Genomic DNA, 144,179 nt, shown 5'->3' with positions numbered 1-144,179 from the left:
AACTCAGAACTTTTGGTATTTTTAAAATTCAAACTTTTCAGTTAAAAAGAGTTATTTTTTTGTTAGATTTTCATTGAGCTAAGTAACATGAGAACGGATTTTGTTGTTTGGGCTCTCGTTAGAATCACATTGGCTAGGATAAGTGCAGTGAAGATTTTCAGAACTTTATCTTCAATTGTTAATTCATTACAAAGCTCAAAGCTGTATACTTGAAAACATCATAAAAAAAACCTTTCTTAAATATTGGTGGATAGCTCATATAGAAGTAGCTTTACTGGAATATACTAAATAATGAATAAATATATACATCTATATTATTTTATTTTATTTTATTTACCTATTTAACATTGCATTAAGAGCTAATTTTTACTAAATGCTGTACTCTCTGAAATTGTTTTGTGATAATTTTTGCTAAATTTGGCAAAAGTAAATTATTACAGTTAAATATTTTGGTTAAACTAGTTTATACTTATTGTAACTAGGTAGTATTAATGTGGTACTACTATAGTGTGCGGTCTAATGTCACTTTTCTAATATAGTATGCAGTCCAACCGATACAAATTTAACCCTTTTCAGCGAAAATATTTAAAATATTTATACATTTTATAAAGAAATTAAATAAAAACGCATGGGATGAACCACCAAATGTTACATAGTAATTTAACTAAAGCTTGGTAGGTACAGCTGATGTGATCACAAAAATCTGATTTTTTTTTTTTATTTATCTATATAAAATTAAAAAACCAATAGAAAGAGCACACCCGAAACAAGACACTGCTGTGCAAAGGATGCAACAGAAACCAGCACAGCCAGTCACAGCAAACATTTCGTACGCGCAGATGGCTAGTACTTCAAGTGCTTCAAGAGATAACCAACCTGTACCTCAAATGTCAATATAACAACCCAAGGAAAATAATCGTCTAAGACTTAATGATATTTTAGTTGCGTTAACTAATGTAACTCAAACGCTAGTAAATATTACAGCAAGAATGGACAAGTTAGAATTAAAACATACTAAAACCAAAAACATCAAACAGAAAAAGAAATGAACAATACACAGGATCATTACATGGAACGCCAATGGGCTAGTACAGCGTAAACAGGAGCTTGAATACCTCCTACATAGAGATAACATCGATATAGCTCTTATATCAGAAATACACTTTACAACGCGTACGTTCTTTAAGATAAAAAACTACCAAACGTAAATCATATTACACTCCAGTGGTAGAGCTCGTGGTGGCTCTGCTGTAATACGAAAAGAGTCCATAAAGCACTATGAACACGTAAAATATTCTGAAAACCATATACAAGCTACCAATGTTGTCGTAAATGACAGCATAAACAACCTCATAATCTCTGCAATTTATGTTCCACCGCAAGGGGGCGCAGATGAAATTAAGTTCAGTGCATTTTTCCATACCTTGGGCGCTAGATTCATAGCTGGAGGAGACTATAATTCTAAACATACTCATTGGGGTTGGAGACTTATCACGCCTAAAGGACGTGTTCTATTAAAAGCTACAAGCAATACCAATGCTGAAATAATTTCTACTAGAACAGCAACATATTGGCCATTTGACCGGAACAAGATTCCAGATTTACTAGACTTCTTCGTAATGAAAGGTATATCCTCTAATTATGTCAAAATAATAGAACTTGTAGAATTAACGTCGGATCACATACCAGTGCTTTTCAGGTTAAGCTCAAATGTTATAATAAAACAACGTAAGGTGTCGTTTACTAATAAAAAAACAAACTGGGACCTCTTTAGATCTAATCTAGATGAAATGGTAACCCTTTCTGTAAGGCTTAGAACGCCAATTGAAATTGATATCGCTATTGAACAACTAACTAACAGTGTTATTAAGGCAGCGAAAGTGGCAACACCTGCAATACCAGCAAGAAGTAATCATGAAATCACCTACCCTATAGAAATCAGGGAGCTAGTAAAGAAAAAACGAAGAGCACGGAAAAAATGTCATCGTACGAGAGATCCATTGGATAAAACTATCTGGAACAGCACTTGCAGACTTTTACATGATAAAATAAAAGAAGTCAAAAACGAAACGTTTAAATCTTAATTGAGTAATCTTTCTGCAACGAAAGACACTGATTATTCGTTGTGGAAGGCTACAAAACAAATGAAAAAGCCCAGAGCCTATGTACCACCAATTCGCAAGGAAGATGGATCATGGGAACGCTGTGACCAAGACAAAGCTGAAACGTATGCACGTCATCTGGAACGTGCATTCCAGCCGAACAATATCGCTTCTGAACTCGATATAGAACAGTGTCAACCATTGAACGAAATAAGTGAAAAGATTAAGTTCTTCACTCCAATCGAAATTGCAAACGAAATCGATACGAATATCAATCTAAAAAAAAGCACCCGGACACGACCAAATAAACCCAAAAATGCTGAAAAAAACTATCCAAAAAGACTATGATAAATTTAACACAGATATACAATGCCATCCTGCGTACAGAATACGTTCCTAAACAATGGAAACAAGCTCAAGTAATCATGCTTCTTAAACCAAGGAAACCCCCAGAACACGTAACTTCATACAGACCAATATCGCTTCTTCCGAGCTTATCAGAATTATTTTTAAAAATACTTTTAAAGCGATTAAAACCAATAATAGAAGCAAGACAGCTTATTCCTGAACACCATTACTAACCACTGTGTGACGGGGAGTATAAGGCCATTCCCTCGGGGGTTTTTACACCTTTAACCTAACATAACCTAACCTAACACCAGTTCGGATTTCGGAATAAACACTCAACTATTAAACAGGTTCATCGTGTCACAAATGTGATAAACAATACACTAGACTCACTAGAGGAAAAAAATTGCTGTGGAGTATTCCTTGATGTTGCACAAGCCTTCGATAAAGTTTGGCACAAAGGATTACATATTAAGCTACGTAAACAGCTGCCACATACTTGGTGCGCACTCATTGAATCCTATCTGACTGAACGTCAGTTCAGAGTGATACACGATGAAGCAATAACTGAATGGAAAAACATATCAACTGGAGAACCACAAGGCAATGTCCTTGGACCTCTTTTGTATTTACTTTACACAGCTGACATTCCAACTGCCAACTACTCAATGACAGCTATGTTTGCCGATGATACAGCAATACTGGCAACTGATGAAGACCAGCAAACTGCGACTGATCAACTTCAACGAACACTTAACAATGTCTCCAATTGGACCAAGCGTTGAAAAATAAAAATTAACAGCGACAAATCGGTACACGTAAATTATACTTTGTGTAAAAGTGTATACTACCCAGTATGGTTGGATCAGCAGATCATCCCACAGAACGATTCTGAAAAATACCTAGGAATGCACATCGATTCACTATTAAATTGGAAACATCATGTTCGCCAGAAAAAACTACAAATTGAACTAAAATTGAGGAAACGGCAAGCGAGAGACTGGGATTCGAATCCCGGTAGGTGGCTAGATTTTTGACGTTATTTTCCCAGAAGATATTTAACATACGATTTAAGATAAATTATATTATAATATCTTAAATGGTAATGTCTAAGAAGTAATAGCTTTGTTCATATTAAAAACTTGGTGTTTACACTATAGTGTACAAGACGTTTTAACATTTTTCAACTGCAAATGGGAGGGATGACTGATAAGGAATTTTCAAAATATTGTTGTTTTTATTTTATAAACATTGTCTTTTCTTATCAAAAATATATAGATGCGTCTTGCTTGAGTCCCATCGGTTAATCTATGGTTCACCCCCTTATTGAGACCTACGAGAGCGCTCCTACATATTTTTCTTTCTATCGCCAATAGTTTTAAAAATATTCATATTAGGTACACTATTCATCATCAAGTTTAATAAATAGGTAATTTTAACTAATTTAATAAATAAAACAAGCAAAATTATTTTAGTACCTCTTAAATTCAAACCAGTTATATTCAACCTACCATAATCTAATATCTTCTGAATAAATTAATTTGCAATTATTAATTTCCTTAAAGTACAATTTTGGTTAAATCATATTGTAATAAAATACATACCTATATATTACATGCAGTTAATACATTTCTAAAAATTAGAAATCAAGAAAGTTTACATCTTGATATCCGACGTGGCAAGCGTTTTCTATATACATTTAAAATTCAAATTTTTACATAATTCATCAAAAACCTGAAAATTTGAAAATTATTTTTCAGTTCATAGAAGTTTTCTTTTCATAACTAACTTTAAAAACTTTATTAGGAAATACCCTACAAAATGTTCAACATTTAACAAACAAAAATATACCGGAAAAATAACATTAATTTTATTTGAATGTATTTTACATATTTTAAGATATTTGATATTTTATTGGTAAATTAATGAATTCTCATTAATCGATTTTTGTTTCCACCAAATATATTTTATATTGTCGTTTTCCATTAAGTACTATAAAATAAATACTCAAATTGATATTATAAACTACTAAACTATGTATTTTATATTTTTTTTAATTGCTGTTGTACTAATAATTTATGAATAACGAGATTATATTAAATGTTCAACGCTCTTAAATTATACAATTATATCATCAACATAAATTGAAATCACGCAAACGTTCAATAGATCGTCGTAAAATTCTACGTAATGAAATAGTTTGTAGAAGGTCATCCGTATATATTTCTTTGGTTGTAAACCATAAGGCGTATATTATGATACAAGATATATAATTATTTTTTTGTTTGTATTAATAATTGCATTATATATGTATTTGTATTAAATGCATTTAATTTTGCAATTCAATTTATCTGATTTGTGTCTTATATCTTTTGTAACCATCATCAAATTTTTACTTGCTCACCAAATACCATAATTATAGTTGCGAATCCGTTCATTGTGATGTTAGGATTTGTCCCTTGTATAAGTGTATAACTATTATTGCCTAATCACCTTCTATAACATATTATCAACTCTGGGTTCATAAACCATAAACTATACAAATAAACCTAGAATTTAAAATGTATTATTTTTCAATATTTAGATCAATTTCAAATTTTTATATTTAACATTTTAAAAGCGTTGGCTCTTTTTATTTTTAATTATTCTATATCTATAAGATTTTAAGGTAGGTCCATTTAAAATAATGACACATCAATAAAAATGTATTATTTTTTTTTTTTTTTAGAAGAAATAGTTTTTAGTACGTATAATATATTCAATTTAATTATATGTATAATTCATTTATAATTATAACCATTCACTTGACTTTTTCACATTGATTTAAACATGCTTTATATAATCTTTAGAGTACCTACGATTAATTTAAGCATTTCACATTATTGAAAAATCATATCCTCAACTATAAAATAAAATAAAAACTAAAAACGAATCAACGATTCAATATTTTGATTCGTGTAAAGAATTATAGATTTAAGTACAATAACGCCTTATTGGCTGGTAAAACAATAATGTTTATATTATAAAAAAAACTGCATATAATATGATATATATAATAATATATTAATTGTATATAATAACATTAAATAATCAAATTCAAATAATTTTACTCAAATATGCTAGGCTGCCAGGCTGACACACCATCTCCAATCAAAATTGTTTTTCGTATACTATGACTTATCATTGAGTTCATATTATTTAACTATAGACCTTATACTACTAGGCAAGAACTGTGTATAACAATAACATTACGAGCGGCGTGTAAACATGTTGTAGTGATGTGCCTTGGTGACAAAATACGATAATCTATAATATATCATACTACGTTGCACAACCATTATTATTTTATTGAGTCAACAAAAATGCTCTTTGTGTTGCCACGTTTTCTATACATCCATTGCAATGAAATACTCGATAAATACCCTACAGGCGGTACAGCAGAGCGGTACTCCCTTGTCCAGCTTTTTAAAATATATTTTTAAGGAGCCTGCACATTCCCTGTTTTTTTGCTCAAAAACTCGCCTTATTGGAAAAACTCTCATGCCTCGTAGAGTGATTCGATTTCGATAACTTTTTTTTTTTTGAAAGACAAACACTTCTTACATTGCATTGGACTTGGATTTTCATAATCCTATTTCTAAACTATATAATATGATTTTGGATATGATCAATTTTCACAAGCTTTTGTTATTTTTCCATTTTTCCAATGATTGTTTTGAGCAACAAAATTAAAAATTGGAAATCCAATGCGTCCTGTAGAAAATTATACTCTTTCGAACGAAAAAAGAATCATCAAATCAGACCACTCTACGATGCGTGATAGTTTTCCCTAAAGCGTGTGTTGAGCAAAAAAATCACAATTTTTGGTTAATGGTTCCGTTGACATGTGCAGGAGATAGACTGGTACTCGCGTAATCACACTCACACTTATCATCATTGACGACTAACACAAATGCCATGGGTGGCCGCAACTAATTGTATATTGCCTAAATGGAGCCCCTAACGGCCTAACCTAATACGAGCGGATAACATTGAATTGAGTCCCAAATATTGAATTGAGTCCCGCAAATACTTTTGGGTTATCGGAGTTGAGTCCGACCAATATTTTTAGGTTGTTCGAGTTGAGTCCCTTCAGCCTATTAGCGTTACCCAGGAGACACCACGTGGAGGTTGGCTGAGTAGTCTCCCAAAAAATGAGTGTGATTGTATTTTTTAATCATAATAATAATTTTTTGTTGAAAATCCTATTATCGAATTTTCGAAATCATTCAAAAACATAAAGTTCTCGTCATTATTTGTTATAATATTCATTGATTTTAATGCATTTTGAGTCTCATGGGTACTTTTAGGTAATTTTGGATGAAGCAGCGAACGAGCATGGTGAATGTTTTGTTTGATTAAAATAACGTCGTTTGTCGTGAGAGTTGAAATGTCACCATTTTTAAACTCATTATGTAAAATCTTCGATGGCCGGACAGAAATATCATCCACAGCTTTCCTTTTAACAGCGTTGCTGATTTTCTGTCTAGTAAGTACATTTTCGTCACACTTATCATGTCTGTGTTCATTGAAGATTTCTGACATAACATTATCAGAGGTTAATTTAAAAAAACACTTACACGAGTTTTTACAACATGTCCACCGTTGAACCTCGCCTTGCAACATTTTATGGAATCGAAACTTAAAACCTTTAATAATTTTTAATGTTTTTTGTTTTTCACTTAACATACACTCCATTTTTCACTCGTTATAATTTGATAATTATTGTGTAAGTATTAACTAATTGTGTGTTCACGAAGTATTCGGCACGACTGATTGATTTTGAACGAGTAACTTTATACCACCGTTGATGAATATCCGTTATCGTTACGTATCCGGTATAATATGATGTGCAAGGTTCAAGGTCACCGGCTTAACAAGTAGTTATGACATTTTATCTATACGGACTCAATTCAAAGATATTAAGATAATACCCTGGACTCAATTCAAACACATAAAAGTAGCATGGACTCAATTCAATATCACCAATACGAGCAGGTCCCTTAATTAAAATGTAGATAAGACCAGTAGATTTCTAATAAATGTGGAAATTAAATTAATGTGTATCACCTAATGAATAACAAAATTAATTTAATTTATAATAAATAGGTAATAAAAATATTTTATTGAATCTATTGAATATTTTACGTAAAAAGTTACTGACTTCTATGATGGTAGATGTACCAAAAACAATTTGAAACTATCTCAATGTAGTTTACTGTTACAGGTATAGCATGTTTTTATTCAACGTATTTGGATCGTCTAATCAAAGAACAAACACCAAGTATATATTAAACATTTTAACTGATTATATAAATACCTAGGTACTGTTTTAGTAGTAACTATGTAATAGTTTATGCCTATATACATAATCAATGTAAAACAGAATATGACTGAATGCAAAATAAGAATATGTTGTAGGAAGGCTGCTACAATTATTGTTTATATTGAGGACGCAATGATAAATTTTTAAATATTTATAGTGGTGATGAATGATCCCCATTCATTCAAAAGGTCTAGACACAAATTTCGTAGCCTTCTGGGGTCACCTGAGATGTTTTAAATAGTTAAATTGGAAATTAAAGGAGTACGGCGCAGTGGTTGAATAGATTGAGTGGAAGCGTATGTATAGAGTTTTGGCTACTTATTGTACTGTTTGGATGAAGAGGTCCTTATGGAGTGTATTGTTTGAGCTTTGGTCATATATTGTCAAAGGAATTTATTTTTGAAATGTTTTTATTTTCTTTATATTTGATGGGTTGGCTTGCGCCGCAGTGTTGTATACTATAATTTGACCATATTGGTTTTAATAGGAACTTATATAGGTGAATATGGTGAGCCAAGTCAGTCGACGGTACATAGGTTAAACCTAGGTAGAATGTACTTATATAACAATTTAAATGTTTTTTTTTTTAAACTATATATTCTTTAAGCATGTTTGATTCTTCATAATTTTTGGCAAAGTAGAGGGGGCCTAAAAATATTATAAGCTTTTATTTTTACAAATAGTATTCTGTGATTGTGACACAAAGTTATATATTGCACAGAAATAAAATAAATAATATAAATAATTAATAAATATATAATTCTTACTTTCAATTTTCAGAGTTCTTATAAAAAATGTTAGCTATTAATAACTAAATTTCGGTATTGGTCTTAAGCCATGTGTTTGTAGTTTTTAGTTTAATCTGTAGTGATCTTGCGTACAGAGATTGAATTAGAAATTATAAAATGGTAGGAGAAAAGTGAAATGATAACAACAGGTTGACTTGTTATAAAATGTTTATCAAATTAGTCAAATTTGTAAATTGTGTTTTTAATAGAGCAACCTTGATCAACGAATGAATAGTATTTTAGAAATTATACAATAACTCATATATTTTGAATTTTCTAAGTCTCAAATTTAATTGATCAGAAATATTCTAAGTCAAAATGATTAACTAAAATAAGTAATCACACACTGGTGTGAAGGTGCTTGCACTGGATATGACAAAACAAGTCTAAATATGTTATATCTGTATTTCTCCTATATTGGGCTTACCCTTCCTCTAATGATAAGTGCGTTATCCTAATTCTTGGACGTACGTGCGTACGGGTTCCAGGAAACGCATTTGACCAACGCTTGTAAGGTTATTTTATGTCTATATTATTATCTTTAGTCGTATTTTGGGCATCCTTTTCAGCTGCGCTACCTATAGTTAATTGCGTAATGTATAATAAATAATAACACGTACGTTTCCCCAGCCCCACACATATCAATTTTTGTGAATTTTCTTTTGCCAATATTTAGTACTTTATTTGTTTGAATTTGTTTGACCCTAATCAGAATTTGTTTGACATCAGGTACCCCGGAAAATTCAATTTCCCCGTGTGGGGCAGAGGTTAGGTTTCCCAGCCTTCCTTATAAGTAAATAATAGACTTTCCATGATTTTTCTTTTGCCAATATTTAGTACGTTTTTTATTTGAATTTGTTTGACCCAAATTAGAATTTGTTCGACATCGGGTACCCCCGAAAATTCAATTTCGCTGTGGGGATAATAATTTGTTTGAATTGTATGTTAAATATATTATAATATTAAAATAATAATATAAAATTCAATGACATTTTACCTTTCAGGGCAGTAGTCACTCAGAATTGGATTTACATATAGTACTTAGTACGTAATTAGTTTGTCAGCATGATACATTTTTTTTTTATTATTCAATACATTATATTTTTATAAAACCTGAATTTTTAACTAAATTGGAATATTTTTAACAATTATCATTAAATTTAAATTTTTTTATAAAATATGTTGATTTTTTATATCAAACACATTTTTTTAAAAAAAAATGCATATATTATAAGATAATATATATTATGTAATAAAAAGAATTGATAATAAATCTTCATTTTATAAACAATCAATATTTGATAAAAAAATTCTAAATGGAATAAAAAATCTTAATATAAGAAATTATATCCTTATAACCTATCCATGTAACCTATAAGTGGCTTATAAATAACAATAAACACAATTTTTTTAAATATACTATAATTAAAAATACCATAACGTAGGAGTGTGTAATATATTTATTTTGTCCAGTTATTCCATTTAGATTTTTTTTTATTCAAGAGATTTTTTATCAAACATTAATTTGATTGTTATTTGATAAAAAAAAAATCAATTTTTGAAAAATAACCTCTATTTATTAAAAAAAAAATTTGAATAGAACCTTAATATAAGAAATTTATTTGTAAAAAATCCATCATTTAAAATCTATATTTGATAAAAAAAACTTTAATAAAAAAAAAGGTGGATAAGTGGATGTCGCTCTGCTGTACAGTAGGTTACAAGTGGGTCACTGTAATGGATGGTGTTAAATTTGAATTCAATGATATAATATCATTGTGTAAGAAAAACGATTCTGAGCGAAAACGGTCAGCTAGTCAGCCTATGATTTTACCAAGTATATTTGATGATATTATTGTGAATAAAGTAATTTATATATAACCTATTTACGTGGAGCCTTGTTTTAAATTTTCAATCTTTAGCCATAAAAGTTAAACATTTTATACATTTTTAACCACAAAATAATTAATAAATTATAAATTTGATAAATGTTGTCAAAATTTGAACTTTAAATGCTTATAAAAAAAAAATTATGCCTATGTATTTTTAATATTTTTCAACTGCTATTAGAACGATATATCAGGAGCCTTATATTAAATTTTCACGCTTTTTTACCCAACAAATAAAAATTTATTGATATTTATAGAAAAAAAAACTAAAAAAAATTGAAAACTGACAATGTCCGTAAACAGCTCAAAAAGAGTCAAAATATTTTCAACATTTTATGGTGTATAGAAAATGCTAATATGAACATTCAGTGAAATTTTCAAGTATCTACAGTCATTCGTTTTTTAATTACAATAAAATAAGAAAATTGTTACATGAGAAATCGAGTAAATATCAAATGTTGTAAAAATATAAATTTCAGACGCTCATAAAAATTTAATTTAAGTTTCTTCTAGACATTTTTTTTTTGATAAAGGTAGACAAACTTATGAGTAATCTTATATTACATTTTCAAATCTTAGATTTAAAAAGAAAAATTTTTATGAATTCTCAACTCAAAATAATTTGCTATTTTTCGTGATTTTTCCGTATTTTGTCAAAATTTGAACTTTAAATGCTTATAATTAAAAACTATGACTAAGGATTTTTAATTTTTTTCATTTTCCTTTGAAACAATAACCTAGGAGCCTTCTATTAAATTTTCAAGCTTTTTTACTCAACAGATAAAATTTTATTGATATTTATAGAAAAAAAAAACTAAAAAAATTGAAAACTGACAATGGCCGTAAACAGCTCAAAAAGAGTCAAAATATTTTGTAAATTTTATGGTGTATAGAAAATGCTAATATAAACATTCAGTCGAAATTTCATGTCCCTACGGTGATTTGTTTTATAGTTACACCAAAAACCAAAATCGATTTTCTCGAAAACAGATTTTGCGTAAAAATTCCCGTTTTTCCTTAATTTTTCTTTTGTTTTTCACGTCGCTTGTGAAAACTACTGGGAAATTTTTAATTTTGACCCCCCAAAGTACCAACTAGATTCACTTTCCTATCAGAAAAGTTACTATTGAAGAAAATCCAAGCACTTTTACTGTCCTAAAAGGTGATGACAGACACAAAAATAAAAAAAAAAATAAAAAAAAATAAAAAAAAAAACACACATCATTGTAGAATCAATACATTCATCGCTTCGCTCAGAATCTAATATGTGATAAAAAATCATATTTTAAAAAAAATTCTAATTTTATTACAATTGTTAAAAAAATATTCTAATTTTGTTAAAAATTCTGGTTTAATAAAAATAATATGTATTGAATAATAAAAAAAAATGTTTTACAAAAATTAATTACGCACTAAGTACTATATGTAAATCCAATCTTGAGTGACTCCTGCCCTGAAAGATAAAATTTCATTGAATTTGAATTTATTCAGCATACAATTCAAACAAATTATAAGCCCTACAGGGAAATTGAATTTTCGGGGGTACCCGATGTCGAACAAAGTCTAATTCGGATCAAACAAATTCAAATAAATAACGTACTAAATATTGGCAAAAGAAAAATCATGGAAAGTCCATTATTTACTTCTAAGGGGGGGCTGGGAAAACGTTTTTTCGGGCCCCCATAGGAAAATTAAATTTTCCGGGGTACCTGATGTCAAACAAATCCAAACAAATAACATACTAAATATTGGCAAAAGAAAATTCACGAAAATTGATATGTGAGGGGCTGGGGAAACGTACGTAATAATAACTATTCCAATACCCATTTTCTTTGTAAAAATATTTAAATTTTCTGTGTTTAAAAAAATTGACTATCGATATCTAAGAGTTTATGGTAGGGCAGTCTAAATATTTATAATACACACAATCAACAAATCTAATGGCTAATACCAATTTACTTTGCAGGTCAAGATAACAAAAATCCAGTAACTAATTACTGTGAATCAGTTATTCCAGGAACTGCAAACAATTTTTTAGAGAACATTTTTACTGCTGTCAATCAATATGAATCAGAGTAACATTTCAATATTTTTTATAATTATTTTGTGTAAAATATAAATTCAATCGTCTAATACAATATATTAACTTGATTCTTATTACATATACTGTAAGGTTTTTGTTAGCTCCCAACATGGGGATCTATTGGAACATTTTAGTTAACAATAATTCATTACAATGATACTAAAATGATATTTTTATCAGATAAAATACTGCTCGAACGCACACAGGATAGTAAAAAAAGTTCACTTAAACACATAACAATGTTTAAAAATCACTCGCACAAAAGTATTATGCTAAATAGCCCAAACACATTGCAATTTGTACAAACTCGCCCTAATACGAATCGCTCTATATTCCTATGTAAAAACAACAATGCATTGGGTATGATAACAACATAGTTTTTCCAGCTCAAGTAAATGGCGACATAAAACCTGATTATCCCAGGGCACATACTTACCTATATTGTGTTGGGCTATGTATAAATATATATATTTTTTTAAATACTGTTTAATACATTTTTTCAGTTCTGACGATGAGTAAACGTAAGATTTTTTAAAATTTTTTTTTGGTTTATGATAATAGAATATTCTAATACCTATTTTCATTGTAAAAATAATTAAAACCGCATTGTATTGAATAATATAAATGGTTTGCAATTAAATTTTCTCTTCATGTATTTATACAATCGAGATCTACGAATTGTGGTAGCGCAATCGAATGCACATTATCAACAAATGTAATACCAATTTATTTTGCAGGTCCACTTCTCAACACTCCGGGATCTTCTTACTGTAGTCAGAATATTCCAGTACAAACGACGATTTTTTTTAATAACCTTATAATATTATATATATATATCTAACCGTTAAATAGAGTAACAACGTTTCTATTTTGTCTAATTATTTTATGTAATATTAAATTGTCTAATACAATAATATTTTATGAACTTGATTCGTATTTTGTTAACTTCTAACATATGTATAGGAATTGTATCATTATTACTTCTATTATTATTACCTACCTACTATTAAATTCTAAACAGAATGATAATTAATATATTCATTTTAAAATTATGCGTTTTTATCTTTTTTACTGTCTTTACCTTTTGGGGTACTAAAAACCCGTCCTGAGCAAGAGACGTCACGTGGGTGGTCGCCACGGCCGCCAAACCAGTGGCGGCGTGAACTATTTTATTTTATGAGGCAAGTATAAATGCTCGACCACCATCACCAAAAGTATCAATGGCCAAATTATGATCTATGTTTATATCTCTTTCACAGTTTAAAATCATCAAACTTTCTAATCGGTCTTCGCTTGTAGTTGATCTCAAATTTACAAATAACAATACTTAATAAAACTTTAAAGTTAAAAGTAACAAAACCGTCAAATTGTCATTACTTCAATATTACGTGCATCCATGATCCACCAGTGTTGCCTACAGCCCAACCAACGAAGGGGAAATATTGTTAATAGATAAATAAAATAATGATGATAAAAATAATGATACAATATTATCTATGATAGTGTTACATGTTACCACAATATCACCAATATACCGCGTTATTGTACACTATACAACATGTACTATAGGTATAATAGTGTATTTCCAGTAAACGTAAGGTTAGTATAATTAAGTAATACACTAATACTACTAATACTAATAGTATTAGTTGACCATATTCCATATATGGTTTTTAATATCCGTTCCCGGGGGTACCAAGGGGGCACCACCACCTAATTTGTCGCGAGGCAATTGCCTCATGAAACACCCTATCACGCCGCCACTGCGCCAAACCATCGGTGCACCGTTTATCCTCACGACCCACGATCGCGGTGCATCTACTGGTGTTGTGACCGAAGGCCTGGCACCTGGAGCACCTTTCCGGTGCCTGGGTCCTGGGGCGTACCCGGCACATGGTCCATCCAACTGGGACCCTGGATGATCAGGGATGCGGCGTACCTGCTCATCTTGGCCGTCGCGACCGGCTGTCTGGTCGGACTGACCATATCTGTACATCGATTATCCCGTCGCGTTTGGCGACTGCTGTGGGATCATTATCGCCAGGGGTAGCGGCACGGAGGGCCCTCAGAACCTCTGCCGTGGTGGACACAGCGTCCAGATCGAGTACCTCAACCTGAACGCCAAGTTGAGTAACTCCCCCAACAGAGCCCTCGAGTCTGGTGCTAAGGACCACTGCTATGGACTTGGCGGCCACGGAAGGTGCCAATTCTAGCAGCACGGACCCGTCACGGGTCTTTCGCATGGTAACGCTGGCGCCAAGGTCCTGGGAGGCAAACCCGCTCGCGTGAACCGTCCGTACCGTATCTGTATAGTTTTTCCCATAACCATGTCTGATTAGAATAGCGGGTGGTTTTTTCGCGACGCTAGCTCTCTTCGTGAGCACCGCGGAGGCTAATATGCGGGTCTCTATTGCAGCGGGTTTCTTGGTTTTCGGTAGTTTACGTACCACCATGGACCAATATTGACGCGTCCGTTTCCATGACACAGTCATTTTCGGTGTCTTGATCCTGGGCGCGCTGCTTTGTAGTGTCGGAGGTTTTGTGAAGGTGCCTTCGCCTGATGGCTGCCTTATCAGTATCCCACCAGCTGGGAATCAGAATTGTATCCGTCGAGGTGACTTGTACGGTCGGCTTCCTGGGGGGCTGGGCCGGGAGGTCGTTCGTGTCAGTCCCAGCCTCAGCGGTCTCTTTCTTGGATTTCTTGTTGGTAACGGGTTCCTGGGCGGACAAGATCACTTGCAAGTTGCCCTTTTTTGTGAGTAGGCTATCAATGTGGTCGTATATACGTAGCTCGGGCTGTTCTGACAAGGGCTCTAGCTGCGTTAATGGCGCTTCTGAGGAAGAGGACATCCTTTTTATCCTGAAATGGAGAGCCAAGATTTCTTTTCCCCGACTCCACTAGTTTTGTCTGCAGGAAGCCCGCTTCCAAGGCATCCGTCCTCGGGAGCCTGGAGGTTGGTGTAACCGGGAACTGATCTTCCCCTTCGTCTCCTGCGATGAAAGTCCCTATGTCGGTGCATTTTGGGTTGTTAGCCATTGCGTTGTTTACTGGTGTGCGGCCTGGGTCTTGGGAAGGGGGGGGGGGGGGTTTGCTCCGAGGTGATGGCCTTCTTTCGGGCCTCAGCCCCGGAGAGGGGGGCGGGTGTTGACTCTTTTCCCGGACATTCCCGAATCCGGTGGGATTTGGAGAGCGTGGTCCTTGGGTTAGGTTAGGTAACTGTCGCGGTTGCCGAGTTTCAGCGATATCAGACCACTAGATTTCGAGGTTTCTTCAAGTCCCTCTGGAAGGGATTGTGGGCCTTCGCTTCGGGAGGGAACTTGTAGACAATGAGATCAGAAACTTTTCGTGAAGTAACCGGGTCTCTATCACGATAGGCCACGGAAATATACTTACTTATCTGAAAAAAACGAAGCGGGGTAGGGGGGACTTTTAGAATGTAGTGTAGGTGTGCCTACCCTATGGTGCCGTGTCGTTCGCTGTCTTTTCGGTTAAATATTAACAGAGACGGCTACGGAAGTATACTCACCAGATTCCGGTGGCCAGCAAAACCTTATGGTGGAGCTTCACTGAGAGCCCCACGAGGGCTGTGTTTATCAGGCTGGCTCAAAATCGACACCGACCTGAACGCGAACTTTTTATCAAGTTCATTCCGTGAAAAAAACACAACTTCACGAATTTAATCGGACCTTTAGACCAAAATACAAAACTGCCACTGGAGGCGTGCCTCCGAGCGTCGGTCATGGAACACACGTGTAATTGTTTAAGACCTTATTGTATTGTAATGTCATGGAATTTTTAGCATATTTTATTAAAATCTTATTATTATAATTCCTTACAAAGTTAATATTGTCTGACTTTTTTTTAACAATTTATCATCTCCAAGGAGAACCAATTATTTGGAAAGTTATTTTATTGATCACCTATTATAAATACCCTTATACTTGTATGTAATTATTTCCACAGTAGGCCACAAAGATAAGAGTTTTTAAGCATTTGTTGATTTGATCGGCTGGTGTTCTGTTTGGTATTATCAGTAATGTTTGACGGAAACCACCGACTAAAATAACCAGTACTTCGGTCAATATAGATTTATTATTATAATATGTTTTGGAATAATAATATAGAATGAAATAATTAATAGTTATAAGAATTCAGTTCGGCTGTAACGTTCAACATGAAACGTACAACGTACAACGTACTTCGTATTATCTCGCTTTGTTATCGCCTTATACGATTTTACTTGCAAGTCTTCGGCTTATCAGCGGCGTATTTAAGAATTGTTATAGGGAGGGGTTGAGCCATTCAATGGCAATGTTGTGGGCTTTGCACCCCAAACCTCCCTTTGAGGTTTCCAAAATTTTCTCACTAAATGCTGTACAGTTTACACTTTAAACACCTGTAGTGATCGCCGTGAAGGACACGTTGATCACTAATACAATAATTATTTAAACGACGTAGCACGTTCGTTGTCGTCTTGAGTCGTGGTTGAGAAAGATAGGTAAATAATTAATAACACTTGTTAGACTTTTTAAATATGACAATTACATAACACTTTATTATTACAAGTTTGAATTACAAAATAACTATAAGCACTGTCGTAAGCTTGATAGACCTACGACGAGGGCTGACTATCTTCTAAGTAATAGTAGGTGCTCTACCCGTATTTATGCGGGTTCTAACAATGACGTATTGGTGGCGTGATATCTATATTCTAATATTACTTCCCTAGTAATGTCAAATTGCGTTATGATGGGAGTAGGTAAAACAACTTGTTGTTTTCACCTATGATCCACGCTTCCTGTTATTTAGGCCTATTTTACATTGCATATTACTACCTGCGTCCTACATTACCCATTATAAATTATACTAAATGTATAATTTATTCTACGTGATATTGTTTAATATCGTATTATTATAATACCCATAATATAGCTATAATAGCTGTGGGTATTAATACATCCCTAATATTGTTGAATTGCATTATTTTGTGACTCGGTAAAACAACTTGTTGTTTTCACCTTTGCTTTATGTTTCCTGTTATTTAGAATTATATTAATACCTACGTTTCTACTTATAAATTATACTATGTATAATTTATTATTTTACTTATTTTATTTAAAATAATATAATGGCTTTTGGGTTTACTACATCCCTCCCCTCTAAGATGAAAGTCTCTGACTTTCCAAAAAAAAAAAAAAAATAAATAAAATAAAATATAGTATAGAAATACTACCCCCCCCCCCCCCCATCCCCCCATTAATTCATGTTGAATTTTAATTTGGGATAGATTAGGTTGGACACTACGCTCACTTCCTCTGGAACAACTTCTACTGTTTCTGGTGTTGTGTTGGTGACCTCCGCTGTTGATTCTGGTGTTGGAGTTTGTGTCCATTTATTTTCCATCATGATAGGACACTCCCATGGTCTGGGTGGTGGTGTTTTTATTGTTTCCTGTCTGACGAACCAGACGATTATAATGTTTATTGTTATAATAATCATTATAGAAGCTCCCCCAATTACGACATATATATATATTTTTGTTCCAATTTGATCGTACCGGTCTTCATATTGTCGTTGGTTCGTGATTTGTTCTTTAGTATAAGTTATTGCGTTCATGTCGTCTTTCACAATTGTCTGGTACTTCTCGCGGCTCCTGCATTAGGAGTATTTCACACACTGGTCTCATACTCCTAGAATATAAAGGGTGCGTTTTGGGACATACCAAAAATTCGTGGACAGGTTTACAAATGGTGGGATTAAAATTGTCATAAGTCGAGTAGAGCTCCTTTGATTTTGTCACAGCTAAAATCATGCTTAGGTTTAATATACATACATTTCTTTTTGTTATCTGTAATACACACTGGAAGTGGTATTAAATTATATAAACTTAAAACATGTTGATACACTAGTGGAATCCTAAAAATAAGAACAATGTTATTATTATTAGAATATACCGTCAAATCTGCAAGCTTTACTAAATCGTAAACATTGCTATATTGCACCTCGAGTGGCATATTGGTCCCACTAGATAGAATAAGTTTAATGTTTTTAAACTGTTCTAGTAAATCTTTCGCACTTATTAAACTCGGATGTATTTGTCCTGACTTAGCACTTTGTAATATCTCGACGAATGTGTTTACCCGCATCATTTGTATTACTAATGCCTGATTAATCATTATGAATCGTTTACACGTATTTGTATTGTCTATGTGTATTTTATGTTTATAAACATGTCTATATATATACCTATATATACCTATCTCTATAATATAACAAAAAAAAAATTACTAATAATTCCTGTCTAACATATTTTCTTTATTAAATTTACGTATCGATAACGTCGTATTATGAAATCAAAAATGCACTTCGTATATTTCACGTCCGTACATGGGTCGTGCGCGTGTGTGACCTGATGTTTCTTTTTACAGATTAAATTATGTGTTTCGACCAGGTTCAGTAGCCTTCCTTTTTTTTCGTAATATCCTACTTCGATTTCGCAAATGAGTTGTCGCGTACGTAAGTTTTCTAATTGTATATAGAAATGTTGTGTATGTGTGGTATCATAACATAAAATATTTAATATATTATACTGGAAAATCCCCAACTTAGTACGTCCCTATCACTTGACCCACTAAATAGCACTATTACACATTGTTGATTATTTTTTTTTAGATAATTATTAATGAACGTCGTTCAATGTTTCTAGCTTGGTTTTTAAACTTAGCTTGAATTGTTCTAAGCACGCCTCTCGTAACTCGGGTTTCTTTGCAAATACCCGGTGTATTTCTTTAATAGCTTGACGCATTTCTCGGTCGTTCATGGGTCTGACCTCTTCGTCCCCTTGTGGTAGGTATAAAGGTCTGCCTTCTAATTTCGTAATTTTTAAACGGTCCAGACTATTAGATATCTCCCCGGAGATCAGTACTTTGCTGTATCTGTCTATGGGCGAAAACTCGAAATCCATAACGACGAGTTTATGCGTTTCGTTTCTGCAGATAAAATCACGTAATTTTTAAAAAAAAAACCATTGGAAAAAAAATAAAAAAAACATATGTGTTTTTTAGTTATGCATAGTCGGTCTTATATTTGAATAACTATCCATATACTAATAGGATACAATAAAATAATAAAAAAAAATAAAAAATAAATTCGTTCTGATCCTGGTATTATGCCTGCGTCTAGCCATTCCCCTTAGTTTTAACATGCACCTCATCCCGTATTACTGCCATGCTTGTGTGTCTATTTGGGGTTTGTTTTCGTAAAATTCGGTTGTAACTCGCCACGCTAGGGTGCGACCCGCTCTTAACTCTTCTTCACTCTCATGTCCCTTAACCACCGGTGGTTCTACCTCTCGGTAAATAATGGTAGCTTGTCCCACTGGGGTTCTGTTGATGCAAAGCAAAATAATCATAAAGAAGTTTCTTATCATACTAAAAAAAAAAACCCCACTATTATTTCTACTAATATGTATATATCTATTATCTATTACTACTTTATGCAAAAAAAAAAATTGAATAACTTTCCTCATAGTTCGGTTTCATAAAACAATTTAACATTGTTTATATGTATACGGTAACCCTTACGACCTTTGTTAATAGTAATGTTTTCGTTATCGTGTACCGCGAGTACTTCGTATGGGCCCGTCCAATTTCTACTCAACGTGTTACGTTTGTTAATATGCTCTTTTTACTAGGACTTTGTCCCCTACTTGTATATTAATCGCGAGTGAATTTTTATCGTAGTAATGCTTATTATTTTCTTTCTTTTTAACTAAATTGGCGCGTGCCAGTTTATACGCTTCCTGCATAATTCGTTTTAAATCGAGTACATAATTATCATAATTGTAATGTGCTTCGGGTTCCCTATGAAATGACGACGGAATATTCGGTTTTCGCCCGAATACTAATTCGTACGGTGTATACGAGGTTGACGTATGAACTGTTGTGTTATAGCAAAACATCGCGTATGTTAACAACCTATCCCAACGTTGTCCTTGTCCACAAAACTACGTAAATATGATTTCAAAGTGGCGTGACTTCGTTCGAGAAAACCATTCGTCTGAGGGTGCCACGGCGTCGTTTTAGATTTTTCTATATCTAATAGCTTGCACATATTTTTGAAAATATCCGATAAAAAATTAGTACCACAGTCGGTGAGTATTGAAGTCGGAATTCCGAAAATGTTCTACGAAGGCTTGCGCTACCGTAGACGCATCAGTGGTGACTAACGCCATTGCTAGCGAGTACCGTGATAATTCATCTTGTAGTGTTAAGATGTACGTGTTTCCCCCCTGTCGTGGGTGGTAATTGACCCAATATGTCTAAGCATATACGTTCGAACGGTTTTGTTACCGTCGAGGTGATAATCATAGGTTGTTTCGTCCTGATATGCGACTTATTTTTCTGACATATGTCACAATTCCTAATATATTTTTTAACGTCTTTTTTTAACTTTTTCCAATTGTAGTTTATCTGTAATCGTTTCACAGTCCGTGATACACCAGAGTGCCCCCCAATCGGAGTGCTTTGATATTCATATAATATGATACGCTCCCGCTCTTCTGCGGTCCAGCTTTGCTCGGTATAGATTTTTATACATACCTCGGTTCTCTTGAACACGTACCTGAACATGGTTCTAATACGCTCAAAGTTGGTAAGTGTCGTTAACCCCTCAAAACGAGTAATGGAAAATGGATTTATTCCATTTGTTTCGCTAAATGTTTTTAGTTCGTCTATAGCCAGAAAAAACTGTTCCCCCGTTAATTCGGTTAAATGTGTTTCTTTAAATTTATACAATACGGTTATTCGATTATCTTTATTAACTACAATAAATTTGTTTTCGTTCGTGAATTTCATTTGGGTCGTAATCTCATGTTTCGTTAACCGTGGTGTATTAATTTTATGGGTTACAACGTCCGTTGCAGTCAATAGGTCCCCCTCTAGGTGGAAAATATCAGAATACTCATTACAAATGCTTATAATGTTTTGTTTTTCTTCCTTATTCAAATGTTCAGTTTTAATTAAATCGTTTAATAATGTTATTCGGCCCGGGTGACTCCTATCTACCGGCTCGTGATCCTTATTAATAAAAAAAATCTTATCCGTATATGGCTCCCATTTCAAATTACTCGTGGTTAATTCGTCAATAATAAATGATTGTTCGGATATGTTAATTATATTACTTATTATGGTGTTGTCGCACACCGGGCTTAAACTATTTGCTATTATAACATCGTCGTTTATAGCATATGTTTTAATCGCTACTAAATTAGACTGTATTATCTCATCGGCTTTGACCTGTAACACGCAATTGCTGCGCGCAGGTATTATAATAGATTCGACTTTGTTCTCTATGGGTTCGGGTATAATTAGTACTCCTTTATCCCAATCAGTTATAGCTTAATTATTTTTTAGAAATGCTATACTTAAGATGCCTGCTTCAGGTATAGGAAAATCGTCATAGACAATATCGAATTTTACGTTAAACTTTTCGTCTTTAATAAAAACGTCGACCACTACTGTTCCTATAGTTAATATTGTAGTCGCGCTTATTCCTTTTATGAGTCGTTTTTCGACTTCATTAACAACTATATGGTCTTTTAATATCGATAATTTAATAATATTCATATCCGCGCCGCTATCTATCAAAAATTTACCTTCGCTAGGTATAAAGTCCTTAGACCTAGGTACATATAATGTGTTCGGCGTTAATTGGTATGATAATTCGTACGTTATTTTTAATTTCGCCTATTGTATGCGACGTAGAATTACCTGAACTTCCTGAAGGCTCCCCCTCGGAATTTTTTCTTTCTCTTAATTTTCGACATTCACTGATGTCGTGATTTTTTAATTTGCAATATTTGCAGAACTTAACCTGACCCGTATACTCCTTTTTAATATCCGGTTTGTTTAAAATATTTTGCTCTAAAGTCCTACACTCATTAGCGTAATGACCTATTCGGTCGCACCGAAAACATTTGATTGTACTTTTATCGACATTCGGTCGATCTCCTGTTTTTCGGAAATTGGTTTTAAAATTGTTCCGCGTATTATTTCGAAAATTATTTTTATACTCAGGTTTTGTCGGCGTTGTTGTTTTTGCAAAAACGGCCTCCTGTTCTATCGCAAGTAAAACGGCTTCTTCAAAATTACTAACATTGCGCGATAGTAATATTATTTTAATGGGTTCCTGTACTGCACCTATAAACACGCTGAGCGCGTGCTCTTGTACTGATTGTGCGTGTATTTTGGCTTCTGCCGCGCTTTTTCCTATGGTTAATGCCCGTGTCAATTCTTGACACGATTTTTCGATACGTTGAGCAAAATCTTTTATTGATTCATACTGACCTAACTTCATAGTGTTTAGCTGCCCACGTAAGTATTGTAATGAATGGGTTGTACTAAATATTTTTCCCAAATGCGATTTTAATTCTTCCCAACTACTAATCTCCCGATACCTAACCGCGTCAAAAGCTTTCCCCTTTAACTTAGTGAGTACGGCACCTAAAATATCAGGTGTCATTGTATCAGGTATTTTGGAAAATACAAATTTACATTGCGAAATAAAAGATGCTAGGTCCGTTTCATTCCCTTCTGAGAATTCGGGTAGGAACCTCAAGGCAGTAATGAAATCTAACTGATTAACCATAGTGTCGGATGTATCTAACAAAATCCTAGTAATAGTTTGATCCAAATTTATCAACACACCCGTATTGATTGTACTGTTTTCTGTATTATCAGAACCCTCGGAATTTATTGTATCCGTTAAAACTGAATCTGATTCAGGTTCTTTTAACTCTGGGTCGCCTGTACTTAACCCTTTACTCCTTGTATACATCTACAGTATACAACCTTAACTCACAACAGATTTGACTAAGTATATTTTAATATTAATAACTTACACTTGGTCCATCTGGCGGTAGGTGGAAGAATGCGTCCCTTAAAACTGCTCTGGTTTCGTTTGGAAATCCTCCTTGGACTGCACTCCGTGAACAAGCTCTGCTGGCTTGGTATGTTCCGTGGACGTTGTCCCTTGAACTGACCTTTTCGGCTGGATTGATGTGGAAACCAAATTGTTTGTACAATTCGGCGTGAAACTCTTGATGACGTTGAACGTGGTTCGTCGGTGGGTCTCAAATTACTTATATGGAAAAATCAACTTTTTTCATTTGATATCGAAAAACCCCACACCTGACACCAAATTTGTGTAGTGATCGCGGTGAAGGACACGTTGAACACTAATACAATAATTATTTAAACAACGTAGCACGTTTTGCATTTTTTCTACCAGAAAAGTTGAAAAGTTAAAAACATTTTAAAATACCTCGAATAAACGTCTGAAATTATTAGACTGGACAAAACAAAAATAAAATTGTAACTAAATTTCAAGCCCCTCACATTGAAAAATCCTGCGTATGCCACTGTATATTATGGTATAATGATAGTCGATACGTATCGGGCTCTGCAGATCTTCTGTGGATATACATAATATACTGCAGGTGTACAAGATATTTTGTACCAACACGATATATAACTAGATTTTTGTGGTAATGGATTGAATAATTGTATAATGTATACAATAATAAAAAATGTCTAAGAAATATACACCTGTGTAGCGTTTAAATAAACAACTTACAAATGTGAACATTTGTGATTATTTTGTGCTGAGGGGGTATTGAATAGGCTGTGTATGGCACTATGAGTTAGATCACTTGTAAAAGAAATCAGGAAATATTATTTAATTTTATTTATTGTTCAACGTTCATATTACTTTGCATTATATTCTCTCGTATTAAATCAAAATGATTTTTATTAAGAATATTTTTATAACGTTTATTGTAATTCTAGTTATTGAAATTTGGGCTATGCCAGCTACTGCAATTAAAGATTCACAGAAGATAAGTATGTATTAATTTATTGATACGAATTATTACAGTTTCATTATACATTTTTGTTGCATTGATATTGATCAACAGTGATTTCTAAATTTTTTAAGAAATAATTTGAAAAATGAAACTAATTATTATTATGAAGGTGCGGATTCGTATGTGTATACATATTTTTCATGAGCATGGTTATCTACTCCGTAGAGTAGATCAGTATGGTCATGAGTGATGGTAATCCAATCATTCAACAATAGAAATATTACCAAAATGATGCATAATTATTAATTATGTATATATATATAGCATCTACCTACATATTTTTACATATTAGAGGTTATTTGTATATATTTAGATAATTTACTTTTAAATTTTAATAGATATTTTTGTTAAATTATACTCCCCTGTTTGGAAAAAATTGCTGTTATTGTCGTAAAATCCGGTTATAAATATACTGCACCCGTCGTACTACACGAGCTTTGACTCACCACGCTCCCGTAAGGTCTAGATTGATTCTTCAACAGTATCTTGTTCGATGGGAAAGTGAATCTAGTTGGTGCATTCGGAAGGTCAAATTTTCAAATTTTCAATAGTTTTCAAAAGTGCCAGGAAAAACAAAAGAAAAGTTAAGGGAAAACGGGAATTTATTTGTTTTGAACTGTTTAAGAACATTTTCAGTTTCCAATTTTATTAGTCTTTTTTTCTATGAATGTCAATAAAACTTTATTTGTTGAGTAAAAATACTTGACAATTTAATACAAGGCTTCTACGACATTTGAAAAATATTAAAAATCCTTAGCCACAGTTTTTTTTTATAAGCATTTCAAGTTCAAATATTGACAAAATACGGAAAAATCACGAAAATGAGCAAATTATTTTAAGTTAAGAATTCATAAAATATTTTCTATAATTCGAAAATGTAATACAAGATTCCTCAAAAGTTTGTCTACCTTTATCAACAAAAAAATATCTACAAGCAAATCAAATTAAATTTTTATGAGCGTTTGAAATTCATATTTTTACAACATTTGATATTCACTCGATATCTTATGTAGGTAACGATTTCCTTATTTTATTGTGATTAAAAAACGAATGACTGTAGATACTTGAAAATTTCATTGAATGTTTATATTAGCATTTTTTATACACGATAAAATAATTTGACTCTTTTTGAGCTGTTTACGGACATTGTCAGTTTTCAATTTTCCTAGTTTTTTTTTCTATAAATATCAATTAAATTTTATTTGTTCGGTAAAAAAGCGTGAAAATTTAATGCAAGGCTCCTGTGATATATTGTTACAATAGCAGTGGAAAAATATTAAAAATACATAGGCACAGTTTTCTTTATAAGCTTTTAAATTTTAAATTTTAAAAAAATTTATCAAATTTTAAATTTAATAATTATTTTGTAGTTAAAAATTTATAAAATATTCAACTTTTATAGCTAAGAATTGAAAATTTAAAACAATGCTTCACGTAAATAGATTAAATATAATTTACTTTATTCACAATAATATCATCAAATATCATAGGCTGACTGACCGTTTTCGCTCAGAATCGTTTTTCTTATACAATGATATTATATCATTGAATTCAAATTTTACACCATCCATTACAGTGACCCACTTGTAACCTACTGTATAACAGAGTGACATCCACTTACCCACCTTTTTTACTTTTGATCCCCCAAAGTACCAACTAGATTCACTTTCCCAACAGAAAAGATACTGTTGAAGAAAATCTATTTATTTTTACTGTCCTAAAAGGTGATGACAGACACAAAAATAAAAAGTGGGTAAGTGGATGTCGCTCTGCTGTACAGGTTACAAGTGGGTCTCTGTATTATGGATTTCAGTTTTTGATTGTTATACACTATAAAATAAGACTAATAATTTACCTGAAGAAAATGTATTCGATGCACACTGGGTGTAATAAGACACATTTTGTTCTCATAACTGTTTGGCAGTTTTAGATAAGTATACTTGGTAGTTTTTCAAGATAAGGGGCCAAGGGGGGTATTATTAAGACAAATATAAATCTTATTTGAACAAACTATATTGTTGCATATAGATGATTCATTGTCTGGAGTTGTAAGTGAATGATAATTAAATAAACCAAAATAAAGCTCCAGCGTATCATGTTATAGGGAGTAATATTTAGGCAATTACCATGACATCAACATTTGGGCTATGTCTATGTGTGAATAGTTATTAGTAAATTAACATTAGTGTGTATTTCCGAAATCATTGTAAATCGCAATACTCGCACACGCACGCACATGTCAATACTTATGAATAATAATATATATTCTTGTTTGCATAACTATAAAAACTACTAAAGGCGGTAAAGTAAATTAAACATAATCCCTCGCTGTAGGTGAGTTGATTCCCGGGTCATTATATGTCATTATAGGTCAAGCATTTTTATTGTCCTAAAAGGAGATGACAGACAAAAAAAAATAAATAAACTAATTAATCAATATATAAATATTACATTCATCGTAAAATGAGAGACATCTTGTAAAAATGTTGTATATAGATCTTTCACATCAAAATCCACTGAGTATGGAAAACCAATGGACAGTTGGCCATTTACTCGTAAGTAGCATAAAGAAAATTGGGTATAAAATAAATACATGTGGTTTTTTTTATTGATATTAACAAACTATTTTTAGCTACTACACCTGGTAATACAATATGTATCTACAATTTATATACATGTATTTTGTCATAGTATAAATACAATCTAAATTAGAAAAAAAGATAAATAATTTATAATTTTGAAGGGTAAAGGGTTTTTTTTCAACAGATGGAAGAATCTAAATCAAAATTCATTGATAATATTATTATTTTCGTATGGAAATGTTGGATATTTATAAGCCGTGCACCACTGCGAAATATAACCAGTTTTGACCATCGGATGTGTACTTCTACTCATGTGCGTGGTGTGGGGGAATGACAACCGATTTAGAACACATGATAATTGACAGCCAAACAGTCTATTCTACGAGAGAATAATCACTTTTCGCGCATCACGAATTATTTGATTGGTGCGTCGAGAATCTAAAATAAATAGTGATTAGGGGTTTAAAATATCAATTATTAGGTGTTGTGCTGCTGATACAATTGTAGTACCGCTATAAAATGTTCCTAATTCAAAAAAACATATGTTTAGGTAGTTGTTTGTTTATTAGCAGCTCTTCGACATATTACATTATAACCATTTTGTGTGCCAATAAACAACATTTTTTAGATTTTTAGTTTACTATAGTAGTATAGTAGCCTAAACACAAACATTAATATATTAAAACAACATTTATTTTGGTATATTTAATTATTATTCACTTACAACTCCAGACAATGTGTCGTCCATGTATATTAATATATGTTTTGTTAAAATAAGGTTTATGTCTATCTTAATAGTACTCCTCTTATAGTCTTATCTTGCAAAACTACCAAGTACTTAGTCAGTGGTGCAACTAAAGGGTGCTTAGCCCCTTGACTACAATTTAGTACCCCCCCCCCCCCAACAAGAAAAAATGTTCCTTATTGATTTAGATAATATTGTGAACCTATGGGTTATTTTAAATAGATAGTCTTGCTAAGGAGGCTGTATCCCCCACCGAATTGTAACCCTAGTAACGCTTATGTAAGTACTTGGTCCTACTACCTATACATATATTTATCAATAAAATATATAAACAAATTGAGCACAACATGAAATATATTTCAACCCCCTTTCTTCCATTGAATATTTCTGAGTATGCCTCTGACCTCTACTGTATTATAGGATAATATTTTATTATTTATACTAAACAAAAAATGTATATAATCAAATTTAAAAATGTAAACAATTAGTGCTCCTAAAAAGTAAAAATAAATACAATTTAAAAGTAAAAATTTTACTATTAAGTATTTACCAACTTGTTTTTCAATTGGACATACAATATTTTACAATCCCTTATGAGACTTACATTTTAACCACGATATATAATTTTTTAATATAGGTACACTAATAACGAGCGGCGACTAAAGACGTGACTAAATACTTACGACTCGTATTAGCATGATTCTATAGTATTCGAGTTTAAACTTATTTAGTGTTTTGAATACTTTCATATTACTTATTATTTTTCAACCCCTTTCCTCCGTTAAATATTCCTGAGCATGCCTCTGACCTCCACTTTAATATAGGATATTTTTTTCCGCTATACAATTTTATAAAAGGCTTAAATTATTCACAAAACTGAATAAAAAATCCTACGAGGGGAACAAAATATCCCCGCGAAACAAAATGTCGCACTAGGTCATTTTGTTCCGTTTTTGATTTTTAATTAAAGGAACAAAAAACCCTTACTTTATTTTTGTTAAAATGTTAAAAAGAATCAAAATGTCTCCATATAGAAGAACAAAAAAATCCAAAAACGGAACAAAATGTCTCCAAAGGGAACAAATTATCGCGCGGAACAAAATATCCCAACACCGTTGAATTTACCGCCGTCAGGAATATGCCACCAAGCACAATATAAAAATCCACAGGACCGGAGACGTATCCGCACTCGCTGCATACTGCCGGGCGAATCGATGCGTAATACATACAATGAGGAGCGACCGCAGTTGTAAATTGCGAGCACGTTCGAAATTACAATTACGGCTTTTAGTCCTTAGTCCTTACTGTGACCTAAGGTGGTTGGCCATACATGAACCTACTATAGTTTTCACACTACGGTGGTGAGACTTGGCTGATGAGCACGTTCGACCGGAACAATAATATTATATCGACACAAACGAACGATACGACGGTGCGAATAGCTTGCAAGTCGCAATAGCAGACCTGACTACACGCCGCGGGGAATTCGGCTGTTCGATACCACGAACCGGTTGGTTGGGCAGGCGCGCGGGACAACGAAAGTCGTGGAGCGTGACTTTGACCCGTGTCTCGGCGAAAATAACTTTTTTGTCACGCCTGCACCGAAAGTTAAGTTTTCAACGACGGTTGAAGCGTTGGAAAGCGACGTTTTTCCGTCCAGCGGGCGGTAAAATGGGAATCCCTAAAAGTAACAGGTGGTAAAGTGGAAATCCCCAAGAGTACTGAGCTCAAATATCACGCGTATTCTCTGAACAGACACTAAAATCTACACTACGGTCCTCATATAACATACACTTTTGGTTACATCTTATATTCATATTATAACCTCTTTGCATGACGCCTAAACATTTTTCTTTCATGAAATTGTTTTTGTATAATAATTTGGTTGTTGCATAGATCCCCGGATAATGCATTACCTTTGCCTTGATTACATTTTTTTATTCTTATTTTATTTATACTGAAATCTATACCACGGTCCTTACAAAACATAAACTTTTGATTACATCTTATATTCATATTATAACATACATGCATGACGCCTAAAATAAATAAAACCAAATCGTTTCTTTCATGAAATATTGTTTTCGTAGAATAGTCTGGTTGTTGCATAGATCCTAGCCTGAATTATCTTTGCCGTGATGGCACGATCAATGAACGCAGAGGCGTGACAAAAAATAGTATGTGTGGCCCGTGTGGGAAGGCAATTTCAGTCTTGGGCGAAATGCAGCCGTCGCCCGCGACTGAAATAGCTCACTTCCCGCCCTTGCCACACAATATACTATTTTGTCCGATACCTGCACCGAAAGTTTGGTTTTCGATAGCGGTTGAAGCGTTGGAAAAGCGACCTTATTCCGTCCAGCTGGTGGTAAAGTGGAAATCCCAAAATGCACTGAGCTCACATATCACGTGCATCCTCTGCACAGACACTAAAATCTATACTACGGTCCTTACAAGACATAAACTTTTGGTTACATCTTATGTACATATTATAACCTCCTTGCATGATGCGTAGAATAATCTGATTGTTTCTTAAATCCCTGAATGTGCATTACATTTGCCGTTATAACCTACATTTTTTTATTCAAATTTTATTTTATTATAATAATTTTATTATTTATACTGAAATATATACCACGGTCTTTACAGAACATGAACTTTTGGTTACATCTTATATTTATATTATAACCTCCATGCATGACGCCTAAAATAAATAAAACCAAATCGTTTCTTTCATGAAATATTGTTTTCGTAGAATAGTCTGGTTGTTGCATTACCTTTGCCGTAATCGATGAATGCAGAGGCGTGACAAAAAAATAATATGTGTGGCTCGTGTGGGAAGGCAATTTCAGTCTTGGGTGGAATGTGGCGACTCGTGCCGCACACTGAAATAGCTCACTTCTCGCCATCGCCACACAATATACTATTTTGCCACATAGGTTCGTATTTGTGTCCAGCCACGACGGCTTATCAGTCACCAAAACTAATTATTATGTTATTACAACCGTCCAGACAAACAAAATGTACGTTTATGTAATTTATTAGATTTTGATTCTATACAATATTATTCTGATGTAGGCAGTAAAAATGTACACAAAGATTTTTTTTTTTTTAATAATTAATATGTATATATTTTTATAACTTCTGCACATAAAATTGTTTTATAGTCTATTATTACGTGAAAATTAGTATACCGTAATTGGTAGAAAACAGACAAGATGAACTAATAAAAATGCATTGTTTTATTTTTAGAGCATTGTACTGGTAATATTTTAAATAATTAATAATTAATAAACAAATAGTAACCCAAAATATGTGTTATAATCCGCATAACTAAAAAAATCAAATGATTTATAATATATTATATTGTGTATTCTTAAATTATGATTGAGATTAATGACCATTTTACCAATTATATATTTAATTAAAACAATCAATTCTGAATATAATATGTTTAATTTACGTTGATTTCAATTTTAAATTCTATTATAGTCAGTTCAGGTTAAGATTGAACCGCGTCGCGTATGCAGTCATGTAGACTGAACCGCTGAACAGTGTCTGACCCTCTCATGCGATGGCTATGCGTTCTGTGATTGGCTGACAATCATCGCCCGCCGTCGTCGATCGTTGGCGCCAGTGCTGGCCGCCGTGCATACGCTCCCACCGGTGTCCGAAATGCGCGAAAAAAAAACGTGTTTTGGCCGAGTGAGCGATTCAATCTTAATCTGAACAGAGAATATAGTCGTATTCATAAATTATTATAGATATTAGGAAAGTGTATCTTTAAAAATGTGTACGTAATGATTACATTACCTAACTATTTCTAATATTTCGCAAATAATTATAAAATAATGTTTAGTAAAATAATTTAATACAAATGTATTATTCTATTTTTAAATTTATTTGTTATTCACCACGAGTAGCTATTCGATAAAAAGTATCTGGTATACAGTCTATAGGTAAAATACTAAAATGTATCAGAGATTTTCTTTTATTGTGAATAGGTCATTCCAGAATTAATATTTGCCTTGCAAGTCGAATATATTCACAAAACTGAAAAATAATTGAGATATCTTATAATAATTTTTTATAAGATTCGTTGGTTAATAATTATCAAAAGTTAAACGTACATACCAAATTATTGTTAGTGTTTTACAAAGTCTTTAAAATATACTTGGCGTTAAGTTATTTTATATTTTAAGAAACCGTGACTCTGTGAAACTCACAGTATTTACTAGTTTGTTAGGCCAATGTTGGATTGTGTAAAGAAAAAGATAAAGATAAACTATTACTAAATAATTTATAAATCAATCTATTGGTCTTTAAATGAAAATTTAGTCGTACGTGATTGGTTCATTAGAGATTTAGTGAACCATTTAATGAATCAATATTGTTTCTACTTTCAAGTAAAGTCTTATAAAATTTTAACATGTTATAGAGTTGATAACTAAATTTACTGCATATAAGAGTAAGTTAATAATAATATAATGTTTATTAATTTGCGACAGCATTAATTGTAACATCACAGCATTTGTTGACAGGTTATTTTAGTAGAAACAATCCACGGTTGCGCGTACCCACTCTCAAGTCATTTATAACAAATATTGCGTGCTAATGCGTAAATGATCGCAGTATTATGTAACATATCCCCCGACCCCCACAACCTGCAGTGTTCAGTGTCCACACGCCGTTGCCCACGGTTGTCGATGCCGTCAGCGCCTCGGTCGCGCCCGGCATCATACCACCGGCAGAACAACCTGTCCCCAAAAGGCCAATTATTGTACGATTCCCGCCAAAGCACGGCACTGAATAACTCCCACTATATACCGACCACCAAGTTTGGACGCCGGCCGACAGCCAACTTCCAGACTCCACACACTACTACTTTTTCAACGGCCCCATTTGACCGGTCGACACTTTTCCCACCGTCTTCGCGGAACCACGCTCCACCGTAAACACGTACTAAACATTTTCCGTCAACAAAACAAGACTTTTCATCGTTCCGGCGTTTTGCCAGTTCACCATCGTGGTAGAGGAACTTTTTTTGGACATTCACGTCACTCCACTATGATGGGCTGAGTTCACCCACGAGGGCCCGAAGGACAGGCAATGCGGATGCTGGTCGACGTCGGTCAACTATCGTCAACAATCGTCTATCGTAATATAATTAATCTATCTCCCCTACCCCCCCCCCCCCCCACCCCTGAAATGCACGATTTTGTTAGTCGTCGCAAGACGCGGGACCACTTATATTCTTGTTCCCCTCAACACGTGCTCCCGGCCGTAACAAGCCCGCACACCCATTCTTCCCGGTAACCCTGTGTGGACACACCATGAGTGATATGGTGTGTAGCCTCCAGTAGGCCGGAAAAAATGTGCCAAAACCATACATTATTATTAAATTTTAATGCCAAATTATTATTCTCATCATTATCATATAAAATAAAAACCTCATTATTACCTTAAACTCCATTATTCTTTATTATTTAGAGTAACTTTTTTCCCCCTTAAATATAAATCCTCGATATTCAATTGTCGTTGCGTGTACGAAGCCTTTGAGCTCCACCAACTTGGCCCTCAAGTCATCACGCGTTGCGGCTCGTAGGTCACGACCAAAGTGTTCCCCTTTGGTCGTGGGTAATCTTTGGTAGTGTCAACACTACCAGATTCTTACACATTATACCTACGGTATAACATAGTGTGGCACGAATCCTTACTAACCAATAGACAATAACGAAATTACTTTTTTTAATGCCTTACTCTAACTGACCAGAAATTGACTACGTTAGGCACCGCAACGCGGGTCACGAAGTGACCTGACTCCTTATATGTAGTATGAATTGGAATAACTATACGGAACAGGAAGTGTGTATTATAATGACGAGCTAGAACCACCGCCGTACTATTAAAAAGAACAGTAAAAATTAATTGTATCATGACAATACGTCGAAGTTCTACAAAGATGGGCGCCTACTAATAACTTACATACTACATACTACATAGGTACTACTATTTAGTACTAAGTTTAAACTAAACTTTATAATTGTATGAATCCTAGCACCCAAAAAACCCTCTATCTACAAAATGCCAAACGTACCACTGAAACAACCTAAAAAACTAATAAGTAATGTTTTATTTTATTAGTCACTATTGTACATTGATATTATGCATGTAGGTGCCTATTGATGGTTTCTAGGTTAACGCCCTAAAATTGTATTAGGTGACAGTTACGCCATAAAAGTTACATTGAATAATGATGTGTAGTAAGTATTATAGAATGATACATCAATACTGTAATAATATAATTTCAGATAATAAATCAGATTTCAAAATTAAGGGCTGGTTAATAAATGGTATGTAATATTATAGGCACTTATAGGTACTCAATAATTAATATAATTTTAAATTTCATACATCGTGGCTGTATACTCATTACTTTTTTATATTAATTGTGAACTGGCAAATTCAATATCATTATTTATATATTTTAAATGTCTCTAATGAAATAGTCTTAAGGGTGTCGGATCCGGCGCTCTTTTTAGTACAAAAACATGACTTGTTATAACTTATAGAAAAAACACTCATACACTGTACAATAGTCGGATATGAAATATGTCATTAATTTTTGTTTTATTTATTATAAGAGAACATTTTACAGGTCGGATCAAAGCCCGAAATTTCAATAACCTAGCCTAACCTAACCTTTTTTTTTTTTTTTTTCCGTTTTTGAACCGACGGCGCCGCGAGAATTGCTTTCGCATTACTGCCGCGACGCCGCCATCGTTTATTTGAATAAAGACAACAAATAATACATACATACGTGTGTGTGTGGGGGGGGGGGGTTGACGGGACATGTCCCCGACTAGCCGCCCCCTTTGATACATTTAGTACAAGAATTAAGAATTATACATTTTTTAGTTCCGGAACTTCGTGAAACCTTCGAGGGCCGACCGGAGTCCGTCGCCCTTGCAGTCTCGTACCTGTCCGTCTTAGCAGGCCGACCGGAGTCCGCCGCCCTGGTGGTCGTCTACGATGCGGTGATCGTCGTCCCTCCCGTGGTGTCACAGGTGGGGAGGGGATGAAGAACGGTGGTCGGTGACACCTCCAACGTATCGCTGTTGCGAAATCAAAATGTGTACGCGAGCCGTTTTTCATCCTGCGGCTGACGCCAGTCGTGCAGCTGATCCTCCCGCTCGTCCGCTTCTTTTCTCTTCATGATTGATTCCACCATAGCTGTGAACTCACGTCTGTTCGTCATGGCCTGTTCTACGATCCTTCCCCGGGCTGTCGGTTCTTCCGGTAGTTCGTCGGGCCGAGGGCCGCACAGTATTTCCTGCACGTCCCCGGGATCTGGTGGGTGTCGGAGAATCCTGGACAGAACAGATTGTTCGTCCTCCTACCTGGGGCACGCGAAGAGTGGTGTCCAACTCCACGCCCAGATATCTTATGGCCAGCTTGACAGGAATGGCGTGGCCCTCCACTTACAGTTGTGGATCCTCGAATTTATGTTTCCTGGTCAGGACGACGGCCTCAGATTTTTGGGGAGCTATCGTGAGATCGTTGTCGCGCATCCAGTTGGAGACCGTTCCAAACGCTGGGTTCAGCAGTTCGGATGCGGATGCTCCGGTCCGAGAGGTTCCAATAACGGCCACGTCGTCGGCGAAAGCCACCAGTTGAACTCCGGGTTGCATGTCGGTGTCGAGAAGCTCCTCGTAAAATATGTTCCATAGCGCGGGGCCGAGGACCGAGCCCTGTGGAACGCCACACGTTACGCTCCTCGCTGTTTGAGCTTCTCCAACGAGGAGGGTCCTGTCCTCTAGATAAGACCGTATCATGCGGTTCAGGTGTGGGGGAACCAGCCTTTCACGGAGAGCGGCCACGGGGCGGTGTTAAAGGCGTTGCGCACGTCGGCTCCCCGGGCTGCGTGGATTACGCGATCGATTGCGTCGTCGGTGGATCGTCCTTGCCGAAACCCGTACTGATTCTCGGACCTTTGTCCGGTCGAGTCGAGGTGCTGATTGAGCCTCGTCAGCAGCAGTCGCTCCAGGAGCTTGGCCGCGGAGTTCAGCATACATAATGGCCTGTAGCTTGAAGGCTCGAGGATCGGCTTTCCAGGTCCCTTGTTGAGAAGGACGAGCCTTGCGGTCTTCCAGCGTACGGGGAATTCGTTCCTGGACAGGCAACAGTTGTAGGTGTTGAGTAGAACTTGTGGGGCGGTTTTGGAGACCCGCAGGAGGACCTTGTTGGGTATCCCGTCTGGTCCCGTGGCTTTGCCCGCTGGCAGCCGTGTGCACGCTTCCCGCAGCTCTTCAGGTGAGAACCAGTGTGCTTGCGGTTCGCCGGGGTCGTCTATCAGCAGGGGCTCGAGTGACCATTCAGTTGCTGGTGGTTCCGGGAAGAGGTGGTTGGCGATCGAGTCCTCTCTGCCGCGCGCTTCGACGCCGGGGCGGCGGCGGCCGATCTTCTTGGTCACCACCCTGTAAGGTAGACCCAAGGGTCGTCGTCGACGGCTTTACACAGCTCGACCCAGCTCTTGGCCTGGGCGTCGCGGATGGCGTTGCGTAGCTCTTTTCGCTTTGCCGTGTAAGCCGCGCGGTGGGCGTCTTGGAAGTCTTGGGGGTCATGCCACCGAGCGGACCGTAGGAGCGCTCTTCGAGACTTAGTTGTGGATTGACGGAGCGCGGCTAAGTCCTTTGACCACCAGTGGACTTCTCTTCTGCCTGCTCTCCGAGGGACCCTAGGGGGCATGCAGGAGTCACAGGCCGCCTCCAGGTATTCGATCAGTTGATCGGCTGCCTGAGATGCGGTGGTAGCGTCGTTGACACTGGGATGAGCCGTATTAGCCAGGTGAGTGGCTAGGGCGACCGGGTCTAGCTGCCGGAATGACCAGCCTCTAGGAGGATCGCCGCCGTCGTCGTCAGCGTCCGGTGTGAGGTCGAGCGTAAGTTGTATGTAACGATGGTCGCTGGCTGACTCGACGTCGTCGAGGACCCTCCAACCCACTACGGTGGCTGGTGCTGTGAGACGGGAGAATGTCACGTCAATCACGGGCTCGGCGTTGACCCGCCGGTACGCGTATTAGGAAACCCAGGACGTCACAGAGCGCTTTATGAATACCACGTTCTCATTGGCCAATTTCAAATATCCCGCTTTTTTTTTATCATTTATCAATTAGGATTTAAATTATTTATTTGAATATTAAACATTATAATATTATATTATTTAATTAACAAATAAAAAGGACTATTTAACTATTAAGCTATTTACTGGAGAGTAAGTGTATTTTATTTTTTATTTTTCTTAAGTGTAATACTAACCTAACCTACTCTAACCTAACCCGAAATTTACATTAAATAGGGTTAGAAAAATACGTTTGGAAATATAACAATGCTTTTTGTGCACAATTTTATTATTTTTTAATCGTATTTTTCTAACACTACCTATTTAAATTGAAATGAAAATTCGGGCTTTGATTCGTCCTTAAAAAAAGTTCTCATCTTTCAGATAAAAAAAAATTCCACATATCAATGAGGCGTAAGAGTTTTTCTGTGAAGTAATTTTTTTTTGTTATAAGTTATAACATACCGTATCCATCCTGAAAACCTCCCCCCATTTTATAGCTATTGAGCAGTAGATTAGTGGAAGAGTATAATAACTAAGGTAGCAACTTAAATATAAAATATGACTTTAAAATTGTATAAAATTGTGGACAATTGGAAAATCCGGCACCGACACCCTTAAGATTTATTATTAAGAAACTGCTTTTAAATCATTATAGCTAAGATGTGAAAACATTCAAATGATTTACTATTAATTATATTAATTTAAAAATTTAAATTGAACACTCAAATATTATAATATTCACAAAAAATTGGTTTTCATTGCAAATTATTTTATAAATGTAACTTTTTATGAGGTAACTAATTAATTGGTTCTATTTATTTTTTAGTGGATCAAGGTCAGTATTTTCAATGTTTTTTTGTTGATTAAGATTTCGTAATTAATTTATAGAATTCATTTTGCTATAGTTCTGTAACAATTTACAGACTACTGCATCATGATTTGTCTATATAATCATAGTTAGACCATAGATAACATTTCATTACAAAATGGTTAAAAAATCTTGAGAAAGTTTTGCACAATAATTCTGAACCAAGTGTTACGGAGTGGCAAGCTATGATATAGTTTTGTATTTTGTCTACATCTATATATTGAAATTCATTTACAATTATTTATATTTATGTTAACAATTCTATATTTATCTATACTAAGTGATTAGATATACACGATATCAATAATTGTTAATAAGTCATAACTTTTAAGTTTTATTACAAATTATTATAATATTAATTTGTAAATAATATGATAGTTTATAGATCTCAACCTCAATAAAATCATAATCAAATAAGCTTGTAGTTGTAAATTGTAGGTAAATGGTAATTGATATGTTGTCAACTAAATATTTCTAACTTTTTATAGATATGGGTTGGTTTAATAATTTAAAAAGTACGTATTTGTGTGTTATAGTAATACACTATTACTTTATGCGGTACAGTTTTCTATAGGCTATAATATTATATCAATTATTATTTTTTACTATTGTCATCCGAATTATACAAAGACAGGATACTTTATAAATGAAAACAATCAAATCCGTAGCACTTTTGTTAATAAATTGTCTAACCAATTATCGCAATAAAATCATAGCTTAAGCTAAAGAATTCTTTTACCCTTATTTTGTATTTATATAAAGTTTGATTTTTTTTTCAAACCGCATAATAATAATTACCTTAAGCTAGTTGCTATGTAGATTGCACGTCTCACTTATATTAATGCTAAATAATTTTTTTTATTGCCAAATTTTTAAAAAATTATTTATTATTACATTTTAAAATAAAAGTACTACCTATTGAAATTGTCGAATATTGAATTCATTATTGTTATATTTTTTTCTAGTTAAGATAGGTACGTATGTATTTCTATTGTTTATTTTATATATTATAAAAATGTAATATTTTATTCTGAGTGCGATTTCAAGATTGTATTATAGTATTCATTATTTTGTCAATTGGCTTCAATGTCCATTTATAGATAAATAATCATTATGGAAGATCAAATATCAGAACCATTTGAGTACATTTTGATTTTAAACATAGGCACAACTAAGTGGAGATTGGCTCCTCCCCCCCCCCAAATATTTCATGACCCTACCAAATGAAAAATAATTAATCTCAAAATTTCATGTTTAGTACTTTCATGGAAAGTTCTTTTCTAAAAATGTTAAGTTCAAAATAAAAATTTCAATTACTGCTATTTTGAATATCTCTATTTTCTTTATAATAATAGAAAATAAGCATTAAGTTGTATTCCATGAACCATTCCAAAAATCACATATCCTTCAAATGTGAAGCACATGGAATCATAGGGGTTGTTCAGGCCGTACGGCAATCGTAACCTTTACGAAATTGAACGCACGGTAATTTGAACTTTTGTTAATTATTATTTAAATTTAGTAAATAAAAAGACACGCTAAATTATCATATTAATTTTGAATAATTTATTAAACATAAATCTTAAATAGACCTTTTTTATTTTATAATTTATAATTTTGTTCTGACTATTGTCGCACTTATAGAACTGGTGATTTGACAGTGCATTCGGTCGCAGCTGTCGGCAGACTAAAAATCCAATAACGTACCGTGTCGTAATCAGCGCAGCGAGTCGCTCGCGCTTATCTATATTTTACGTAGCGGCCGATCGCGGTAAATCGCCAAGACTAAACAGGGGTATTTTAACAATATTCTCAAAATATATGCACACGTTAATATGATATAATCTATATCTATTATTAATATCAACACATAAATATTCATACATTTTCATTAGAGGTAGTGAAAAATGGAGGAGTCGATTATATTAAACACCATTATAAATTTCAAATTGTTTATAAATATATTATTGATACATTTCGTATATTAGGTATTACATTATATTAATTTTACAGAAACCATTAGTAAGTATATTTTATGTTTATTGTTATATTTTTACTTCTCCTCTTCTAAATGACTAGATGAAAAATCCAAAATTAGTTTGAACACATAGTGGTTGTAATTGGTTGAGGTTTTTATTCATTTGAAACAAAGTTTAGATGATTAAAACGTCAAATATTCCGCAATAACAATTCAAACATGTAATTAGACTCAACACGGACTAAAATAAATCATAGTTAAGTGATTTCAAACACTTTTACTACAGATATTTGATTCGTTGTTTTAAATTACCTTACATTATATTTCTAAATAAGGTAGGTTTAGGTATGTTCACAGAATCACAGTGAATCGTTTACATTCGAATAGTCTGTTTTTTTTAGTGCAGTTATTAATACAGTATTATAATATTAAGTATTAAGTTGCCTAGTCCACGATATGAAAAGTGGCCGATTTGTACCGCGACCCGTTACGGCTTCCCAACATGTTAGCCATTGGTTCTCAACCTATACGTGCGGCGGTCGTAGTACCACGCGTCTGCGCGCAATGTGTATTCCATACATATTATATTCCATACATTATAGTAGACTGGTATTTTTTTGTGCACCCTTAGCGGATCTTCTGGAATGCCTGGAGGGCTGCAGAATGTACTGAGGGAGGGGATACAGTAATACACAATACAAACACGTTTTATGGCACTCGTGTTTTATCTTCTTGTTTGTTGTTTACTGTGCGCTCGTAAACAACTATTTTTTTAAACTGTTTTTTCTCCTGCGTTACCGTGTAATCCATTTCAAAATGTCGTTTTCTGATTCAGATACTCACAGTCAGAGTAAAAAAATTGTTTATAGTGTGTATTTATTTTTAAAACAATTATCAAATAAGTCAGATTTAACTGCTGATTTTTTTAAAAATGCGCAAGTTATTACTGCCGAAGCTTGTGGTGTGGGTTATCGTACTGTAAGACGGATTTGTGCTGAAGGAAAGAATAATATTAATCCAGAAACACCAGGTGCAGATCCTACGTTTGTTTCTCCACGTAAAGGGTATAAACGCACAAAAACGGTTTCAGAGCTGGATGATTTCGATTCCGATGTTGTGAGGAGAACTGTCCACGAGTTTTACGACCGGGGTGAGTACCCAACGGCTCAATTAATATTAAATGTCGTAAAAAAAAAACAAATTACACTGGGTGCGTTCGATCAATGCAGAGGCTCCTAAAAATATTAAAATTTACATACAAAACGATGGTCGTATTTTTTTAATGGAGAGGAATGATATCGTTGCACTTCGGTGTAAATTTTTGCGACAAATGTGTACGCTGCGAGAAAATAAAGATGATCGGCCACTGGTTTATCTCGATGAAACGTGGGTAAACCAAAACCATTCACGCACCCTTATTTGGCAAAATGAAAATAATTCAGGTGGTCTGAAGGTGCTGATGGGTAAAGGAGGCCGACTTATTGTATGCCATGCAGGATGTGCTCGCTACGGGTTTATAGAAGGGTCAAAATTGGTATTTCGAAGCAATACCGGAAATACCACGGATTATCATAATCAGATGAATGGTGAAGTATTCAAAGAGTGGTTTATTCAACTGCTAAAAAACCTAGAAGAGCCATCAGTTATAGTTATGGATAATGCGCCTTACCATTCAATCCTCAGAGACAAATATCCTAAAATTAATTGAAGAAAAGCCGAAGTACAACAATGGTTAAATGAAAAAAATATCGAGTTCCATCCATTGGAAACATTACCTGAACTTCGGCAAAAAGTTAAGAACTTATTGCCACGCGAAAAAAAATATGAGCTGGATGACATTCCAATTGAAATGGGTCATGAGGTAATCCGTCTTCCACCATACCACTGCAAGTATAACCCTATTGAGTTAATTTGGGCCCAAGTTAAGGGCCAAGTAGCGAAATTCAACAATACTTTTAAAATGGTTGATATTGAGCGCTTAACACACGAGGCATTAAATGCAGTAACAATAGACGACTGGGCGAAATTCGTTCGTCATGCAGAAGAAATCCAGGACGAGGACAACGAAAAAGAAATAATGAGGGACACTATGATGGAACCAATAATTATGACAATATCACCAGATGACAGTGACTGGAGTGATGACGAAGAAAACCACGGATAAGATATGTGTCTTAAATAACATTAAATTGAAAATTTTTTGTATTTGTATTTCTTAAATTTTTTTTTTTTCTTACGTTTGGTTTGAATAAAAAAATTGATTATAAAATATTTTACAGTAATTTTAGTAAATTATGTTTAACTCTTTCTGTCTTGATTTCTGTCTAAAAATTCATAATGGTGTAAAAAAAAATAATTATAAATAGATAATAAATAACATAATGATAAAATAATAATAAAATATAATGGTTATGGTTTGTAACGTCTCTGTTAACACTATTTAAAAATGAAATAAAAAATCATTTGTTTAGGAGTTACCGCGTTGATTACGCGTTGAAATGGTTAATTCAAAAAAACGCGGCAATTTATTTAATTACATTTATGAACCACTAAGGCGAAACGGCCGCTAGAATCGCGACGGTCATCGGCCACTTTTCATGTCGTGGACTTTTTTTTTTAAATTATTGACTTTTAAATTACTTACCTTAACTAAAACTTCAATCATTTTGTGTAATTATATTATAAGTATATATTCCTTGAAATGATTATCGTCAGTTACATAATAATGACTTGTTTTATTGACTTCGCTAATCGCAGATATGCCTAAAATAAATTTCTAGTTTTTAAAATTTAAAAATTAGGGTTTATTGACCCATTATGAAACTTGAAGGTAAGAACATTATCTGTGTTTGCATGTGGTTTTTTTTCACGATAACTCAGTTTTTAAGTGAGTTGTGAGCATTTTTAGTTTACGTTTTATTATATATGAGTACGCATAATTTGCTAAAAAAATAAACTATCGTAAAAAACCCACATTCAAACACAGGTAATGTTCTTAACATAAAGTTTCATATTAGGTCGATTCACTCTAGTTTTTAAACTAACGGAGCTAAATGTGAACTATGTTACACTTTATAAAACGGAGACAACAAATATCTTGTGTATCGTCCTCTTAAGAGGATGTCAGCTCACTATTTGATTTCTCTCTCTGGCCCACGCGCAACATATGACAAACCGCATTTACGCAGAATAATTTGTTCTATGTTTTTAAGTAATCTCAGAGTAAAATCACCCATTACAAAAAAAAATAAAGAATAATATTTTAGAGGCATATTTTATGACATATCGATGTTATATTTTATTGTTATTTGACTTTGTATTCGACTTTCAAAATAAACGAAAATATGTTGTAAATTTAAATTATGTTTGAATTATTTTGAGACAATATTTAGACGATTCGATATGTCATTCCCTCAAAAATATTATTCTCTTTTTTTTGTAATGGGCGATTTTACACTAAGATTACTTAAAAACATAGAAAAAATGATTCTGCGTAAATGCGTTTTGTCTATGTTGCGCATGGATCAGTGAGAGAAAACAAAGAGTACGCTGACATCCTCTAATATAAAAATATCAATATAATAAATGAATAAACAAAATATTATTTACCTACATAGTTATGAATGAATTAAACATTTATTTATTAAACATATAGTTAATCATTTACACTATTTACAGTAAAAGAACGTACGTATTATTTGTTTATTATATTTATATTATACAATAGGTCCCCCTAAAGGCCTTCATAGTAATATTTTGTGTAGAACGTACTATTAAAGTTTTAATTTCTGACAGGAGCGAGAAAAGTATCAGTAACAATACTGTGTTTTTTTAGATTCTGAGCGAAGCGATGAATGTATTGATTTTATAATGATGTGGGTTTTTTTTATTTTTTTATTTTTTAAATTTTTTTATCTTTGTGTCCGTCATTACCTTTTAGGAAAGTAAAAATGCTTGGATTTTCTTCAACAGTAACTTTTCTGATATGAAAGTGAATCTAGTTGGTACTTTAGGGGATCAAAAGTAAACACAAGTAGTTTTCAAAAGAAAAATTAAGGAAAAACTGGAATTTTTACGCAAAATCTGTTTTCGAGAAAATTGATTTTGGTTTTTGGTGCAACTCTAAAACAAATGACCGTAGTAATTTTGACTGAATGTTTATATTAGCATTTTCTATACACAATAAAATTTTCCAAATATTTTGACCTATTTTGAGCTGTTTACAGACATTTTCAGTTTTTATTTTTTTTAGTTTTTTTTTCTAAAAATATCAATAAAATTTTATTTGTTGCTTAAAAAAGCTTGACAATTTAATAGAAGGCTCCTAAGTTATTGTTTCAAAGGCAGATGAAAAAAATTAAAAATCCATAGTCACAATTTTTTTTATAAGCATTTAAAGTTCAAATATTGACAAAATACGAAAAAATCACGAAAATTAGCAAACTATTTTGAGTTGAGAATTCATAAAAATTTTTCTTTTTCAATCTAAGGTTTGAAAATGTAATACAAGATTATCCATAAGTTTATCTACCTTTATCAAAAAAAAAAATTTCTACAAGAAAGTCAAATTAAATTTGTATGAGCGTTTGAAATTCATATTTTTACAACATTTCATATTTACTCGATTTCTCGTGTAACGATTTTCTTATCTTGTTGTAATTAAAAAACATATGACTGTAGATACTTGAAAATTTCACTAAATGTTTATATTAGCATTTTCTATACACGATAAAATTTTGAAAATAATTTGACTCTTTTTGAGCTGTTTACGGACATTGTCAGTTCTCAATTTTTTTAGTTTTTTTTTTCTATAAATATCAATACAATTTTATTTGTTGGGTAGAAAACCGTAAAAATTTAATGCAAGGCTCCTGATATAATGTTAAAATAGCAGATGAAAAATATAAAAAATACATAGGGACATTTTTTTTTAAGCAATTTAAGTTCAAATTTTGACAAAATTTAATAATTATTTTGTAGTTGAAAATTTATAAAATGTTCAACTTTTATAGCTAAGGATTGAAAATTTAAAACAAGGTTCCACGTAAATATGTTATATATAAATTACTTTATTCACAATAATATCATCAAATATACTTGGTAATATCATAGGCTGACTGACCGTTTTCGCTCAGAATCGTTTTTCGTATACAATGATATTATATCATTGAATTCAAATTTAACACCATCCATTACAGTGACCCACTTTTAACCTACTAGATAGCAGAGCAACACCCACTTGCCCACATTTTTTAAATTAAAAATTTTGGTGAGATCCATCATCGATATTCGATGTTATAATGTAGTTTGCAAATATAAAATATTTAACAGTGGAATATTTCAAGTTTCTATTATCAATATTTTTTGATTAATAATTATATAACAAAAATAAGTTTAAGATAAAACGTTTTTGTAATATGTTTGAATATTCAAAATCGTCAAAGTTTGAACATCAATCGCCCATTTAAGTCAACTGTAGATGAACATTAATTTTTGTTATTATTATTACAAGTTAATACACTTATGAGAAATTATGTATCAATAATTATCAAATGCTTTCATTATAGTTTGTGTCGGGACAATTAATCTGTAATCGCCGTCTTCCGCCGTTGGTACGTACACCGTACACCTTTACTCTACTCCCACCATGTCTTATCGCTGAGATTGCGACATTACGCGCTGCAGTGTGAGCGTCGCAACAACAGACGTGCGTGTGTTGCTGTGCGGGATCGTGGTTGTGCTCATTTTTTTTTGTTCGTTTTGTTGCCACCCACATCGTTTTGGATTGTACCATCGTTTTGTACCGTTACCACCACCGACTACGCCAACCACCTTCAATTACTCACCATCTAAAGTTTTTGCAGCAACCACTCACCACACCGTACCACTTCACCGCCTGACCACGGATTGCCTAGTTTTTATATTATTTTCGTTTTCTTGTTTATTATATATTTATAAGTATTATTTTTGAATTTTAATTGTTTTTAAAAACCCAATTGGGGTTATATTTTACACCCATCCGCTGGCCAGCACCTATTGTGCCCTCAATCGATTATTATTATTTTTTTTTTATTCACAATAGTAGGCCGTCAATCCGGCATGAATATTTACCCGTGTTAATTGATTATCACCGGTCACCTTATCATACTCAATATATTTTGTTACAGTTTACTATTCTCCTGAACAGTTTGCAAATTGTCTCGTAATTTTAACAAATTTAAGAATGATTTATATTTAAACTTTAAATGCTTGAAAAAAATTGTGATTATGTATAGGTCCCTATTTTTTTTTTTTTAATACAGCACCTAGATGAACTTTGTACCACAGTTTCAAGTTGTTTTTACCCAATAACATAAATTTGTATTTAGTATACTTTCATTACGAAGCTAAACGTTTTTATAAAAAAATTCATAATTGTCTATCTTCCCATTCAAATTCTCTCATCAAGAACTTGTACACATTAATCACATTTCTCAAAGACGAAGTATTATATACTCCATGTTTACAACTATATAGCAGTGCGATTTTTGTTTATTCTTTAGTGACAACTGAACAATTTATATCTCTCGTAAATTGCGATGAAATATTTTTTAAAAATATCTTTTTGATCCAGTTTCTGTAAATGTATCCATAATATAGGAATCAAAATGTTTATTTCATTAAAAACAATAAGGTTGCTAAATATTAAAAAAATAATCTCCAAATATATATTTTTAAATTTTGAAAATTCATATAATTTAGGTAATACCAGAAGTTACAATAATATTTATAATTTATATAAATAACAATAACATTAAAATATTTTTGTTAGTGAATTTAGGTACGTAATTTTTTTTTTTTTATTTGGGTTAAGGCTTCGACTACTTAGGTCATTAGCCTGTAGTACTGTAGGGGGTGGGGGAACTGTAGGTTTTGTTTACTCGTAATTTGTTTTGGCAGAGTTTTTAATTTGGGCACCCATAGGTATCTGCCATGCCCGGGTGGGGGATGGCGGCACTTGTTCTCCGGACACCGTGACTTGCCCGAAGAAAAATGCCGCCCGCGACCAAGGTATCGAATTCGGGTCGGCTGCGTTGCAGCCGACGCCTTAGTCCGCTTGGCCACTTCGTCCCCCTAACGTAATTTTTATGTAGCTTAACTAAATATTAGTAGTTTCATAATATTATTCGTGTGAAATTTCAAATTTGTGTGTTTAGAACCAAAAGCTGCTAAATAATAATTTTTTTTTATTAAAATCGACTTTTTGTGTATAATGTTGTAACGGTACACGTCATAAATATTAAAATGGTCCTTCTCAAGGCTACCAATAAACCAATATACAGCAAGAATCCAGCAGAACCATTCGATAGCATAAACACGAAAAACAATTAAGTGAGTGGTCCCTCAAGTACAAACAACGTGCCGATGGTTCGATGTTCACTTGCCTCAATACGAATGTCAAAACAAACCAAGGTTCACCGAAAAGATGTTTAAACACAGCTGCATTTCACGGGGGAGATCTGGTAAAATAAATACGCGAGTCACTCTAGACCGATCAACATCAACCAGAGCCAAAAGATCCCGGACTTCCTTGTAACAGTTGTAACCAGTGCTATACCACTAAAGTTCAATTTCATTATCCGTTAAAATTGCAGGCTAGAAAAATGGAGGCCAAATACCTATACCTCCTACTATTACTATAAAATTCTCACAGCAGTTCATCTGAAACGTCACCATCTGCTATTCAGCTGGGATGCAAACGGTTCAGAATAAAGTTAAAAAGCAGCCTCATTACTTTTGCATTAGTCCGACCATTAATTTTATCCACACATAATTAATATACTTTTTCCAAACCCACACAACTCATTCATAGCTCATGACCAATAACTAAAAACAACCATGCATCAACAGACAACAAATCATCAAGTCAGCACCTTGAAGACGTTAAGAATAATTTTATAACCAGAAATAATATTATAAGTAAATAGGCGGGAACAAGGATTATAAAGCGTTGTGGAGTATTGTGCCCCAGTATATAGGTTAGGAGTATAAGATAGGATTGTCTAAGTGTACACACTAAAAAGGTTGATACTCAACTGAATATGAGAGTTATTACAGGATGTGTCCGGCCAAGTGGTAGATTCAAACCCTTAAATTAGCCTAGTCCTTTTCCATATAGCCCCTCTGGCAATTCGAAGACATATCGCAACCATAAAAAATGAATAGCTCAATGGATCTCCGAGTATATAATAACATAAACAACGCACCTAATAAAATATTAATTCGAGACATCCGTTTTGGTTTATAGCATATTATAAAACTAATAAAAGCATATAATAGAACTGATTAAGTGGAAGATATGTGTAAAAGTGTTTGGGAAGCCAAAAAATGGTAGTGTTCAACACAGACCCCTTATAAACGACTCTACCCAACGATTCCCAAGCTTTGATTGCTTGAGAGCCATATAGACCACGCTAAATATAATACGTGAAGCAGGATAAATTTAACTACCTTCCGCATAAATGGAAAATGAAAGACTCACCACACTGTGACTGCGGGTAATTACAAACTACCAGACACTTCGTAGAGGAGTCTCACAAACAAACAAGATATAATGGAGTTATAAATGGTCTTTACAAGAGAGATGAAAAGTAAATGGATTGGCTAGCTAAGGTTGATGTTAATTTCCTATATTATTATTATTAATATTGTTATTATTTTTTCGTAGTTAAATTATTAATTTTTTTTTCTTCTTTTCTTCTTTTATTTCTTTTCTATATATTTATTTAATAGGTATCTAATGGTTTTGTTTTTCACCAATATTTAAGTATTTACAAAAAAAGCTTTGTTATTTATTATTAGCATAGATTATATATAATATTAGGTATATAGATAGGCAACTACATTGTAATAATTTATCGTTTATTATTTTAATTTGGATTCGACTCACCATATAGTAGCACATGGTGACTGAAGACAATTAGACAAATAGTCAATTACCATCTCTTCCTGCCACAATAAATACTATTTTAGTGAGTCAAATCCAAATGAAAATAATTAGCGATAAATGAATGGCGTTTCCTATCTATAGTTTTATTTTTCTATGTTAATATAGTGATTTAAATTAACCTTTTTGGTTGTTAACAATAGTGTTACAACCAATAGGTCTTATCTACGTGGTAAAATAAAATACCAATTTGACAATCATTAAAAACCATAGTTTACGAAAGGACAGTATAAGTTGTAAAAGTTTTAAATGACTATTTTGAAGAATTTCAGATAGCATATTAATTATATTTTTGTCCCTAGCCCGCTAAATTCTAAATACTCGGATCACTTAAAATTACATAATATTATCCATATTTTATTATAAAATATTTTAGTACCTACATAGTTAGATTTTATTGTCGTTTTATTAGTTTATTATCATGCTATGATGATTATAATATAGTACTTATAATTAATTTAAAAATAAGTCTATTACAATTTACAACAATAATTATGTTTATATTAAACAGTATATACAGTTTTCTTCTTGGGCCTTTGATTAAACTTTTTTAGAAAAATAATATGATAATATGATGTTAATATGATTCTAATTTATTTGTTTTTGTTATAATCAGACAAAGGTATGAAACATGTTTTGTGTTTTTTCATTTAATTAATCTTTATAAATCATTTTTTATGAAAGTTTCTTGATAAATTTATACATAAGCAATAATTGTCTTTCTTGAAACTGTTTTTTTAATGAATTAGTAATCATAGAAAATAAAAACTTCGTTAAACACTCGTTAGACGTTACAAAATCTATAAATTATGTGTGTGTATGAGTGTGTGACCTTTCCCGAATGTATAGTCAGTGGTCTAAGTGGATATACATGAGTGGAGGGATGCCTTTAATTTATAAAGTTCTCATACTATATGACTAAACAGTCTGACACTATGTGGGTGGTGTGGTTTTTAAATGTTCTCAATCGTTCGGCCAAAAAGGTATAACGTTCTCAATCGTTCGATAGCTGTCATTTTTACTTAATTCCATTATTTACTTAATATAATCAATTAATACAAAATTCTAACCTAACCGTACTAAAATCCGATGGATAAAAAAACCAAATTTAACCCTTTTTAAATTAGCCTATTTTCTTCCCAGGGGTCTATTCTACACACAAACATTCATTTATGTATAATATATTATATATTGACAAAAAATATTTAAAAAAAATGAACAAACATGCCCGATTAACCAATAGCAATAACCAATATAATATAATACACTATTATTATTTTAATCTCCAACAATAAACTAAATAATAAAATAAAAATTTAGTTTATTTTTTTCTGGACAGATGTCATCACTGTTGTATTTTTGACATCCAAATTTCCTACTTTTCCAGTGGATTTTCCTAAATTTTTCTTTCATAAGAACCTTCTCCGTGATATACTCTTTCGTTTAAAAAAAAAGTCAAGAAAATCTGATAAGTAGTTCCAGAGTTTAGCCTGTAGAGAGATTCTCATTTCACATTTATATAGTTAAAATAAGTTAGATTATATATATATATATATATATATAGTTTTTTAGTTTAGTCCCCATTTTCGCATATAACTATAAATGCACTAACATTAAAAATATGTTGAATATAATAACAAATATGACGTATGATATACAAATACTAACAATATGCATTATACATTATATAGAAGAATGAAGATAAAAAAAAAAAATTGGAAAAGAAACTTTTTTTAAATACAAATTGTATATATTATATTTACTTACGTTTGTAAAATGAATTAAAAAAGTTATAACTCTGAACTTATAAGATAATATGTATAACTAGGGAGTAAGGAGTAATACATAGGGAGTAAGGAGTAATACATAGGGAGTTCGTGTTATGAAAACTTAAAAAAATATATATATTTTTTATACCCTAAACACTTACCATGACGTATGCTCTATTTAATATCCAAAAATGTTTAGTATGTTCTTAAAAATATTTTATTTTGTCATTTTCAAAAACAAAAATAAAACGAACATGTAACTAAATTTTTTTTTGGATTCTTTTACTTTTTTTTGAATGTTGCTTTTGAACAAAATAAAAAAAAACAAATTAATAATATTTTATCGTTTTAATCGATTTTTCTAGGAAATTTATATAAATATATTGTATAATATGACATGTGAAAAATTCAAAAATGCACATAAAAAACAAATACACCAAAATATGCAGTTTTATCGAAAAAAAAAGGCTGAATGAAAAGGAACGTTCCTAACATCGAGGGGCCTTCACGTGGCCTGTTGTTTTGCTCAAAAACATGCCCATTAACTCTCACACCTCGTAGAGTCAATCAATTTCAATAATTTTTTTTTTGAAAGATTATCACTGTTTATCGGGCCCTTGGGACGCATTGGACTAGGATTTTCAAAATTCTATTTCTAAACCATATAATACGATTTTAAATACGTTACATTTTTACGAACTTTAGTTATTTCTGACCACTCTGAGCATAAAATCACGCTTCTTATTTTTGGTTGGCGTTGCCGTTGAAAGTGCGTACAATCTCACTCACACTAATCATCATTTACAACTAACACAAATGCCGTGGGCGGCGGCGGCAGCAACAAAATTGGATATTGCCTCAATATTGCCCCTTATTAAAAACACACGAGCAAGCATCTTAAAAAATAAAAATATTATGAAAAACACCAATTCAAATACATAATATTCGTATATAATTATAAGGGGGATGCAATATTTTAACAAAATAATTGGAGGGATGGAAAATGTTAGATATAAAAAGTGGAGGGATGTCATCCAACCATTTCCCCCTCCACTTCAACCATTGTGTATAGTTATGGTGATTGGTCAGTTACATATTGTGTGAAGATATAATTACTTTCTCCTGACTTGATTTTTTATTGCAATTCCGGTAAAGTTTTCAGTGTACTTTTTTTTATAGTTGACTAGTGTAAATATGTTGAGACGTTGAGTAGGTATGTACTTACCTATTCAAAATTGTTTCTTATAGCTATATAATATTTCTAAAAACATGTTTTGATTCTTCATAATTAATTGGCATAGTGGATGGAACCTAAAAATATTACAATTTTTTTATTTTTATAAATATTGTGGAGTGATTGTGATACCAAGTTGTATATTACACAGAAATAAAAAAATATATTATAGATAGTTAATAAATATATATTTCAATAATAAACTAAGAAATTATAATAAAAATTAAGACCAGATTTTGTTTTTTATTTTGACCAAAAACTATTACTATCAAAGTTGGTGTCCTTCTGAAATATTTGTATTAAATTCATTGAGAAATGTTCAAATAAATCACTAGATTTTCATCTTTAATCATAATTCATAATATTTATGAATATTTTATAATTATACTCATACATTATTACCGGACATTTTATTTCTTATAGACAATCGCAGTAAGTTATTATAATAATGTACACATTAATTTTTAGTACCGACCTAATAATTTTATTTTATATTAGATTAATCTTGCATGTGTATAAAGTTTAAGACCATAATGCTTATTTTTTATTTTATATTAAATATAATTTAGATACCTAGTTGATGAGCATTTTTTTTTAGTATCTACATTCAATGTTCAGGGTTCTCAAAAAAAAAAACTGTTGGCCACTTGGCCATTAAATTTCAGTATTGGTCTTACACCACGTGTTTGTTATTTTTAGTTCAATCCATGAAACATTATAGCAGAACAATATTATGAATAGTTTATAGTTAATAACTGTATTTTTTTTATATTCCAGAAACAGACTGTACGTATAATCAGCTTTGTTTTGTAAAAATATTTTTGTCTTCTTACAATATGTTGTTCAATATGAGAAGAAGTACTTATAAAATGCACGGATTTTCCAACAATATTTTGATATTTATTATCTGTAAACTAAATTATAACTTTCAAATCTATCGCACTTGTAAAAATTGTTTTACTTAATTATCTGTAAAACTGATGGATTACTACGTTGCCTTACATAATTAAAATCATGTTTGAAGTTACAAATTATTTTATAATCAGAATATCGGTAGCGGAGTTTAATGTTTGCGCATAGATATAGTAACCCAAGTAAAACATTTTGGAGGTAATTTGTACATTGTGCGTTTAAAAAAACCTTCAAATTTGACTGATCAGATTTGTGTCTCATAATTTTTGTAACGATCTTCATATTTTTACTTACTCACCGAATACCACAATTATACCTATCCATTCATTGCAAAATCAGGGCTTGTCACTTGTATAAGTGCTTAACTATTAATACCTATTCAGATTCTATAACATGTTGACTCTAGGTCTATAAACCTAAAATAAACCTACATTTAAAAATGTGTTATTTATTAATATTTAGATCAATTTTAATTTAGTATATTTAAATAAAAATTTTAAAAGCGTTGGTTCGTTTTTATTTCTAATTATTATGTATCTAAGATTTTACGTTATGTCAATTTAAAAAAGTAATGTCACATCAATAACAAATTTTTATTATTATAATTAATTTTTTTTTAGGGATGATTCTTCAAAGTACGTACCTATAATACCTATATTCAATTTAATTTATTTTTAACCATTGAGTTGAATTTTTTACCATAAGAATGATTTTAATATTTGCTTTTAAAACTCTTTAGAGTATACCTATGATTAATTTAATCATTTTAAATTAATTTAAAACTGATATAAGTACATAAGGCATAAAATAAAATAAAAACTATTAAAACTTATCAACTATTCAATATGTTAATTTGTGTAAAGAATTATACAACATACACTGAATAAATAATTATGCTTATATTATTATAAAATTTGGAATTTTTTTTTTGTTTAATGCCCTGGGGCTTTATATTTTTTAAACGACCCAAAGGTCTTTATGAATATGTTTGACAATTATACATATTTTACATACTAGATATAATATATTATATATATATTACACGTTGATGGAGTCACTTCCAATGAAGTGTCTCCTGCCTTAATCTAAAATCTTAAACTAAGTCGTATGGTTTCAGACGCCTAAGACGTCTGATATCCTTGAAGTTATCTAATAGTTGTATGGCCAATGAATTGACATGGCTGCAGTGATGGTCTGAAGGCCAATGTCTTGACAGCGTTGTATTACATCGATGTTAGACTTACTGGCAGAACCCCACAATTGAATTCCATGTATCCAGATCAGTTTTATAATTTCTACATACAGTAGACGTTGTTTTCGATGGTTAACTCGGAGTAAGGTTCGACTAACTAATAAAGTTTTCGCATTTTTTCTTTAATCTGAATTTTTTCTGACGGACGTGGTGTTTCCAGTTTAGACGAGTGTCAAGGTGCATTCTAAGATATTTTGCTGAATTTTTTTGTGGGATTAGTGATTGATTCAGTACTATTTGGATGTTTTCGGTTTTGCGTAACGTATAGTTAACGTGCACCGATTTATCGCCATTGATCTTAAATTTCCAACGTCTTGTCCAAGCAAAGATATTGTCAATTGACCTATGTAAGTTATCAGTTGCAGTGAACTCGGCAGACATAACTAGTTATCATCGTTTGGTATATCAGCCGTATAGAGTAAGTACAGGATAGGTCCTAAAACACTACCTTGCGGTATTCCAGCTGATATATCTTTCCATTCGGTTATCGCTTCTTTCTGTAAGACTCGAAATTGACGGTCGGTCAAGTATGATTCATGAAGTCCACACCAGGTATGTGGCAGCTGATCACGCAGTTTGATGAGGAATCCTTTGTGCTAGACTTTGTCAAAAGCCTGGGCTATGTCAAGGAATACTCCATAGCAGTACTTTTTTTCTTCAAGAGCTTTACTAATCACATTAGTAACTCGATGTACTTGATCGATTGTCGAATGTTCGTTGTGAAATCCAAACTGATGTTCTGGTATAAGATTTTTTTCCTCTATAATCGATTTTAGGCGTTTAAGCAGAAGTTTCTCTAAAAGTTTAGATAAACTTGGAAGGAGTAATATCGGTCGGTATGATGCGACATTTTCAGGTGGTTTTCCTGTTTTGAGCAACATGATAACTTGTGCCCGTTTCCATTGTTCTGGAATAATTCCGTGCGCAAAATAGCGTTGTATATGTGTGTAAGATGAATGATAGCCTTCTTTGGAAGTTCTTTCTGTATTTTTGGACTAATTTCATCATAACCTGGTGATCTTTTTGGGTTTAAGTTGTTATCTATTTCTTTAACAATTTCTAACGGCGAGAAATGTTTGATTTTTTCACATGCTGCATTAAGTTATTGGCATTGCAAAATGTCGAGCTCAGAGTCAATAGTGTTTGGCATAAATACATGGTCAAGATGCGTATATTTCTGCTTTTTCTTGTTCGCTGCGTGCCCAGGTGGCCAGGTGCCGTCTTCCTTACGGAAGGGTGGTATCTGAATACGGGGCCTCTTTATGAGTCTTGTGGATTTCCATAACGAATAATCGGTATTATCCGTCGCAGTGAGACCACTTAAGTATGATTTGAACGTTTCATTTTTCATTTCTTTGATTTTGTCATGAAGAATTTTGCTAACTCGGTTCCATTCCATTTTATCCGTTGAGTTCCGTGTACTATGCCATGTTCGTCTCACTCGACGTTTATGTTGGACTAGTTTTCTTATTTCTAGTGGGTAAGTTAACTCGTAATTACCATTGATAGCTACCGGAGTTGCTATTTCCGCCGCACTAACAATGTCGTCGGTTATTTTTTTTACTGCAATTTTAATATCTGCTATTGTTCTTAATCAAGTTGAAAGTATTATGTTTTCTCCGAGGGTATTTATGAATAGGTCCCAATTTGTTTTTTTGTTTGTTATAGACATTTTTTTTTTGTTTCATTATCACATCAGAGAGAGAAGCACAGGAATTTGATCTGACGTAAGTTCTAATGCTCCTTCAAATTCCGTATAATTTGATGAAATTCCTTTCATTACGTAGAAGTCAATAAGATCAGGTAATTTATTTGGGTCAGTCAACCAATATGTGGGTTTTCTAGTTGAAATGAATTGTGCTTAAATTGTACTTGCTGATTTGAACAATTCCCACCCTTTGGTGGTAATCAATTTCGATCCCCAAAAGGTGTGTTTGGCATTATAATCTCCTCCAGCAATGAATCTGCTACCGAGTGTCTGCTATTTTAATAATTAAAGAAAACAAATTCTAATTAAAGCTATATCAATTGTTTCGTTATTCATAAGATGTTCAAGTTCTTGTTTTCGTTGTACAAGCCCGTTAGCGTTCCACGTTATGATTCAAAGGGTTCTACTCATTTCTATTTAGAATTATAAAAAAATATTAATTTTCTTTGAGCGTTTAAATTTAAAATTGTGACGATGTTGAATATTCACCGGTAAATGATCAAAATACCGCATCATTCGATTTTTTATACTTATATTTTATCGTAATCCAAAAAGAAATATCCGTAGAACATGACATTTTCACCAAATATTTATGTAAGCATTTTTCATATGTTATACAATTTTCAAAATATTTTGACTCTTTTTGAGCCATTATTTAATCATTTTTTTTCATTTATTAATTTTGATTTGTTTTTTAAATATGGTAGCCTGGAAGTCTGACATACCTGACTGATACTCCGCTCAAAATTGTTTTATCTTTACAACGATTTATCAATGAATTAAATTTAACACATCCATTATAATGGCATACTCGATAATTATTCTGTCGGAGTGGACCTTAGTACGTTAAGTAGTTGTTTTTACTAAGAAAGTATACGTACCGCACCATAAGTAAGATCAGTCCTGGATAGATGAGGTTCCGAATAAATGTAGAAATTCAATTGAAATGTTTCACCCAATGAATAAAACTGTAATTCATTTTATAATTAAATAAAAAAAAAAAATTATTGAATCTATTGAATATTTTATCTAAAGAGTTATATTATTATGATGTAACTAACTTATAATAATATGTAGAATGTAGAATGTAGATATACCAAAAACAATTGTAAACTGTCACAATGTAGTGTATTCTTACAGCTTTGACAGTAGCATATATGGATTTTTTGGCTGTTTCCCGTGAAAGTATGTATGAGTATTGAGTGTATTAACAAATTAAAATTGATTATATAACTTACTAAAATATATTGTAATAGTAACTATGTATTTAGTGTATAATATTATGTTACCGTCAATAATGTAAAATACTTTGTAACGTAAATGGCTAACCAATATTGCAATATTATAAATTCCTAACATTAGTAGATATTGTCAATGCCTCCTACCTAGACAATATAGGCAAGGTTGTAAAATTCAAATACTTTGTTTATACATTTACAACTTTACAACTATGACTAGGAAATTACCTTAATGTCTAATAGTGATAGACAATGTTGATAATTTTGTTTACCGAAATATTTAAATTGAGTCAGAAATTTAATAATACATATAAGATAAATTATACTTAATATTACATAAATAAAATAAATAAATTGAATCATTTACTTTTACCATTTGTTGTAGTGTGATATTTTGAAGGTAGGTACTATACAGGTAGATATTAGATATATGTTATGCAATGTGCTAGTGCCTATTATAATTTAATTAATATAATTAATATTTCATTATTATAATAAATAAATTATCGTGATTTATACTGTATACCAACTATATGGATGACATATTTTACTTAAAATGTACGTAATGTACGACCATCCTAACCTTTTTTTTTTTTTATTGTGGTATCGAGAACCGGAAGAGGAACCGCGTTAGCATTACTTCTCCTCCGGTCCCCATCGTTTATTGGAAAATCAACATCTAATACAAACAATTAGAAGTGGAGGCCAATCCCCCACTCGCCTCTATCACAAAATGGTAATGGTACATTAGATGGAGCCTCTAATCTCCTAATTTGCCTTCGACTACAGATATATATTACTTAACTATGAACACTAATTTTCATCTTCATCAGGGAGTCCGTGCCTCCGGTCCACAGCCTGACGTGCTCGATCCTCCTCCTCGGCTATCTTTTGACGGCTCCTGCCTGACCTGACGTCCGTTTCCTCTACTAAACCCTCCTTACTCTTGCTCTTGCTCTAGATCCACCTGGTCGCTCCCTGGCTCTTTCGTCGGACTCTTTCTTTGTTATTACCGCTCTGGAGAAATCTTTGACGGCCTGCCAGTTGGCGGGGGAGGTCAGCATAGCGGGCACGAGGCTGGCTACTGTTACTGTGCACCCGATCGCACGTTCCAGCTGAATTCTCTCGTAGTCCCATGCCGGACATTCGACCAGCGTGTGTTCCGCGCTGTCGCAGCACGAATTGCAGTGGTGGCAAGCATCAGACTCTTCCTTTCCGATTTTGTGGAGGTAGACTCCAAAGCAACCGTGTCCAGAAAGGATTTTTATTGAATGGTAGTCTAGGTCCCCTTGTTTGCCGAGGCACCACTTTTCAACGTCCGGGATTAGCCGCTGGCTCCAATCACCGGATTGCGACTCAGCGATGCGTGCTTTCCACTTCACCATTGTGGTGGCACGGGGAGAGTGCTCGCTGCGTACACCAGACCTCTTCTCGCTGAACGAGGCACTGCGTTCCTCGGCCAGTAAGTCGGCAGGCGGCGAGCCGGCCAGGATGTTAGTGGCTGTTTCCGACACTGTGCGGTAGCCGCAGATGTTTCGGAGTAGCGCCTTCCGCTGCACGCCGTTAACTAGTGCCTTGTTTCTCGGGACCAGGGACATTGTCTCTGCCCAGGATGGTGCTCCGTAAAGGAGTATCACCATTGTGACTGATAAGAGGAGTTTCCTTCTAGACTCTTTTGGGCCTCCGATGTTAGGCATAAGTCTCCCTAGGGCGTTTGCCATCTTTTCCGCCTTGGATGAAGCTTCGACAATGTGGTCCTTGAAGAGTAGGCCACGCTCCACTATCATCCCCAAGTACTTCATGTTGCCCTTAGGCTGGATGGTTTGACCGTCAAGTAGCAGCCTTGGGGTCTCGAACTTATATTTGTTGGTGAACACAACCGCCTCGATTTTATGCACTGCCAGTGACAGTCCTATGTTCCGGATCTCTTCAGAGACCAGGGAGAGTGTCTCGTTGGCAATTGTTTCCAGCTCTGGGATGGTTTTCCCCGAGCTTATAACTAGGGTGTCGTCAGCGAAACCGATAAGTCTGGACCCACGCGGGAGTTGGAGTTGGAGTATCCGGTCGTAAGCAAGGTTCCAAAGAAGTGGGCCGACGACGGAGCCTTGAGGGACACCGCATGATACCTGGATCTCTACTTTTTGATCTCCAGCTGAAGTTTCGGCTGACCTCCCGGAAAAGTAGTCCTGGTCCAGGACTCCTGGAAGACTTTTTTCAGGTACACTGGGGTTTCGGCCTGGTTTAATGCCAGCATGACCTCATTCCAGCCAATGGAATCAAAGGCATTCTTGATATCCAGGCTGATTGCCACGCAGAACTTTGAAGAGGGGAAATTTATTTCGGAGAGGATCTTACTCTGGAGTTTCCTCACCACATCGTCCGTGGACAGCTGTTTGGTAAAGCCAAACTGGTTATGAGACAAGCCATCTCTGCCGGCAATGTGTTCATGTAGCCTTGCCACCAACAGGGACTCGAATACTTTTCCTACTACGTTCAGGAGACAAATTGGTCTGTATGAAGCAGGTTCTCCTTCTGGTTTGTTTCCCTTCTTTAAAAGGATGACGCGAGCCCTCTTCCAGCCGGAAGGAATCACTCCTTCTTTAATGCACTGGTTGAACATTCCCAGTAGCATGGACGGGCATACTTGGTGAACAACACTAATTATTTTACCGTTTATGTTGTCCATACCCGGGGCGGTGTTTTTCCTCTTGGTTTTATCAACCGCTTTGCTAACCTCCTCTATTGTGAAGGGGGGAGGGGGGGTCTGATTCACATCGAGTGCTTGCATCGTCATCGGGGGATGGAGGGGGAAGAGTACGTCCGTGATTCGTAGTACTGACTCGCGTTCCATCTTGCTAGTTGCGGGAGGACCACGTAGCCTTCGGGCGACCAGCTTGCAGGGTTTTCCCCATGGGTCGCTGTCGATGGTTTCGAGCAGTTCGTTCCAGCATCTCTTCTTACTCTGCGCGATGGCGATTTTCAGATTTTTCCTGGTTTCCTTATAGGCAGTGGAGGCTGAGATTGCAGCTTCCTCTTCACTGACTGAGTGTTGCCCACGTGTGCGGCATCGGTGGAGTTTTGCAGCGCATCTGGTTTTGGTTCGCTTCGCCACAATGCATTTTTTTCGCTCAGAGGCAATTTCGTCATTCCACCAATGAGCAGGAGGTTTCCCCGTTGGGCTAGGGGCCATGCGCCTAAGGGTGAAGTCGCAGGCCGTAGTGATGGACTCGTGGACGGCCTGGGATCGCTGTTGGGCATTGGTGGATGTGGCGAACAGGGCACGATCACTGGTCCACCTCGCCAGGAGAAGTCCTATTTCCATATATTGGCTGTTAATCTCGCCCTCAGTCTTCCAGCCCCTCGGCTCGTATCTGATTTCGGGGGCTCTGGTTCTGGTATCCTCTAAATGAAACGCGATGTACTGATGGTCAGATAAGCTCTCCACCTCGTCGCACACGCACCATCCAGAGACGCGTCTTCCAAGGGACTCGGACACCGCAGTGATGTCTACTATTGAGCCTCTGCCTATTCCCACGAAGGTTGGCTTTGATCCCTCGTTTAGGACCTGCAGTCCAAGAGAGCTGAACAGGGTGCTCAGATCGTCTCCTCGGGTATCACGGGACCAGTCACCCCATGCCGCAGACCGCGCGTTGAAGTCTCCTGAAATAAGGACTGGGACCCCTGGTTCGACGGCCTTGACCTTGTCCTCCAATCGCTGCAGTAGGTCTTCGAACTCGGCCCGTGACTTGTTGGGCGATGCGTAGCAACTAAACGTCTGGATTCCGTTCAGGCGGGCGGATACGAACTCTGGGTCTATGTGGATTTTGGCTGCGGTGACTCTAGTGCCTGCGAGCCAAATGGCCGCTCTCTGTGTTCCGGAGCTGGTGAACCATGAGGTTGAACCTTCGGGAGCAGAATAGGGGTCGGTAATGAGCACAACCTCTACGCGCTGCTCGGCCGTGTACTGCCGGAGCAGGTCCTGAGCCACCTTGAAGTGGTTCAGGTTCACTTGGATGAACTTATTCATTTACCCCTTCATCTGCGGGTTCCGGAACTCCGCTCTTCTTATGCCCAGGTCTAACTACCTGGCACGTTGCTGCGAGGTGTCCTGCTCCGCGGCATCGGTAGCACTTTCTTGGCAGGGCAGCTGTGGCTTGGCATTCTGCCACGATGTGACCACTCGCCTGGAATCTGTAGCACGTCGGTGTCTTTGCTTCTAAGAGCTTGACGCGGCATAAGTTCCATCCTATTTTAATGTTTTTTTGAGCAGACAGCCTAAGAGCAGTGTCCATGTCCACAGTCAGCTTAGCTACCTTACCCCCTCCAGCATTCTCTCTTAGGCTGATCCCTGAAATATCTAGGCACGGGTCTGCCGCCGCAATCGAGCATCTCACCTTGTCATCGTCCAGCCATTCTGGGATGTTGATAACCAGGACTGGAGTCGTTCTCCTGGGTCTGCTAACTTTCGCTCTTTGGCCAAGGGTTTCACAAAGGAGGGTGGATAGTTTATCGGCCTCTTCTTTCCCGCTGACCTCCATGAGGATAGCTCCAGCTTTAGTGCGCCGTACTTTCCCGATTTGAATTCCATGTTCTTGCGGATCGATGCAGCTAGTCGCAAGCCTCATCACGCTGGCGTATGTTTCACCGTCTGCGGGGTCTGTAATTGTCACCGCTTCCGTCCTGGGAGCTCGCCTCCGGACCAAGGCCTCCGCGTCGGTCTTCTTTTTGGTGGTTGAATTCGGTGTTGCCTTGGAGGGATTTTTGAACGCCCCGCGTTTGGTGACTTCTTTCCACTCCCTGGTTTCAAGTTCCGAATTATTTGTAGCTGTGCCTGGCTGCGGGTGACCCTGGCGCAGTAGTAGGTCCTTCTTCAGAGCAACATCAGCAGTCGTAGGCTGTGGCTTCTGTTTCTTCTGCTTCCTCTGCGGTCCTTTTGGGACTTTGGGGGAGGCTAACTGGTCTGCTGGTTGCGCATCGTGCGAGTTCCGTTGTTGATGTTGCTGCTGCATTTGTTGTGAGAACTCCCCTAGTGCTTCACCCTGCTTTTCCATCAACGTTCTCAGTTCATTGATAGCGGCTCTGTTCTCCTCCAGGGCTGGCAGAACCCCGGCTGCTGTTAGCTTTTGGTCGCTGGACCCTCTGATCGCTGCCTTCTCAACCTCGTAGAAAGCGCTGTGAACGCTGGTTGTGGACAATTTAAGGTTCTCTGTCGATTTAATAGCGAGGTCAATGGCCTCTATCACTACTGGGGATTTGGTTTTTTCTTGACACGTGGACAGGTAATCAATGGCCGCAAGTATGCCATTGATTAGTTTATATTGTTGTTTGATGGTACTCTTAAGATTACCTATGGCCGCCTGAATGCATGGCTGCTTCTCTTTGCTAGTGCTCGAGGCAGTCAGCATGACATTAAGTTTTGACGGGCTTGTTTGTAGATTGATTAATGGACGCCCCCCCCCCCCCCCAGAATCCTTGGGGCCTGCCTCCGTAGAGGGTGGATTCCCCGATGAGATCGGTTCACCATCTGAGGTAGAAATATATTTTCGTTGTGCTTCCATCTTTCAAACAGCTTTTAATCTGCGGGATCGCCGCTTCCCACAGATGATAGTTGCCTTGGCGGGGGTTTACCAGACCCCCGTTGCGTCCTGTCCGGTCCGCTGATTCCTGATCGTGCTGCTTCTCGGGAGTTGATCGCGTTCCGGAGAGACTGTTGAGGACAGTTCTAGCCTGGTTTTTCTGTCGGGGATTTCCTTCCCGTAGGGCTTTTGCTCGTCCGGGAGCAGGCTACCTCCGACCTTGCCGGCCCCAACTGGTTAAGGTCAGGGCCGGTTCAGAGCCTTTGCAGGTGTGTGCAGGCTGGCTCCAAGCCTGCCGATCCCTACCAGTGAAGGTAAGGACAGACTCTCTGTGCTCCGACTTACCGGTTAAGGTCACAGCCGGGTATGGGACCGCTTGGTAAAACCATTTAAGGTCCGCAAGCTCCTCCACCGCGTCAAGGTGGGTCCCGTCGGAAGAGAACCATCCATAACCTAACCATATTAGAGCCGGAAAGTACGTTATTGTTAGTACCGATTATAGATAAATCGACTTTACAACGCGAGGCCATTTCTAATTAAAATTTACAAATACATTTTTTAAACTTTTATATACATAACTGTTTACAACTAAGTACCTAACTTACCTACAATTAGAGTTCACCTAACAACCAGTTTACAATAGATTTTTGACATTTGATTTGAATTGATTTAACATTTTTATTAATTATGTCCTATTATAACTTAACCGAGCCTAACATATCCTAGGTATATCGGAAATTGTTGTAGCAAGTTTTTTTTCTTATCTTCAATTAGCAATGTAAAGCAAATTTTTGAATTTATAAATTATAAGTTTTAATTCAGTATTTATATTTATTTATGTTAATTATTAATTTTAATTCTAATAACTAATGACTAATGAGTACTAAGTAGTTAATATTTAAAATGATTAAAAAATATTTTCGATATTTTCGACACGATATCGATTTCGTACAACTTATATCGGAAAATTCAGAACAATACCGCTACACAAAATTATCACGTTGCCCATCACTACATCACAAATTATACTTTTACAAATTATAATTTGTCATGAATCACTAGTTATTTCTTAGTCAATATCGTATACCCGTCTAATTTGATCGGAAATATTGTTATCGACTATAATTAATTAACATTAATTTCTTAATTTACGTCTTTGCCGGTAACATATTATACGCATAATCAATGTCAAACAGTGCATCATGACTGATCGTAAAATACGAATATGATGTTTGAATGATGTTACAAGTACTTACTGGCTACTGCAACTGCTCTTTATATTGAATACATTATACATTTATCAGTGTTTGGAAGGAACGAGTTCCAAAAGGAACGGATTCCTGGAACAAATTATTTTTTATAAAAAAAGGACCAGAAAATAAACTAGTTCTTTTTTTCAAGGAAAAATAACAAAATTGTTCGGAACGAATTTCTAGTTCCAGTAATTTACACAGATAATTATGTAAATAATTGAAATTAAGATATATTATTTTTAATGTGTATAATGTATATTGCTAGTTAGTGATTATTATCGAGTATCGACGTTAAGACAATCGACATACGTTGGACAACAATTTAATTTTGAAGAAAATCTCAATTAGTATTATAAAATATGTACCTACTTGTTATCTTATGTATATAAAAATCTCGTGTCACGGGATAAACTCCGAAACTACTTGGTCATAATAGGTTAATTTACAAAGGGTTGAATTTGTTTTTTTTTATTCATCAGATTTTATTACGGTTAGGTTAAGATAGGATTTTGTATAAATTGATTTTATTTATCTACCGTAGATGGAATTAAGTAAAAACGACAAACTTGGTATAACTTTGATACTTTAGAGTTAAATCATACTGTTCGAACTTGCTGCCGTTCTTCGTGCAACATTTGGCAACCGGTCCGCGAGACGACGCATCTAAAACTATAAAAAAAACGAAGTCGGCGACACGAAAAATGGCCCCTGACTGTCACGAATCTAGCGGCCGTTTTGCCTCAGTGGTCCACAACGTAATGTGTATTACGAGTGGCACTGCGACAGCCACTCAGTATGCGGTATAGGTTGAGAACCAATTGCTATCGGGTGGGGAAGCAGTAGCGGGTCGCGGTACACAGGGGCCAGTTTTGAAGTTTTCCTGTCGCCGACTTATAGACTTTTTCGTAAGCTCCAAAAGAGCAGACCGTGCGTCTTTTCCGTACACTCCAAGAGAGCCGACCGTCCGTCGTTCGACAACCACGTGTGGTGCGAGGATAGCATAGTTGTGCATTATTATTTCGTGGTCGCGCCGTCCGGCGTAATATTGTGATTGTGCATTCGTATGGTGCAGTGGTCGGCAACCGGCGGCCCGCGGGCCGCATCCGGCCCGCGAGTCTATTAAATACGGCCCGCTTTAAATTCTATAACAACGAAATTTAATTGAATATCATATCAAAAAAAAATCATATTGTATAAATATAGTTGAACGTTTCTATCAGTCATATAATAATGGATTTATAATTGTGGATATACCTTGACACTTTGACAGTTACCGATAAGATAGAGTAGATACGACGAGTGTATTTGGGTTATAATTTTAATTTTCGATTGTGCTCAGTAACATTGCGTTTTTCATACGGGTATGTGCGGTTTGCGTCGTGAGTAATTTTTATAACATTTTAATTTATATTTTATGTCTTATATTAGTAATCGTTTATTTGGCTGTTAATTTAAATTTTAAACTAGTTAAAATGAATGTCAGTAAAAAAAGAAAAATAGATTCTGAATGTCGTGTATTTCAACATAAATGGATCAATCAATACTTTGTTATTGAAAGTAAAGTCATGTGCCTTGTTTGTCCTAACCTAACCATACTATGGTGTATCCCTCGTGTGACGCTAGTTCGTTCCGTGATTACGTAATTTGCGCATTACGTAATCCGGACACTCGCCGTCGTCCGGTGCCGCCGCCAACAGCCGCCGCACCCCGTTCACCTGCGTGTAATCGCCATCGTCGCAGCTGCAGCTGTTGCAGTCGCCGCCGATACACCGCCCCACCGGCCGGTTAGGTTATATGCCGGCCGGTAATCTATTATCACTATTGTTATCATTACGTATATCAATATTATTCCTTATTATTGTTTTGAGTTGCGCTCGGGAAGAGTCGTTTTCCCGGCCAACAAACGCACATTTGTAGTGTTGATAATATAGTATTGTCAATTATTTTAGACGTGTTGTTATTCATATTTATTAGTCACCTATCCCGCCCAAAGTTGAACACCATTTTCTTTCCTTTCGAGTAGCTGCCCGGCCAAATGCTAGGGAATAGCCGGCAGCCCAAACACATACACTTACGAAGAAATTCCTTTTTTTTTTTAAAAAAGAACGAATTCCTTTTTATAAGGAACTCTAATTTCCTATATCAAATTACCAGAATTTAAAATTTTGGTGTGACCGTAGATAAAAAAATAATTATTGATCGTCTACAATTATGTTGGTTGTTGAAAACTTAGATGTTGTCTGTTTTGCTGTCGACTAAATGCAAATCACTTGCAGTATAGAAATAATAACTTTTATTATGATAATACATATTATGGGGGGTTGACTTTTTATACTCCTAATAAAAACAATGTGCTTGGGCGAGTTGTTTATAATGTGTTTGAGCTAGTATGATAGGTACGATACAAAATATTAAATTATAAAGATTAAAATCAAATAATATTATAATATCAACCTAAACATTATAATAATTGTGGCACGAATATCAGTATTGCGCGAACGTAAGAAACTTGAACTCGTTATAGTATTGTTACTGTTAGTTATCAGTGTAACGTTTCAAATATGGATGTTAAAATTGAAAAAAATTGTATTACAAAATGAAATAAACGATGCATTTCAATTGAAAATGATAATTTTTTTGAAACTAACCTCTTGAAAACGCATCTTTTCGTGTACCCGAGGAAATTACGGACAATCCCAGATCTGTCGAAATGAAAGGGTTGATAAAATACTGCTCAAACGCATCACAGGATATTAGAAAAGGTCGCCCATTACAAATCACTCACCCTGCAAATAAAGCAGTTTTGCTAAATTAACCTAACAAATTGCGATTTTTACAAGATCGCCAAAATGCAAATGTTATGGCCTAATCAAATTATTATTATTTAATTCCCCAGCCAGCACTTTTCTAACAAAAGAGTATAGGTCTGTTAGCGACACATGATCCCTGGCCAGGCCCGTATAGAGGTTCAAGCACCTCCCCCCCCCGAAATTTTTAAAGTAGGTATATATTTATAATATAACAAATAAACAAAAACTAACTACACACTTAATGTATAAGTGTACAACTGCAGTTTCTTGTAAGTATTTGTACATTTCAAACTAGTCATTAGTCATTACACGTTATCTATTTTACAAAATGACAAACGTATATTATGTTATCGCAATCTTGTCGGAAGACGGACGTCGGACTCAATCGCTTTATAACTTTATAATTGTTCCTATTGTTCCGTGTTCGCCAGTATTGTTTAGTCTGTTTTTCAGAAGTATTCGGTAATGAATAATGATATAAAGCATAACGTGTACTTATTTATATTTGATTCTATTTCTTAATAACTGTGTGTCTGTGTATCTATTTTCTGTTGCATTATATTTTATTCATTTTTTTAAAAATGAAACGAAGTTTGCCATCCCAGTCGTCAATATTTAATTTTTTTCATAAGAAAAACAATCAAACTGAATTGGAATCAGAATTAATAACTACAGAAGAAGAAGTTCCGTGTGCGTCTACTGCTGAAAATTATGTTGTAGAAAGTGCTCTAGATTTACCAGAACTTAAAGATATTGGACGGTATGTAGATGTTAGAATAACTGAAAATAAATTTAAGCACGATTTATTAAAAAATCCGTGGCTTCCTTCTTCAAATTATAATTTTCCGATGGTGTCAAAAAGAAAATTAAAATTCCAAATTTCTTGGTTAACACGGTTTTCTTGGTTAGTTTATTCGAAACAATTAGAAGGTGCATTATGTAAAGTATGCGTGTTTTATTTTCTAATGAGTGCATCGGAAAAGGTTCAAATCAAAAAGTGGGTGGTTTAGTAAGTAAACCTTTTATTAAATGGAAAGATGCTTTGGAATGTTTTAAATTACATTCTAATGTAGAATACCATAATTTGTCTGTTATACGCACTGATGAATTTTTAAAAATAATGGATAATAAAAAACCTGACATCTCTATAATAGTAATAATTGCTATCGATTCAGCATATAAAAACCTAATTTTGGAAAATCGTGCCAAACTGGTTCCAATTATTAAAACAATTATTTTTTATGGTCGTCAGGATGTCGTCCGGGGTGTCATGTACTCATGCCATTGGGAAACTATATTTTTTTATATTTGTTTAGTTTATTTTAAAATTCTTTTCGATAATATTTTTCAGGATTGACTATGGCTAAACGTAAGATTTATTAAAATTATTTTTTGGTTTATGATGATGGAAAATTCCAATACCTTTTCTTTGTAAAAATAGGCCAATCAACACAATAATGCATAATGCATAATGCACACAATCAACAAATCTAATACCAATTTATTTTGCAGTTCCACTTCTCAAAACTCCAGTTACTGGCTACTGTGAGGATAATATTCTAGGAAAAACATTTTTAGAGGACTTGATATCTAAGAAATAAATTACTGATAAATAGAGTAACGTTGCATCATTTTGTCTAATTATTTTATGATTAATTCAATTGTCTAATACAATATAATATTAACTTTATTCTTATTATATAATGTTATATAATATATATCTAATATAACTGTTTATGAGAGTACCAACAAAGTTTCTATTTTGTCTATTTGTTTTATGAAAAATTCAACTGTCCAGTTGAATTAATATATTAATTTGATTCTTATTATATTGTTAGGTTTTTTTGTCAACTCCCAACATATATATGAATTGAATCATTATTATTTCTATTATTATTACCTACTATTAAATTCTGAGCGGAGCGATAATTAATACCGAGTGATTCTTTTATTTGTTTGATAAACAACACTCACTGGTTTTTATTTCAAAAAGTGTAAATTTTTTAAAAAAATTTTTTTTACATAGTTTCAAGTCGCTTATAAAACAACGTTTTTATATAAAAGTTATATTTTTAAATATTTTTTATCGTTATAATTTTTTAAGTTTTTTACTTTTTTGAATGACAACACAGGGTTTTAATTTTCTATTCCAAAACAGAATATTTTTCTTAAAAGAATCACCCGGTATATTGATTTTAAAATTATGTGTTTTTATTTTTTTTACCGTCATCAGTGGGTAACTTTTTGATAAGAATGTTTTAATTTTCTACTTCAGTATCTTTTCTGGTAGGAAAGTGAATATAGTTTATAATTGGGGAGGGAAGAAAATAAAAAGTAAAAATTCCCAGTAGTGTTCAACTTATTTATAATTTTTTATACCTATGTCAATAACATTTGTTTCGTAAGTTTAAAATGCTTGAAAATTGCTTACAAATATTCTAATAAATTGTTATAATAGCAGCTGAAAAGTTAAAAATATCAAAGATCCATAAGTATGATTTTGTTTTATAAGTTGAAAATTATTTTGTACGTTGTGACGATCAGAGTTGGGTGACCAGTTGACCATCGATTGTACACATTAGGCTGCAGTGATAAATATGTTGCGTGTGCGTGCGATACCGACTTTGTCCAGTGGGTCCAAGTCCACCGATCGACGACAATACCTGCAGCCGGTGCGGCAAACGCACACACGCTCCACTCTTTCGTCTCCACGATCTGGGCCATACCGACTAATACCGTGTGTAGGGATGTCGGCCAATTAATTTACATCTCCACATGCTCTCTCTCTCTGTCTCTTCACTCCCACTATCTCTGTCACCTGTCGTCATTTTCGTGCGTTTGCGGCCGACTAAGGGCTACTAAGGTCTACAATCATAGTTTAAACCTCGGTTACGCTTAACCCACTGATTTTACCGGCCGAATTCGGTGGCTTAACCTCAATTTAACTATTGTAATACGGGCCGCGCATACACTAGACCCGGACCGACGGAACCAAATAATTTTCAGTCCGAATTGTTTCTGGTATAGCTGCATTGATTGGCCCCGAATTTTCATTCCGAACTAAAATATAAGCTCAACAGATGATTAAATAATCATATTATGTCGTGATTTGTGATAATAATGACAGTAAACCACATATTGTATTTTCTACAATAATTTTTCGACAGTTGACGAATGCAACTAGTGCATGGTATGCAGTTAAATACATTAATAGATTAGAGAAAAATATTTCCTAGACGCAGTATGGTAACACGGTTTATTGACGACCTCTGGCAAGCTGATTTAATGGATATGCATTCTAAAAAAATTATGGCTTTAAATTTATATTAGTTGTTATAGATACATATACACTTTTCTCATTGAACGTACTGTAAAAAAAGTTGGGAATAAAATGCTTGTTAAATAGTTAGGTTTTGATTCAAGTCAAAATTAATGGATAGCATCATCAGATATTTTAAAATAATGTTTTTTGTGTATAATATTTTTTTTAAATCAAAATTAAATATTTCACATTATATCCTGATCCTCGATAGCCTGTTTTTGAAACGTAATGTATTATAGAACAGTTTTTAGTTTTCTGACTTCTAACAAATCTTGAAAAATGTTTTATATAACAATCATGCGATGTTTCATCATTATTGAACAATAATAGATCGAAATGTTTTTTCTTTTAGTATCACATATAATATACAGAAGAAAAATATGTTTTTTATCATTTAAACTATAAACATTAATTGATACATCGTTTGTACGTTCAAATTTTTTCATCCGACTGATTGGCGTTGGAAAATCAATAAAATTAAAATCTAAACCACTTTTTTTTCTAACATTTATGATATTTTTTATTTAAATAAGTTTCATACGATCGATTATCCAAATTGGATAGTATTGAATATTTAAAACATTTATCATCGTTATTTTTTACAATTATAATTGCTCTTTTATCATTTATATATTCAAGTAGATCTAGGTCCTCCCCTGTGAGGATTCACCATATTAATTCTCAATTGTAATACATAGTTATGGATCCTTTCGCTAAAAAATGGTATAATTACTAATTATTCATAGTAAATTTAAAAAAATTAATTTAACCTGATCTAAACCTTTCACGTTTAGATTTTGCTGCCGTAATAAAATCTAACCTTTTACCGAAACAATGCTCTCGCCTACGAAAATTCGTAACATATAAATCACCATATTTTCGACATATTATATCCATTTTTTCTTCTCTTAATATAGCTAATTTCGCATTTAACTCTTTCATATAAGAAAAATTTGGTTTAGAGTTTGTTCTACTTAAATAAATTTTATACGTCACAAACGCTCCTGCTTCCGAGGTTGGCACCCGCGACTCGCACCACAGCAGACAAGGATATTACAGCTAAATTAAATTATACAATTATAAAATATATACAAACAATTTATTTTGGAACGAATATTACCAAACTGACCAACAACGAATAACAAATACTAATAAACAATTTTTGTAGTTAATGGGGAATCCATGAGCCTCATTGAAGTCGAGCTGACGGCGAAGCTGGAGACGATCTGCCTTTGACAGGTTAGGTTAGGTTAGGTTAGGTCCTCCCCTAACCTAACCTGCTGCTCGCTGAATGGCTCAATCAAGGAAACAACTACGAAGAGCAAGCCCCCGAGCTGAGATCAGTATCCTTGCGGTCAAGGATCACGACTGCATGCAATTTTGCCCTACCCGCCAGGCAAACCCCTAAACAGGGTAAGCCACCCATACACTGGTGGAACAACGAGATTAACCTCCTACGCTTGGAATGCATTAGGGCCAAACGCGGCATGGTTAGGATGGTGTCTCGCATTGCCTGCCTACGGTAACACGCGCGTGCCAACTTTGACGAAGACCGAGCCAACACCAAGCTGGCAAGAACAGGAGATGCATACCGCGAAGCCAAAAGGCTACTGAAAGCGACGATCTTCCACAGCAAAAAGGCCTCCTGGAAAGAGCTGATCCTACCGACCACACGGTACTATTCACTGAAGCGGAGGTCGACGCGGCCATCGCCAGGGCTAAGAACAAAAACAAAGCGCCCGGCCCCGACTGCATCACTGGCAAAATACTCGCGGCTGTCCACAGGGCTGACACGCGAATCATGGTAGGTCTATATAACGACTGCCTCCGCCATGGCATTTTTCCCTCGGAGTGGAAGACTTCCAAAATCGTGCTGCTGAGGAAAGGAAACAAGCCTGAAGGAACACCGTCCTCTTACCGCCCCCTCTGTCTGCTCAACGATGCTGGGAAGGTGCTTGAATTCCTCCTAGTACAAAGATTGGAGGACCACATTGTACTGAATGGTGGCCTATCGCCGATCCAGTTTGGGTTTAGGAAGAAGTTGTCCACCAATGATGCAGTTCGCATGTTCCAGAACACTGTTGTCCAGGAGCTGAACGACGGGAACTTCTGTGTTGCGATCGGAATTGACATCAAGAATGCGTTCAACTCCATCGAATGGCCTGATATCCTGTCGGCCCTCAAGAGATGGGACGTTCCCCCATACGTATACAATATGTTTCACTCATATTTTTCGACCAGATCAGGCACAGTGTCCTACGGCAACACACATGGAGGAGACATTAATGTCGAAATAACAGGAGGTGTCCCACAGGGTTCAGTCGTCGGTCCCCTTCTCTGGAACATCACCTTCGACACTGTCCTCAGGGAGGAATTACCACGCGGTGCTAAGCTCCTGGGATTCGTGGATGACACCCTCGTCGTTGTCTCGACAAGGACGGTCGCTGAGCTGGAAGCCACAGCAAATCGGGCACTGGCGCAGGTTGGCGAGCGCATCGCTAGCCTCGGCTTCAGCATTGCCGTTGACAAGGCAGAGGCGGTTTTATTCACGTACAAATACAAGTACGTCTTGCCGAAACTGCGTGTAGGCGGAAGCCCCATCCTCCTGTCATCAGAGATGCGTTATCTGGGAATGACTATCGACAAGTCACTCCTGTTCAAAAGCCACATCCGAAATGCCGCAGCAAAGGCCGAAAAAATCGGCAATCAGCTGTCTAGGATAATGCCCAACGTTGGTGGCCCCCACGAGGACAGGCGGAGACTTCTGTCATCTGTCGTACATTCGGTGTTGTTGTACGGCGCACCCAGCTGGGCCCATACCCTCGACGTCGCTCCCGTAAACGTCAAGTTGCTGAATAGGACACAGCGCAAGATCCTCCTGCGATGTACCAGCGCCTATTGCACGGTGTCGGAGGTAGCATCCAATGTCCTCTCGTCGACTCCACCCGCTGACCTCCTCGCTAGGGAGCGTAAAGCCGAGTTTGACGTAAGACGGACGGGGCAAGATGGCCTACCTCGTTATTAGCTGAAGAGGCTGACCGTCGCTAAATGGCTGGCGAGATGGGACGACGCTGGCCCCGAGAGTCCGGGACAAAGTACAAGGAGGCTGATACCAAACCTTACCAAGTGGTGCGCCAGAGGCTTTGGTAGAGTAGACTTCCACCTATCCCAATTCCTCTCCGGGCAGCATATAAGCAAACCATACATTGCTAGAGACCCATAGGAAATAGAGAGCTCTCATTGGTCCTATTACATTTGTGATAACATGATAAAATTATCAATATTTTCAAATTTTATGCTTTTTCTAATTAGAATAGATTTGTTAATTAACATTTTTAATTATTTAATAAAATGATTTACCCACCATCATTTAAATATGAAATTGTCAAAGATGACAATGTAAATATAACTTTAAGATGTGATGTGAAATCTATGGAAGACATCAATGTGTGGGTTGCTGAGTTTGGTAAAATAAATTATTTAAATTGGAACGTTAGAACTAGTGTTCCAAATGGGCAGCGAATTGTGTGTTCGTAAGTATTTTATATTGTATTTACATTACTATTTATGTTGTAGAAATCTTAACTAAAAAACATCTTTAAACATTTTTTAGAAAAAACTTTGTTTGTCAACATAGTGGATTTCAGAAGCCTAGTATATCTGAAAATCAAAAAGGAATTTCGAAAAATGCTGAATGTCCAGCTAAGGTTAAGGCTGTTATTAAACTGGACACAGTATCTACAAGGAAGAAAGATCCATTTATTAAGGTATTTATAAATTCAATTAAACTCATAATTAATTTTTTTGTCTTTTTGTTTAGCTTGTGAATTTGTCCAGATCATCTATGGTAATATATTATTCTGATACTATTTTCATTTTAATTTTCACAATTAGTTTTTTTTTTTTGCAGACTCCAAATATGTGTTAAATTTGTGAAATAAAAATGAATTCTACATTTTTACAGATTGATTGACAAGTCATAGTAAACAATTTATGTTATGTCTGTCTGATAAAAATAAATTGGTACTTTAAATTTGTGTTCATTATTTACTAACAAATAATACAGACTATATTGTATTACACTGTTTCTGGTATTGTATTACACTGTTTCTGGTATAGTATTGTAAACAATACATCCACAATATTTTCCACTGTATTATACAGTCTTTATTGTATTACACTGTATATTATACTTTAATGATGTGATTTAAAAAATAAAAATTAACAACACTTAATATGTACTTAACAATTGGTAATAAGCAATAATAATACAAGCTTTACAATAAATAGATATTTAATATTTATATTACAGAAAGGTTTAGTATGTTACATAGAAATATATAAAATTAATTAATGTGTGTTCATTATTTATTAACAAATAATAAAGTCTATATTGTATTACACTGTTTCTGGTATAGTATTGTAAACAATACATCCACAATATTTTCCAATTAATGATGTGATTTAAAAATTAACAACACTTAATAATTGAAAATAAATAATAATAATAATAATAATAATATAAGCATTACAATAAATATGTAATATTTATATTACAGAAAGGTTTAGTATGTTGTATAGAAATATATAATCATCATACCCATACTATAAAATCTGGTACTACAAAAGGTAGCAAACGGTTATTAGCTGGTAGACCTCCATTAGGAGAAAATGTTGCTAAAAAAAGGAAAAGAAATTTGAACCAAAATATTAATTGTAATCAACCTAATGCTAAAAGTCACGGTTCACTTTAAATACCTATTTGTAATTTTAAAATTTATTTTTAATTTTTAGTATTTTAAAACTGACTATAATATGTATCTATACACTTAATTCGAATTTGAATTTTAACTAGAAAACTTATACTTTATTATTATTATGAACTGTAGAAATTGATTAGATGTACATACCTATACATGTAATTTGAATTTTAACTTGAGAACTTATATTTTATTATTATTATGAATTGTAGAAATTGACTTGATGTACATACCTATACACGTGATTTGAATTTTAACTTGAGAACTTTATTGTCATTATATTTTATATATGAATCATGTATTCATGTATGAACTAGAAAAAGCATAACATTTGAAAATATTGATAATTTTATCATGTTATCACAAATGTAATAGGACCAATGAGAGCTCTCTATTTCCTATGGGTCTCTAGCAATGTATGGTTTGCTTATATGCCTCCGGGCATGGCTGCTTCGGCAAATACCTCTACCGGATTAGAAAAGTCGTCCATCCCGTGTGTGTTGACTGTCAGGACCCAATGGACAACGCCGAGCACGCCATTTTCAATTGCGATAGGTGGTGGCATGCAAGAAGGGAGTTGGAAGCGGAGTTTTCGGTCAACTTCACACCTGATACCACGACCGCTACAATGCTCAAGTCGCTGAGGCACTGGACCGCCGTCGCCAACCTCGTCCACCGGATCATGTCCACCAGAGAGGAGGAGGAGCGAGAGAGGCAAAAAGAAGCTATTTAATTTAGTTAAGACTTATTTATTGTGGGCCAAAGTCCAAATTCACTGAAGGGTTAGAGGCCCTCCACAATTGTAAAAATCTATTATGTTGTAATTGTAATGTAATTTACAAATAAACGATGCAGGGGAGCTGGCGAATTGCCACACCAGGTATTTCCGGCCCCCTGCGATACCGTAAAAAAAAAAAAGGTCCTCCCCCGGCGGGGCTCACCTTGACGCGGTGAGGGAGCTTGCGGGCCTTTAATGGCCCTACCAAGTGGTCCCATACCCGGCTGTGACCTTAACCGGTTGGAGTTGGAGCACAGAGAGCCGGTCCTTACCTTCACTGGTAGGGATCGGCAGGCTCGGAGCCAGCCCGCACACACCACAAAGGCTCTGAACCGACCCTGACCTTAACCAGTTGGGGCCGGCAAGGTCGGAGGTAGCCTGCTCCCAGACGAGCAAAGCCCTAAGAGAAGGAAACCCCTGACAGAAAAACCCGGTTAGAACTGTCCTCAACAGTCTCTGCGGAAGGCGATTAACTCCCGAGAAGCAGCAAGATCGGAATCAAGGGACTGGACAGGACGCAACGGGGGCCCGGTAAACCCCCGCCAAGGCACCGACCATCTGTGGGGAGCGGCGATCCCACAGATTAAAAGCTGTTTGAAATATGGAAGCATAATGAAAAGATATTTCTACCTCAAGTGGTGAACCGATCTCATCGGAGAATCCACCCTCTTCGGAGGCAGGCCCCGAGGATTTTTTTTTTTTGGGGGGGGGGGGGCGTCCATTAATCAATCTACAAACAAGCCCGTCAAAGCTTAATGCCATGCTGACTGCCTCGAGCACCAGCAAAGTGAAGCAGCCATGCATTCAGGCGGCCATAGGTAACCTTAAGAGTACCATCAAACATCAATATAAACTAATCAGTGGCATACTTGCGGCTATTGATCACCTGTCCACGTGTCAAGAAAAAACCAAATCCCCAGTAGTAATAGAGGCCATCGATCTCGCTATTAAATTGACAGAGAACCTTAAATTGTCCACAACCAGCGTTCACAGCTCGTTCTACGAGGGGAAGAAGGCAGGAATCAGAGGGTCCAACAACCAGAAGGTAACAGCAGCCGGGGTTCTGCCAGCCCTGGAGGAGAACAGAGCCGCCATCAACAAACTCAGAACGATGATGGAAAAGCAGAGTGAAGCACTAGGGCAGCTGTCACAACAAATGTAGCAGCAACAACAACAACGGAACTCGCACGATGCTCAACCATCTGACCAGTTAGCCTTCCCCAAAGTCCCAAAAGGACCGCAGAGGAAACAGAAGAAACAGAAGTCACAGCATATGACCACTGATGTTGATCTGAAGAAGGACATACTACTGCGTCAGAGTCACCCGCAGCCAGGCACATCTATAAATAATTCGGAATCTGAAATGGGGGTGTGGAAAGAAGTCACCAAACGCGGGGCGATCAAAAATCCCTCCAAGGCAACACCAAATACAACCACCAAAAAGAAGACCGACGCGGAGGCCTTGGTCCGGAGGCGAGCTCCTAGGACGGAAGCGGTAACAATTGCAGACCCCGCAGACGGCGAAACATACGCCAGCGTGATGATACTCGCGACTAGCTGCATCGATCCGCAAGAACATAGAATCCAAATCGGGAAAGTACGGCGCACCAATGATGGAGCTATTCTCATGGAGGAAACATGTTTTAAATTGTAATGCATAATGTAGGATAACCGTATGGGGGTAAGCCGGGGAATTGTCCCGTCGACCCCAACTGTATGTTAAATTATTTGATAACTGATTTTCAAATAAACGATGGCGGCGTCGCGGACGTAATGCGAAAGCAGTCCCAGTGGCGCTGTCGATTCATAAGGTTAAAAAAAAAAAGAGTTTAGGTTAGGTTAGGTGTAGCGAACTGCTGGAGTATAGCAAACTGCCATGGATAGTTAAACTATTCACCATAAATGCACAAACGGTGCGAGAAAAACAGCACGGTGAAGGAAAAACTATCGGTCACCACAATTGCGCAAACGTGCTTTTAAAGGCAAGAAGGCCTTTGTTGACGAAGCGAAAAGGAATGCTTCGCGAGCCCACACTTTCTTTTACAATAACGATAAAGAGGCTGATTGATATGGCGGCCGGAACGAAAGCTGACTACAGACAACACAAACGGAGGTGCCTCACTTGCCTCACCCCCAAAATCGCCACTGGTTTTGAAGCTATTATAATAATAAATATAAATTGCAGTGGAGTATTTACAGTTTGGGGGTATATGGGGGATAGTTCCCCTTGACCTTTTTTTTTGTAAAGTTAAGTTTTCTCATTTTCTGTATTTCTCAATATTATATTAGTTTTAAGTATACCTATCTGATTTCTAAATGATCTAGCCATGGTACCGCTCTGGTATACTAATCATTCGCGGCATATGCGACTATCGGACAACAAAAACATAACGTACCTCTGTAATGGTAGTAGTATGGTGTACTGTATTTTTTACTTTTCTGCGAATTATTTTTCATGCATGAGTGTTTGTAATAAGCCCGATAAACATTCGGTGAATAAAACAATATTACCATGAAGACCATGGATTTACCATAGGACGTGGGTTTATTTTTGTGACTGAAGTGTAGTTAGTGACTGAAAAAATTGTATTCACCTCTGGGTTACATGCTTTAGATGTTAGCAGGGGAACCAGTAACGGACAATATGGTTATGCCGAAAATATTACTGACTTTATACCTGATATGTTTGATCATTTTTACAGTGCTTGGGACTCTATCCCAGCAGGTGATAAAACAATTAATAATTTAACAAGTTGATTATTAATTGAAGAATCAAAGGTTCAACAAAGAAGTATGTCAGTGATGGAAAATCAAAAGTCAACAGCGCTAACGACAAATAATCTAAAGAAGGATTGGAAATCTGGAAATAAAAATAAAGCTACCAGAAAACTAGATAATTAATATTATTGTAAATTACCAGGGCATTGGAAAATTCAATGCAGAAAACATTTGAAGAATCAAGAAATTAAGAAAACACACGGAGAAACAAGTAAAAGTGATGATGGCAGTGCATTTATGACTGGAACACTAAGTTAATACAAACGATGGTATGTTAGGTGTATGTAGTGACACTATATTTTTTTTTACTAATATTTCTATTTTTAATACGTATTATGGTCACTCCTATGACTTCAGTAATACAAAACAACACTTGCCAATAACTGTCAAAGTTTTATATTTGAAAATATTAAACTGCATCTGATTGCTAGTGCTAAAATATAACGAAAATACCTATCTAGGATTGTACGACACTTGGGCGCTGGACAATTGGGCGCGGAAAATTGGGTTACAGGACAATTGGGCGCAATGAAAATTGGGTGCCGTACATTTGGGTACAAGAACATTTATTTATTAATTCAGATTAAAACAATACTATTATGCAATATCTACTTAAGAATATTAAATCTACACAATTTTTAATAATTTAATTTATAATCAATAATTTTTTTTTTTTTTTAATGAACAAGTATTTGATTAGATATGATAAAGCTGTTAAATTAATTAAAAACTGTAAGCAAAAAAATAAAATAAAAATAATAATATATATAATAAAAATAAAAATAAGAAAAAATCATAAAATTATACTTAAACATTTAGACATTATAAATACATTTATTTTATTATGATAGATTTTGAGCAATGCCTTTTAAAAAATCGTTTATACTACGGTTTTCAAAATCATTACAGATTGCTTTAATTATAGAAGCTGTGTCTTTATATTTTTTAAGTTTTTGTTTTGGTTCCGTTCCAGCCAAAAATTGATGCATTTTTAAACGATTAAGTTTTTCTTCTTTTTTTTAGCGCTTCGATAAACTTCCATATCGAAGGATGGAGTGCATTTAATGTTGAATTAAATGAATTATGCCACCCTTCTACTGAATTGTTTGTTTTAGGAATATCATATTTAACAAGATTGTAACAATTCCATAGCTCTATTGAAAATCTGGGATTTCGGCGTTTTTTATTACGACATAATTTCCCAATCCACGTACTCTCAAAATAATCCAAAAAATCTGATAATAAGGTTTCATTTTCAATATAAAACTCAGTTTCCAAAATTGCTTCGTATGCATTAATTACCAAATGCGGAGGAACAAATGATAATGCATTTAACTTTTTAATGTTTAATGCGAAATTAGATTCTTCACGATATTTAATAGCTAACCCGCTATCTTGAATATGTCTCCATAGAGCTTGCGAATAATGAAAAAACATCCATATAATGACGTATTTGGGAACACCTTTTTTATTGCATTTATCGTTGAAAGCTCGAAGTCAAGCATAAAAGTTGTTGGTTTAAGTTCCAGTTTTAAATTTAAAATTATTTCAAATAAACGGACATAAGTTTCTTCCGTTTTATTTGGAAGGAGAGTGAATAAAAATGGCAAAACGTTACTGTATTGTATACCATGAATGGTATATAGTTGATAAAAAATAGATGGTGCACTAGAGAATGTACCATCTGCATACCAATTGTTACAATTAGTCATCAAATTTAAATTTTCTTCTGTCGAATAAATTAAAATTCGCGGTTTTCCTGATTTTTCATCGTTACTGTCTTATAACAAAAATGGCTTACCATCAATTGTTGTTTTATACTCCGCAGGAATTACTAGCTCATCTAATGTTCTAGGATTTGCTGGTGCCATAATTTCTTTTTGACGAATACGTTATATCGTTTTTTTCATTGAAGAAATTCCAGGTAATTTACTTGCGACAGATTCAGTTACCTATATGATAATTTAAACGATTTTTCATATATTTTTATAATTAATAACTTCAAATTTTTATTTATAATTATTAGTTTAAAATAATTTAAATTAATTACCTTTTTCGACATAGTACTCAAAACTACTTGTGAACTCAGCTCTGTTTCTTTTGCTATTTTTTTCATATTTTCAATAGCCTGTTTTGCTTCAATTTTTGAACGATCCGGCCGATGGTTATGTTCACGCTTACTTTCTTTTGTTACTTCTCCCTTTTCTACATGTAATCGACCCGGACATTTTTTACTATTGTTTTCAATACAGCGCCAAATTGTTTTTTCATTAGTTGTGCGTTCTAATTTGTATAAATAGCCTTTAAAAATTAGCAGGTCTCGATTCTTTTCACTTTTAACGAATTCACACATTGTAAAAAGAAATATTTCATATAACACAAATTATTTAGCACTTAATTGTGTTACCAGCGCATGAAGGTGATATACTAAATTAGTATCAAAACTCGTATCGTATTGTTAGATTATAAATTCTTATCCGTGTTATATGTATTGTAATTGGGAATTTTGGCAATAATATTGATAAGAACAATATAACGCTGATTATCCGAACGCCTATTAACCGGACGTGAAAAAAAAATAATAAATGGTCTAATAATATTTTTAATTGCATAGAACAACTATGGATATTTAACCAGACTAAAATATCACCATTTTTCAAACCTTAATCCTAAAATGTATTGCGCCTAAAAGTCCCGCACCCAATTTTCTGCACCCAAGTGTCGGCATACCCTATCTAGATGCGTAGGTTACGAATGTCAATAGTAAAAGTGTTTAAACATAAGGTAAAAATATTCAACGAAGATATTAAATATATTTAACAAATAATTTTTTGAACAAACAATAATATCTTTAAATTAACAAAACAGTGGATCTTTTATTTCATGATTACACTTGAAGCATTGATAATAAACTGTAAAATTAATAACTATACGTAATATATTTTATAAATGTGCCCTATTAATGTAATTTAACAAATCTTGTATGATACTTTCGCTCTATAAGGTCCGGAAGGACCAGAGTTATTCTCATTAATAGCTAAAATAAAATATTAAAGTTTTAGATTAATAATTTGAAAAAAGAAGTATAAAACTAAAATAAAAAATATATAATAATAAATTAAGAAATAAAATTGAATCCAGGGGAATTTTATCTACCTTGTTGAGCTTCTTTTTGACTTGCTTCCTCTAAAAAATGTATTAAAACCATTCATTATTGGAAAAAAAAGTATAGTACGAGAATTAAAAATATATAATAATAAATTAAAAAATAAAATTGAATCCAGGGGAACTTTATCTACCTTCTTGAGCATCATTTTTTCTTGCTTCCTCTAAAAAAATGTATTAAAACCATTCATTATTGGAAAAATAGTATAGTACGAGAATTAAAAATATATAATAATAAATTAAAAAATAAAATTGAATCCAGGGGAACTTTATCTACCTTCTTGAGCATCATTTTTTCTTGCTTCCTCTAAAAAAATGTATTAAAACCATTCATTATTGGAAAAAAAGTATAGTACGAAAATGAAAAAATGTATAGTAATAAAGTAAGAAATAAAATTGATTACAGAGGAACTTTATCTACCTTTTTGAGCTTCTTTTTGTCTTGCTTCCTCTAAAAAAATGTAATAAAACCATTAATATTTGGGGAAAAAAGTATAGTACGAAAATGAAAAATATATAATATGAAATTAAGAAATAAAAAAGTATCTAGAGGAACTTTATCTAACTTTTAGATTATAAGCGGAGTGAAGAATGAATTGATTTTACAATGACGTGTGTACGCGATAAAGTATTCGAAATAATGTTTCGATTTTCGATTCCAGTATCTTTTCAACTGGAAAGTGAATCTAGTCTAGTGAATTTGAAGTTCAAATTTTGACAAAATTAGTAAAAATCGCGAAAATGTTAAAATATTATGAGTTAAAAATTCATAATAATTTTTCTTTTTATATCAAGATTTAAAAATTGAATACAAAATTCCTCATAAGCTTGTTGTAATTCTAAAACAAATGACCGTAGTTACTTCAAAAAATTGTAAAAAGCATTCAAAGTTAAAATTCACAAAATTAAATAAATTGAAAAGTTACTAATTCTTTTGCAGTTAAAAATGTATAAAATGTTAAACTTTTATAGCTAAGGATGATTATTTAAAACAAGTAGGTAAGTAGTTAATTCTGTAACTAAACATCTAAAACATGTATAAACATAGGTTTTTTTTTAGTTATTTGAAGTGCAAGTTTGGATGAAATTATATATTTAAACAAAGAGGAACGATTTTAGTTTTGTGTTTTAATTTAAAAATATTATTCTTGGGTACTTGAAATATCTAAAGTATAATTTTATGTAAGAGTACAAATATAATAATACACAAATAATAATAATTAAACTTAACCGGTTACCGTATTAATAATAACAATATCAATAGGTATAATATAAATTATCCTAGGCTGTCAAACCATCTCCGCTCAGAATCGTTTTTCGTATACAATTTATTATATTATATCATTGAATTCAAATTTAACACAATCCATTACAGTCACCCACTTGTAAGCTACTGTACAACGAGCGACACCAACTCACCAGCTTTTTTTTCTTCGGCCAATTTTTTCTCTTCTGCTTCGGCTAAAATTGTATTAAAAATATAGATCGATATTTTAAGGACATAAATATCATTGGTAATCAAAAATGTATTATTATTACTACCAGTACAAAGTTTTTGTTTTATCATATTCATAAGACCGCTTTTTTTCCAGTTTATTATTTTCGCATTTGGGAGGGACAAGCAGTGGCGTATCCAGAATTTTTTTTTTTTTTGGGGGGGGGGGGGGGGTTAATAAAAGTGTAACATATAACATTTTATTGAATTGTGTGTTTTTATTATAATAAATCATCATACATTAAATATTTTATAAGTGTATAACTATTTTATAACGCTGACTATAAAAAGTTGAAATATGTAAATATTTTTTTTTTTCAAACTAAATTTACATTCAATTTTCGTTTCGATTTTTTAGCAAGTTCATCTAAAACATCATTAATATCCACGTTAATATCACGATGAATATTAAGTAAGACTAAACCATTTAAACGTATTTGTCCAGAAGAATTTCTCAAATAAGTTTTCAAACGACGGAGTGTTGAAAACGATCGTTCTCCTGTGGCAGTAGATACTGGAAGTGTAATAAATATTTGAAGAAGCTTAGATATTATTGGATAAACATCTGGACAGGTTTGGAAGTATACTTCAATAGCATTTTTGTTCTTGAGTTCAGCAGATGTTAAAGTTGAATATTTAGTGTACCACAAATCTAATTCTCCGTTTAATAAATTATCATTTAGATTTGAATTGGTACATTCATCAACTATATCTTGATATGTTTCTATTAATTGTTTGAATTTACCTTTAATCTCTTCAGATATTTTCATTTCTATCTTGGGTAAAATACAATCAAAATTATTCAAGACAATCCTGTGTGATATAAATCTATCTTTCAATTGGTCTAGAAAATTATCTATAAAAGGTATGAATACTGAGACTCTCAAAAAATATTCTGGATTATCTGATTTACATTGACGTGGCAAACTAACAGTAATATCAAATTTTTCACACAATGTTATCACAGATAAAAATAAATGTTGAAACTCTACATCATAAAGCTGTTTGAAATTTTAACTGTCTTATCGCAGTAAGTAGATGACTTGCAGAACTATAAGAGTCAGAATCTGGCCAAAGTGTTATTTTATCTAGTGCATGTAAAATGGCTGGTTGAAGTTCTTAAAATAATATAACTGCATCATGGCGATCGACCCATCGAGTTGCACATAATTTTTTTAGTTTAAAACGATTAGTCTGTGGAAATATTTCTACTATTGATAATTGCAAAATACTTTGCTTTTTTGGATAACCGAAAAAAGTATACTTAGGTACACTTTGTATAGTACCCATACAATTTCTTACTTCTGGGACTTTACAGCTAAAAATTATTGCTAAATTTAAACAATGGGCACTGCAATGTAAATAAAAGTATCATAATGTCATGTAATTCGGGTTTTGCTAATTATTAGTCAGTTTTATACGTGCGTCGTACACTATACGAAAAGTTATCTTGAAAGTTACAAGAATCTAAAAGTTATAATATTTTGACGTGTAATGGTGACCGCTGGGTGCCGCGTGCTGTGTCGGTCGATCATTAAATTAATTAAATATTGAACAATTTTCGGGGGGGGTTACAACCCCTTAACCCCCCCCCCCCTTGGATACGCCACTGGGGACAAGTGACCAGTGACAAGTGACAAGTGATATCACAATATCTATAAATAATAATTGTTTGATTATTGTTAACATTTTATCTTTTGGGAAAGTTATCACATATATATAGGGTTCCAAATTTGAAATTTTTCGATTGAAAATTTCACTGTTCTTGAAATATTTCAAAGAAATTATGAAAAATATTTTTTCTTCTTTTAAGGTTTTAAACGTGTTCGGTTATAGATGATTAGAAACAATAAATTGATTACACACTTAAAATTAAAGAAAAACATATTATTTTTGTTGATTTATTATTTCATATTTGTATATACAATATTATATATAGTGCTGAAAAATATTCCTGACATTATTTTGAGAATAAAAACATTTTTTACATGAGTTTTAAAGTGTTGTTGTTTATCAGCGATCCAAAAGATAATGGTTTGAAATAAAGTTGAAGTCAATTCTAACAATGAATGAAATAATAGTGTATTTTCAGTAATATTATAAAGTAAATAATACTTACTTATTTTAATACTTAGATTATATAGTTTTTTATAACTATTATAGATTTGTTAAACAACTTATAAATTATATGTAAATATGTTACATATTTTCTTTGTTCCATACAATAAACCAACTTTTAAAAATTCACTTAGAAGTTGACGACTATAAACTTTTAGGTATAATAAACATTTTGTTTTTATTTTTCATCAAAATGAAATATTTCATGAATTTTTCATGAAATATTTCAAGAAAATAAATTTCATGAAATTTTAAAACCCTATATATATAATACATCCATAAATATATTATACAACATAATACAGTAAATAGATCGTAGATATCCTATGATCATAGATGATTGATATTATAAACTATTCCTGCAGAGTAAACAATTATATTTTGTTTACCTATCATATGGACGTCACGCCGGTATTTAATACGAACTAATACGGGTTATCTAAATAAAAAAAATATTATTTAAATAAAAAAATTATAGTTACTTAATTGTGACGAATTATGGAACAAAGTCATGCCTATGCATAGCACTATAATTATGGCATAAGACTTAAATAACGTGGAAGACATATTTTTCAGAAAACAGTCTCCGTGTTTTCACAGTACAACTACTTATGACTTTCCAGTGACAAAAACTAATGAGAAACCCGAGAACAACTGCTTTTTATTATCCCTTCTGGTTGTTCAGTTGCTGTTGTACCTACATGTTTACTACACAGGTTTCAGTTACGGTAAAACACATTTGGTATTAGTTTTTTTTTTTTTTTTATTATACCTAATATAGGATGTTAACTAAGTACGTTGATTTCATGGAAGAGTTTTCACCGACACCGGACCGCAGCACTCAAATATGGTACCTACCAGGCTACCAGTTATTATAACATGACATATTATTTTGCATAATAATAATATTTTAGACTGATGAGAATGACATTATATTATTTAATAATAATTAGACTTTAATCGAATACGGAATATAAGAATTAAATATTAATACAAACAAATACCTCAATTAATAACAACAGGTATTTTTACCGACCTTGGCGACCACCCCATTTATGTTGTAATATTATAGTAATAACAGTAATAATATAGACAAATATTCTATTTTTGTTATTGTCATTGGGACTTTTATTAATACATTTTAAAATAGGTAACATTCTCTTCGTATCAAATTACTTATTTTATCTAGAATTATAAATATTGTAATAAAATTAATCTATAAAAATAGTACATTTTATAAAAGCCATTGTTATTTTCATGCAAAAAAACAAAGAGACAACTGTGGATCATTTTTTACACGTCGCGGTCGTCGTGTTCACAATATATGTTTATTTATCACCGTTTGTTTATAACAAATAAAAATACGCATTTGCGAAAATTCACATCGTAGGGTTCTTACTGAAATTCAATAGTAATTGTATTTTTTAAAACTACCTAATGTTAAGTTGGTTGTACGTTTTAAAACAAAAAAGCACCTGTGTATTATTTGTTACATGTAACACATGATCACAAACCTACTATGGTTTTTCGTATACAATGGTTTATCATTGTTTTAAAATATAACACATCCATTACAACTCTGTACAGGCGTACAGCAGAGAGGTACCCACTTGTCCACCTTTTTTATATTTCAAACGTACATTTCTGGCACTATTTAAAGTAAAATGAAAATTCAGTCTTTGATCTGGCCTGCTAAAAGTTCTCATTCTTCAGAAAAAATCAAAAAAATCATGTGGGCATTTATCCCAAAATGAAATAGTTTTTTTTAGATTATATAATTAGATTACTGATTTAAGTGCATAAAAGATATAATATGGCAAAAATAGTTAGTTCAGAATGATTTACTTCTAGTAAATTCCATGTACGTCTATAGTAATATTATTTAAACTAAAATTATTGATGTATTTACTAAACTTTAGGGGACTATAAGCGTGCGCACAGGTCCACATGCAGGGAGGCCAGCTGCCAGTGTCTAAGAGGATCGTAGTAGTTTATAAACTATAGTAAACCAACATGTATAATTCGACTATCAAAGTTTTCAGAAAATTAAAGTCTACCAAAATCCATTAAATATTATAGTTGTTAACATTAGAAAAGATAAAATTGATTTTGCTGTTTGTACAAATGTTTGCTTAAAAAATTTGATTTTGTGATAAAAAAAAAAATCATCTGCTAAAAATGAAGAAACATGTATTTTTTCTTTTTTTGAAATTCCATATTGTCGATTCATAATCGTTTGGAAACCGCAAGTACAACGATATTAGATACACTCTGCAGTAAACCTAGATAATGACTAATAGAAATTGATATCCTATACCTGCAATTTTAAGAATCTTTTTTAAATGTCTTGCATTGTTGTGATTCGTTTTGTTGATTTTAGACTCTGAGCGAAGCGACGAATGTATTAATTTTACAATGTTGTCTGTTATTATTGCGATAAGTCCTGAATTTTAATCATATCAACAAATCCTATGGCGGTCTTTTTTATATAGATATTTTATGTTCAGATTTTGAAATACCTAATTGTATATTTAAATGAAGAATATCGCGTTTAGTTAACTGGTTGTAATTTAAAATTATTATTTGATGGTACTTGAAACTTTTCAAATATATTATTATATTTTAAATATGCATTGCCATTTTTACACAAAAATTCAACCTAATATGTAATAACAATTGTACATCTGTTTACAATGCCTAAGCATCTGCTGCATTGTTACTGAATAAACAATCTCTATAATTCTTATTTCATGCAAGTAGTATGAAAAAATATGATTTTAATGTTCAATACCTAGATATAAAATTGAACATTTCATACATTTTTTTAAAAAAATATACTAATTTTCGAGATTATGACGAATTTTGTCAAAATTTGATCTCTAGTAAAAAAAAACTCGCATATTATGTATCTTCAATATTTCAACTACTATTATAAAAACTTATGCAATTCTCAATATATTTAGAATACATAGATTTAATTTAGATTAATTTAACCTGCTTATTCAATGAACTTAAGAGGACGCGGGCGAAAATACCTTACAAAAACATGCCAATTTTGTTCCAATAATATGGCTTACAGAATGGTTTTAGAGCAAAATACCTTAATTAAAAGTTGTAGAGGAGAATTATATCGGGTGACGTATAAGACTCGATTTTTGATATTTTAATTTTGTATACCAATTATTCACAAGTAAAAAAGTGAAAACGCAAAACGATTTTATCGATATTGAGAATGAAATATCGAAAATCGAGTCTTATACGTCACCCGATATAACTCTTCTCTACAACTTTTAATTAAGGTATTTTGCTCTAAAACCATTCTGTAAGCCGTATTATTGAAACAAAATTGGCATGTTTTACAGTAAAAAAAATCTAATTACGGCCGTCATGCGTGCTGCTCTAGCTCGTTTCTAGCGGCAGCGTTTGTCCCCTCGTAGTTCCGACATCTCTTATCGACATCTGTTATCGACGGTCCGCGCTTCGCACGTCGTTGCATTATTTATATATATAGGTACCTATTATGTTCATATTATTATTTACGTGCAATGAAACAAAATAAAATTATGCTCGATTTATTACTATGCCCACGACCGTCCTTCCTTGCATTACCGTATATCAAAAACGCTGTTGACTGACTGGTTTTAGAGCAAAAAACCTCTTATAAAAGTTTAAGCTAACGTATAGGACTAGATTTTCGATGTTTTATATTTATTAACCAATTATTCACAAATCAAAAAAGTGAAAACAAAAAACAAAAAATGCAAAACGATTTGATCGATTTTGAAAATGAAATATCGAAAATCGAGTCCTCTAATTTTATAAAAGACATCCATAACAATCCCATCAAAAACATTTAAACATAATTTCTATATAATATATATTATTTATTGTGATAAAAAATATAAGAATTTATAAAAATTAAAACTTGTCTGATAAAATAATTAGTGTGTTAGTGTTTGCGAGTTGCGACATCCGAGAAATAGTAATTTTTTATATAATTTTTTCCAGGAAAATTTGCATTTAAACATATCATTGTTTGTATAAAATATAATAATATAGGTACTTTCAAGGACCCACGAATAACATTAGATTCTGAGCGGAGCGAAAGAATGTATTGGTTTTACAAAGATGTATTTTTTTTCTGTATGTCAGCAACATTTTGGATAGTAAGCATGATTCGATTTTTGAGATTAGCATCTTTACTGAGAAAAAAATGAACGTACTTTTGGGAGGTCAAAATTGAAAATCAACCACTCATATTACCGAAAATGGAGTACCCCAGGGCTCAGTCACCAGTGTCACCCTGTTCTTAATCGCGATAAATAATATATTTGACAATCTCCTTCCCCCTATAAGGTATACCATCTTTGCGGATGATTGTAACATTTTTTGTAGTGGCGTGAACATAAAAACAACAGTCGAACTCATCCAGCAAGCCCTGGATGAACTCCTCAAGTGGTCAACCACAACTGGTTTCAATTTCTCACCATCCAAAACCCAAAGTATCATCTTCCATAAAAAGCGTAATGAAAACCTATTCCACATCAATCTAAATAACACCATTCTATCATATACAGATAAAATAAAAATACTAGGCATGACTTTCGACCACAAATCAAATTGGATCCCTCACCTAAAAAATCTCAAAATAAATGCAAACAATAACATGAAAATTATGAAAACCTTATCTCACCACTCTTGGGGCTCTGATAAAAATAGCCTCATCACTATATATAAAGCAATTATACTAGCAAAAATGGAATACGGTGCAGTCATCTATAATACAGCCAAAAACAAAATTCTTAATATACTAAATCCTATACACAATCAAGGCATTAGATTAGCCACAGGTGCCTTCCGCACAAGCCCAACAGAAAGTATTATGTGCAACGCTGGAGAACTACCACTTGAATTTAGAAGGATTAAAGAAACACAAGTTTGTAACTAAATTCTCTAACAACAAAACTCAAATTCCAATCAGAAGACCTCTAAACACACGTAACAGTCCAAACACACCTCGCACTATCGACGACACGTATATGATCATAGCAGATATAATGAAGTTCAAACCAATTACGTTTAACAAAATTATCTTCCCGTCTTCCCCTCCATGGATGTGGAATATTAAGGTCAATACCCAACTACTCGAATTCAACAAAAAAATCTCCTCAACCTCAACTATAAGAAATAACTTTTCAGAAATAATTGAAGAAAAATACTCTCACCACACAAAAATCTTTACGGACGCCTCAAAATCCCCCAATGGAACCGGATTCGCATTCATAGAAAATAACAAAACTTCAATGTTCAAACCTCCTCATGAAACCAGCATTTTTTCTGCTGAAAGTCAAGCCATCCAAAATGCAATCTCACACGCGATGACCTTAGTGTCCGAAGAAATACTCATAATCAGTGACTCCCTTAGTGCTCTCCTAGCCCTTGAAAACCCTTACCCCAAAAATGAAATAATTCAATCCATCCAAGAAAAGTTATCAAACTCGAGGAAAAAAATCGAATTTCTATGGGTCACCTCTCACACTGGCATAAATGGCAACGAACTAGCGGACAAGGCAGCCAACGAAGCAATATCATCACCCAGCTTGGTATTAATAAACAAAATTACATTCCAAGACGCACTCATAAAAATAAATAAACTAACTAAAAGTCTTTGGCAAGACTCGTGGGAGAAGACTTCAAACATAAAGAAATTAAAAGAAATTAAAACATCAATCGACCCATGGAAAACTCCTCCACCCTCATCCAGGCACGAAGAAGTAGTCATTACAAGAACTCGGATTGGTCACTCCCGTCTAACACACCTGCATCTCATAACAAAAGAAGACAGCCCGATCTGCGAACTCTGTGACAAAGCGCTGACAATCAAACACGTCACACTTGAATGCCCCAAGTACATCAACTCTAGACAAATCCTCGGAAACCCATCAACAATGCAACAGGCACTTGGCGAAGAGAACACTAAAAACATATATAATTTTTTCAAAAACATAGGCTTAGCAAAATTAATTTAGAAAAATTACTAATAATTAAATAATTAAATGTTTAAATGTATATATATCCCACAAAATCCCTATATTGTTAAACGTAATGTATCCCCATAGTTGTAAGACCAATATTCACTTAATATTTTTTTGTAATTTTCACAGGCTAATAACCTCAGGAGTTGAAGCCTTATTTAAATTAAAAAAAAAAAAAAAAAAAAAATTGAAAATTCCAAGTAGTTTTAGAAAGCGTTGAGAAAAACTTCCAACAAGTTACGAAAAACCACTAAAAATGGAATTTTCATTTCTAACGCTTTGTATATCACCATGGCAACGAATAAAAAAAAATAATATTTTAAAGGACTACGCTAACCGCTCAGAATCATTTTTCGTATACAATGGTTTATCATTGTATTCAAATATAACACATACATTACAACTACTGTACAGTAGAGCGGTACTCCCTTAATTTTCACATTTTTCAGCGAAATTATTAAAATTCTAACTTCATACGCACATAAAATATTATTTTGGATTTACGCTCAACCTTTTTTTAATTTCCACTAAAAACAACTGTTATGAGTATCTATTATCTTAATTGTGCTTTATATAAGCACTATTCATAGCATACCTAAAAGTGGCTCATTTGATGATATTTTAATATCCCATGCTCGTTCATAGATGATGAAATGAAAAATGAAGAATAATGTATGCTTATTCCTTATTTACTTTTCGAATATGTTCTTAATATATTATGATTGTCTATTTGTTACTTGGGCGTAGAAATACATTTTTTATTTTCTTAACTGAATCATCATAACAAAACACCTGTGTAGTGTTAAAAAAATATGACGTTCACCAACATATGGAGAATAATATTATTGTCTGGTATAAAAAACAAACAAACAACTTATTGCGTGTAGTGTGAACATTATTTATTTTGGGCTGAGAGGGTATTGAATAGGAGTAGGCTATGTATGGCACTATAGATATGGATTGGATGGCTTATAAAAGAAATCGGGAAATATTATTATATTTTGTTTATTGTTCAACGTTCACTACATTACTTTTATTATTCTCTTGTATTAAAAATGATTTTTCTACGGTTTACAATTCTAGTTATAGCAATTTGGGTTATGCCAGTTACTGCAATTACTAGAGAATCGAAGATATGTAAGTATTAATTTATTGTTACAAATGATTACATTTACATTATAATTTTTTATTCTGTTGATATTTATCAGCAGTGATTTGTAAATTATTTTAGAATAGTTTTATATTAATAATTTAACTAATTATTATTATGGAGTTGCGGATTTGTAGTGTATATACATATCTGAACTCGTCATTGATGTTAATCGAATTCTACTATAGAAATATGTTTCTGGACTATCTGAATATTATCTTAAGCTGTTGTTTATACAGAATTTAGGATTTCAGACACCAGTGAGACACCAACACCAAATGATTTGAAATAATTAAATTATGTAAATTCAGATTCTAACATGTAAAAAAATTAATACTTTAATTAAAATTGTATACAAAATTATAAAATTATAAATTTTTTTATAAATTCTGTAGTAATGTAGTAACCAAAGTTACTAAGTAACATTAAAATCAACCTAAAATGTATTATATCTAATATAATATGTTATATTAATTATAAATGAATAACGGATAATAATTAAATACGTAATAATAAAAAAATATAAATAGTTATTTACCTACAACTAGTAATCCGAATAATCATCCAGATTACCAGATTACTACAGTAATATGAAATGTATAATTGTTTTTTACATGCTGAATCTGAATTTTCATCATCCGATTTTCTTTATGACATCATAGGTGTATTTAATCTCCAACCGCACAATAAACCATATTATTGGAAATACAAAAATGAATTTTCATTGCATTTGTCAAGACTAAAAAAAGATTTAAAAATAGGTGTACAATGTTTTATAAATACGATAGCCACCCCTGGTTCAGGAATTATTCGCATTATTGTTCGTATTTGTTTAGTTATAAATTTACAGTTGAACCACTGTGCGTCTGTGCTTAATTAAAAATTCCGAAAATTGCTGACAAAACAATTTTTTTACATATAATACATTTTGAATTACGTGTATACTGTATATGGATAAAAATAAATACATAGGCATATCTATGTATATTGTATCTACATATTTTTTCGTTTTAAATATATATAAATCCGCACTCTAATTTTATTGTTATATTATTACAACCTTCCAAAAAAACAAAATGTACTTTTGTCATTTATTAGATTTTAATTATGTACAATATTATGATGTAGGCAGTACGATTAATGTAAAAAGTACACAACAATCTTTTTTAAATAGATTTTTTTTTTTATTTTAAAGGAAACATTAAATCTTCTGCACATAAAATTATTTTATTATAGTTATAATTACTACATTGGCTACATAATAGCCATTATAATGTGAAAATTATTATATCGTAATGTGTAGTAAATGGTCAAGATGAACTAATAAAAATGTATTATTTTAATTTTAGCTTATTGTACTGGTAATATTTTAAATTAATAATTAATAAACAAATAGTACCTAACTTAAAATATTTATGATATTCCGTATAATTAAAAAAAAATAAAAGATTTATAATATATTATACCAATTTAGTATCCTGATATAATAATTTTTTTATAAGGTTTATTAGTTAATATAAATTATCTAACATACACACCAAATTATTGTTAGAGTTTTACGAAGTCTTTAAGCATTTTAAAGACTTTGTAAAGCCATTATGCTTATAGTATATTTAATATACTATAGGCATAAATTTATTATTTACATTTAAGAAACCGTGAGACTTTCAGAGTACCTACATAATAATTTATTGGACTAATACCGCTACACCAGATTGTATAAAGATGAAGATAAAGATATAAACTATCAAGGCTGGGCATTAACGAGTTAAAAAGTTAATTTTATTTTAACTTTTTAACTTAACTAGTTACTTTTGGCTTTTCATTAACTTAACTGTTAACTTACTAAATTTCTTTCTTAATTAACGTGAAATTAACGAGTTGATTTTTAATTTTATAAGAAGTAAGTTAAGTTAATTAATTTTGTTTTTAATTTTATAATATTTCACTATTTTGTTTTCATGTCAAAAAATATGTATCGTAAATTGTTTAAAGTTAAAAATGTATACCATTAGAATCTAACTTATATAGAAATAGTGTATGAAGTATTAACCCTTTATCCTATAATTTAGTTTTGGGTTGGAAAAAAATTAAGTACGCTAGCGTTGTACAAACAAATTAACTTTTTTTTAACTTAATAAAAAGTTAACAAAAAGTGTGTATTAACTTTTAACTTAATTGAGTTAACCTATAGTTAAATTAACTTTTAACTTTTAACTTTTTGTTATTGGTGCATATTAACTTAACTTAACTGAGTTAAAAAAATCATTAACTTGCCCAGCCTTGTAAACTATCACTAAATATTTAATACATCAATCTATATTGGTCTTTAAAACAAAATGTAGTGGCACATTAGAGATTTAGTTAACTATTAAATAAATCAATACTGGTTCTACTCTCAAGTAAAGTTTTATAAAATTTTAAAATTTTATAGATTTGATAACTAAGTTTACTGCATATAAGAGTAAGTTTATAATAATATAATATTTATGAATTTCCGACAACATTATACAGTATAACCTAGAGAGTATAACATAGCTGTAAATTAATCTAGTATTGGTCATCTCCAAGCTGTTAATTGTAATTAACAGATAAGTAATTTTATAGTGATTAAGTAGGTACCTCCTTTTTTAAAAGTATATTAGACATAATTATACAATAGGTAATTTTAAGCTATTTGAATTTAACATAATATTTCCATTCTGGCATAACACAAAAAAATATTTATAAATTAATTTATGATTAGAAATGTATTTACTATTTTTTTACCATTAATTTTCTGACACCAAAACAGCAAGACATTGCATGGATGGTAAAATGTATGCTGTTTAGAAGTTCCAGGTTCCCTTAAAAACATATTGCTTCCACAGCACGCTATACCCAAAAGGAGTTGAACATTCAGAATTTGTTTCCTGGTAATTCAGCTAGTACCTAATATACGTAACTTATTATGGTGCAAATTTTGTGTCTAGAACAAAATGAATCATGTAATCTGAATTGTTATTTAAATGGAAAACCGACAATAATTAATACTCGTGATGAACTGATGACATGTATTATAATATTATTTACATAATATGTATCTTATGGAAATGTATTTACGTAAAATTGGATATAAATTATTAAACTTTAATATTGTATGAATCCTCGCACCCAAACAACCCTCTCTCCACCCTTACAGAATTCCAAACGTACCACTGTAACAACCTAAAAAACCAAAAAGTAATGTTTTATCATAAAAGTAGGTACCGCTGTCATTAGTGCGTTGATATGCATGTAGCTACTAATGGTTCCTAGAATTGTATTAGATGACAGTTACTCCATAAAAGTTACATTGAATAATGTTGTATAGTAGGTATACATCTATACTATAGAAATATAATTTTAGATGGAATATCAGATTTCAAAAAACAGTCATGGACAGGTATGTATTAGAAACTTAATAATTAATATAATTTTGAATTTCATACGGCATGGCTGTATATGTTACGGTGAAAGACGAAAATTGGTAAATGTCGTCATTCTCCGGTCAATGACGTCATTAACCAAAATAACCATTTTGGTTAATGACGTCAATTATGTAGGTAAATGTTGTAAAAACACATATTTTAAACTCAAATGTACATCTTTCACCGGTCATTGACGTTATTTACCAAAACTTGTGGTAAATGATGATAAATCTCAAATAATACACTGATTTTTTTACTATAGGTACTTTTTATAATAATTATTTGTTGTTGGTGGATGTTTCAATTTGCATTGCAAGCACATTTTTTAGTACCACAACCAGTTTTGCAGTTGCATCGATTAAATCCTTGATGACCAGCTATTCCATGTCCTGCGGCTTCTCTTAATGTTATTTCCTTGTCTTTAATTTTTTTCATAGCTTCATCTAGCTCTAGAAATTTTTCTTTACACGGAGAAATTTTTGCTCGTGTATATTATAAACCTAAATATCCCATAACTGCCTCCGTTGTCACATTACAATATTTTGTTTTTAACACAGCCATCGTCCTATTTCTACCACCATGCCCTTCTGTTAAATGTGCGGTGTGAATTACTTCAAACAATTCGTCTACTGTGACGTAATATAAAACGTCAGATTTATTATCAACTATAGGTTTAATCAATTTTTCACACCGACATTAAAGTATTGAACATCATTCCCCAACTAAACTGGGGATTGACGTCAATAACCGGGGAATGTCTACATTTACAACATTCACCAATTTTTAGGTAAATAACTTCATTTACCGGGGAATGACGACATTTACCACGTTTACATCATTCACCGTAACATATACATTACTTATTACTTTTGTCTAATTTTTCAATTCGAACCAGTAGTTCTTGAGATTAGCATGTTCAAACAAACAAACAAACAAACTCAACAGCTTTATATTATATTAGTATAGATGTAAAAACAAACGTAGCTTTTTATTATATAGTTATAGTAATTAATTGGTTCTGTTTATTTTTTAGTTCCAAGAGGTAGGTATTTTCAATGTTTTTTGTTGATTAAGATTTATTAATTAATTTACAGAATGTAATAGTTAAAAATGCGATAATAGTTACATAATACTATAATACTATAATAGTTCTGTAACAGTTTACAGACAGTTTACAGTTTACAGTTTACTGTATTATGATTTGTCTATAGGTACTATCAAGCATTATATAAGACTGGTTATTACAGCTGTAATAAAGTATATAGTCGAACGCCGATTATCTGGACTAATTAATGCCAAGGCCCAAGGGTGATCCGGATAATTAAAATAATATGACACATTTAAAGATGAATATTAAGGGGCCTGCCCATGGGTCTTTAATAAGGGGCAATATATAGGCAATATGCAATTTCGTTGCCGCCGCCAACGGCATTTATGTTGGTCGTCAATAATGATTAGTGTGATTGTGATTGTTTGTGGGTGCCGACTGCCGGGCATCTACGCACACACTGCATGGCACAAATGTCAACCAAAAATAAAATGCGTGATTTTTGCTCAAAACAGTAAATACTCTTACGCATCGGAGAGTGGTATAATTTGATTATTTTTTTTATTTTCGTTAGAAAGAGGATAATTTTCTACAGGGCGCCGCAATGGACTTCGATTTTTAATTTCGTTGCTTAAAACAAACATAATCAAAATAACAAAATCTTGTAAAAATCGGTCATATTCAAAATCGTATTATATGGTCTAGAAATAGAACTTAGAAAATCCAAGTCCAATGCGCCCTATAAAAAACGTTTCTCTTTCAAAAAAAAAAAATATATCGAAATCGGATCATTCTACAATGCCTGAGGTTATAAAGCATGTTTTTGACCAAAATACCCGGTCGCGTAAAGGCCCCTTAAAACATTTTTTTTCTCGTCCGGATAATCGGCGTTTTATTGTATTAAATCGACTACAATGATATTTTAAAAATGTAGAGTGGACTACTAGCTGTTAGTCCATGGTCTCTACTTAGAACTTTGTGCTCCAAACTACCGACTACTGTGTATGTAAATGGTAACTGATTAATGTTTGATTCTGTTAACCTAATCAAATTTTCTGATTGTGATATAAGTTATGAGATAGTAATCTTTAAAAATGTGTCTTTAAAAATTGTTACAAGAGTTATATTTAAAAAAAAATGTTCAGTGTAAATTCACAATAATTTTTTATCATCCGTCGACCGTCAGAAGTTAGATATAATATGACAAAATTTGTCAAAATCATATACCATGGATAGAGCTACTGCATTATAAACGTTATACGTGTTAAAAACATCATAAAGACTAGTCACAAGGAAACTGATTACAATTGCGCATGCGTGTCAGTACTCGTCGCATATTTATTATTTAACTAGCGGTGATATAAATTATGCGTGATAACAGTTGTACTAATCGTGCGCGTAAATGCGTGATATACATTTTGAGCATGCGCATTTGCACATATTCGCCTTAGTTATGTTGGCTTCAGATATTTAGCTAGTTGTTCTATCCATAGTATATTATGATCTAAGCTCAAAATAGTCCGACATTTTGGATCTTAACATGGATTCTCCAGAGTATTTATATGTCAGGATATTCTTATTTTTTCGTTATTTATGGCATCACTGCTTTTTTATAAACTTGTTATATATTCACGATTCAAGATAGTATGGTTGCCCGACGAGCTATGATAAGACGGCAGTGGATTTAAATCCGACCCCCGGAACCAGCGCTTCTAGTGCATTATTAAAAAAAAAAAATATTTACGACTATAACTATTTTTTTTTTAGTATTATTTTGAATCAACATAATATATTATTATAATTTATTATATTTGTATAATTACCTAATTAATTATTAATAATAAATAATATTTATAACTCAATAGACAAACATAATTGTTATTAACAAATTCTACAAAGTATTTAAAATATTATAACTAAAAAAGGTGGGTAAGTGGATGTCGCTCTGCTGTACAGTAGGTTAAAAGTGGGTCACTGTAATGGATGGTGTTAAATTTGAATTCAATGATATAATATCATTGTATAAGAAAAACTATTCTGAGCGAAAGCGGTCAGTCAGCCTATGATATTACCTAGTATATTTAATGATATTATTGTGAATAAAGTAATTTATATATTTACTTATTTACGTGGAACATTATTTTAAATTTTCAATCCTTAGCTACAAAAGTTGAACATTTTATAAATTTTAAACTACAAAATAATTATTACATTTTAAATTTCATAAATGTTGTCAAAATTTGAACTTAAATTGCTTAAAAAAAAAATGTCCGTATGTATTTTTAATATTTTTCAACTGCTATTGTAACAATATATCAGGAGCTTTGCATACAATTTTCACGCTTTTCTACCCAACAAATAAAATTTTATTGGTATTTATAAAAAAAAAAATTAAAAAAATTGAGAACTGACAATGTCCGTAAACAACTCAAAAAGAGTCAAATTATTTTCAAAATTTTATCTTGTATAGAAAATGCTAATATAAACATTCAGTGAAATTTTCAAGTATCTACAGTCATACATTTTTTAATTACAACAAGATCAGAAAATCGTTACACGAGAAATCGAGGGAATATAAAATGTTGTAAAAATATGAATTTCAAACGCTCATAAAAATTTAATTTGACTTTCTTGTTGACATTTTTTTTTTGATAAAGGTAGATAAACTTATGGATAATCTTATATTACATTTTTAAATCTTAGATTGAAAAAGAAAAATTTTTATGAATTCTCAACTCAAAATAATTTGCTAATTTTCGTGATTTTTTCGTATTTGTCAAGATTTGAACTTTAAATGCTTATAAATAAAAACTGTGACTAAGAATTTTTAATATTTTTCAAACGTCTTTGTAACAATATAAAAGAAGGCTTGTATTAAATTTTCAAGCTTTTTTACCCAACAAATAAAATTTTATTGATATCTTTAGAAAAAAAACTAAAAAAATGGAAATTGAAAATATCCGTAAAGAGCTTAAAATAAGTCAAAATATTTGGAAAATGTTATCGTGTATAGAAAATGCTAATATAAACATTCAGTCAGAATTGCATGTACCTACAGTCATTTGTTTTAGAGTTACACCAAAAACCAAAATCGATTTTCTCGAAAACAGATTTTACGTAAAAATTCCCTTTTTTCACTAATTTTTCTTTTCTTTTTCATGTCGCTTTTGAAAACTACTGGGACATTTTTACTTTTGACTTTTGACTATCTTGTGACTTTTTTTAAATCATGGATCGATTTTTATTGAACAGTCATAAACGTTGTGAAGAGGAGGAAAGTATACCCTCAACCAGTAACAGCCCGACTGTAAAAAAAACGAAAATATCGGAAGTATGATGATAGTTACTTGGAATTTGGTTTTACTTGGACAGAAGTGAATGGTGAAGAAAGACCATTATGTGTATTGTGTATGAAAGTTTTAGCACCAGAATGCATGTTTCCAAGTAAATTGAAGCGCCATTTGGAAACGAATCATAAGTATGCGGTTGGAAAATCTCGCGATTACTTTGATAGAAAGAGGAAAGAACTAAAACAGGAAAAAAGTATATTTTTTAAGAATGCATCAATACCAAACAATGCATTGATAGCCTCTTATAAAGTTGCTTTTAGAATCGCAAAATGTAAGAAACCTTACACAATTGCAGAAGAGCTTATCCTACCAGCTGCTTTAGATATGGTAAACATTATGATTGGCGAATCGGCTGGGAAATTACTTTCAAAAGGGCCGTTGTCTAGTAATACAATAAGTCGCCGAATTCACCATATGGCAGATGATCTCAATGATCAGTTGATAGAAAAACTTAAAGAAAAGGCATTTGGGTTGCAGCTGGATGAGGCTACGGATATTAATAAGGATGCTCATTTGATATGCTACATAAGGTTCATAGATAATGATGACATGGTAGAAGACTTACTCTTTTGTAAAAATATTACAGCTGGTGCCAAGGCTCAGGACTTATTCGAGATTCTTGATAATTTTATGTCTGAAAATAGTGTAGATTGGACTAAGTGTGTTGGTGTCTGTACTGATGGCCCTCGTTCTATGTCTGGCTGCTATGGAGGATTACAGGTGCTTATTAAAAACAAAGCTCCTGATGCACTATGGACTCATTGTATTATTCATAGAGAAGCACTTGCATCAAAATATCTGAGTCCTGAACTGAACCAAGTCTTAGAATGTGTAGTGAATGTGGTCAATTATATAAAAACTCGTCCACTGAAATCGAGATTTTTCAAAAAACTATGTGAAGATATGGGAGCTGAACACACAAGTTTGCTGTACTATAGCAGCGCACGATGGTTGTCGCGCGGTAATATGATATTACGTACGTTTGAACTACGAGAGGAAATTTATGTATTTATTAAAGAAGAAGGACATAAATATGCCAGTGAATTTTCCAATAAAGAATTTTTAATAAAATTGGCATATTTGTGTGACATTTTTGATAAACTGAATTCACTGAATACCTCTTTGCAAGGAAAAAATATGCACCTTTTGAAATCAATGGAAAAAATTTCAGCTTTTATTAAAAAACTCAAATTATGGAGAAGAAAAATGAATGAAGGCACGAGTAAGGATTCTTTTTTAACTTTGCAGCAGTTTTTGACCTCTAACGAAGTTGAAATCACTCAAGATATGAAGTCTATTTTTGTAGATCACCTATCACAACTCGTCATTTGGTTTGAAAAATACTTTCAAAATGAAAATATAGATAAATTTTCTTGGATTCAAGATCCATTCAACTTCACTGCTCCATCTGAGTTTACTTCTACCGAAGAAGAGAGTCTTATCGAGTTGTCTTGCGACAATAGTTTGAAGACTAAATTTAGCAGTATGGATTTAACCAAATTTTGGATTTCTATAAAAGATGAATATCCTCTTTTAAGTGATAAGGCTCAACGTATTTTAATTCCGTTTTCGACATCATATTTGTGTGAAGCTGGGTTTTCGGCGGTTGCTGTAATAAAAAGCAAGTATCGAACCAAAATCAATGTTGAAAAAGAAATGAGAGTAGCTGTGTCTTGTTTAATTCCAAGATTTGAAAAAATGTGCAGTGATATGCAAGCACATCCATCACATTAATTTTATACCTATCTATTTCGACCTCTAAATATAAATGTAAATGTAAATCTTCAAAAATAATTAAAATGTGTAAAAAGTATATAAATAAAATTAAATAAATATTCTTGTATTATAATTAAAAAATTGTCTGGTTTTTATTTGTTTTTTATTCATTTTTTATGATTAGTCATGCTATGTCTTGGGAAGGGCGCCTTGAGAAAAGTTTAGTTCAAAAAGGGCACCGTGAGCGAAAAAAGTTTGGGAACCGCTGAGTTATGAATTATAATGATGCGCTTAATATGATAGCATGCGTTTATTATAACGAACATTTTACAACTGCACGCGCTCGGGCGTGTGCATCTCATTAACGTCTTAATTAGTGCGCTGGACAATCCCCACCGCACCTTACTAAGATAGCTGTTATAACAATATAACATTTACTTATATAATAATTATAATACTATTAATACTGGTTATGATTACAATAACCACCATAGGTATCGGTATACAACACTTCCACCCTTGGTGGTATTGTTACCAGTTCAACAATGTGAATATATGTGAAAACATGAACATTTATCTTATTTTCTCTTTAAACATTATTCAATCTTAAACATTATATTTTAATCTTAGGATAAATTATTACTTATTTATTTTACATAATGTTTTTACATTTTATTCTTTTCTAAAATCTATGGATTGGTACCGTTCGGGATTTTTTTTTATTCTAACTACCCGTGGGCTTACACTTCCTACGTTAAGGCCCGTTTTTGATGCCGAATCGTTGTTATTTGACTTATCCGGTTCGTCTATCAGTTCAGTCACCATGGTGTTATCCGTCTCCCCCTTTGATGCTGTTTCTTTAGTAGGGATTTTTATAGTTTGATCTGAGTGTCTTTTCCACACGTCCCCCTCCTCCGTTTCCACCTCGAAAACGTTTTTTCCTATGTTATCTTTCACCGTGCCCATTGCCCATTTTCTATCATTGTCCCGGTAATCGCGCACGGCCACGGAATCGCCCGTTCCTATGTTATGTTGTCGTTTACCGTGACGTTTAATTTGGGCGGTTTGATTGTCGCTCACTACATCTTTTGTATCGGGGATCAGTGCGTCAAACGGTGTTCTCGTATTATGACCTAACAATAGTTTAGCTGGTGACTGGTGTGTTGTGGAATGGGGCGTATTGCGATATAACAATAAAAATTTCTGCATTAACGATGTGCTGGTAGTTTTATTTTTTTTGAAAAAATTTTTTAAGATTTTGACTCCCGACTCGGCCGCGCCGTTTGTTTCTGGATGAAACGGTGCTCCAACTAAGTGCTTAATACCCCCGTTGGTGCAGAATCTGTTAAATTCGGACCCCGTGAAGCATTTTGCCCCGTCTGACGTGATCGACTTGGGAACTCCGAAACGCGCGAACAATTCTTCTATTTTAGTTATTATGGTACTCGCCGTACACAAATTAGTTTCGAATGCTTCGAGCCATTTCGAAGTCGCGTCGATGACAACAAGGAAGTTCTTATTTTTATAAGGACCTAAAAAATCCACGTGCAAACGTGTCCACGGTTGCTCCGGCCATGTCCACGGGGAGAGTACGGCCCTTGGCGGTGCCGGTCTTATATGGATACAATTTTCGCACCTACGCGCTATGTCCTCGATGTCGCTGTCGAGCTTTGGCCACCAGAAGTACGAGCGTGCTATTGCTTTCATGCTGCTCATACCCGAATGTACAGAATGTAACTCTCGCAATAATGCCGCTCTGAACTTGTCGGGAATTATAATTCTATACCCCCATATAAGACAGTCTTGTTCAGTCGTTATTTCATGTTTGCGCGAGAAATACGGTTTTAGGTGCGCGTCCTTGTGCGCGTCCGTCGGCCAATTATCGGTGTTAATTACGCGCGATAAGGTGCCATCGACGCGCGTTTGTGTTTTTATTTTATGCCAATTAATTATAAACGGACAATTATCGTGTATACAATTCACGCATTGTTGTTCGGGCGGACTGATACCACAATTATCAAGCTTTATTCGCGATAAAAAATCTGCCGGGTTCTGTTCGGATTTAACGAAGACTATCTCGAAATCAAATGCTGATAACACTTATGCCCATCTTTGCAGTCTATTCGCGGCGTACATCGGGATGCCCTTTTTGTCCCCGAATATATGGTACAGTGGCTTGTGATCCGTTAGTAGCTTAAACTTGCGGGCGTACAGGTAGTCATAAAATTTTTGAATGCCGTATATAGTGGCTAAACCCTCTTTCTCTATCTGTGGATACCGGCGCTCGGTATCGGATAAAACCCGCGAAGCGTATGCCACCGGTCTCTCCGCCTTGTTGTCGTATATTTGCGATAACACCGCGCCTATCGTGAACGAAGAGGCGTCTACACTTAATTTAATCGGTATATTTGGGTTATAGTGGTCTAATACGGGTTTAGAAGATAATATTCGTTTTATATCATTGAATGCCTGGCTTGCGTCTCGCGACCACGACCATTTTACGTTCTCTCTCAACAGGCTGTACAACGGTGTGAGTACCTGGGCCGCGTTTTTGATGAACTTCGCGTAATACGTAACTAGCCCTAAAAAACTTTTTAACTCTGACCTATTTTGAGGTGCTGGTGCCCCTTTGATTGCGTTGACGTGCTTGCTTAACGTATGTAGGCCCTCCCCATCGATTTTGTGTCCTAGGTATTCGATTGATTTCTGTAGAAAGTTGCATTTTTCTTTCTTAACTTTCAGACCCGCCGTATTTAACCAATTTAGTAGCTTATTAAGTCTCGTGTTATGCTCCGCTACCGTACTACCAGATACTATAATATCATCTATAAAGACCTCAACTCCTTCTACTTTACTAGTAACACTTTCGATTGCCCTTTGGAACTCTCCCGCTGATGACTTTAACCCAAACGGGACCCGCGTGTATTTAAACAAACCCTTAATTGTGTTAATTGTTGTGAACCGCTGTGAGTCGTCATCAAGAAGTAGTTGCTGGTACGCATCTTTCAGATCTATTTTGGAGAAATACTTCGCGCCCGCAATCTTAGCGTAAAGGTGTTCTATCTTAGGTGGCGGGTATTCCGTGCCGTTTAAAACCGGGTTTATCGTTATCTTATAGTCGCCACACAATCTCACCGACCCGTCACCTTTTAAAATTGGTACTACCGGTGTCGCCCACTCGCTACTATCGATTGGAATCAACGTGTTATTTTCTACTAAACATTCAATCTCGGTTATTACCTTGTCTCTAAGGGCTAAAGGAACCGCACGGTGCTTACAAAATTTCGGACTAGCCCCTGGCTTCAATTTTAACGATATGGTATACGCGTTAAAAGTGTTCGAATAACTGTTTGTACTTACCCAAAATTGAGTCTATGGTTTCAGCATTGAAATTACATGAATATATATTTTCGATACCTAGCGAAACTATATCGTTCCTGCCTATTAAAGGCGGACCGCCGTTCGGAATAACGTACGCCCAGAACGACCTTGACTCATTATTGTTAGTAACCGCTAATTGTACTTTGCCCGCCGGTGTCATTTTATTGCCGACGTAGTCCGTTAATGCGATATCGTTATCTACTAACGTTTTCGTTCCGAAATAGGAATCAAACGTTTTCATCGATATTATGCTGTATAGCGAACCTGTGTCGATTTCAAACGTAATTGGTTTCCCTTCTACTGTTAGTGTTTCTACCTACTGTTAAAGTTATTTTAAACGGGTTTATTTTTACGTTGTCGTTGGAATTTTCTTTAATTGAAAAAAAAGAATCTCCTAACTGCACGCACGAATCCGAGGTGTCTACTTTTTCCGACATAAATTTATTTTGTGTTTTATTTCTTCCCCCCTGGTTGGGTTTTACTTTCGATTTACACATTGGTGCTAAATGCCCCACGGTACCACACGTATTACAAGAATAACTTTTAAACTTACATGCGCTTGAGGTGTGGTTTGTCCGTCCGCAGACTTGGCATTTCCTCTTGTCACTAGCGTTGTACGTATTTACCTCTCCTCTACCTTGGTGGATGGGTTGGTATGACCGCTTGGCTTTGGATTGCGTTGGTTTCGTGAAGTTCACAGTTACAGATGATCCCTTTGCAGCCCATTGCTTACTAGCGTTTGCCGTCGTTTCTCTGTTAGTAGCTACTTCCATGAGTTTCGCGAGTGTTACATTCGACTTTGAAGCGTCTTCTTCCAGCAACCGGTCCTGTATTTTTCCCGGTCCCATTCCGACCATGAAAATATCGCGGATCACTATGTCCAGTTCCGAGCCAAATTTACATCTCGATCCCTTAAACGTGCACCCCATTGGGCTACGCTCTCGTCGTTTGATTTTCGTGCTTGATAGAACAGGTATCGTGCTGCGAAATACGATTTTTTTGGCTCGAAATGATCGGACAACAGACCTGATAATGTTTTGAAAGATAGATCAGTTGGGTCTGCTGGTAGACAAAGACTGTACAGGAGTTTGTGTGAGTCTTCCGATAACGAGGAAAGCAATATGGCTTTCTTTTTTGTTTCATCGGTGATGCTGTTCGCTCCGAAAAAGTTGCGTAATCGTGATAAAAATATTCTTATGTCCGTGTCTAGTTCAAACGTACCAGGGGAGCCGATCACTTGCGAATATAAAATTTTGGTTATAACTGACTGCGGTGCATTTTCACTTTGACCAGCTTGCTGATCACCCACCATTTATATTATATTGTATTCGACTTTACAAATGCGTGTACGAGAAAAAAAAAATATGTGGTTTTATTCGTCGCCAATTTGTTATGAGTTATGTAATAATAATGATGCGCTTAATATGATAGCATGCGTTTATTATAACGAACATTTTACAACTGCCCGCGCTCGGGCGTGCGCATCTCATCAACGTCTTATTAGTGCGCTGGACAATCCCCACCGCACCTTACTAAGATAGCTGTTATAACAATATAACATTTACTTATATAATAATTATAATACTATTCATACTGGTTATGATTACAATAACCACCATGGGTATCGGTATACAACAGAAGTAAATCTCAACTCATATACTTTAAGCATTACAGACGTCCTAAACAAATTAGAAAATATCACTTATAAAACGAGTCCTGGTCCTGACATGATTTCAAACTGTTTCTTTATTAATTGTAAATTCGTTTTAGCTGTTCCTTTATTACGTTTATATAACTTATCCCTCTCTAGTGGTTATTTTCCATCTAATTGGAAGATTAGTTTTGTTAAGCCTATCAATAAAGGAAGATATTTAACTAATATAACTAACTATCGACCTATTTCTATTATTTCAATTATTCCAAAACTATTTGAATCCATTATTTATGATAAAATATATCCTTTACTTACTTCACTACTTAATGATGACCAACATCGTTTTTTGAAAGGCAAGTCAACAACGACTAATCTTTTAATCTTTCAAAAATACGTACTAGATGCTTTTGCTTCCGGTTATCAAGTAGATGTAATTTTTACAGATTTTGCAAAGGCCTTTGACAAAATAAATCACAATATTCTCTCAATTAAGCTGTATTCTATCGGTATTCGTGATCCTTTTTTGTCTTGGTTGGCTTCCTACTTAACCGACAGAATGCAAACTGTCAAATTAAATAATTTTCTACTAACTTTCTACATTCCATCAGGCGTTCCTCAAGGATCTCACTTAGCCCGATTGTTATTTTTATTATTCATAAATGATTTACATCTTCCCAATTCTAATAAATTACTTTTTTCCGATGATATGAAAATCTTTCGTTTAATTAAATCACATTCTGGTTCAGCTCTCCTTCAAAATGATCTAAATACACTAACTGTTTTGTGTAATTTAAACAAATTACCGTTAAATATTGATAAGTGCAAAATAATGTCGTTTACTAGGTCTCGATCTCCAATTATTAATGATTATACCATAAATAATATTGTACTTAAACGCGTTTTTAAAATTTGCGATTTGGTGGTTACATTTGACTCAATAAACATTATTTAAACATAACAAAAAAATCATCAACTATATCAGGTTTCATTAATAGAACTTGTCAAGATTTTTCAAATTCCGATGCCTTAAAAATTCTGTATTTTTCACTAGTGCGTTCTTCTCTGGAATACAACTCGGTCGTATGGTCACCCTCTAGTGTTGTTCATATACAGAGTTTAGAAGCTATTCAAAATCCTTTTCTTCGTTTTATCTCTTACAAATGCAATATACCACGTAAACCACACTCTCAATATACACCGTAGTAGTAGTAATTTGGGGAGTCTGAGTTAATTTTTACGGGGAGATGAAAAAAGTTCAAGGGGGAAAGTCCCCCTTGCAGTACATTTGATCACCGTATACCTAAAAATTCTAATATGTATGGTTGGGGAGTCTGAGTTAATTTTTACGGGGAGATGAAAAAAGTTTAACCAGGAATGTATGCCTTACAGTGTAACCAATATCCCTATAATTTTCTTGGGAAAATTCAAAACAATTTTTAATATCATTTTCTGAAATAAATAAAAATATTTTTTTCTTATAATCATTTTGTTTATTTATTTTTTAATCAGTTAATAGTATTTTACAACAAATATTAAAATGTACAATTTTGATTTATTATTTAAACTAGTTTCCTTACTTCTCTAGTAAAAGGTACATATTCAACAATTCGATCATGAATTAATAAACAATAAGCAGTTACACCTGCAAGCGATTCTGATGCTTCAATTTCCAACTGAACATCTATTGTTGAAGCTGAATCGTTCTGCTTTGATGTGTCAATAACAATAATTGGAGCATTTACTAGAAAAGTAGAAGGATTCAATATAGGGTTCCGATTACTTTTTTCATTGTATGATTCTTGAAATGATGTATACATATCATCATATAATAAGGTGAAATTGTTTTTTGTAAAATCTAAATTCAAATTATCATATGGATAAGCTATCGAGTTCAACAATACTTTAACGTTTGTTAGATTACAATGATCAAATATACTGCAATCTTTTTCAAACAAATTTTTACGTCCTTTTTGTAAACCAATTATGATAAATCGTGGTTTTTCTAATTTTGAAGCAGTTTTCAAATTCCATATAACTTTTTTAGAGGTCCCGAGTTCGGGATATTCAAAAGTTTCAAAAGATCTAAAAGGAATGAACAAACTTTTTTCTTTTTCAACAAGTTTCAATAATTTTAACCTTTCTTCATCGTCAACAGTAATATGTGGTACCCTCCAGACTATTTTGTTTATAACGACTTTGGCTGTAGAAGCAGTTATACCACTTCTAAAGCTTAAAGCATTTAAATCAGAATGACTTCGAGTTAATATTAATTCTAATCTAGTTTTAACTAGTATTTTTTTAAAGTCTTCAAACAAACCTAGTCAATATTTCAATGGAATGCAAGCACTAAATTCACCTTTATCGTTTTCTGATTGTGTTTTTTTTTTTAAAATTCCAGCCAGAATTTTCATAACAATTATAGTTGTCTGGTGTACCAGATAAGTAACCTTTCAACGAGCTAGTAATTCCAAGAACACGTGTGCTATCTACTTTTATCCCATAGATAGATTTCTAATCGTATTTGATCGAAGAGGTAAGAGTAACCGTTGTTAGTTAGTTTCACTTTTTCATGTTCTGTAATAGTTCCTTCCAAAAAAATAAAGCTTTCGTGTAGATATGGATAAACATCTGTCTGCTGGATTGATATACGTATTTCATCATTATTATTAAATGATGTTGTATACGGTGTGTATGAATGATATTCAATTTTAGTAATTTTAGAATCCGTTTCGTAGCGTGAACTTATATCTAAAATATCACTCTCAGGCATTCTGCTTTAATCTATAACCTAGAGCCTGCAAATTTTTTTATTTTTCACCGTCAATTGTTTTATTTTATTTGATGTTAACGGTAGCACTTTAGTATTACGACTACTTGAACTGGTCCAAGGAACTGGCTTTATATTGAATTTTAATCCCATCTCAAGACCCGTAACGTTTAATATGTAGCACGATTGTTAATGTCTCGTCAAAGTTGTCAATCGGAATATTATTATTTTGATCTACCAACTGAACGGTTATCGAATCAATATTTGTTTTATTCAATTTGTAATATATTAAGTTTGACGGTGACTGTATAACTTTAGATCCTGTTATTTCACTCGGGAAAAACTCATAAATCGAATGACTTTGAAGATGGTTGGTAAATGATCCTTGAGCTATATTGCACATTACTTTTATAGAATTAATTGTGTTCAATTTCACGGCTTTTTCTGATCTAAGAGTTTCATACTCTGGTTTATATTCACGTTTTTTAAAACCTAATACAGGTGCCATACTATGTAAAATCTCAAAGTGTAGTATTCCATTACATTTTATATTCGATCTGAAATCGTTAGGATCAACCGAAATATCAAATGTTAAATTGGTATTGAATTTTTCATTATAAACATTTATTTGCTCCATAACTCGATGCTTAATATCTTTAATTTCATAACATCCCTCTTTCAGTTTAATATAACACCACTCACGATCATTATTATTATTATGGTCAACTATTTGTATAGCAAATTTATTATTATCTTTGTTGATATTCGGGAATGAATTAAATGTCTGCAAACATAACAAAGCTATTTCCGAATCCTCGTAAACATTTAGAGATGGAAAATAATTTGTAGATAATATAGTTGAATTTCCAGTCAAACATAATGTAACAGATTCATACATTGTAAAAATTCAAGACATAAATGACCACAGTTAAATGTATTGAAATCTTGATAGTTAGAATAGTTATATACTATTTTAAACTCATGAAAATAATGTTGCAATTCAATTGGTGGAGGTAAATCGCCAAAGCTATTAAAATATACAACATTATCTTTATTTTTATGGAACGCTACCCAATGACTTCCATCACCTGAAGATATGTCTAAGTTTAATATACCACATTCAATTGTATGCGGTTTCTTAGGTTAGTTATTACTGAAAAGACTTCACGGAAATGATTGATTTCCAACATTGTAACATATTTTATAATATCTTGGGATGAAAGTGGTCTGTCAGGTAGCGTGATTATCAGTTTTTTTTTTACCCCTTATTGTTTAAGTATAAGCCATTACCTTTTTTTTCTTTTTGAATTTTGTACTGCATTATACACACTGCTACCACCAGACATCAAACTACCAAGTGCTGACAATCCTGCAAATATAGGTATTAAGGGAATTACACCTCCTATCTGTCTTGGTGATGAAATCATTCTTTTACCACCATTCTTTTTCTTTATAGATCTTTTTTTTTTTTTTGCTGCTAGTATACCATTTTTTTTTTTAGTATGTTTCCATTTACCTTTACAACCCATACCTATTTTTCTTTTAGCTTTCATTGCGTTTGTTACTGCATATGCAACTAATTTCTCTTTTCTAGGAATATTTTTTTCTTTAAATCTTTCCCAAGCACGATTTTCTAGTACTTTATCAGCTTTATGTCTATCGTTTAAATTTGAACTCGATGCATACGCAATATCATGATCTCTACAAGCAGTATCTAATGGGTTTATTCCTTTGTCACCGCGATCTAGTCTCTTTTTTAATTTTGTACCAGGACCACAATACTGATAACCTGAAAAATGTGCTTCGAACGGAAGACTATTTATAATAGAGTTTAGAAATCCTTTACCAGTCTTGTTCAATTTGTACATACGAGTTGAACACACCATCTATAACTGATTATAAATTGAAATTTCTAGAGTATTTATAAGAAAAAATGGATTTGATTGAGCAGAAAGATAAATTAGATATAATAAATGTAGATGTTCAGTTGGTAAAAAAACCATCGAGACATGGCTCGTTATTACCTGATACTATACGTGCTATACTAGTTGGTCCCAGTGGTTCAGGAAAAACAAATATAATGTATAATCTCATTACTCACGAAAACTGGTTAAGATTTGAAAATATTTATTTATACTCTAAAACCTCTAATCAGGAAAAATATGTTTTATTAAAAAAAATAATAGATGATATACAAGGTGCTAATATTTTTATAAATACAAGCGCTGATAAAGTCATAAAACCCAACTTGACTAAGAGAAATTCAATTATAATATTTGATGATGTAATATGCGGTCCACAATCTGTAATCAGAGATTATTTCAGCATCAGCAGGCATTCAGGTGCTAGCTCTGTATTTTATTTAGCGCAAACATATTCTAAAATATCAAAACAGTTAGTAAGAGACAATTCAAACTTCTTAATAATATTGAAACAAGACGATACAAATTTACGTCATATATTCAATGATCATTCGTCTGCAGATATGGATTTCTCAGAATTTCGGAAAATTTCACATTTATGTTGGAATCATAGTGATTATGGTTTTATGGTTATCCATAAAACTCGAGAAATGAATGAAGGAAGATATAGATGTGGATTTCATACGTTTATTAAAATAAATTAGTGTTGTATGTGAACAATATAAGAAAATAATTTTTATAATATATATATATATACACACCATGACACTGATATTATCTACATAATGTTAACAGTAGTCGTACGATACAGATATATTAAGTTTATTATTTACAATGAATACAGAGAAAGTTTTGTTACAAAATTTAATAGCGTCAAAAAAAAATATTAAACGAAAAATAATGGAAATGAAACGTGGTGTTATAGATTCCGACAATTATTTTCGTGAAGCATTTAAACCAATAATTGAACCATTAAATACACATACAGAATAAAATGCTATATGTAACACACAGTCGACTGAACTAAAAAATAAATCAGAAACCTCATACACTAGTGAAGAAGATGATAACGATGAATTAAATTCACCATACCAAAATTTTTTAAATAACCGTCCTAAATCAACACGTTATGACAAATCTTATGGTATGCATTATGATAAAGGTAGTGATTCATATAAAATAGGAAAGCATACTGTAACTTTTAACCACGGTAAATTACTGTTGCTTAATAAATACTATCAATTTACACCAGGACTATGGTCTTTATTATGTGAGAAGGAACCAAAAAATACAACTATAGAAGATATAGAATCTTATTACAATATTTTGAAAACTTCCGGAGTCCATTTAAAAGCAGACGGGAAGCCTAGAACCTCGAGATACCATAAATGGATGACCGTTGTAAAACCACTGTACGATCGGATGAAAATTGAGGAAAAACAGTTTAATGAAGAAATAGCTAAAATTAATGAGACTGCAACTCCTCGAATTAACTTGACATCATTTAACAATACTTTATCTTCTACCCCTTCTAGCTTATCTAGAGCTAAACGTAGAAAAATAACGAAAGAAAATGAACCATTTGATTTTAATCAAACAGCAAACAGTTCTTCGTCTACGGATCATATGACTGCAAAGATGTTTAATTTTACTTCATCACCTGAGTCTAAGATAGGTAATGGTTTATATAAAGATGTATTGCCACAAACACAATTAGTTTATTATGATGATCCGAATGAATTAGTAACTAGATTAAATCTTTTGTCATCATCAAAAAGTGTTGGTAATACTGGTGTTAATAATGAAATTATATCTATTTTAGAGGAACTACGTGAGAGAAATATTATAATATAATGACAATTTTAGAAAGTATAGCTAACGAGTTACATCAACCAGCGAGAAAAATATTTCCTAGACGTAGTGTAATAAGTCGATTTAAAGATGATCTTTGGCAAGCTGATTTAATTGATATGCAGACACATGCTAGAAAGAATAATGGTTTTAAGTTCATTTTAATTGTTATTGATACATATACAAAATATCTTGGGTTTGAAGCACTGAAAAATAAAACAGCAAAGGAATATACAAAAGGAATAATAAAAATACTAAAAAAAAAATCAACCAAAATTATTACAAACAGATAATGCTACAGAGTTTTATAATAGCAAATTTCAAAGTGTTATGAAAAAATATAATATTAGACATTATTCAACATACAGTAGTATTAAGGCAGGGATAGCCGAACGTGTAATAAAAACTATAAAAAATAAAATGTACAAACATTTTACATCAACAGGTTCATGGAATTGGTACAATTCAATTTCAAAATTAGTATATAATTATAATAACACAAAACATTCAACAATAAAATGTACACCACACGAAGCTCGGACCAAGCCGATTACAATAAATAAAAAAAAAATACAAATTAGTACATCAAAAAAATTAAAATTTAAAATTAATGATAAAGTAAGAATATCAAAGTATAAACATAATTTTAGTAAAGGTTATACACCAAATTGGACAACAGAAGTTTTCACTATCTCTAAAGTTTTAAATACAGATCCATCAACGTATCAACTAAAAGACAGTTTAAATAATTTAATATTAGGAAATTTTTATGTACAAGAATTAAAAAAAACATTTTTTCCCGATACCTTTCTCATTGAACGTGTAATAAAAAAACCTAAAAACAAATTATATGTTAAATGGTTAGGTTTTGACAATAGCCATAATTCGTGGGTAAATGTAAACGACACTTTAAAATAGCTAATAAGTGGATTTGTAATTAAACGAAATATATCAATCAATCAATACCTATTGTTCAGATTTTATAAACCATCTCATCATTACAATGTACGGTATTGATCCAATTTTTATGATCGATTAATTTATTTTATTTTTAATAACTGTATACTAAATGCTGTATATACTTCATAATTGTATTAAATCTGATAGACGTTTAACCACTAAGCCTCTAGCAATTTTCCAATCCTTATACAACTTTACGTTACAGTTATCACGTTTTAAAATACAGCAACCTCTATCTAAATCAAAATACAGTTCCCTAAGATTTTCAATATCGATTTCCATCAGATTTGGTATTTTAAGTTTGGATCGAATATTTGGTTTTACATAAAGTATAGGTCTGTGCATTCTGAAAAAAAATATAATGTTATACAGCTTATGTCGTATAGTTAGTTGTTTAAATATGAATTTTGAAATGATAATAAAAATTAATTAATGTTTTGTTGTATTATTTGTATGTTTTTTTTATTTGATCTATATTTAATTTACTTAGTATTAATTTTTACATTTTTTTTTACATATTATTCACTTTTATTCGATTAAAGATAAAATACAATAATATGTACTATTTTTTTAAAAGATAGTGTCCATATGCAATAGTATTAATACCATCATGCATAATAATTCTTTTATCATCATTAGCACTAAGAGCAATTTTCTTTACAGATTTAGAATAAACAAAATGGTTTTTTGACTGTATAAAATTCATAGTTTTACATATTTTTTGATCAGATAAATTATTGGTATAAGCATTTAATATTTACAAATATTCGTTGAATTTCATGTGTTTATCAATTACATACTTTTTTACACCTTTAGCTTTTTTTACTTCTTCGTTATTTATTTTATATGCATAAAGTTTAGAACGTAAAGCAATGAATTCTAATAATATTTCAGACTTCATTTCATCTTTAAATTTCCCTGGTTGATTTTTTCTAAGATCACTATAACAATAGTGATTTTTAGGATAGTTTGAAGTATCAAAGTAAAAAAACAATTTATGTTTTATGTCATCGAAAAAGTTTAAAGTTCTAATTTCATAAACTAGTGAATCAGTATCTGAATATACAATATCAATTTTATTTCCATACACGTTTTTCATTATATTATAATGAAAATGATACATTATCGTTTTTGAAATATCTAATATTGCAAATCCAACATAAATAGGTTTATCAAACTTAATTTTTTCTTTATTCATATGAATTGCCATTAATTTTTTTGAGTAAATTGTTCTATCTTTAAATGTTACTTTACACATTAAACGATGAGCTTTTTTCTCGTTAGAAACTAGTGTCATTAACATCCATTTTCTAACATTTTCCATACATTTTCCAAACACACTGTTAACCAATAACTTCCAAAATTGACGTTCAAACTCATTTCGTGACTTTACCCTCATATTTGTACATAACTCAATATATGGTGCCATCCATTTTGATTGCGAAAAACGAAGAATCCTATGAACTTTTTTTACTTTTAATCCATTGGCAATGGCTTGTTTTAAATTTCTATAATGTACTACATAATTAAATTTTGATTCTAAAGTTGTTAAAAGTTTTTTTACTTTAAAATTTGGTGGACATTTATTTTCTGGTAAAAATGGAAAATCGCTATGATTTTTATGTAATTGTTTAGGGTAAATAACATCTACTTCTAAAATATAACCATATTCAGCATCATCTTCAATTTGTGTTATATCTATAGATAAATCGTCAAACCATTCAAAATTTTTATAAGGTAAAGCGGATAGCATAGACTTTCCATATAGATTTACACAGTCCAGGTAAGCTAACCACGTTACAGGCTTATTCGAATCATAATTAATATTTTCGATATTAGGAATGTTTGCTTTTACATGTCTTTTAACCGAATGACAAATGCCACCACGTAATCCATTCTCCAGAAATAATTGGAAATCGTATTGTTTAAGCCGTTCTAGTCGGACATTAGTATGTTTCAACATGCAATCAAATGCAAATCCTGGGGCGGTCATGTAATGTGAAGCATCTAATTTAAGTGTTTGCAAACAAAGATCTCTAAAATTTTCAAAAACGTCAGCAAGTAAACATACATCAGTGGCTAAATATAAATCACTATATTCTCCTAATGTTTTTAAATTAAATCTTTTCCAAATCTTATGAGCATGGGTATAATCTTCGTCACTAATTTCTTCGTCTCTTAACGAATTATAAAAGGATTTTTTTGGTGGCAAACATGTTTCATTTAATTTACTAGGATGATCAATATATTCATAAGGAAACACACCTTTACGTGTAACTAAATTTAAAGTCGACAGAGAAAATATTTTTAAGGTTTCCCTAAATCTAGTTTTATCATCAGATAAATTATCGGCTAATGAACTAAGAGACTCTGACATAAAACGAAATGTGTCAATAAATTTTATACTAAATTTATCTTGAATTGATTTACTAAACGATAAAAATTTGCTGATGAATTAGGTATTACATGAATATCATTTTCATTACAACCAAGTTCACGAACAATGAAATGACTGTCATAGGCTAAGTTATGAAAGTATATCGGTAGAAACGAAACGTTACACAATTCAAAGTTACAATTTAAACAAACAACTGATCTAAAACGTCCTGTAAAATGATCATGATCTCTTAATTTAATTAATTAATTTTTTTTAAATGATTTGGAACAGCATTCACATATTTTTGCATTTTGAAATTTAAGCTCTTCGTCATTAGTTAATTTATTCATAGGTATATTTACTTGATAAAGATTATAAACCTTTGTACCTATATCTATCATGGTCTTTAAGAAATGTTTTGCAGCATTTTGATTTCTGTAAACATGAAGTTTCGTAGGAATTTTATATTTTTTTATTAAATATTTAGGTATAATATTATAATCTATTTTCACGTAATATGCATAACTCATTGGTTTATGTTTATGTGTTATCAGTGTTTTAATTTTACAATTTTGTTTGGTGAATTTAGGTTTTAAATAACATTCAAAATCAGAATAAATTACTATAGGTATTCGTTGCGTTCTTTTAAAATTTTTAAAATAAATAAAATCATCATCATCGTCTTCAAACATTACAGGTCTTCCTAGTTTGTGCTTTCCACAATTTTTGTTGTGTTTTTTTAATCCATTAACACCCCACAATTTATATTTACAAGGAGTATTACTAAAAACTGTAAAACATCTTTTACATATAATTAATTTAGATTTATGTTTTGTCTTTTGACTACGAATAAGTCTGTCGAAATTATTAATAAAACAATAATGCGATGTTTCACCACGATTAATCAAAAGCAGATCGAAATGATTTTTACTTTCTACATTATTCATATATAATGGGAAAACAACATTTGTATCATCTAAACTAAAAACATTAACTGACACATAATTTAAACGTTCAAATATTTTAATTTGTTTGACTGGTGTCGGATAATCGATACAGTGAAAATTTAAATCACTTTTCTTTTCAAGCATTTTAAAATATTGTTTGTTAAATTTACTTTTATTTGAATGATTATTAAACTTAGATAAAATTGCATATTTAAAACATTTTTTATCATTGTTTTTTACATTTATAACAGCTTTCTTATTACGTATTGAGTCAGGTAAAATTAAATAACTAGATCCATTTAACGGGTTTACAATATTAATTCTTAACTGTAAGACATCAATTGAGTCTAAACTCCAACCACTCCCTCTAGTGACAAAGTCAGATTCTTCCTTAATAAGTTTATTAAACATTTTTTAAAATAAATTTTCGAAATTTGAATTTGTAAACGCTAACATATTTTCGATTTTAAATGAAATATCTCGGCGTTCCTGTGTTAACACATGCACGTAAACACAATCAAGATACAAGTTAAATTTAATACTTGATTGCTGCGTCATTTTTTTTAATTTACAAATTATCATATCAAAACCGTAGTCAAAAAATTTGATAAAGTCTATAAAATTATAATCATTTTTTAAGACATAAGTTTTTGAACATTTTTTAAACCGATCTAACTGAATGAGTCCGCTTCCAATTATGTTCATGCGTGTTTTTTTTGTTACTAAATTTCGCTGCATTTTACTGTAATTAAATAAGAAAAAATTACATATATATATTTAAATTAAATATTAAATAGTATATGATTATCATTACAATAATTAGCATTAACCATTGAAAGATTAAGGTTTTTTATTAATTTTAAATTAATTTTTTCAGCATATTGCATGTTATTACAAGTCATAATCTAATTATAAATTATAATGTGATTTATGATAGTAATATTTATAATATATTCATGTTAAAATATTAAGTTAGGTATAACTCTATAGATAAAGGTTAATTTTCAATTTTAAAGTGCAATGCATATTTTACTTAAAATTTTCTGATAATTATTTTTTGAACATAAGTAATTGAAAATACATTTCGTTAATATTACATCATTAACTGCGTCGTGTATAAAAGTAATATCATGGTTAAGATCACAAATTAAATCATGAGTTTCTTTCAATGATAAATATCTGCCATTTTTATTTATATAACCTAATTTATAGCTTAAAATAGTTTCATTACTTTGAAAATTAACTAATTTTAAATAAAATATTTTATTATTATCAGTATCGTATGCAGTCATATTCAACATTATATAGGTATTAAGACCTAATCTCAATAAAATATTTTTATCTGAACTACCATTCCATAGTAAAATAATTGAATTTTGATTTTTAAAATTAAGATAGTTTTTTAAATAGTTTTTGGTTAAGTTCGAAGTTTTTGTTTCCATAGCTAAATTTAACTCATTCAGTATAGTTTGAAGTTGATCTGGTTTCTTTTCAAAAATGTTTAGTAACAAATTTCTAGTTTTCAAATAGGTATAATTATTCATTAATGTTATTCTTAGGCGATATTATCAAAGGTCGACCTCGCATACGTTCAATTTTTGATTTAATATGAGTCTGTGATATTGCTGCAGAAATAAGTATGAAATCAGTACGCCGATAATTTGTGAATTCAAAATCAATAATTATTATTTTATTTTTCGGTTTTTGTCTGAAAATATAAAACATTTATATTCAACATAAGTATTATTTTCATCTATTTAATATAGTATATAAAAAAGTAAAAACACAAACATAATATTTATTTTTTTATTTGTATTGATTAAAATACATTATAATAATTTAGTTTAGTTCAATTTATACTCGATTTTTATGTATGGTCTCATACCAGTTACAGTAGTTAACCTATAATATATTATTAAAAAATAAAATAATATTTTTTACAATAATTTTCACATTTTTTAAGTTTATTTTTTTTTATACTAATTTTATTTGAAATTGATCATGATATAGACACTGAATTATTAATATTTTTATTTTATTCAAAATTTATATTATTAAAAAAAATTAATATTATGTTATTTTATATTTTATTAATCATTTAACATTTAACTTATATATTATTGTTGATATGATTCATTTGATTATGGTACAAATCTTCAATTGTTAATGTGTGTTCAGTTTGTCGACGTTGATTAGGCTGTAGTAAAAATAATGAATTGACACATACATATGTATATATATATATATTTGAAAATTAGTTATATTTTATATTTCATTATTAATCTGATTTTTTATTTCACTGAAATTTAAAAATTATGCGTTAAACATATTTATTTTTATTTGATTCATAACTTACTTATAATAGTAGTATATTTGACTAGCGTTGGTGCATTTGCCTCCTCTACTAAGCTTACTGCCATGTCACATGCATTTATAAATTGATAAATATCGTCTATTCCTGTACATAGTGGTATTAATTTAAAAGCGTCTTCTAATCTTATAACCACCATTTTCTTTGCGCGCTTTTTAGTTGTATAATCTAATGATTGAAATTCAAAACTCTCTGTAACTGTGCTACGCGTAATGGGTTTAAGTGCTGGGCTTGGGTTTCTACTTGGGTTATCTTTTAACTGGGCTTCTAACTGGGTTTTCAACTGGGCTGTCTAATAGCCTCTGTTATTTAGGTTGTCTATTCGTTTCGTTTAACTCGTCTTCTACACTAGTGTTATACAATGAATTAGCTACGTTCAAGGGAGATGTACCTTCTTTGTCCATAAATCACTTCACCACTTATTTAATACGTTTCTCATAATAATAATAATTCAATAATTGCCCTTTAATATAATAATAATTCAATGATACCCTTTAATTCAATAATACTTCAATAATAACTCAATAATACCCTTAAATTCAATAAAACTTCAATAATACGCCCTCAATAAATTCAAAAAATTATTACGTTTTACACCAATATACCTATGCTCGACTACTTAACAATACTTTTGTTTTAATTATGTTGCATACGTCTATGTAACAAATTTAAAATAGTTATTCACTCACAATAAAGCGGTGTTCCTTGATGCTGATGACATGCTGATGAATTTGATGGTGCTGCAACGTGACTTATTTGTTTTGTGTATAGGTTCTTCTTCAGAGTTGTCGCCTTGGAAGAGTGATCAATTCCTCCTTGTTGACTGTAGCCTTTGACGGTTGCCTCCTTTGAATGAATATCCTACCGACTGCGCCAGTGTTACGTGCTGCCCCTTCAGGGATTCACTATGTAGATGATTTGGAAATAATGGTAGCCAAATTAGATTTATAATACAATGTTTTATTAGAACAAATATAAAATGTATAGTATCGTCGTGGTAATAGTAGTAGTAGTCGTCGTCGTCCTGTATATGGCTAGTGGCGTGAAGTCGCTTCTGCGTTGCTGGTCCAGGTACATCTGTCTTTACTGTGTTCCCAGCCCTCCTATATATGATGTCGGTTCCTTTGATGGATCCTGCGCATGGACGGGGCGGTGTATGTAGCTGGTTCAATAAGTTGTTATTCTCGCAACCGCCGCTCGTAACTTGTTGTTGGCCGCTCCCCTTGATTAGTTTGCCAAAATAGGATGTAGTTTCTAACTATGAGGTTACGTCTAGGAGACCATAACAACTCAAGGAGAACTGCTTCTCCGAGTAGAATAATACTTATATACTAATACATGAATTGAGTAGGTAAAGCTATTCCTTTACAAGGTATTAATCTACTTGTTTGCTGAACAAATCTTGAATTGCACGTTCACGTTGAATAGGTAGTAGTTAAAAAATGAATTGATACATACACAAATTATTTAAGAATTAGTTATATAACTGTAATCATAGACCTAACAAACTCTAGAGTTCAATGAAAAATGAATCTATATTTATATATACTATCATATTTATTGAAAATATACAGAACATCATTGAACCACATTAGCACTAGTTAATAAATTTCTAATATTAGATGACATGCTGATGCAGTTATTATACATAGGTCTTGATGTTTTTTTTATAAAAAATTGGAATTAATATGTAGATAAAAAGTTTACAAATATAAAAAATCATTACTAATTATTGAATAAAGTGGGTAATCTAATCAAATTATGACAATGTGCAACACAATTATGCATTGCATTTATTTTATTTATACCTAGTTAATCAGACCAGTTTACCTGAAAATAAAATAACCATGCAATATTACACCACATCATAATATTAGACTGATTATAAATTGCAAACAGACATTTTTTCATTATATGTATATTTATGCAAAAGTTGTTTAAAATTATAAACTAACATAGGTAATCTGATAAAAGGACCTTTATGTTCAATTAAATGTGGAAAGCCTAAAAAAAAAAATGAGTACACTGCATTTATTTTATTTATACCTAATTAATCAGACCAGTTTACCTGATAATAAAATAACCATGCAATATTACACCACATCATAATATTAAACTGATTATAAACTGCAAACAGACATTTTTTCATTATATATATGTGTAAAAGTTATTTAAAATTATAAATTATCATAGGTAATCTGGTCAAAGGACCTTTATGATTAATTAAATGTGGAAAGCCTAAAACAAAATGAGTACACTACATTTATTTTATTTATACCTATAACTATCTGACAATAATACATAAACCGATGATCACTTACACACTCATACAACCTTATTAGATTGTATATAAGCAGTCGGCATGCATTGATTATAGACAGTGTTAAATATCAACATCATTTACTAGACTTGATGCGTCGTCGCTTCACAACATTACAAAACCGCTACAAGACTACATAACAAGTAATATATTTTGATCTGGTACAAGTTTTAAAAACTAGTATATTAAAAATCTTAACTCGTAAATTTTTATTAAAGGTAAAAAATACAATGTCTTCATATACCAATGCTACTGACGAAAGCTCATCAAATGAAGATGTAAGTATTCCCATTTGATTGTGTTTGTGTGTGTGTGTGTGTGTGTGTGTGTGTGTACATTTATTATAATAGATACAAAACATAATTTTATATTTATATTATTGATATTTTATTAAATAATAGCAGGAAAGTTCATATTCAGTAAAACCTGTTAAACCAAAAATCAGTAAAAGAAAAAATGTTGGCGAGTCAAAAACTGGTAGTAAAAAGACCAAGATCGGAAAGGTAATAATTAATATTATTTCTAAAATATTATACACACACACACACACACACACACACACACACACACACATACACATTTTTAATATCAATTGAAATGTTACTTTATTTCATATATCAGCAATCGGAATCATACAAGGATATTTTTATGGATTTGATATCAAAAGGGAAAGTTGAAAATGATGTATTGAACACATTAACAATGAAGGAAGGAAATAATTCATACACTTTTAAATGTCCTGTTGCACCACACTGTGAAGACTACTATGTTATTCAGCATTACAAAATTAGTACAATTCAAGATATTCCGTCAGATGAAAGGTTAGTAAAAAACTATGGACTATAACATGTTTAAAATAAAAAATATAAAAAGTGAATTTTTATACTAGATGGAAACATGCGGAAGCTAGTATTAAAATTCATACATCTACTAGAGATACAAAAGATTCGAACATTTCAAACAAAATCAATGACGTTGTTCGTGAAATATTGGACCGGTTTTCAGCAGATCCTAAGAAAAAAATTATTAAAAATACTAAAAAATAAATTAACAACAATTTAAATGTATATACTATATTATCAATATTACAAATTATAAACATTTATAATTTAATGATTGTATAATAAAAATAGTAACATTATAATAAAATAATTAATCTTGTTTCTATTTTTACAATAATATTGGTAATTTTTATTTAGTATTAATGTAATATTATTAATAGTATAAAGTTTAAAGAGTAAAAAAAAAAATAATGTTAGAAAAGTATAATGTTATGATTATGTGCAATACTTACAGAAATAAATCATAGCACTAGAAACACAACGGTTGTCAATATAAAAATGAATAATAGTCATATAATATAATATTGTTATTATATTACAATAGTCTGCAGCTGTATGATCGCAACTCGTAAACAACCGGCTGCTGCAGCTGATGATAAAGCAGTCGTGGATCGCAACGTTATATTTTTTTTATTTTTTTTTTTTTTTTATTAAGAAAACAAAACCCTCGGCAGCAAGGCCATTGGGATATATAATGTATAATAGTGTTACAACATGTTATGTGTTAAAGAGAGAAAAAAAAAATACAGAACGATAAAAAATAATATAAATATGATTTAATATGTACAGATTATTAGATTAGTTTGATCAAACCAGATTGTTGAAGGAAGGCTATTATATTGGAGACTGGTAGGTTAGGTCCGAGGCTTTCAAATATGTCTTCCGGAAGTTGGTTGTGTTCCCTTGCATCGCGGTATGTGTTACACTCGGTCATGATGTGTTTGATCGTTAACTTGACGCCACAGGATGAGCATATAGGGGGTTCCTCACGAGACATTAGGTAACCATGAGTGAGTTTGGTGTGGCCTATTCGGAGTCTATTGATGCTGGATTCTATTTTCCGATTTGGGTGGTTGTTTGGCCAATGTAGGGTTGATTGCTTTATCTCATTAAGTTTAGTTGTCTGTGTGGACCATAGGTTTTGCCAGGATTTTGCTGATATGAGTTTTATTGTGCGTTTAGCATCGTGAGCAGAGATGTTTGTGATAATGCCGTTGGGGGTTGTTAATGCTATTTTTTTAGCGAGCATGTCAGCTTTTTCGTTGCCTTTTATTGATGAGTGTCCTGGAACCCACATTAATTTTACTACATTTCCTTTGACGTGGTGGGCAGAGATAGCAAGCTGAATCTTCTTTGATATATCATTAGGTTTGTGAGTGTTGGCAATACTTATTATAGAGCTTAGGGAGTCGCTTAGGATGACAAAGTTATTATTTTGTTTTTCTAGTGAATATTCAAGGGCTTTAAGAATAGCAATTGCTTCAGCGGTGTATATGGAGCATTCTACTGAAAGTTTGTATGTTATTTCTTCTACGTCATTGTATATGATAGCGATTCCCACGTTGCTTTCCGTTTTGGATGCGTCGGTGTAAATTTTTATAAAATTGGAGTACTGATCTAAAATGTTTTTGAATTCTTGAACATAAATTTGTGAGCTGGTTGTGTTTTTGGGCAGACTGGTAAGACTTGTGTCTATCATATTAGAGATTGATAGACACAAGTCTTACCAGTCTGCCCAAAAACACAACCAGCTCACAAATTTATGTTCAAGAATTCAAAAACATTTTAGATTAGTACTCCAATTTTATAAAAATTTACACCGACGCATCCAAAACTGAAATATCGTTATATTTTAATATCATTTAATATTATATCTGATAGTGAATTATTGTGGAATTGAAATATTTCATACATAAAACTGAAATCCTCGTTCTGTACAAAATAATTGCTAAAATCAAAATTTTGTATAATTACTGGTTTGTAAAATCATTTCGCTGACAAGATAATGGTAGAATATTAATGCTTGATTTAATTAATGAATACACTGTATCAAAAGTTGACTTATATGAAACCAACTTTTCTGCTTTTCAACAATATACGAATTTATACATTCTTGTAATTCTTTTATTCGATGGAGATCATTATATGATAACGTGATAAATTGGTTATTAACATACAATTTGATAGTAAGCTGATTTAAATTAACTGAATAATACATGATATCTGTTATTTTTATACGTTTACAATTATTAGTATGTAGATTATTAGTTATTGAGCTATAAATTGAATCCGAAATTAGTGTATACCACTGTATTAAATCGACCATTATCATGTTTTTGTGAAATTACATTGGAGTAATATAATAACATTAAACATATTTTTATCAACCAAAAATCCAACAGTTGCACTTTTCTTGCTAAGAGGTCGTATATCGATTACTGACTTTGAAACAACAATTGGAATCATATTATACTGCTACGTGTTCTTTCTGATATAGTCGATTTTTTGATAATTTTTTTAAAAAAACGCATAAATTTTAAAAATATTTTAATTTTAAATAACGTGGAATAAAATAACGGATGATCCTTACAACACACATATTTGAAAACTGAGTATATTACACACAAGGCTCCTCCGTGGCATTATTGGCTTATGCGGACGATTTGGTCCTCATGGATAAATCACATGATGGATTAAGATCATTATGCGGCCGTTTGGAGGAGGCAGCTAAGAAGGTTGGCTTACAAATAAACGAAGATAAAACAGAATACATGGTGGTGGGGAGAAGAGATAGTACCAGAATGTACCCTTCCTTAAGAGTTGGCAACCATGAATTCAACCGAGTCAAACAATTTAAATATTTAGGTTCTGTTTTGACCGAAAAAAATGAAACTGATAAGGAAGTGGCAGTAAGAATCCAATCGGGAAACAAATGTCTTTACGGACTCATAAGGATACTAGAGTCGTGGATCGCAACGTTATATTTTTTTATTTTTTTTTTTTTTTTATTAAGAAAACAAAACCCTCGGCAGCAAGGCCATTGGGATATATAATGTATAATAGTGTTACAACATGTTATGTGTTAAAGAGAGAAAAAAAAAATACAGAACGATAAAAAATAATATAAATATGATTTAATATGTACAGATTATTAGATTAGTTTGATCAAACCAGATTGTTGAAGGAAGGCTATTATATTGGAGACTGGTAGGTTAGGTCCGAGGCTTTCAAATATGTCTTCCGGAAGTTGGTTGTGTTCCCTTGCATCGCGGTATGTGTTACACTCGGTCATGATGTGTTTGATCGTTAACTTGACGCCACAGGATGAGCATATAGGGGGTTCCTCACGAGACATTAGGTAACCATGAGTGAGTTTGGTGTGGCCTATTCGGAGTCTATTGATGCTGGATTCTATTTTCCGATTTGGGTGGTTGTTTGGCCAATGTAGGGTTGATTGCTTTATCTCATTAAGTTTAGTTGTCTGTGTGGACCATAGGTTTTGCCAGGATTTTGCTGATATGAGTTTTATTGTGCGTTTAGCATCGTGAGCAGAGATGTTTGTGATAATGCCGTTGGGGGTTGTTAATGCTATTTTTTTAGCGAGCATGTCAGCTTTTTCGTTGCCTTTTATTGATGAGTGTCCTGGAACCCACATTAATTTTACTACATTTCCTTTGACGTGGTGGGCAGAGATAGCAAGCTGAATCTTCTTTGATATATCATTAGGTTTGTGAGTGTTGGCAATACTTATTATAGAGCTTAGGGAGTCGCTTAGGATGACAAAGTTATTATTTTGTTTTTCTAGTGAATATTCAAGGGCTTTAAGAATAGCAATTGCTTCAGCGGTGTATATGGAGCATTCTACTGAAAGTTTGTATGTTATTTCTTCTACGTCATTGTATATGATAGCGATTCCCACGTTGCTTTCCGTTTTGGATGCGTCGGTGTAAATTTTTATAAAATTGGAGTACTGATCTAAAATGTTTTTGAATTCTTGAACATAAATTTGTGAGCTGGTTGTGTTTTTGGGCAGACTGGTAAGACTTGTGTCTATCATATTAGAGATTGATAGACACAAGTCTTACCAGTCTGCCCAAAAACACAACCAGCTCACAAATTTATGTTCAAGAATTCAAAAACATTTTAGATTAGTACTCCAATTTTATAAAAATTTACACCGACGCATCCAAAACTGAAATATCGTTATATTTTAATATCATTTAATATTATATCTGATAGTGAATTATTGTGGAATTGAAATATTTCATACATAAAACTGAAATCCTCGTTCTGTACAAAATAATTGCTAAAATCAAAATTTTGTATAATTACTGGTTTGTAAAATCATTTCGCTGACAAGATAATGGTAGAATATTAATGCTTGATTTAATTAATGAATACACTGTATCAAAAGTTGACTTATATGAAACCAACTTTTCTGCTTTTCAACAATATACGAATTTATACATTCTTGTAATTCTTTTATTCGATGGAGATCATTATATGATAACGTGATAAATTGGTTATTAACATACAATTTGATAGTAAGCTGATTTAAATTAACTGAATAATACATGATATCTGTTATTTTTATACGTTTACAATTATTAGTATGTAGATTATTAGTTATTGAGCTATAAATTGAATCCGAAATTAGTGTATACCACTGTATTAAATCGACCATTATCATGTTTTTGTGAAATTACATTGGAGTAATATAATAACATTAAACATATTTTTATCAACCAAAAATCCAACAGTTGCACTTTTCTTGCTAAGAGGTCGTATATCGATTACTGACTTTGAAACAACAATTGGAATCATATTATACTGCTACGTGTTCTTTCTGATATAGTCGATTTTTTGATAATTTTTTTAAAAAAACGCATAAATTTTAAAAATATTTTAATTTTAAATAACGTGGAATAAAATAACGGATGATCCTTACAACACACATATTTGAAAACTGAGTATATTACACACAAGGCTCCTCCGTGGCATTATTGGCTTATGCGGACGATTTGGTCCTCATGGATAAATCACATGATGGATTAAGATCATTATGCGGCCGTTTGGAGGAGGCAGCTAAGAAGGTTGGCTTACAAATAAACGAAGATAAAACAGAATACATGGTGGTGGGGAGAAGAGATAGTACCAGAATGTACCCTTCCTTAAGAGTTGGCAACCATGAATTCAACCGAGTCAAACAATTTAAATATTTAGGTTCTGTTTTGACCGAAAAAAATGAAACTGATAAGGAAGTGGCAGTAAGAATCCAATCGGGAAACAAATGTCTTTACGGACTCATAAGGATACTAGAGTCCCGATCCCTGTCGAGAGATATAAAATTACAATTATATACTACACTTTTACGTCCCATAATTACATACGGAGCAGAAACATGGACATTAAGAAAAACGGAGGAAAACAAACTGAGTATTTTGGAAAAGAAAATCTTAAGGAAGATCTTTGGCCCAGTAAAAGACGAGGAAACTGAGGGATGGAGAATAAGGAAAAACAAAGAACTAGAAGAACTCTTTCAGAAGCCAAACATATTAAACATAATCCAGAGTAGGAGGTTACAGTGGGCGGGTCACGCATGGCGTAGTCAGAACCCACTACTACACGTAGTATTGACAGAGAACCCAAAAGGGAAAAGGCCCCTTGGGCGACCCCGTTTAAGATGGGAAGATTTAATAAAGAAAGACGTGGAATCGCTGAACGGTGGCCCAGATTGGAAAACAAAAGCAGCTGACAGAGAGTCATGGAGGATTGGTTGTTTGACGGGATGGTCCTAGTGGCCGATAATACCCAAGAAGAAGAAGAAGAAGAGTATATTACTTGAATCCTGTATTATTATATACAAAACTTATTTGGTTGAAATTGATATAAAAACTAAAGTGACCATGAAACCAAATCAAATAACGCGTAGAGAGGGGATACTTACCTGGATCTTTGAACCTGTAACTTTATTGAATTTTAAACCTACTATATTTAATTATGACTTGACGCGTTATCCTACTCGGCTACAGGTCCACGACATATAAAATCAATTATTAACACATTTAAGTTGATTAATACAATATTTATTTTTTAAATGATTACAATTTATTGAAGTGTAATTAATTTCTTCAAGTAAAATAACATACTATGAATAAGACTGATTACAATCACAAACATGTGTAGATTTTAAATATTCGTTTTTTACATTTTCTATAAATTCATAACCCTTACAAAGTAAAACAAATATACATTTAGGATTCCATTTTGCGTGTTCAACAAACGGAATGTCATCTTTGGTCCATTTTTGTAAGACCAGTCCACAACAAAAACATTCGACAATGTCAGCAGTTCCTGAATACTTAAATCCGGCCTCAGATAGCGAATATTTATTTTGACACAAAGTAGGTGGAAATGAATTATACGATTTTAATTTCGATAAAAATGTAGTAAAATCTGAATGTACTGGATACGAATTATGTCTTATTAAATAAACCAACGAAGGAAAATCGTTAGAAAACTTCTGTAAATTCATGGTTTTTAATAAAACTAAAAATAATTGGTTGAAAAAAAATCGAATGAATAAGATAATTTACTAAAAAAAAAAATAACACAACTTGATTGTACAACAGTTTGATAATAACTGGCTAAATGTTTTCAATAATATCTTGTCTGCCAAATAAAAAATCGTTTTGATTTTTTCCCAAGAAAATTATAGGGATATTGGTTACACTGTAAGGCATACATTCCTGGTTAAACTTTATTCATATCCCCGTAAAAATTAACTCAGACTCCTCAACGTATGGTTGAGGAGTCTGAGTTAATTTTTAGGTATATGGTGATCAAATGCACTGCAAGGGGAACTTTCCTCCTTGAACATTTTTCATCTCCCCGTAAAAATTAACTCAGACTCCCCAACCATACATATTAGAATTTTTAGGTATACGGTGATCAAATGTACTGCAAGGGGGACTTTCCCCCTTGAACTTTTTTCATCTCCCCGTAAAAATTAACTCAGACTCCCCAAATTACTACTACTCACCGTTATTAAACCAATTAAATATGACCACTCTAGCTGAAAGGAGAAAAATCATCGATTTGAAATTTCTATATAAAATAGTAAATGGTTTTTTAAATTGTCCCGAATTACTCAGCTGCTTAAATTTTAATGTTCCTCATTGTCGAACTAGATCTGCAAATACTTTTTACATTCCATTTCAAAAAACTAATTACGCACTTTGTTCACCTATTAATAGATTAATTAAAATAACTAATGACGTCCAGATAGATCTATTTAGTTTTCCTTCTTTTGATTGTTTTTGTAACTATATTGCGCATCTTTAAATTATTTCTGCTACCTATATTATTATTGTCTATATTATATTTTTATATTGTTTTTATTGTTTTTAATATTATATTTTTACTATACATATACTATTTACTGTATTTATTAATAGATTTAAGTCTACAGAATTGTTATTAAGTTATAAAAAATTGTAATTGGGTTCCACCCGTTTGAATTAATAATAAATAAATAAATAAATCGGTGAAATCAATGTCAAAATTGAAATCAATAATATTGTGCACGAGGCCAAGTTAGTTATTGTTAAAAGTGAAAATAAACCATTATTGAGCAGAGATTTAGTGAAGTTATTTAATATGGAAATAACGAATATCAACTAGTTTGAGAAACTGAGTTAAGACTAAATGAGTTAATAAAAAAAAACAAAGAATTGTTTTTGAACAAAAGTGGATTATATAAATATGAACAAATTGAAATCAAAGTAAAGGACAATGTAAGGCCAATATTTTTCAAACCTAGGGTAGTGCCTTACTCTTTAAAAATAAAAGTTGATAACGAATTAGAGAGACTCATTCATGAAGGAGTTATTAAAAAAGTTGAAAATAGTCAATGGGGAACGCCATTAGTTCCAGTACTCAAGACCGATGGGAACATTCGCATTTGTGCCGATTACAAAGTTACAGTAAATAAACATATTGAAGAGTATAAGCACCCACTACCCAGAATAGAGGAATTATTTAATGCATTAAGGGGAGGTAAATATTTCACAAAATTGGAATTTTTGAATGCATATGTCAATCAATGTCAGTCAGATCTTAGCGATTTTCGCCAGGTGTTCCGTGGTTGGAAACGACGTGATGTGCCTCGTAGCGGTGGCTGTAAGCCGTCGGTCACTGAGTGCACACCCATGTTTCATCGACGGAAAAAATGGCGGTAAAAAGCGTTTAGGTTGCGTAGAGCACTGTGTTTTGGTCACGAGTCGAGTGCAGATGGAACGGACCCGAGCTGCCGAGACGCCGGGTAGCGTAGGGGCAGGCCAGGTGGTGATGCCAATCACGGCAGTGTAGCCAACGATGGGAAGTACTGTGGTGCTGGTTCATGCATGATTGCCCAACGGCCCTTTAGAAAAATATTATCACATGGCATACGATTTGAATGCAAAAGTCACGTTATCTGCGACTGTTTTCACATACAGCCCTACAGTACGCATCACGAAAACGTGCGGATGACCGCAGCGCGCCGTGTGTCGGTTTTTCAGTAAACCAGTGGGCCTCAATATTTGATCCATCACAGGTGCGCGCCACTGGCGCGACGGGTACTATACGTTTTGAAAAAAACAACTAACCTGCACCTTTAAAAATGTCCCTGTCTTTTGTTGACTTTAATATCATTAAATACATACACATAATTTATTAATATAAAAATACGAGTTTTAAATTTTATATTTGGCGCGAAACAGTTTGGCCACCACCAACGAGAAATTGCCACTGGGCGCGCGGCGGTCATCCGCACGTTTTCGTGTTGCGTACTGTAGTATACCCTGTCCCACGAGAGAACATGCTGGTTCTGCGCATCACCCCACGTCACTCTGCTATCGAAACCGGTTCCCCTATGGCAGGGTGTCGCGTGGGGACGCGCAGAAAACTCGATTTTGGTCGGGCCACGGCGTGATCTCTCCTAGGACAGAGTATATACTAACCATACTATCTTAAATCATGTAAAAGATTAAATAAGCAGTGCTGCCATAAATAATGAAAAATAAGAATATCCCGACATAATTAATTTCAAGGATCCAAAATGTTGGACGTGTTTTTATCACCTCCCATTAGAACCCGTGAACAATTTCTTTTGATTCCCTTCTGTTTATTCTGTGCTATAATTATCTATATTGAGTGATTGGATAACAATAATTGTTAATAGGTATTAACTATTAAGTATTATTAGAAATTATTATAATATATTATTTTGTAAATTGTTCATATTATGATAGTTTATTAATCTCAACTTTAATAAAATATACTAGTAGATGTTAATTGTAAGTAATTAGGTAAATGGTTATTCATATTTTGTCATTAAATATTTCTAACTTTTTATAGATATTAAATTTTTTAGTGAACTAAATAGTACGTATTTTTTGTGTTTTTAATGTATTTCGTATTTGTGTGCTATAGTGTTACACAAAAATAAACACGTCTCTTGCTACTGAAAGATATTTACATTTATTACCGACTAATAGCTTTACTTCTCAAATCAGTACACATACTAGAGTAAGACACAACACCAGATCTTGTATGGACCACACATTTAGTAGAAATATAATTTTTAATACAGCAGTTATTAAGATTGCTAAAACTGATCATTACACAATAATAGGTAGTATAACACATCACTACAAATAGATAACAAACATCTATAATATAACTATTCAAACTCTGCAACATTCATTGATTATAATTCAAGCTTATTTGCTTATAGGATGAGTTGCAACTTTTGTTATCTATATTGTCTATCTAACCATGTTAAATTGATGCTGTTGCAATACACTTTTATTATTATTATTATTATTATTATTATTATTATTATTATTATTATTATTATAAGGTAGTTAGATTGTTATCATGTAACGAATGGAATATTTGTAAACAATAACACTTCAGCAGCAATAAATATTTTCAATAATCAAATATTAATACCAGAAAATAATAGAGGATAAGTATCTGACATCATGGCCTAAAGACTACTTAAATATAGTTGACTCATATTTTGCTACAACCGAGAATAGATTAGTAGAGAACGATTTTCCTAACAGTGTGCATAACTCACAGACTATATCAGGAATAAATACTAATAATCTATCAAACACAAGATCAAACTTTAAGCTAAATACCATTGTTAGTATTTAAGTTATAAGTTATAAGAATAATCTGAATAACAACTCAAAACCAGGTCCCGATAGTCTTACTGCACTATTTTTCAATCAAATAGGAGACAACGTAATCTTACCTTTAGTTCATATAATAAATTGTAGTATAACTAATGGTACAGTACCCGATGAGTTGAAAGTACCGAGAATTGTCCCGATTCATAAAAATGGGGATAAAACAGATTTCACTAATTATACAGACCTAGCTATTTCATTAGTAGGAATCATAGCAAAAATGCTCGAAAAAATAGTAAAAATCAACTATAGAATACTTGAAGCAGCGTACAATTACAATTAATGGACAATATAGATTTAGAAGAAATTAAGGAATAGAAGATGATTTATTTGATCTAACCAACTTTTTGTATAGTCAAAGGGATGGTAAAAAAAATTTTAATATAATTTTTAGACTTTCATAAGTTATTTGATTCAATAAATATACCAGGGGTTCCCAACCTTTTTATCATCGAGTACTACCAGACACTTTTATAATAATTTGCGTACTACCTCAATTCTAAAACTAAATTAGAAGCCTAATTTTTTTAACATATATTTTTATTATTTATTCATTTTTTAACATTTTTTTATTATTTGATATTTATGAAAGTAAAAAAATCTTAATTTTTAGTAAAATCTTAATATTTAAAATTTAAATTACAATTTTTAAATTTAATGTGATATTTTTTGTTGTTTATTTTGTACAAGAGCATCAATATCAGGCTGAATGGAACTTATTTTCACTCTTAAGTCACTTTGAATATCAAGCCTACTTCTGTACTTATTTTAAAATATAGCAGTTCAGAAAATCCACTCTCATACAAATAAGTAGTGACAAATGGAGTTGAACATTATAATGCTTGCTTGAAAAGAGATGGGTATTCTATTTTTGTTGACACCCAAAATGTAACCAATGTTTTGTCTTAAATGCGTCTTTAATTGAGCTGTCACTTATCATATCAATGAAAGATTCTTTGTCTTCCGCGTCTTCTGGGACTTCTTTGTCAGAAGATTCATACAAAAATGGGTTTCCAACCCAATTTTTCTTTGAATAGTATTCAGAAAAATATTTTTAAATATTGTCTTCAGTGCTTCCGCGTGTTCTCTAGCCTTACTGAATTTTATGATCTTTACAACGCATTTCAAAACAGAGGATAGTTGGTCAGGCATATTTTTGAAAGCCAACGCTTCTCTATGTATCGCACAATGTGCGATTTTACAATATGGTGCAACTTTCTGTACTCTCGATGGTTAGGTCGATGCTTGTCAATTTTCCACACATAGCTTGGATTACATCTGTACAAATGCCAATACATTTTTTCCAAGGTTTTTTAGGTTTTCTATGGTTGACAAATAATTTATTGTCGATTATTTTAAAAATATTTTCAGCGTTCTTATTTGATTCAAGTGATTTACAAAATAAAATATACTCCTCATTTAATGCATTGTGAAAATCATACCAAATAAAAACAAGTAACTGTGCAATATTTGTTATATCTGTACTCACATCTACTTAGAGAAAAAATGTTTTCACTTTTTTAGTTGAGAAAACAATATTTCTTCAATGTTTGAGGCCAAAGTATAAATTCTTCTCTTAACAGATTTGTTTGATAGTGGAATTTCATCCAATTTATTAGCTGCTTTTTCTCCTAAAACCGTTTGCACCATATATTTAGCTGCAGGTAATATCAGCGTTTCACCAACTGCATGAGGCTTTCCATCTTTAATAATCTTTAGGCTGGCTAAATATGATGCTCTTAAATATTTGCAGTCAATTTGTGAAATGCGTCATACAATTGGATTCTTTTTTAAAAAATTCAGTTTTTCTTTGAAAAAACTCAATTTTCCGTTTCAGGGTGTTTAGTTTTGTTGGTGACGTTTTAATAGTGAAGGTTTCATACTTTGGTTTGAAAGTGTTTCTTTACATATAACGCATAGAGGAATAGGTTTTTAACTATTTTCTGTTTCCGGTTTAATCACGAAACCAAATTTTAAATAATTTAAATCGTACTTACGATTTGGCTGTGTTTTTTGATTTTTTAGTTGTGTTTCCAATGGAAGTAGTATCATCACTACACTTAAGAAATTTCTTCATAATTAAATAATTAAAAAAAAAATTTAAAACCGAAAAAGGTAAACCATGCATTTTAGTTGATGGATATAAATTTAGTGTATTTAAAGTTCTGAAAAAGTGTGGAAATATTCGGTATCGCTGTACAAACAAAAATTGTTCTACCAGTGTATTCGTTGACAAGGATGTAACCAAAGTGTTGAGTATGTTAGATGAACATAAACATGACGAGATTTCAGAAAATATTGTTGGTAGGCAAATCGTGAGTTCTCGTTTAAAAAGAAAATGCGAAAATGATTTTCTTACAAAGCCAAATAAAGTAATTAGGCAAGAACTTAGAAATACCGAAAGGTCCAGCCGGTTTATTCTGATATAAAGTTGTGGAGAAAATGTATGTATGATAAACGTAAAAAAAATATTCCAAAACTTCCAAAATCTTTAGAGGAATCGATAACTCAGTTATTTGATAGTCGTGAAAATATTACAACTAATACTGGTGAACTATTTTGTCACATGGAAGAAACTTCAAGCCCAATTATATTCACTTGCAAGACTAATCTTGAACTATTAAATCAATCATCCCATATTTTTGCAGACAGAACTTTTTTTCTTTTGTTTGACGTGCAATCAATATTTCTTACTAGGTATACGTATTACGTTATTATTAATGTTGGTAAATTTTTTGAATTTATTTGCGTATTATTTGTATATGTTTCATGTATATACTATAATATACTAAGTTTTAGTATTGAAAGTAAATCATTAAAGATATTATAGGACAATTATTGTTCATTTCTCTAATTTATTTCAACATAACAAAATATTTGTTTTGCACAATCTTGGTTGCGTTTGCTCAAATTTAAAGGTAAAAGGTGCGCATTCGTGTTGGGTTTTCTCAAAGATAAAAAGGTAAAAAGTGCGCACTCGTGTTATGTTTTTTTCAGGTATTAAGTCAAAAAGTGCGCAATCGTGTCACCCCCGGTTCCGGTTCCGGTTAAAATACCGGTATTTTTAATTTCGGTTCCAAGCCCTATTTCTAAGTGTGTACTAGATTACTAGAATAAAAAAGCTATATAGTCTTTAGTCGTATTATAATCGCCGTGCGTTACGAGTAGTCTGCGTCGTTGAGTGTGTGTGTGTGTACTATCTCTGAAAATGGCAACTAATAAACCAGGTACTTCGGGTTTAGGCGTAAAACAAAGCTATAAGGATGATATTTCTTCTCGTACTTTTAATACAGAATGGATAGAAAAATGTTTATGTGTAAAAGGGAAACATTCTAGGCCAACATGTTTAATATGTAACTCTGTAATTGTAGTTCCAAAAAAGTTCAATGTTAAACGGCACTATAATAATCACAATGATATTATTGAAAAATACCCCGAAGGTACTGTAAAGAGGACAGAATATATTACGAAAAAGACAAACTCATTGTTAATTCAGCAATCAATTTTTACTAAACAATCAAATGAAAAAAAAAGACATGGTGTTAACTTCTTATGTACTATAGTATAGTCTATAGACACTTAAGATAACATCATGAAGAATACTTCACGTAGCACAAACATCAGCATTTTTTAAAAAAAAGTTATAAATTATTAAATCTTAAAATAAAAGTCTACTATTGAAATTATTGAATACAGTATTTTATAGTTCTTAATTCATTATTTTTTTATTTTTTTTATAGAATTACTAGGTGCGTATATTTTTCTTTTGTTTATTTTCATATTATTAAAATGTAATATTATATTCTGAATTTTATTTCAAGATTGTATTATAATATTAATTTTTTGTCCATTGGCTTCAATGTCCATTTATAGATAAATAGACATATTTAAGATCAAATATCAGAAACATTAAGGTACATTTTGTTTGTAAACATATACGCAACTAAGGGGGTTTAGCCCAAAAATATTATAAGCTCTATTTGCGCCTGTATTTGTAAAGTGCTTCTTTAAATTTATATAAAAAGTTCTCTTCCAAAAATGTCACGTTAAAAATAAAAATTTCAATTGATGCTATTTTTAATGTTTCTCTATTAGAATAGAAAATAATTAGGTATTAAGTTGTATTCTATAAACCAAAATTTAAAACCACATACCTACCCTTCAAATGTGAAGCACACGGAATAATAGTAGGGTATTTTAATTAAACTCTCAAAATATATGCTCATGTTAATATAATATCAATTAGCAATAGAGCTGAAAACCAAAGGGGTTCATCATATTAAACACCACTATAAATTTAATATTGTATATAATTATATTACCTATAAATAAATATCGCATATTAAATTATATTATTTTTTCGTAGAAAAAATTAGTAAGTATATTTTCTTATGTTCATTGTCATATTTTTACTTCTCTTCTGGAATGACTAGATGAAAAATCCGCAATTAGTTAGAATAGGTACACAATGTTTGTAATATTGGGTCAGGTTCTTACTTACTCATTTGAAACACAATTTAGATATGATTAAAACGTCAAATGTTCTGCAATAACAATTCAAACATGTGATTCGTTGTTTCCAATTACCCAACATTGTATTTCTAAATAAGGTAGGTTTAGGTATGATCACGATGAATCGTTTACCTTTGATTAGTCTATTTTTTTTAGTGCAGTTATAAATACAGAAGTCAGTATTATAATATATTAAAGTATTAAGTTAACTATTAAATTATTAACTTTTAAATTACCTAAGCTGAACCTTCAATACTTTTGTAGTTTTGTGTAATTATATTAAAAGCATATATTCTTTGAAATGATTATCTTCAGTTACAGAATAATGACTTGCTTTGTTGACTTCGTTAATCTCAGATATGACTAACATAAATTTATAATTTTAAAAATTCATAAATTAAATATCCACTAGAGTAATCACCGCCCAAGAGGCACTACACAGATATTTGCTGTCTCCGTCTTACAAGTGCGTAATATAGCAAATTTACTCTATGCAGAATTATTGCAGATCACGTTTAACTACGTTAGCTTAAAAATTATAGTAAATCGCAACTATTATGATACTTGATGGTAAGAACATTATCTATGTTTGTATGTGCATTTTTTACGATAATTCGGTTTTTAGGGGTGTTATGAGCATTTTTAATTTACGCTTTTCATATAACTTGCTAAAAAATTGAACTATCATAACATAAAAACACAGATAATGCTCTTAACATGGGTGCCAATTGGGGAGGGCAAGACAGGGCATTTGCCCCCCCTGGAAAAAAATTTTATGAACTTGTAGCTCAATAAATATTACCACAATATTACCTTATTACCGAGGAAATTTGTTGAAATCACTTTTAAGATATGAAATAAGTATAAAAATATACTCATTGTTATCGTATATTAACATCATAGATAGCCAGATAGGTCGTAGTCTGTAGTTCGTATAGGTACCTATACGTAAAATTATTTATCGCAGATAATATGTGGTAAATCCATAAAGATCACAATATAGGTACTACAAATATTTTATCAGACAACATTAACTGTATTTTAGTCGTCCACTTTCTGTGTGACATTATATTTAGTGCTGACTGCTGAGTGTTATTAGTGATTATTATTTTTTAAAATTTTCAATTTTTACTATGGATATTCGATCGTTTTTAAGTAAAAAAAAATCTGATGAAGATAATGCATCTGCTGTGCTTGAGCCACACACATCGAAAAATACAAGTGTTTCTGCTCAAGTAAATTCAAACCTAAAGTTAACACCACTACTCGCACAAAAGCACACCAACTATCATGTGCGACATCAACATAACAATTTATTATATCTTTAAATATTATATCCAAATACTCAGCTCAATTAGAACCAGTTACAAATAAATTGCAGGCAAAATCTATTGATTTATACTCGGTCCAAAATCATATTTAAGATTTATTAACTATATTTAATAATAATAGAGAACAATCAGATATCGTTTTTAATGATATTTTTAATAACTCCGTATTTATGGCAGAAAAAATTGGTGCAGATATTAAAATTCCACGTATTACATCCAAACAAAAAAAGAGATCAAATTACGAAACCGATTCTGCTGAACACTATTACAGACTCTCTATTTTTATTCCATACTTAGATTCACTAATATCATCTCTTTCACGACGATTTTCAAGTACAAATAAAATAGCATTCTCAATAAGTCTACTGCATCCTACATATATTAATAAAAGTACACCATTAATGATTTCAAAGAAAAGATTAAGCTGATTAGTTATCATTATGTAATTGAAAATATGATAGAGGAATCTAATATTTGGTATCAGTATTGGATTGATAAAAATTTGACTGATTCCCAGTGTGATGAAATTTCGTTTGTTGCTTTATTGGCTCATTGCGAATATTATCATGCTATTTTTCAAGTACTTAATATTTTTATATCACTGCCTCCGAAAACGTGCACAGTAGAAAGATCGTTTAGTACATTAAGACGAGTAAAAACGTGGCTTCGCTCGACTACAGGAGAAGATCGTTTAAATGGGTTGTGTATGATGAGCCTTCATCGTGAAAGAGTTAACGCAAACAAGGATAATTTCATTCAGGATGTCATTAATATATTTGGAATAAAACGAAGACATTTGCAGTTCTTATTTACTGATACCAAATAATATACTTAATTATATTATTTAATTTCTATTTTTTATAATCTAATATAACATGCGTGTATACATTTATATTCAAAAAATAACATTAAATCTTTATTATCTTACATTCGAAAAATTTTTTATTTTGACCCCCCCTAAAATGTTACCTATGTGTGCCCATGGCTCTTAACATCAAGTTTCATAATATATCGGTTCACTCTAGTTTTTAAACTAACGAGCTAAATTGAGCATACATTTGGTATGACGTTACGCAGTAATACGCACTTGTAAAATGGAGACAACAATAATGGTCGTGCAGCGTCCTCTTAACAAACGAAGAAACAAATGACATATGATGTTCAAAGCTTCACATGTTTACTATATTGCATATATTAAACATTATATAACAATATGTTATATAATATATTATTACTTATTATTAACACCATTGCGTACCTAATATGTGAATGTATTTTGAAGGAAATATGTATATGTTCATTATTCTGTTTAACTAGTTTGTATAGATTACTTCAGACCAATACTAGCATTATATTATCTTGTCTTAATAAAAGTGGCTATACCTACTTTTCGATATTGTCAACAATTTACTGTTGTTCGTGTCCCTACGACTTTTGCGAAAAACTAGTTTTTATTTATTTATTTGATTTAACTGTGGTCTGTAATCTGTACCATATTTAATATAATAAATTAATTATTAAAGTTTAAAATAACATTTTATATCAATAATAAGAAAGACTTTTTAATACACAATTCTTACATTAATCATGATAATATAAAGATATCAATATAATGATTGAATAAATAAAATATTATGTACCTACTTACATAGTTATGAATTAATTTTACATTATTGTTTACAGAAATAAAACGTTCGTATTATTTGTTTATTTTGATATACATATAATAATAGGTCCCCACATAGTAATATTATTTTGTATAGAACGTAACGGTATCTATCAAAATTTTAATTTCTGACAGGAGCGAGAAAAATATCAGTAACAATAATGTGTTTTTTTTTATTTTGTATTTTGAAACAGCAAAAATGCTTCTATTAGCCACATTTACAGTGATTTTTAGTAGAAAATTGGATCTATGTACTTGTTACAATAAATTAGTGTGATGATTATACTGTTGGTAGTTGTAAGTGGGTGAAGTTGATAATCAGTGATACCACAGACTAAAAAATGTAGACATTTTCATATTTAACCTAATACATACATTTTATTGACATTTTCAATATATTTTGATCAATATTTTTTGTTAATAACTAATTAATAACAACAATTAGTTCAAAATAAAATGATTTTGTAGTATGTTTGAATATCCAATATCGTCAAAGTTTTAACTTAATCGCTCATTACAGTCAATTGTGACTTACCATTAATTTTGTTTTTATTGTTATTTTTTCTAGGTACTCGTTAATAAACTTATGAGAAATAATATATCAAAGTTTCAAGTCTTAGATGTTTACACTTAAAATTATATGCATTCATAGTTTGCACATTTTCTCGTAATGTTGATGAATTTAATAATAATTTAATATTTTAACTTTAAATGCTTAAAAAAAATTGTTATTGTGTACCATTTTTCGATATTTTTTAAATGCAGAAGCTTGATGAATTTTGAATCATATTTCAAGTTTTTTTATCCAATAGCATAAATAATTATATTATACTTAACATAAAATTTAAAAAATTCAAATTTTGCATAGATCAATAAAAATATAGTTCAAAAAGAAGTAAAATATTTTTTCATGATGTAAATTATGTAATTACTAGTAATTGTTTGCATAAATATTCAGTGAAAACTTCAAATCTCTACGGCCATTTATTTTTGAACTACAACAAAAAATAAAAACTTTACATGACCTAATAGACACAAAAAAACACATACATTGTCAAATCAATACATACATCGCTCTTCTCAGGATTGAAAATACATTACTAGAACTAAAAATAATATATTAAATACGAGCCCTTATAAAATATTTGCAATACAGGTTGACACCATAGATATTAAAGAATTGATAGGCCATAGCTATATTAATATAATAGAGGGAAGTGTGCCGGAATAGGGAAGAGAGAAAGACTGGTTTTATCATTGCCTCTCATTCTGGCAGAGGTCTTAAATAATATACAATAATTATATATATATATATTTGTGTTAGGACCTCTATAACCTCAAAATATTTTCATGTTCGTTCCCGTATGATAAGCACAAATGGCCTTCCATTCTTAAATATCTATGGTTGACACACTTTCACCGGTTAACATAATTAATTATTGAATGAAAAACTTACACATAAATCACATTTCTCAATGACGAAGCAGTATAATGTAGTCGATATTATACGATAATATTGACGATGTCTACAACTATACAGCAGTGCGATTAATTGTTTTTTTTTTATTATTTGCTGATCACTGAAACAAGTATAGCTCCCGTGAATTGCGACGAAATATTTGTAAATAAAAATATATTTTTGATCCCAGTCAAGTTGTGTAGTTTATTAAAAACAATAATAAGGTTGCTATATATTATAATTATAATCTCCAACTTTATATTTTTTAATTTTGAAAATTCATATATAATGCATAATAAATACCAGATGTTACCATAATATTTATAACTTATATTAATAACAATAATATTAAAATATTTTTTTTAGTGAAATTAGGTACGTAATTTGTATGTAGTTTAACTAAATATTAGTAGTTTCATAATTGTATTCGTGTGAAATTTTAAATTTGTGTGCTAGGAACCAAAAGCTGCTAAATAATTTTTTTTATTAAAATCAACTTTTTATGTATAATGTTGTAACGGTACACGTCATACATAATAAAATGGTCCTTCTCAAGGCTACCAATATGCAGCAAAAATCCGGCAGAACTACTCGATATTATAAACACGGAAAACCATAAAGTGAGTGACCCCTCAAGTACAAACAACGTGCCGATGGTTCGGTATTCACTTGCCTCAACACAAATATCAAAACCAACCAAGGTCGACTGAAAATATGTTTAAACACAGCTGCATTTCTCGGGAGAGGTCTGGTAAAATACATAATGCTAGTCACTCTAGAGTCTAAACCGATCACTCTACATTCACCAACATATCATTTCAACATTAACCAGAGTCAAAAGATACTGGACTTCCTTGTAACCAGTACTATACCACCAAAGTGCAATTCCACTATCCGTTAAAATTGTAGGTTAGAAAAACTGAGGCCAAATATCTATACCTCCTACTTACCGTAAAAGTCTCACAGCAGTTCATTCGAGACGTCACCATCTGCTACTCAACTGGGATGCAGACAGTTGAAGATAAAGTTAAAAAACAACCATCTTACTTTTTCATTAAGTTGACCATTGATTTTATCTACACATAAAATATATACTTTGTCCAAACCCACACAATGGTTGTTGCAGATGGTTGTATAACAACCCATTCATAACTAATGACTAATAACTAAAAACAACCAGCATTAACAGACGACAATTCATCTAGCCAGCACCTCGAAGACTTTAATAATTATTTGAAAACCAGAAATAATATTATTATTAAATTTGCGGGAAAAAGTTGGGATTGCGGAGCAAATGTACCTTAGATTAGGTATAGGTACAGTAGGTTTGAAGTGAGACACTGTAATGGATGGTGTTAAATTTGAATTCAATGATAGTATAATATCATTGTACAAGAAAAACGATTCTTAGCGAAGACGGTCAGACAGCATATTATGATATTATTACTAAGTATATTTGTCCTATAATGATATTATTGTGAATAAAGTAATTTATATACAACCTATTTACGTGGGACCTTGTTTTAAATTTTCAATCCTTCCTTTCCTTATTTTTTTTTTTTTTTTTTTTTGATATTCCCAGCGCTTTTGAAAATTGCTGTGAATTTTAAATTTTGACCTCCCCAGTGCACCAACTAGAATCACTTTCCCATCGAATAAGATACAGAAGTTGAAAATCGAAGCATTTTTTCGACTACTTATCATATACTGCATCATATACTACACTGCAGACACAAATAACAAAAATAAAAAAACATACATCATTATAAAATCAATACATTCATCGCTTCGCTCAGAATCTAAAATTTTACAGAAAATCAATAGCTCAACGGATCTCCCAGTATATAAACAAACAATCGATATGAACAACGCACCCAATAAAAT

The 144,179-nt window shown here is 32.5% G+C and overlaps 3 protein-coding genes, 1 long non-coding RNA gene and 3 pseudogenes across 5 annotated transcripts; 3 read left to right on the top strand and 4 right to left on the bottom strand.

The window, feature by feature from the left end:
* Positions 1–7,718: 7,718 nt before the first annotated feature.
* LOC132950128 (uncharacterized) lies at positions 7,719–13,556 on the top strand. Its single transcript, XR_009665184.1, has 4 exons — positions 7,719–7,773; positions 12,459–12,567; positions 13,079–13,096; positions 13,313–13,556. It is a non-coding gene; the product is annotated as an uncharacterized LOC132950128 (long non-coding RNA).
* Positions 13,557–54,741: 41,185 nt separating this feature from the next.
* Positions 54,742–116,606, bottom strand: LOC132950661 (uncharacterized; annotated as a pseudogene).
* On the top strand, positions 73,039–73,885 carry LOC132951181 (uncharacterized). 2 transcript variants are annotated; one of them, XM_061022942.1, is made up of 3 exons: positions 73,039–73,385; positions 73,466–73,619; positions 73,763–73,885. In XM_061022942.1, exons 1-3 carry the CDS (start codon positions 73,204–73,206, stop codon positions 73,778–73,780), a joined length of 354 nt encoding a protein of 117 aa, XP_060878925.1. In that variant the 5' UTR covers positions 73,039–73,203; the 3' UTR covers positions 73,781–73,885. The 2 variants fall into 2 exon arrangements, with proteins under 2 accessions (XP_060878925.1, XP_060878924.1); XM_061022941.1 differs by having other exon boundaries at positions 73,466–73,885.
* LOC132949949 (uncharacterized) lies at positions 79,295–80,591 on the bottom strand (annotated as a pseudogene).
* LOC132950059 (neurofilament light polypeptide-like) lies at positions 81,069–85,563 on the bottom strand. The gene is made up of 7 exons (XM_061021261.1): positions 85,429–85,563; positions 82,753–82,794; positions 81,755–81,784; positions 81,611–81,640; positions 81,468–81,497; positions 81,325–81,354; positions 81,069–81,205 (listed from the first exon to the last, which is right to left on the bottom strand). Exons 1-7 carry the CDS (start codon positions 85,511–85,513, stop codon positions 81,138–81,140), a joined length of 315 nt encoding a protein of 104 aa, XP_060877244.1. The 5' UTR covers positions 85,514–85,563; the 3' UTR covers positions 81,069–81,137.
* A 202-nt stretch (positions 116,607–116,808) lies between the features above and the next one.
* LOC132950658 (uncharacterized) lies at positions 116,809–118,291 on the bottom strand (annotated as a pseudogene).
* A 4,150-nt stretch (positions 118,292–122,441) lies between these two features.
* Positions 122,442–123,392, top strand: LOC132951264 (uncharacterized). Its single transcript, XM_061023061.1, has 4 exons — positions 122,442–122,522; positions 122,646–122,747; positions 122,866–123,065; positions 123,134–123,392. Exons 1-4 carry the CDS (start codon positions 122,475–122,477, stop codon positions 123,288–123,290), a joined length of 507 nt encoding a protein of 168 aa, XP_060879044.1. The 5' UTR covers positions 122,442–122,474; the 3' UTR covers positions 123,291–123,392.
* Positions 123,393–144,179: the final 20,787 nt, after the last annotated feature.

The sequence above is a fragment of the Metopolophium dirhodum genome, chromosome 8 (genome assembly GCF_019925205.1).
Source record: "Metopolophium dirhodum isolate CAU chromosome 8, ASM1992520v1, whole genome shotgun sequence".
Lineage (NCBI taxonomy): Eukaryota > Metazoa > Arthropoda > Insecta > Hemiptera > Aphididae > Metopolophium > Metopolophium dirhodum.
The sequence above is the reverse complement of the archived record's forward strand: the minus strand, read 5'-3'. Positions and strand labels throughout refer to the sequence as shown.

Bases quoted from the DNA above. Each gene is read 5' to 3' on its own strand.
- LOC132951181 (XM_061022941.1), top strand. From the start codon at position 73,204: ATGATTTACCCACCATCATTTAAATATGAAATTGTCAAAGATGACAAT. The intron at 73,386-73,465 runs GTAAGTATTTTA...AACATTTTTTAG, and splicing joins GGGCAGCGAATTGTGTGTTC to AAAAAACTTTGTTTGTCAAC.
- LOC132950059 (XM_061021261.1), bottom strand. From the start codon at position 85,513: ATGTCTTCCACGTTATTTAAGTCTTATGCCATAATTATAGTGCTATGC. The intron at 82,795-85,428 runs GTAACTATAATT...ATACAATTTTAG, and splicing joins CCATAATTCGTCACAATTAA to CCGAAGCAGAAGAGAAAAAA. The intron at 81,785-82,752 runs GTGAGTTGGTGT...ACATTTTTTTAG, and splicing joins GGCCGAAGAAAAAAAAGCTG to AGGAAGCAAGACAAAAAGAA.
- LOC132951264 (XM_061023061.1), top strand. From the start codon at position 122,475: ATGTCTTCATATACCAATGCTACTGACGAAAGCTCATCAAATGAAGAT. The intron at 122,523-122,645 runs GTAAGTATTCCC...ATTAAATAATAG, and splicing joins AAAGCTCATCAAATGAAGAT to CAGGAAAGTTCATATTCAGT. The intron at 123,066-123,133 runs GTTAGTAAAAAA...TTTTTATACTAG, and splicing joins GATATTCCGTCAGATGAAAG to ATGGAAACATGCGGAAGCTA.